This window comes from Eriocheir sinensis, unplaced genomic scaffold, assembly GCF_024679095.1.
Source record: "Eriocheir sinensis breed Jianghai 21 unplaced genomic scaffold, ASM2467909v1 Scaffold891, whole genome shotgun sequence".
Lineage (NCBI taxonomy): Eukaryota > Metazoa > Arthropoda > Malacostraca > Decapoda > Varunidae > Eriocheir > Eriocheir sinensis.
The window spans coordinates 1-120,000 of record NW_026112265.1 but is presented as its reverse complement, the minus strand read 5'-3'; the positions used below and the strand labels follow the sequence as shown (position 1 = coordinate 120,000).

General features: G+C 43.1%; 1 protein-coding gene across 1 annotated transcript; it reads left to right on the top strand.

Annotated features, from left to right (window-relative positions):
- Positions 1-7,686: 7,686 nt before the first annotated feature.
- LOC126994842 (chondroitinase-AC-like) lies at positions 7,687-100,784 on the top strand. Its single transcript, XM_050854112.1, has 15 exons — positions 7,687-7,766; positions 17,110-17,250; positions 27,009-27,171; positions 30,492-30,600; positions 40,102-40,166; positions 52,873-53,020; positions 55,685-55,796; positions 56,998-57,154; positions 62,949-63,129; positions 64,092-64,206; positions 75,701-75,835; positions 76,542-76,775; positions 82,610-82,806; positions 85,362-85,524; positions 100,229-100,784. The coding sequence occupies exons 1-15, from the start codon at positions 7,734-7,736 to the stop codon at positions 100,493-100,495; spliced, it is 2,220 nt and encodes a 739-aa protein (XP_050710069.1). The 5' UTR covers positions 7,687-7,733; the 3' UTR covers positions 100,496-100,784.
- Positions 100,785-120,000: the final 19,216 nt, after the last annotated feature.

The following is a 120,000-nucleotide window of genomic DNA, read 5'->3' as shown; positions in this document are numbered from 1 at the left end:
GCCTCTCTCTCTCTTTCTCTGTGTGTCTCTGTGTCTCTGTGTCTCTGTGTCTCTGTGTCTGTTCCTGTGTCTGTTTAGTCTGTTTGTCTGTCTCTCTCTCTCTCTCTCTCTCTCTCTCTCTCTCTCTCAATACGTCACAGAATCCAATCTCTCAATCTTTTCTCTCTACGCCTGTCTTCTTAGATTAGGACGTGAAATAATGGGAAAAAAAATTAATGGAAAAGATTAGAAGAATAATACGTCCCCGGTGAATGGAGGCAGCGGCAGGTGAGAAGACAGGTGAGGAAGAGTCCGTGATTAAACAGGTGTGGGGGAGGAGGAGGAGGAGGAGGAGGAGGAGGAGGAGGAGGAGGAGAAGAAGAAGGAGGAGGAGGAAGAGTACGAAAAAGAAGTACATCATTATTTTTTTCTAATATACAAAACACAATATAAAAAAAAAGATGTTCAAATGTATATGAATCAGTTTTTTTTTTCCATCTTGTTTATTTTTTGCCCTTGAACTTCCTCCTCTCCCGTAAATAAAACCCCACAAATATAATGGCTGTTTGGTATAAAATTCATAATTCAATCGTGAAGGACATTGCTAAGTTGCTAAGTTAGAAGGTATTTGAAGTTGGGCGACAAAGATGATCTCCTCCTTGCGCACCAACGACGAAAGGCTTTCATCCCCTGACCTGTTCTCCCTCCCGAAATTGATCTCTCTTTTTGGCCACTCCTCTACTCTATTCAGGAGCAGTAAGTAGCGGGCTTTTTTTTTCATTATTGTTTTCTTATTTTTACGCCCATGAACTGTCTTCTCTGCTGTAAAAAATAAATAAATAGATGAATAAATAAATAAGGAACGTCACCTCCGAGGAAAACTGATCGAATGTTTCAAAATGTGGACTAAATTGTTTATAATCGACAAGTTCCGAGCGAGAAATAATGGCGCAAATAATTAAGCGTAAACAAATAATTTAAACTGCACCAAACTCTTCCTCAAAAACTTAGTAGCGCGGAAATGGAATAAACTCCCGCCCTCAGTGGTCCAGTGCAACACGATTGACTCCTTTAAAAACAAGCTCGAACGCCATTTCCTTAAGTTCATGTTCACTAAAGTAGAAATGCAAAGTCTTGGTGGAAGGTGATTTAATATGAATTCACTTTGAACAGACCACCCAGTATAAACCATAGGGTCTGTGTGGTCTGAATGTCTATGTAAATCTCTCTCTCTCTCTCCCTCTTCCTCTCCCTTTCTCCTTTTCCCTCTCCCTCTCCCTCTATCTCTCACCCTCTTTCCCTCTCCATCTCCCTCTGCCTCTCTCTCTCTCTCTCTCTCTCTCTCTCTCTCTCTCTCTCTCTCTCTCTCTCTCTCTCTCTCTCTCTCTCTCTCTCTCTCTCTCTCTCTCTCTCTCTCTCTCTCTCTCTCTCTCTCTCTCTCTCTCTCTCTCTCTCTCTCACCTATACCTTCTTCATCGAGGTTAATAAAGACATACAATTAACAACATCGACTCCCTTTAATAACATTCTTCAAGGGGGAGTTAAGAAAAAACGTCTCCACATTTTCTATACGTGAGTTTTTATGGGTAACTTAAAGAGACCAGGTGGAAAGGGGGAAGGGGGGGGTAGAGGGTAAGGGAGGGCTTGTACACCGGCTATGATTGAAGGTAAGTCGCAGGTAGCAATTAAGGGGCGACTGTTATATATATGATTTTAGGTCCCCATCTGATTATAGTGCTGGGGATATATAGGGAGGGACACGGAAGGGATTATCTGTGTCTGTCTGTGTCTCTGTGGGTGCGGGGAGGGGGGAGGGGATGGGGGGAGTGGGGGAGGGGTTGTGTGTGTGTGTGGGAGAGGAAGAGGTGGGAGAAGTGTGTGTATTCGTGTGTATTGGTCTGTGTGTGTGTGTGTGTGTGTGTGTGTGTGTGTGTGTGTGTGTGTGTGTGTGTGTGTGTGTGTGTGTGTGTGTGTGTGTGTGTTTCCATATTTCTTTTCTCTCTGTCTTTTTCTTTATTTTTTATTGCTTCCTCTTTCTTTATTTTCTCTCTCTCTCTCTCTCTCTCTCTCTCTCTCTCTCTCTCTCTCTCTCTCTCTCTCTCTCTCTCTCTCTCTCTCTCTCTCTCTCTCTCTCTCTCTCTCTCTCTCTCTCTCTCTCTCTCTCTCTCTCTCTCTCTCTCTCTCTCTCTCTCTCTCTCTCTCTCTCTCTCTCTCTCTCTCTCTCTCTCTCTCTCTCTCTCTCTCTCTCTCTCTCACAAACTCTCTCTCTCTAACTCTCTTTCTCTCTCTCTCTCTCTCTCTCTCTCTCTCTCTCTCTCTCTCTCTCTCTCTCTCTCTCTCTCTCTCTCTCTCTCTCTCTCTCTCCCAATCCTTTTCCTCCCAATATAACTCATTTTTAACTTTTTCTCCTTTTATCTCAATTAACTCTCTCTCTCTCTCTCTCTCTCTCTCTCTCTCTCTCTCTCTCTCTCTCTCTCTCTCTCTCTCTCTCTCTCTCTCTCTCTCTCAATCCTTTTCCTCCCAATATAACTCATTTTAACTTTTCTCCTTTTATCTCAATTGCTCTCTCTCTCTCTCTCTCTCTCTCTCTCTCTCTCTCTCTCTCTCTCTCTCTCTCTCTCTCTCTCTCTCTCTAATCCTTTTCTCCCAATATAACTCATTTTAATTTTTTCTCCTTTCTCTCTCTCTCTATCTCTCTATATCTCTCTCTCTCTCTCTCTCTCTCTCTCTCTCTCTCTCTCTCTCTCTCTCTCTCTCTCTCTCTCTCTCTCTCTCTCTCTCTCTCTCAATCCTTTTTCCTCCCAATATAACTCATTTTAACTTTTTCTCCTTTATCTCAATTTCCTCCTCTCTCTCTCTCTCTCTCTCTCTCTCTCTCTCTCTCTCTCTTCTCTCTCTCTCTCTCTCTCTCTCTTAATCCTTTTCCTTCCAATATAACTCATTTTTAACTTTCTCTCTCTCTCTCTCTCTCTCTCTCTCTCTCTCTCTCTCTCTCTCTCTCTCTCTCTCTCTCTCTCTCTCTCTCTCTCTCTCTCTCTCTCTCTCTCTCTCTCTCCTCTCCATGTGGTCAGTGTCTCTGGGTTTATAGCTTTCAGAGGGCAGAAAAAGGGAAAAAAGGGAAAAAGGGGGAAAAAGAAGAGATTTAGAGGAGACGAAGTGAAGTGAAAAAGAGCGATGGAAAATGAGAAAGTTGTGGGAGATGATATTTTGCAAGACTTATGTAATTGTTTTCTTTTTTGTTTTAGTATTTTTTGTTGTTTTTCCTTTTCTTTTTTATATTTTCTTCTAATTCTTAACCTCGTCTTCTTGTATCATTATTTTTCCCATTAGTTTTATTATTTTCTAGTTATTTTTCTTTTATTTTTTATATTTTCTTCCTCTCCTTCACTTCCTTTTCTTTTTCTTCCATCTCTTTATTTCTTAACTCTCTCTCTCTCTCTCTCTCTCTCTCTCTCTCTCTCTCTCTCTCTCTCTCTCTCTCTCTCTCTCTCTCTCTCTCTCTCTCTCTCTCTCTCTCTCTCTCTCTCTCTCTCTCGATCTATCTTTCTATCTATCAATCTATTTATCAATCTAATCTAATCTCTTATATTGCTTTCCTTTCCATCCCTCGCCTGTCTGTCCCTTCCTTCGCTCCTTGCCTCTCTCCTGCCTTTCTTCCTTCTCTCCGTGTCTCCTTTCTTCTTCCCCTCCCTCCTTCCTCCTTCTCTCCACCTGTCACTCCCTCATTACCCTACCTGCGTTGTCCTGGGGGAGTCACCTGGTCGTAAGGTAACACACACACACACACACACACACACACACACACACACACACACACACACACACACACAACGCACAGTATTTTCCTTCTCCTCCTCTCTCCTTCTCTCTCCATTTCCTTTCTTTTCCTCCTTTCCTACCGTTTCCCCCTCTCCCTTTCTCTCTCCGTTTCCTTTCTTTTCCTCCTTTTCTACCGTTTCTTACCCTCTCCTTTTCTCTCTCTCCATTTCCTTTCTTTTCCTCCTCTCCTACCGTTTCTTACCCTCTCCCTTTTTCTCTCCGCATTTCCTTTCTTTTCCTCCTTTCCTACCGTTTATTACCCTTCTCCTTCTGTCTCCTATTTTTTCTCCGTTTCTCTCTCTCCTCGATCCATATTTCTCCTTCGTTTTCTTTATCTCTATTCCTTCCCACTTCTACTCTCTCTTGCTCTTAGAAAAATGTGTAATATATGTCTCAAAGATTTTTAAAAGTTCTGCAAGAGAAGAAAAATTTTAAGAACAATATTAATGTCATGATTTCATTATTCAAGGAATAGCCAGTGGAAAAAATACCACAGGTGACCGCCATTTAACTGAGAGAGCAGGAACTCAGTCCCTCACCAAGGCAGGAAACCAGGCAGGCGGGAAACAGCACCTATTTCAAATTGTACTCGTTTTTTACTGCCAAAGCTGAATTATGAGTGTGATGGATGACCCTTTATTACCTAGTACTTGTGTTAGGTTATTAATATATAATAATCCATAGCCGTAGGGCGTTTAGCGTAAGTGTTACACAGAAAACGAGATGTCAGTGTGGCGAGAGCTGGTATCTTGCCCGCAGCTGAGGCTTGTGGGTCTTGGCGCTCCCCGCGCCATCGTCCACCCAGACCTCAACGCGACTAGACGTCCCGCACCATCCTTCCTTGCCACGTGTCCATCGTGGTGGTTTATCTGCCTTTGTAGTATCCACAAGTCCAGGGTGACTGTGTGCTGCAGGCAAGGAGAGCCTTTGTAAGGTCGAGAGGCGGCATGTTTCAGAGAGGAACGAGAAAGGATTTAAGAAGGAACCCAGGGCTCCAGACCACGAGGTAGATCAGGTGTTGTTCCCGCTTTGCCCATTTCCAGTTAAGTAATCTATTTGCATAGGATGTTTTAAGATAGATAGCTAGGTTGCTGTGTGCCTTGAATTAATTAATTATTTCTTAATTTCCAGCGAGTTTCTTTGTTGCTTTAAATACACTTAAGAGCAGGTTCATTTGGTCTTTGCTTAACCTATGGTAGTGTGACTGGTCTTATATATATATATATATATATATATATATATATATATATATATATATATATATATATATATATATATATATATATATATATATATATATATATATATAATAAGTGACTAAAAGGGGCTGTGCGTCTGTGAACTCAATTTTCAGATATTTTATTTTATATTTTTTTATTGCTGAGAATTTACCGGATTTTCGGAAGTCCAGACCTTTCAAGAACCCCACATAAAATGGTGCCCGAACAGCGGCTGACCTCACACTCCATAGGAAAGTATTGGCTGTTAGGCTCGAAGTATTTATCTCGCAAGATGTCTATATCACAGTGGAAACAGGAAGCGGAAGTGTTAGGGTACAATGCTAAAGAAGCCAGAGAGTACATAATGAAGGAGCTAGAGAAAGCGAGAGAAAGAGAAAAGGATCAATACCAGCTAGAATTACGGAAACTTGAAGCTGAGAGAAAGCGAGAAAAGGAGGCCCATGTAGTAAAAATGGCCGAGCTAGCGGCGAATAATGGGAATGGTAAGAACTCTCAAAATAATAAAGTAGTTTCTCCAAAGCTAAAGCGCTAATCATTTTAAAGAAGGTGACAAGATTGAGATATTCATAGCGCGGTTTGAGGAAGCCGCTAACTTAATGCAGTATGATGAGGTTATCAAGCGTGTGTAATTCATGAGTCTTTTTGAAGGTAAAGCTTTGGAAGTAATTCATAGATTGGATGATAACTCTCGTGGGTATAAAGATATGAAGGAGGCATTATTGGCAGCTTATGGACTGTCTATTGATGATTTTTAGAATCAGTTCTCCTCTGCCTCCATAAATGACGATGAGACAGCAATTCAATTTGCTTCTCGCCTCAAGGGGTACTTAGATCAATGGCTTAAGAAAGACTGTGCTGAGGAGACAGTTAAAGGTGTGAAGGACCCAATATTGCGTGCGCAGTACGTAAAATCCTGCCCAGATGAATTAGCCACGAGGCTCAAAATAGACAAGGTGAGGAAATTGGAAGTTATGAAGGAAATGGCTAATTCCTATTTTGAGGCCTGCGGTAGGACGAAAAAGCCTGTAATTAAAAGCAATAACATGCAGAGTGAAGTCCCTAGAGAGATTGGTTCAGGCGTCGCCACCCACCATGGTGCGATCAGCCAAGCGTGGCCTTCAGCCAAAAGTAACCAACGTTATGCACCGCGTCCGAAGACTGGAAGTTATGGGTTGCGACCGTATCAGGGAAATATGTGGCACAAAAATGCTGCAGTAAGACAAGAAAGTGCAACGCAGCATGGTAATTATGGTAGAAAGCAGGGTTCGCCACCACATGTGCCTTCCGTGAACGGCCAGTCTCGCGATGAGGCGCAGAATCAATAACTAGTGGCCGGCGCAGCCACTAATCAGTACGATGAGCGGTTGAATCTGAGTAAAGATTGGGTAGGAGACCGAGAGGCTACGGTGATGAGGGATAGTGGTTCTACCATTTGTACACTGAGGCACAGCTGAGCTAGGAGCCATGAATTCACAGGCAAACGTAGAAAAATATGGCTGTTGAATAGCATGCCCCTGAAGTCCTGAAGTCAAGATAAAAGTCAAGTCACCCTATTACACAGGCTGGATCATGGCGGCGACACTCGAAACACCGATCTATGATTTAGTGATTGGCAACATTCCCGGAGCGTTGGGCAGAAGCAGTGCCGCTGAAGAATATTGAAACGCAAACTGTGGCTGAAGCTCTCATGACTATATTTTGCCGAGTAGGTATACCCAGACAAATACTGAGTAATCGAGGTACTCAGTTCACCTCTGGGATACTGGAGGAAGTACTCCGTCAGCTAGCATGCAAAGGGTTGCATACCACACCCTACCATCCCATGGGGAATGGACTGTGTGAACGTTTTAACGACACACTTAAGAAAATGCTTAAACGCATGGCTGCCGAACAACCCAAGGAATGGCCTAGGTACCTGGCTCCTTTGTTGTTCGCGTACAGAGAAGCGCCACAGAGCTCCACAAAGATCTCCCCGTTTGAGCTAATATATGGAAGGTCTGTTAGGGGCCCGCTACAGTTACTGAGAGAGCTGTGGGATGACAATGTTCTGGACCCTGACGTCAAGACCACATACCAGTACGTGTTAGATCTAGGTGACAGGCTGAGAGAGACCTATAACATTGCTAAGGAGGATATATATATATATATATATATATATATATATATATATATATATATATATATATATATATATATATATATATATATATATATATATATATATATATATATATATATATATATATATATATATATATATATATATATATATATATATATATATATATATATATATATATATATATATATATATATATATATATATATATATATATATATATATATATATATATATATATATATATATATATATATATATATAATTTTCTTTGACGACATGACGACATGTAAGTGGGGGCAGGATAATTTACTCTCTGAATGGTCATACGATAGATAGATAAAAATTAGCAGTTTGAGGTCATAACTACAGTGTATATGAAAACTGGTTCGGTCACCTGTGGGGAACGTAATTTTCTTTCAGGTCTTTCAACGGAAATTTTATGAGGGTCATTTACTGGACACCTGACGAATGCCTCCATCCTGACTCATGCTTTTTCAATGAGTACCTCTCCCTATAAATTTGATGCTCTTTTCGGGCAGACTCACTTACTGAACGCTTTGCTGAAGGTTATCATGGCCTGTTTTACGGGACTCCTAATAATCTGGGTAATATGGTTTGCTTTTGTTCGTGTGTTTGTTTTTATGTTTGTATTTGCGAATATGTATTAGTAATCAATATCAATTGTTTTGTAAATATTTGTTATTGTTATTGTGTATGGTACTCATTATATTAATATTTTAATAGGTTCTTTATTCTCACGTTTTGCCTAAGTAACCGGTATGTTTTTCTGGTGAAACCTGGTTGACGGCCCCAATTCGTTATGGTGCAGGCAAACCTTAACAGAAGCGCCATCTTGCTAACACATACGAATAGTTGGTATTGTTTGCTCATTTATCAGTCACCTATATGGGCATACACCGGGAAAAGTAGGCTCGACCTCTCTATAATGTCAAACTCCGGAGATGTGTCCATTATCCCCCTTCCCATCCCAATTACCTCATTTCATTATCTTTCGACTTCTTCAGGCCACAAATTAAGTGGAAAATCTCGTAGCATCCTCCACTCTGGGTTGTCTTACCGAAAAAAAAAGCGGTGACGAGGCTTTGACTTCTGGGTAGCGTGATACATGCCAGTATATCCGCCTTTGGTGTTCACGGTCTATTCAGTCTCGCGGAGTAATCGCCAGTTCGACACATTGGCACTCCTGTGAAATCCCAGTATTCTGTAATATCCTGAGTTGCACACTTCTTACCAGGGGAATTGATCCTACTCTTACAGTCGCTATTCAGTGTCCATGTCTCACACTCATAGTGTAAGATAGAGTTCAAGCGATATGAAACATTGTCCTGCTCATCTATCGGCAACGTCGTATATTTGTGCTGAACGAGTTCATAACGAATTAAGTAAACCCAGTCTCAAGCAGAACTTCTTGTTGAGACCCACCGCTGTTCTGCACTAGGTTACTAAGGTATGGGATTATTTTCACGATATAAATGCTGTCTGTACACGCATGAAAATACTGTACTTAAGTTTTCATTTAGTAATTTAGTGATTTCCAAAACGAACTGTCCTATCCCTTCCTACGCCGATGATTCCACTCTGCATTACTCAACTTCTTTTAATAAAAGACCCACCCTACAGGAACTTAGCGACTCAAGGCTGGAGGCTGCAGAACGCATAGCCTAAGACCTTAATATTATTTCCGATTGGGATAAGAGGAACCTGGTGTCCTTCAACGCCTCAAAAACACAGTTTCTCCACCTATCCACTCGACACAATCTTCCAAACAACTATCCCCTATTCTTTGACGACACCCAGCTATCACCTTCCTCAACACTAAACATGCTCGGTCTTTCCTTAACTCAAAATCTTAACTAGAAACTTCATATCTCATATCTTACTAAATCAGCTTCCTCGAGGCTGGGCGTTCTGTACCGTCTCCGCCAGTTCTTCTCCACCACACAGTTGCTGTCCATTTACAGGGGCCTTGTCCGCCCTCGTATGGAGTATGCATCTCATGTGTGGGGGAGGTCCACTCACACAGCCCTCCTTGACAGAGTGGAATCAAAGGCTCTTCGTCTCATCAGCTCTCCTCCTCATACTGATAGTCTTCTACCTCTCAAATTCCGCCGCCATGTTGCCTCTCTTTCTATCATCTATCGATATTTTCATGCTGACTGCTCTTCTGAACTTGCTAACTGCATGCCTCCCCTCCTTCCGCGACCCCACTGCACACGACTTTCTACTCATGCTCATCCCTTTATTGTCCAAACCACTTATGCAAGTGTTAACCAGCATCTTCACTCTTTCATTCCTCACGCTGGTAAACTCTGGAACAATCTTCCTTCATCTGTATTTCCTCCTGCCAATGACTTGAACTCTTTCAAGAGGAGGGTATCAGGACACCTCTCCTCCCGAAATTGACCTCTGATTTTGATCACTCCTTTAAACTCTGTTCTGGAGCAGTAAGTAGAGGGCCTTTTTTTATTTTTTCATGACGCCCTTGAATTGTCTCCGTAGCTGTAAATAAAAACAAAAAAAAGCATCCAAACACCTGTACCATGGCCTTGGCCCAGGAGACCTGGAGTCACGTGGGTTTTGCTTCCTCGTTTAGTGTCTCGAGATCCATCATCATATCTTTTATTCATTCCGTAAGAACTCCTACATCATCGATAACTGCAAGGTCAGTGTATCCTTGTATTCTCTACTCCAATTGTGTCACACCTCTGCATAATACCAATTTATTAACGAATGGTGAGCATACTCATACATCCGGGGGTGCATCGCTTCAATCACTCGCTGCAAATATTCCCGGCGGTACTCCCGAGCAAGCTCCCAAGCAACTACCGAATCCATATGAAGTCCACCCAGGCAGAATCGGCTGACTTGCCGCAGCCATGAGTTACGTGATCGTATACTACAGAGTATACTACAAATAGATGGGAAAACTATTCTTGACAAGGTCAGGTGAGCATAATGAGGTTAAATGAAATCTGCATTTCTTAACCATCCCTTCTTCTTTTAATCCCACAATTTGATTTGTTGGTGTTAATGTAGCTAAGTCGTTTCCTGAGATCAAGCGGAAGACATGGAATTCTAGAACTATTAAAATTATGTTGATATGAATTGTGACTAGGTACATTTGAAGTACTATTATATATATATATATATATATATATATATATATATATATATATATATATATATATATATATATATATATATATATATATATATATATATATCAGTGTAGTAGAATGTTCAATTTGATCACCTATTGACAAAAATAAAACTATTCATCTAAGCGACCAAAAAACAAGCCTGATAAATCTCAATACAGACACTCCCAAGGAGGCTTCAATTATATATCCATGACCCCTCCTGTACTTCAGCCGCCTTCTTGCCACGAACCTAATGGCCGACAAGGGTGAATTCAAGCTCAGCGGACCAGGGCCTCTCCTCCCCCTTAAAACTCATTGACCATCACCACCACTACCTCCACCGCGACACACATTCCCTTGATAATAGTCTCAGTCCCAGAAAGCCACGGAATAACAGGAGATCCTAGAGTGATTTGCGATGCACTTAATCAAATGCCTCGTGAGATCGACATGGGCTGTAACCATCCCTTGTCGAAACTCGCATCAGCACCACCAGTACGCAAAGCACGAGGATACGGTCAGTTATCGACTTGCCAGGCGTGAACCTGGTTTGCTCAGGTCTCTGGAGCTGCAACAGTTTGTTGCGAATCCGCATGTGCAATAGATGGCAAGACATTTTGCATGGTACTGTGAGCAATGTGGTGCCATGGAAAATATTGCAGTCCTGACGGCCCCTTTTCCTTTTCTAGTTAAAGACGACCAGTCACTTTTTATCAGCCAGGAAGAATGGTACCAGTTGTCAAACGGCAGTCAAGTTTGCATGCCGACCGCAGGCCATGGCCACACCACTTTGGAGTAGCTCCGCACTGATGTTATAAATTCCAGCTGCCTGTTCACCCCCTCATCCTCTCCACAGTTTCTTGGACCTCATCAAAGGAGGGTCGACTTTCCGCAAGGGGTGGATCAGCATCCGCCATTTGTAGCCCAGCAGGTGTAAGCTGCCTGCCTGTAGTGTCCACTATATACAAAAGCTCAAAATTCTCAATCCAACGAGCTCTCTGCCCATCCGTGTCTGACATAAGGCAGCCATCTGATGCTCGGATATCAATTACTGAGAGAGATGCCCAGAGTGATGCCTCTTCATGGCTCGGTAAGCGGCTCGGAGATTATTTTCCTCGATATATCCCTTAATCATCTATTGCACATGCGGATTCGCAACAAGCTGTTACAGCTCCAGAGACCTGAGCAAACCAGGTTCACGCCTGGCAAGTCGATAACTGACTGTATCCTAGTGCTTTGCGTGCTGGTGGTGCTGATGCGAGTTTCGACAAGGAGGAGATTTCAATGTTCACCACCAGCTTTGGCTTTCATCCTCTTTCACTGACCAACCTGGTGAACAAGCCTACAACCTTGCTCTCCTCAACGACCTAGAGCAGTTGGTTCAGCACCCTATTCGTATTCCCGACCGTCTTGGAGACAGGCTCAACATTCTAGACCTCTTCCTTACCTCTAATCCTTCTGCTTACTCTGTCAAACTCTTCTCTCCGTTGGGCTTCTCCGATCATAACCTTATTTCTGTTTCCTGTCATATCGCTCCTGTATATCCTCTGGACCCACCGAAGAGGCGATGCTTCTGGCATTTTGCTTCAGCTCGGTGGGACGACCTGAGGATGTACTTCTCCGATTTCCCGTGGAATGATAACTTCTTCCAGGAGAGAGACCCCTCTGTGTGTGCTCAGCGCATCACAGAGGTAATTGTCTCTGGAATGGATGCATACATTCCACGTTCTTTCTCTACTCCTCATGCTAAAAAGCCTTTGTTTAATCATGCTTGTTCTCGTGCTATTAAAGATAGAGAGGCAGCTCACAAAAGGTTCCAGAGCCTTCGAGCACCCGCTAACTTTGACCATTACATTTCAGCCTGGAATTGTGCCAAATCTATTCTCCGACCTACCAAAACATCTTTTATCAATAGAAAATGTCACCATCTTGCTTCTTATAATTATTCCCGTGACTTCTGGCACCTAGCCAAAAAAATCTCCTCCAATTTCACTTCTTCCTCTTTCCCTCCTCTCCTTAACCCTGACGGCAGCACTGCCGTCTCATCTGTCTCTAAGGCTAAACTCTTCGCTCAAGCTTTCTGTACGAACTCCACCCTGGACAATTCTGGGCATATTCCTCCTACTCATCCCCCCTCTGACTCCTTTATGCCTGCTATTAGGATTCTTCAAATGATGTTTTCTATGCCCTCTCTGGCCTTAACTCTCAGAAAGCTTATGGACCTGATGGAGTGCCTCCTGTTGTCCTTAAAAACTGTGCTTCCGTGCTGACACCCTGCCTGGTCAAACTCTTTCGTCTCTGCCTATCAACATCTACCCTTCCTTCCTGCTGGAAGTATGCCTTTGTACAGCCTGTGCCTAAGAAGGGTGACCGTTACAATCCCTCAAACTACCGCCCTATAGCTTTACTTCCCTGTCTATCTAAAGCTTTTGAATCAATCCTTAACCGGAAGATTCAAAAGCACCTTTACACTTCTAACCCTCTATCTGATCGCCAGTATGGGCTCCGCAAGGGGCGTTCTACTGGCGATCTCCTTGCCTTCCTAACTGACTCTTGGTCATCCTTTCTTAGCCATTTCGGTGAAACCTTTGCTATTGCACTGGACATATCGAAAGCTTTTGATAGGGTCTGGCACAAATCTTTGCTTTCCAAACTACCCTCCTACGGTTTCTATCCTTCTCTCTGTACCTTTATCTCCAGTTTCCTTTCTGACCGTTCTGTTTCTGCTGTGATGGACGGTCACTGCTCTTCCTCTAAAATTGTCTATTTTCAATGCACCTTTGCAGGAAGAACAACGGTTTTCCGCATCAACTTGACCTTCCTACTGCAGGGTTCTAAACCTATTAACAATGGTGTCCCACAGGGTTCTGTCCTGTATCCCACTCTCTTTCTGTTGTTCATTGATGATTTTCTTTCTAAAACGAACTGTCCTGTCCATTCTTACGCCGATGACTCCACTCTGCATTCTCAACTTCTTTTAATAGAAGACCCACTCCACAGGAATTTAACGATTCAAGGCTGGAGGCAACAGAACGCTTAGCCTCAGACCTTACTATTATTTCCGATTGGGGCAAGATAAATCTGGTGTCCTTCAACGCCTCAAAAACACAGTTTCTCCACCTATCCACGCGACACAATCTTCCAAACAGCTATCCCCTATTCTTCGACAACACTCAGCTATCACCTTCTTCAACACTAAACATTCTCGGTCTATCCCTAACTCAAAATCTCAACTGGAAACTTCATATCTCATCTCTTACTAAATCAGCTTCCTCTAGGCTGGGCGTTCTGTACCGTCTCCGCCAGTTCTTCTCCCCCGCACAGTTGCTATCCATTTACAGGAGCCTTGTCCGCCCTCGTATGGAGTATGCATCTCATGTGTGGGAGGGCTCCACTCACACAGCTCTCCTTGACACACAAAGGAACACAAAGGAAGAACAAACAACAGCAGACCTGCTGGTCCTTACGAGGTTGTTTGTGACAAGCTAAACTAACTATCTAATCAAAGGTGGAAGATGAAGGACAGCAAAGGCGAAGGCTCCTCCCCACCCCCCTATCCCTCCAGCCAAAGCTGGCAGGAAAGGAAAAAGAACCATGCAGCATGGAAAAACTGCATGGAATTTATGTAGGAAAGAGGAAAGAACTACCATTACTGCTACCACTAACCGGGCAATAAAAGCGGACAAGGACACCAGTATTCGAAAGAACTTAACGTTATTACGACAATGAGTAATATCTTAGTTGCTGGTTGGATTCAAAACACTTGTCTAATCTATTCTTGAAGGCCGTAAATGTTGTACTATCAACGACATCACAAGGTAGAGAGTTCCAAACATTAACAACTCGATTGAAGAAGAAGTGTTTAGCTTCGTGCGACGATAATCTTTTACCACTTATCTTCAAATTGTGATTCCTTCTTGTTCTATTTGATCGATCAATTGTAAAGTAATCTTCCGCATTAATATCACTGAATTCTTTGAACATTTTAAACACTTATATTAGATCGCCACGCATTCTTCGTTTTGATAGGCTGAATAAATTTACTTCTTTAAGCCTTTGTTCATATGACAAATTTCTCAACCTAGGAATCATCTTTATACTCTTCGTGGGACCCGTTCCAACTTTTCTGTCTTTTCTGTAGTAGGGAGACCAAAACTGTACACAGTACTCTAGACGGGGTCGAACTAACGAATTATACAGTTTTAATATTACTTTTTCCGATTTATTATTAAAGACTCGTCCGATGAAGCCAACCAATTTGTTTGCAGCTTTAACTACCTCTGAACAATGCTGACCGGGCTTTAAATCGCTTGATATAGTGATTCCAAGATCCTTTTCTTTACTTACTGCAGAAAGTTGTTGGCCATTCATAACGGTTGTGGTGATTTCAGATTCGCCAAGGTATGAACGCCACGTCGTTTGAATCGCTGCTGGCATTCAAAACACTTCACTCCGCTTCCAAAACTTGTTCCCTAATTATAATTGAATATCACCAAATCAATAACAATAATATACAATTTATACAAAGTGGAATATTTTCCAGATGCCCCATCGGGGATGGGCTGCGAGGTTAGCAAGATCACCAGCCGACGTAGGAGTTTATTGTACACTGTAGTATCTACAATATAGTTGTTAGTGCCATGTCCGACAGCGGAGTTGTAATACTTCCTCTGGAGTATAGGTAGTTTGGCTTCTAGTAGTCTCCTTATATCATTGTGTATCCTTTTGAGTCACAGCTCTGCTGTTGACCTGGGAGCGTCGGTGAGACTGTCGAATTTGCTGAATTGGTGACTCACCCGCTGCTGCTGCACCTGACTTATGAATCCCGACACATCTTGCCAGTATTGGAGGGTGTGTAGTCGTCATCACTGCCCGCCTCCACTTTTCCTGAAGAGTCTCATTCTGGGTGAGACCCTGAACCTTACTGAGTAGGACAAGGTGTTTGTTGGCCGCGACGCCACACACTCTAGGGACGAACAAACGTACGCCTTGTACAGCTCCATACATTCGAGAAACCACGAGACCATCATTAGAGATGCCTACGTCCCCGAGGCCTCATTTGGGAGCTGCTGGTGTAAGGATTTGGCGTAATACTAGCTGGGTCGAATGGAACAGGAATTATCCTTGTTTGAAAACTGGGAAAAAAATACATTTTTATATGAATTAATAAACTAAAAATGACTGCCTAAATCGCATAATTAATGTGTATATGTGCGGTGGAACGAGGGGAAAGGACTGGAGGAGAGAGTAAAAGGCGCTCGGAAGGCCGCCGAGGTGGCATCGAATCAAGCGGAGCGGTCCATTGCCGCCCGCGAGCGGCCCAATCACTGGGTAGACAAAGCTATATCGCGGGAGAGCGATCAGCATCTAAGACATGATGAAAGAAAAGAAGGGAGTGTGTAAATGCTCTAGAAATCACAACTACCGTAAGTTAAATATTTACTGTTAGTCATTCACTAAAATGATAGATCATTCACTAGGAGGTATTCATGGGAAAACGATACTACATGATTATGTGAGGGCACATCGTGCCAAAGACATCGACACGCCTTTCGAAGACACTGCTCAGTGTCCATGGCCCACAATAATACAAGAAAAGAGGGCACAAACGATGCCTGCATAAATATCTACTACACCAAAGACTTGTAGTTTTGGAAGGTTACAAGAAATGTGCTTTGCCACGTATCAATGAACACTTAGTGTAATTATGTTGTTAAGTATATTGCAAGTTTTCAATATAGGGCAGATATAACTTTCATTCATCCAGGGACAATAGAGAGTAATGGCCGATGGTTGTGATGCCATAAAGTATATCACTTATTAGTTAAACCTTGCATTCTCTGATGATGCAGTAATCCTGGCGAGTTCACTGGAACTTCTGGTGATGGCTATCGAGATATTGCAGTTGTATGAGGCGAAGTCCTTAGGACCCTTTTTCCAACCCTGGTGTCGCGACCCCAAGTGGGGTCGCCAAGCGTTTTTCCTGGGGCCACCAAGACCTCAAAATATAAAAATAAATGATGTTATTATATGATGATAACACTTATACAACTAAACTAGTGGGGTCGCGGTCATATCTAGAGGTGCAGGATTGGTGTCGCTTAAAAAAGGGTTGGGAGTCACTGACTTAGGACTTAAAAGCTCCGAAGCAACGACCGAGGCACAGGTGTTTGGAGGGTTGCTAATTGAAACAATAAAGTCTGTTCATTGAAGATTTAAAATATCTTCGTAGAGTAGTGCAAAACAAAGGAAGAACCACGTTAATTAAAAAGTTCTACGGCGTGATGGCTTTGCCCATGGTGTCATAGACTCGGTCAGCATTAGAGTTGGCACTGTCGATACATGTGATGATAGCCAAAGATGCGAATCTTCTAGTCGCAAAATAATAATTTGAAGAGGCCTTTGCCTTTAAGTGCTTAGGCAGATACTGTTGGAAAGACACTGTCAACTCGACGATTTCTCCATGAAACTGGATAGAGGGGCATTAACTGCATGGTCCGTGAACACCAACACAAGTTATATGGGCTACACTGCCTGAGTCGAGGTTGCTCACCGAGATGTTTCCGTAAGAGACAATCTCGACTAAAGGAAGCCAGGGGGACGCCAGTAAAGTTTTTGGAATGGCCATGTCGATAGATCATGCCATGAGTTTTAAAAGTCCCTATTCCTGAATCTGTAGATCTTTCTTTCGATATTTTATGACCAACCATCCCCATCTCTTTTATCGAATTTTGCGTTGGAGCGGCAAACAATTCCATTTCCTTTTCTATTATTTTCTTCTGTTCAGGCTACGTGTGTGGCAGCTCAAACCGATTGGGATATCGTCGAGAACAACGTCTTCATCTCGGCAAAAGAAACAGCGAGGAAAACTGATCCTGACGATATTACAGCTTTGATGAATGAGGATGGCTCATTCTCTGACTTTGTAGTAAGTAACAAGCATTGCAGTCTCAATCTCTGATCAATAGTTGTTTGTGAAATATAACTAGTATAAATATTTACTTGGAGATGCTATAAGCTGCTTCAGTATTTTACGGCATTAGAAATAGGAAAACTAGGATATAAAAGTGTATAAAAGAAAAAGTCAGCTACTTTCCATCCTATAAAAATCAATGTTTAACCCGTAAACTTCGGGACCGTTTTCAAGAAAAACTCACGCAGTGCGGCAAATACTAGCCTCAGAACGACCATTTCAAAACGGTACTCCACCCATATCAACAGATTGGTTTCATAAGTGTGCAGACGACAATTATTTTATTTCCAAAAAAAACGTGACGGTAATCGGTTATTTTAGTCATAAGATAAAGACGATAGCTAAACAGGACAAGTATCTCTCATCGGCCCTGGCTGAAAACACGGAGCTCTTTTTGGCCTATATGGCGAGCGGCACCAGGTGAAGGCAATTAAGAGATTAGCAAGGCAGTTAGATCTTCTTGGATGTCCTGCCGTCCGGCCAGGTGTTCTGGGATTCTTTGAAGGCGTGTAGTTGTATGTTTATTTGTCTGTTTTTTTATTTTTTTTATTTTTTTTATTTGTGTGTGTGTGTGTGTGTGTGGGGGGGGGGGTTTGTGTGTGTGTATCCTTCATTGATCTTCCTTCAGTCCCTCACTGGCCTTCCTCAGTCCCTCACTGATCTTCTTCAGTCCCTCGCTGACCTTCCTCAGTCCCTCACTGACCTTCCTCAGTCCCTCACTGACCTTCCTCAGTCCCTCACTGACCTTCCTCAGTCCCTCACTGACCTTCTTCAGTCCCTCGCTGACCTTCCTCAGTCCCTCACTGACCTTCCTCAGTCCCTCACTGACCTTCCTCAGTCCCTCACTGACCTTTTTCAGTCCCTCGCTGACCGTCCTCAGTCCCTCAATGACCTTCCTCAGTCCCTCACTGACCTTCTTCAGTCCCTAGCTGACCTTCCTCAGTCCCTCGCTGACCTTCCTCAGTCCGTCGCTGACCTTCCTCAGTCCCTCACTGACCTTCCTCAGTCCCTCACTGACCTTCTTCAGTCCCTCGCTGACCTTCCTCAGTCCCTCGCTGACCTTCCTCAGTCCCTCGCTAACCTTCCTCAGTCCCTCGCTGACCTTCTTCAGTCCCTCACTGACCTTCCTCAGTCCCTCGCTGATCTTCTTCAGTCCCTCGCTGACCTTCCTCAGTCCCTCGCTGACCTTCTTCAGTCCCTCACTAACCTTCTTCAGTCCCTCGTTGACCTTCTTCAGTCCCTCACTGACCTTCCTCAGTCCCTCGCTGACCTTCATCAGTCCCTCGTTGACCTTCCTCAGTCCCTCGCTGACCTTCCTCAGTCCCTCACTGACCTTCCTCAGTCCCTCGCTGACCTTCTTCTGTCCCTTGCTGACCTTCCTCAGTCCCTCGCTGACCTCCCTCAGTCCCTCGCTTACCTTTCTCAGTCCCTCGCTGACCTTCTTCAGTCCCTTACTGACCTCCCTCAGTCCCTCACTGACCTTCCTGAGTCCCTCACTGACCTTCCTCAGTCCCTCGCTGACCTTCTTCAGTCCCTCACTGACCTTCCTCAGTCCCTCGCTGACCTTCTTCAGTCCCTCGCTGACCTTCCTCAGTCCCTCGCAGACCTTCCTCAGTCATTCGCTGACCACAAGACCTAAGCTAAAGGGGGGGCTTCGCTCCGCCTCGACCCCCCTAACTTCTTAACCGGGGAGGGGGAGGGCTTTGCCTTCCCTCGACCCCCCACAACCACCCTTCCAGCTCCCCCGCAACAAGAGGAAGAGGAAGAAGGAGATCGCGCGAGACAGCGCAACATGCCGCCCAGACCACGGCACTAAACTAACGCCCCGTACCCCTCCCATCTTAGAACTTATCTAACCTCTTCTTGAATGTATCTATCGTGTTGGCGCTCACCACATGACTTCTACGTCTGTTCCACTCATCCACCACTGTTGGTAAACCAATTCTTGCCTATATCTTTGTTGAACCTGAACTTATCCAACTTAAACCCATTGCTACGAGTTCTACCCGGTGTGGTGTCATCGGCCACCCACGTATCCTAAGACATCCCATCCAATATGTGGATGCGCGGGATTTGTTTTTGAACAAAGGGTGGATGAATTGCGACACGGTACCATGTCTTTGTCGACTGCCTATCGCGATATGTCTCACCTGATTTTTTTTTTTTTTTTAAACTTTTTAAAAGTAAATATTGACGTATTTCTTTAATTTGAAAATTGCTTGAAATATGAGAGTTTCTTCCTGCACCGTTTGTATATCAGTAAATGAGGTAAATGAGGTATGTCGGTAAACATGATAAATGAGATAACCTGCTCCCCTTGTATGCCGGTATGTGTGATAAATGAGATAACCTGCTCCCCTTGTATGCCAGTATATGTGATAAATGAGATGACCTACACCCCTTGTATGTCGGTAAATGTGATAAATGAGATGACCTACACCCCTTGTATGCCGGTATATGTGATAAATGAGATAACCTACACCCCTTGTATGCCGGTATATGTGATAAATGAGATGACCTACACCCCTTGTATGCCGGTAACTGTGATAAATGAGATAAGCGACACCCCTTGTATGTCGGTATATGTGATAAATGAGATAACCTACACCCCTTGTATGCCGGTAATGTGATAAATGAGATGACCTACACCCCTTGTATGCCGGTAAATGTGATAAATGAGATAAGCGACACCCCTTGTATGTCGGTATATGTGATAAATGAGATAACCTACACCCCTTGTATATCGGTAAATGTGATAAATGAGATAACATGCACCCCTTTTGTGTCGGTATATGTGACAAATGAGATAACCTACACCCCTTGTATGTCGGTATATGTGAAAAGGAGATAACCTGAGCCCCTTGTATGTCGGTAAATGTGAGAAATTAGATAACCTACACCCCTTGCATGTCGGTAAATGTGAGAAATGGGATAACCTACACCCATTGTACTCGGTAAATGTGATAAATGAGATAACCTGAACCCCTTGTATGTCGGTAAATGTGATCAATGAGGTAACCTACACCCCTTGTATGTCGGTAAATGTGATAAATGAGATGACCTACACCTCTTATAGGTCGGTAAATGTGATAAATGAGATAACCTGCTCCCCTTGTATCTCGGAAAATGTGATTAATGAGATACCCTACACACATTGAATGTCGGTAAATGTGAAAAATAAGGTATATCCTACACCCCTTGTATATCGGTAAATGTGATAAATGAGGTAACCCTACACCCCTTGTATGTCAGTAAATGTGAAAATGAAGTAACTTTTTTTTTGTCATTCTATAGCGCCGGTAGGCTTTCTTCAGGGGCCTGGTGGTCGGCCCAAGCCCGTCATGGCACAGGCTATTTTTATACTGGTGCTAGTTATGCCTGGCTCATGCTGCGAACTGGAACTCATTTTTGATTCGCTTGTGTGGTTTCTTCTAGAATCCGGGATCATAGGTAGTCTTCTGGACAGCCTGTGGGTAAACTTAAACCACTCGGCTGTGATTAAAAAGTCCCAGGTGGTAGCGTAGGGATTTGAATCGACATTGTCCATGGTGTGATGAATGCTGGCCCCGCACGCTAATCACTCAGCCACCGCCTACCCTTGTATGTCAGTAAATGTGAAAAATGAGATAACCTAAACATTTTATATGTTCATTTTGGTCTTCCTTCACTTTTTCCCATTTCCATAACATGATATTTCTTCACACTGAATTTCATCTCCCATTCCATACTCCACTTCCAAATCTTGTTTAGGTCTTCTTGCAGAATTTTGCAGTCTTTACTGTTTCTTATATGTCTTAGCAGTTTTGCATCATTGCAAACAGGCTCATATAACTATTTATTCCCTCTGGCATGTCATTAATATATACTAAGAAAAGTATTGGTGCAAATACCGATCCCTGAGGCACTCCACTCTCTACAGTTCTCCATTCCTATTTTATGTCCTTAACCACTGTTCTCATCTCTCTTCCCCTTAGGTAGCTTTCCATCCAGTTCTTCATTTTCCCTTTCAATCCTCCTTTATTTTCTAGTTTCCATAGCAGTCTTGTATGTGGAACTTTGTCGAACGCCTTCTTTAGGTCTAGGTAGACACAATCAACCCATCCGTCCCTTTCCTGTATTTTATCTGTCACCCTTGAGTAAAAGCTCAGTAAGTTTGTCAGACATGAGCGCCCTTTTCTAAATCCTTACTATTTACTTGTGGTTAAATTATGTTCCTCTAGAAATTGCGTCCATTGTTTCTTTCTCACTTTCACTTTTATGGGGACCACTTCGGCCCTCCGCCACTCCTTAGGCACTGTATCAGTTGTTATTGACCTTTTAATGATGTCATATATCGGTCTAACCAACTCATTTTTGCATTCTTTCAATATATACCTTGAGACTCCATCCGGTCCTACAGCTTTCCTCTCTTCCAGCTCCCCCAACAATTCATATATCTCCTCTTTATTTACCGTGACTTCTTCCATATGAACATTTATCTTGTTTTCTTGTGGCTCATTAAATATTGATTCATTAGTAAAAACTTGCTGGAACTTTTTGTTTAGTAACTCCGCCATGTCTTTAGGATCATCGATTGTCACATTCCCATCCCTCAGTCTTTCAATTGTTTCTCTTGGTTTAATCTTACCATTTATGAATCTATAAAATAGTTTAGGTTGTTCCTTGCAATTTTCCACAATATCCTTTCCATATCCCTTTTCTTCTTACTTTCTTATTTTCACGTATTCATTTCTCGCTACCTTAAAATCTTCTTTATTCCTTTGGTTTTTTATTTCTTTTTAATCTTTTCCAAGCTTTGTCTCTTTTTGTTATTTTGCCTTAGGACACCTTGCATTAAACCAGTCCTTTTTTTCCCTTTTCTTTAGGTCTTTATTCTGGTACAAACTTCTTAACCCTGTTTTATACGCCTCCATTAAAATATCATACTTTTTTTGCACCTCACTTGTTCCCATTAGCTCATCCCAGTCCAGCTCTCCATAATATTTCCTAAGATTTTCTACGTCTGCCTTCCTATAGTTTAACCTGTTTCTTTTATATGATTCATCCTCTTCACTTCCTTCCCCCTCCGTTTCTATCTCTATGATCACGTGGTCATTCTTTCCCAGAGGGCATCTGTACTTTAATTCATCCTTTAAGTGTATTCCTCTTGTTAACACCACGTCCGGTCTCGCCGGTTCGTCGTCACTTCTATATCCTGTGTTTTCCTTCACCCTTTGCATCACCAAGTTTTCCATCATCAATCTTAACAATCTTTCCCCCCCATGCTATATCTCCACCACCGCTTTTAAACATCTCCCAATCTACCTCTTTACAATTAAAATCACCAACTAATAGTACTCTTTTGTTTGCCTTGAGTATTCTACTTAAACTCTGAATGGTATCTTCAATCATGATTTCATGTTCTTCTTTACTCCATGAGTTTGTTCTAGGTGGTACATACGTTGTTGTGATCGTCATCCTTTCTCTTTTTTTGTTCTCCAAATTTACACTCACTATTTCTACTTTTCCTTCTCCATACATTACTGATTTTACTAATAACTCCTTCTTTGTCATTATCATCACTCCTCCACCACCTTTGCCCACTCTATCTTTCCTCCATACATTGTATTCTTTTATCAGACATTATTCGAATGTCTTTATTTAGTTTAGTTTCTGTTAAGCATACTATCATGGGCTCCTTCTCTTGTAGGTACTCTTGCAATTCCAACTTACTAGATATTATTCCGTCTACATTTGTGTACATCACACTCATTCCCTTAATTGTGTCGATCTTGTCTAACTTTCGCTCTCTTTCACCTTCTCCCTTATGTACCACTTTCTGACACGATCTCCCAGAATTCTCCCAAAATACCTCTTTTTCCTCCACAGATCTTACATTATTCCTTTCTTTTGTTTCTGCTAGAAGTTCGTTCCATTTCTTCCTTGCTTCTTCATTTATATACTATATATATATATATATATATATATATATATATATATATATATATATATATATATATATATATATATATATATATATATATATATATATATATATATATATATATATATATATATATATATCCTTACATTCTTCTACTTCTCTTAGTTTAGTTGTTCTGTATAGTATTTCTTCTCTTACTTTTTGTGACTTGTTTTGATTGGCCTCTATGTAAGGGCCCATTCAATAGATTTCTTCTACCTCCTCCTCTAGGTCTCGAATTTCATCGTCATTTAAGTTTTTCAGCAGATCCTTCACTGACTTCAGCTCTTCCTTTTCCCTTTTAGGTGTATAAGTAATGTTTTTCTCTTTCATTCCGAATATTATTACACATTTTTTTCTTATCTGCTACATCTCTTACTAAATCTTCATTCTTTTTAATGACCTTGACCATCTCTTTTTTTTTTTTCTACGTTTTCCTTTTCCTCTTTTAGTTGCTTCTCAATTACTTGCTTAAAATCTATATCAGCTTTTTCGTGCTCTACCTTCCAGGTTTTCATTTCACCCAGCACTTCCTCCTTAACTCGTTTTTCCTCCTTATCTATTATCACTTTCAGGTATTCATTTTCTTTACGTACAACTCCTAATCCTGCGTTCACCATACTTTCGTATTTCCCTAGCTTCTCTTTCAACTGCTCATTTTCCTGAGCCAGGAGTTTCTCTCTTTCTTCTGGATTCCTTACTCTAGAGTCTAGATCTTACTTCACTATGCACTCTTACTTTGGACATCCTCTTCTTTCATGACCTTGACTCTGTCTATCCACATATTTAACTTCTTTTCCACCAGCAGTACTCTGTTGTATATACGTATACGGATGTTTCCATCCACCGCCACCGAACCCCGAGAACGCAGGCTCTATGTTTTCGTAAAACTTGTCACTCCCCAAGACCCCCACGGCTCCTTCTAGAACATTCCGCCTTGTTACCCTTCTTTCTCCTCCCCTCGATGTCCGCGACCCTTCGTCCTCCTCACTCAACTCACTCAAGGTTTTTTTAAAGTTTTTAAGCACATCACCCCGGCCCTATATCACAACAACCTGGCTGGCGAAACAGCTGATCCTGGAAGTGGGACTCAGGATCTCGTGTGTGTGTGTGTGTGTGTGTGTGTGTGTGTGTGTGTGTGTGTGTGTGTGTGTGTGTGTGTGTGTGTGTGTGTGTGTGTACTATAAAATGAACCACGTGTTCGATTTCTCGAAATGATAACGTTTGTTCACGTGCCTGATGTTATTAACAGGGACAAGGCCCGTGTACTCTCACCCTCTTACTACATAATCAGTTAGGCCTCAATCCATCTCACTTCGTACCTGTACGTGAACGCTTTAGAAAAAAAAGGGAGTTTCAGCCCTAAAAAAAAAAATATCTAATTTGACATCTAATAAATGTTTTATCTTTTTTTGAGGAAAGTGCATAGTATTTATTTTTCCCTTTTCATTTTCTTTTACCGTATACTTACTCCTTAGCTTTATAAAGAAATGTTTAGGATGCCCAAAAAAGGTCAAGCTGCTTGTTTGTAACAGCATGACCGCCACTCTTCTTTATAAGTCGTTGAAATAAGTTAGGAGAGGCGGTGGCTAAGACGTCAGCGTCCTGGCACGGCGTTCAAGAAGACGCAGGTTCCCGTCCCGCCCGCCACGACAAACAAGCTGGCATTTTTTCAGTCATCTCCGAGTGGTCTAAGACTACCCACATGTCTTCCTGAAGACCATCCATCGACCAGGACTCCAGATTATCTCGAAATAAGGTTAGAACATGAGCTTCGGGGGGGGTAGCATGAGCCAATCAAGAAGGCACCACAATAAATACTTGCCTGCGCCACACCGCTCTGACATAGGCAGACTGAGAGGGAGAGACCATACAGATATATCCAAATATATCACCAAACGAACTTTAAAGAACCATTAGAACATTTAAAAACAACACTCCAGGAATAACTAACATAAACAAGATAATACTAAACAATCTTAAAGAAGGGGCACTATCAAAAATACAATGGATCTTCAACCATACACTATCAATGGGATACTTTCCAGATAAATTCAAAACCGCAATAATCAAATTTATCCCAAAAGAAAATACAGACAGCACAAACCTAATAAACTATAGACCAATCTCGTTGCTTGAAGTAACTGGCAAGGTACTGGAAAAAATACTCAACCCCAGGCTGAGAGCATTACTAGAAACAAAAAACATCCTTAAAGACACACCACGGCTTCAGGATCAACAGAGGCACCAACACAGCACTCACAGCCATACACGAGACCACAGCTTACCACACGGCCAGAAACAACCAATGTTACCTTATGCTAAGGGATGTCAGCATGGCCTTCGATAAATTTTGGATACAAGGATTACAATACAAGATAGCCCACCTAGATATGCCGGACATAACCAAAATAATTATCAACAACTTCCTCATCAATAGAAAAGCAAAGATCAAAATAACTAACCACACAGGCCCTCCGTTTCCACTGTCGGCAGGGGTGCCACAGGGGAGCGCACTGTCACCTACATTGTATATCATATATACAAATGACCTCCCTGAACCAGCCATAGACTGCAATATCATACAATACGCTGATGACAAAACTCAAATAATAGGATATACGGGGAAATCCAGAGCTCTCATGGCAAACACGACAAAGAATGAAATAGAAAAAATCAACAACGTATACGAAAAGAAATGGAAAATAAAAACAAACAACAACAAATTTAAGATTATACCACTAGCAGTAAAGAAGAAAACAACATAATAGTTGAAAGAACTCAAAAAGAATACTCTGAAAAAGGCAAAGTCCTCGGACTAACAATCAACATAACTGGAATAGAACAACACATCAAGGAAATAAGAAACAAAGCAACAGGAGCTCTAACGGAACTTTACCGGTTCAGGAACACACCAACTAAAATAAAACTTCACCTCATCAAAACATACATACTACCTATATTGCTATACCCGCCAATACCTCTAGCATCAACAAGCGCGTCAAGCAAAAATAAACTACAGCAGGTCCAAAACCAAGCATTGAGATTTGCCAATAACGAGACATTCCCTTACACCAAAGACACCAAAATAATGCACGATGAAACCAAGATAGAACCAATAAACTACCATCTTTACACACAAGCACATAAAATATTTGAGAAAATGACAAATTTACAAAGCCTGCACTTCTTGAACATCATAGACAATTATGAAATACACAAAAATCACCCATGGTTTCAAAGGACAACAATCATTCTAGACAGAGGCCCACCAATAAAGAAATATACATCATAAAAGCACAACGAACACAATCAAGCTAACAAGAACACACAAAACAACACCACTTGACTGAGAACGACACAAAACGCATCACAGCATAAAGTACATCAGTAAATAAGCAAGGCGGACAGCCCGCCATCTTTCAATCTCTCACTTTTCTTCCTATAACTTCCTCAACTTACCTTACTCTTAACACCACTTATTTCCCCCCCCCCTACTCTATCATACACATTTATGGTTATGGTTAGGGGCTGGGCCATATTGCTGGCCACAAGGTCTCAGCAAGAAAGCCTATCGGCGCTATACACCAAGACGTAGAAAAATGATGCAAAATAAATAACATAGACCACAGAGAAAGAGACGGGCTACATTCACTCTGAGATATTGATCGATATGTAGGCTTCTTGACCACTGACCAGTTGCTTTAAAGAATTATCTTATTTTTTCTTTGCTAACTTTTTTTTTCTACAGGCAAGATACGGAACAGTTGAAGACCAGTCCTTCGCCTTCAGGGAGCACGCAAAGAGGCTGGGGGCTCTCGCCTACCACCATGTTACCAATAACGACCGGGATATGTCGGGACATATCACAAAATCCTTCAACTTCCTCGCTTATAAGGCGCCTGTTAACCAAGGTATAAAATGTATCTTATCATTCAAATATATATATATATATATATATATATATATATATATATATATATATATATATATATATATATATATATATATATATATATATATGTATATATATATATATATACTACTCACTGCTCCTAACAAGAGACCAGAGGAATGGCCGAAAAAAGGTCAATTTCGGAAGGAGAGGTGTCCTGATACCCTTCTCTTGAAAGAGTTCAAGTCGTAGGCAGGAGGAAATACAGATGAAGGAAGATTGTTTCAGAATTTACCAGCGTGAGGGATAAAAGAGTGAAAATCCTGGTTAACTTGTGCGAAAGGGATTTGAACAGTTAAGGGATGAGCTTGAGTAGAAAAGCGTGTGCAGTGAGGCCGCGGGAGTGGGGGAGGCATGCAGTTAGCAAGTTCAGAAAAGCAGTCAGCGTGAGAATATCGATAGAAGAAAGAAAGAGAGGGAACATGGGGGCGGAATTTAAGAGGTAGATGACTATCAGTAAGAGGAGGAGAGCTGATGAGACGATCAGCAACCGCCATCTGCAGACCAGCCAGAGGGAGCTGTGCGCTTGTAGACTCTGCTGTATATAACTGTCTAAAGCACTCGGCTCGAGAGTCCGCTACCGATCCTCATCTGATACTATCGGCCCATCACCTGTTCTGATAGTGCTCGTCTGAGATGTGGGTGTGTAGCAAAACTTTTTCAGATCTAGGAAGGCAGGTCTAAGGTCGTTTGCATTTAGACAATCCTTAACATCCTCAGCGAAACCTCTGGCATTCCTCTCTTTATATCTTCTCTGAAGGGTTCTAGTGACAAAATCCTGTATCGCTTCGAGCCCCCAGCCAGCTTGGCAGCACGACGCTCCTCTTTGTTCTCCAATGTGTTCTTCAAAGCACCTCCCGTTCTAGACCTTGGACGCTTTCCAGTGCACTCCTGGGCAGATTTAAAAGTCTCTCGTGTAAAGATACCCCTCAGCTCTCCCAGATCCTCCAGTGCACCAAGCACTGATATGAAACTGCTACTGTATAATCCTGTGCACGTGCCTCGTCCGTGTTTCCAAAATATGAACCAAGGAGGATTGCTTCTTGATATTTTCTTGGACCTGATGCGTATGCTCAGTTTTGCAACGTCATTCCTGGTCAGTTGAAAAAAGAAACAGTTAAAAAAATACTGCTCTGGAAGATCATTCAACGAGTGCTAACAAGGATGTGATCGATCTTCTCTGCCACACTACCCTACCAGCATTGCTATACCGAGTTTAAAGGCGAAGTTCGCGTCTATGGGACCAAGAACCAGTAAGCCTCAGTCAGCGGCTGTTTACCTTTCTTGTGCAAGAGTCATGGGGACCAACACATATTTCGTAACCAGCTCTCTTTGTCCCGACAGATGCATTGAAATCGCGAAGACAGTGAGTGTGTGAGGCGGGGGGCACCGGTCCATTTCATTGTCGAGCTTGACATTGAGACGCTATTTGAATGGTCAGCGTCGGGCGCAGCGTCCAGGGATACGCGGGTTCAGGGGGACAGCATGGGCCAAGCTACATGGCTGCACTATAAACACTTGCCTGCGCCATAGCGGGCTGGGGTCGACCATTAGCCCCCATCAAGTAAGCCCACCGACGCCACAGGCGGAGCGTAAACAATAACAAAAAGATATCAAGTTAATACATTCGGAAAGGCGCTAATGCTCATCGGTGGCATAGTTGGTATGCTGCCCTAACTTCTACTCAGAATGCTCGGGTTCGATCCCCGGCACTCAGTGGTGTTCAGTACGGGTGAATAATATATATTTGTAAGCATATTTTTTTGCATAATTATCATGCATTCTAGGTAGTTATATGGTACTTGGCCCCTCCTACCAAGTGGGCATTTGCACAAGGTATCAGAATTCGAAACCTTCCTCGTTGTTGATAGGTTTTATCAGAACTCCCCAGCCGTTCAATCTCCTTAAAGGCACTTTTTTTTGTTGCTCTTTGGCAGCTTTTCGAGAGATCATTGAGCACATTTTATCATGTTCCTTGAGGCGTTATCTCCAAGCCTTAATCGTAAAGCTTTCCCGTCTCATACAAGTAGTGTTCCAGGTGACCATTTTATACTTAAATTTCACTGTGAAATAAAAATAAATGTCACTTCAGCCAGATCTTGTAGTGCTAGGTAATGTGTTCGTCCTTTTAGACATCTGCCAAGAAATTCCAGCGCCGTTAGATTTCTTTGAGCTTTCTCTTGGACGACCCCAGACCGTTAGTGGCGCAGACGAATTATATTTATAGTGACTGCCGTGATACATGATTCTTGTTTGTCCCATGGGGCCTCCAGTGCTCCTATTGACTGAAGTCGCTGAAGTTAGAGTCGATTAAAATTCTAGGCAGCATGTGGATAATCTTTCACCACTCAGCGATGGGTGAAAACTGTCAGCTTGCATCGGTGGAACTCAAACCTAGATCACCTGATTCATCACACAAGCACGCTGACCAGTCGGGCAGCACCTGTCGAATGTACATGAACTCCTCCAATGTTTTTTGGGGGGGCAACGTAAAGTTCGATTGTTTCATGAGAGTATGGTATTTTCTCTGCTGCTTTAGCTGTCATAGTAACACCAAGAACTTTCACCTTTATATGAATAATTGTGTTCAGGATGCTGTCACAAAACTGAGCTACTACCCCTCGTATATCAATGGCCGCCCGCCTCTAACCACTGCCAAAAAGTATCGTTTAGTCGGCTCAACATCTGTGGTCATATGCCGGAGAGAGACAGAAGGGGAAGGAATTATTGGAGAAGGGGACAGATCCCAGGAGACTGGACACAACCCCCGATTAATACCTGGTATCCATTCACTGCTGGGTGGACAGGGGCGTAGGGTATCGGAAAAGCCGACCAAATTTTCCCACTCCGCCCGGGAATCGAACCCGGGCTCTCTCGGTTGTGAGCCGAGTGTGCTAACCACTGCACTACGAAGCCCCCAACCACTGCCAGATGTACCATTTTATCCCCAAAATAGCTTATATTCCCAACTTCATGAGATAGACTACGCAACCATGGAGAATGTTTTTAGTTTCAAAATGCGAATGTTTTAACTGATTATTTATGTCCTTTCCTCATGCAACCAAAATAATGCCCCTCATCATCGTCATCCAGCATGCCTGGAACTTCAATTGTAGAACATACTACAATTGAAGTTCCAGTCTGTAATAGTTGAACAACTAAACGCAACATGCTACTCAAACTTTCTTAAGAGTTTCCATATTAACACACACACACACACACACACACACACACACACACACACACGAAAGACTAATACCTGTCTTTTCCTTACCAAAGACAAGAATCAGTGGGCCCAGTACATGGGCATCCCGCTCGATATGTGGTCGCCTTTAGTACTTTCCAAGGGCATCATCAGTAAGGTCCTGCAAGAGGCAATACTTGACAGGTTAGTAGTCCTGCATGTTTACGATATTTGGTGTTTCAATGAGTTTATGTGCGCGCGCGCGCGCGTGTGTGTGTGTGTGTGTGTGTGTGTGTGTGTGTGTGTGTGTGTGTGTGTGTCTTGGTATTCATTTAGCATATATTGTCGCAATCATAAATTAAGTAAATGGGGCCTACTTTGTATGCAACTTGCATTATCGTATCGGTAAAGCCTTAGAACATATAAGTGAATGAATTAAAGTTTAATAATTTTTTTTTTTCACAACAAGGGAGGCAGCTCAAGGGCAAGAAACAAAAACAGGAAGATATAAACCCGCTAGACGCTGCTCCATCAAAAGAAGCCAAAACGATAAACAAGGAAAGGGGTCAATTTCGGGTGAAGAGGTGTCCTGATACTCTTTTCTTGAAAGAGTTCAAGTCGTAAGAGGGAGGAAACACAAACGAAGGAAGGCTGTTCCAGAGTTTACGAGCAGGAGGGTTACTAGTTATCTATTCCATAAGGTATTGGACACAAGGAGCCTTCAAACCCGCTAACCATGATCTTTACATTTCCGTCCGAGATCGTGCCAAATCTATTTTTCGACTAACCAAAACCTCTTTCATCCATAGCAAATCTCAAAACCTTGCTTTTTCTAATTCTTCTCGGGACTTCTGGCACCTAGCCAAAAATATGTCTTCTTCATCTTTCTCTCCTCTTCTTAACTCTGACGACAGCACCGCCGTCTCATCTATCTCTAAGGCTGAACTCTTCGCTAAAACTTTCTGTAACAACTCCACTTTGGACGATTCTGGGCATATTCCTCCTACTCATCCCCCCTCTGACTCCTTTATGCCTGTTACTAAGATTATTCGGAATGATGTTTTCTACGTCCTCTCCGGACTCAACTCTCAGAAGGCTTATGGACCTGATGGAGTGCCTCCTATTGTCCTTAAAAAACTGTGCCTCCATGCTGACACCCTGCCTGGTCAAACTCTTTCGCCTCTGACTGTCAACATCTACCTTTCCTTCCTGCTGGAAGTATGCATTCATACAGCCTGTGCCTAAGAAGGGTGACCGTTCCAATCCCTCAAACTACCACCCTATAGCTTTACTTTCCTGCCTATCTAAAGCTTTTGAATCAATCCTTAACCGGAAAATTCAAAAGCACCTTCCCACTTATGATTTTTTATCTGGTCCCCAGTATGGGTTCCGCAAGGGGCGTTCACCTGGCGATCTTCTTGCTCTATTAACTGATTCTTGGTTATCCTTTCTTAACCGTTTCGGTGAAACTTTCTCAGTTGCGCTAGACATAACGAAAACTTTCGATAGAGTCTGGCAAGAGTCTTTGCTTTATAAACTGCCCTCTTTCGGATTCTATCCCTCTCTCTGTTCCTTTATCTCCAGTTTCCTTTCCGTCCGTTTTATCTCTGGAGTGGTAGACGGTCACTGTTCTTCCCCTAAACCCATCAACAGTGGTATCCCACAGGGCTCTGTCCTATCACCCGCTCTCTTCCTGTTATTCATCAATGATCTTTTTTCCATAACAAACTGTCCTATCCACTCATACGCTGATGACTCCACTCTGCATTATTCAACTTATTTCAACAGAATACCCTCTCAACAGGAATTACAAGACTCCAGAGAGGAGGCTGCTGAACGCTTAACTTTATTTCTGATTGGGGCAAAAGGAACCTTGTAGCCTTCAATGCCTTAAAAAAAAAAAATCTCCACCCATCGACTCTACATAATCTTCCGAACACTTATCCTATATTTTTCGATAACACTCAGCTGTCACCTTCTTCAACACTAAATATCCTCGGTCTATCCTTATCTCAAAATATCAACTGGAAACTTCCCTTCTCCTCTGTTACTAAATCAGCTTCCTCGAGGTTGGGAGTTCTGTATCGTCTCCGCTAGTTCTTCTTCCCCGCACAGGTGCTCTCCATATATAGGGGCGTTGTCCGCCCTCGTATGAAGTATGCATCTCACGTGTGTGTATGTGTGTGTGTGTGGGGGGGGGGGGGGGGCTCCACTCACACAGCTCTCCTGGACAGAATGGAGTCTAATCTCATCAGCTCTTCTCCTTTTACTGATAGTCTTTTACCTCTTAAATTCCGCCGCCGTGTTGCATCTCTTTCTATCTTCTATCGATAGTTTCATGCAGACTGCTCTTCTGGACTTGCTAACTGCATGCCTTCCCCCCTCCCGCGGCCCCGCTGTACACGACTTTCTACTCATGCTCATCCCTATTCAGTTCAAACCCCTTATACAAGAGTTAACCAGCATCTCCATTCAAGACACCTACCGAACGGGCGTAAGCTACTCCCGGTGAGGTTATATGGGAAGCGAGGAGGGTGCTGAAGCCCTTCAAAGACCCTTCCCATGTCCTCACTAACCGTTTCCCTTTTGTCTCATCAACACCAGAGAGTAGTTCAGCATGTTCTTTAAAGATAGATCCTCTCTCTTTCTACACCACACTACATTCACATACACACCTTTTCCCCAAATTTAAAATTCAAAATGGCACATAAACGAACTGCCTCGGAGTCCTCGTCTGGGGGGGGGAGGGGACCATAAATTCCCCCAGGGAGGACTCCCCTTCTGGCTGCCGACTTGAGAGGTGTCCTGATAACTCCTCAAACCTCCTCCTTATCAATTTCTGCATCATTCGCGGTATTAGTTATAATTTCCATTCTGTGGAACACCATCTCTCTTCCTCTAAACCTCACCTTCTCTTCCTCACCGTGACACAGATTTCTGAGGCTACTGAAAGCAATCTCTACTCTGTTCCCTCCTACTATCTCTTTCCTAAATTTCAATCCAAAGCTGGATGTTCCGCCTACGTGCGGAACGACATCACTTGCTCTCGTGCCCACGACCTTGACTCTTCTGAATTTTCCACCATCTGGCTAAGACTTCATTGTTATTCTATTACTAAATACATCTGTGCTGTCTATCTCTCACCTAACTCTAATAACTTTGTAAAATTCCTTGATGGGCATCTTGACCCACTCTCCCTTCGCTGAAATCTCCGTCTTGGGAGATTTCAATGTTCACCACCAGCTTTGGCTTTCATCCTCTTTCATCCTCTTTCACTGTGAACAAGCCTGCAACTTTGCTCTCTTCAACTACCTAGAGCAGTTGGTTCAGCACCGTACACGTATTCCCGACCGCCTTGGAGACCGGCCCAACATACTAGACCTCTTCCTTATCTCTAACCCTTCTGCTTACTCTGTTAAACTGTTCTCTCCGTTGGGCTCCTCCGATCACAACCTTATTTCTGTATCCTGTCCTATTGCTCCTGTACATCCTCTGAACCCACCGAAGAGGCGATGTTTCTGGCATTTTGCTTCAGGTCGGTGGGACGACCTGAGGATGTACTTTTCCAATTTCCCGTGGAATGATTACTGCTTCCAGGAGAGAGACCCCTCTGTGTGTGTGTGCCCAGCACATCACAGAGGTGATTGTCTCTGGAATGGAGGCATACATTCCACGTTCTTTCTCTACTCCTCATGCTTAAAAGCCTTGGTTTAATCATGCTTGTTCTCGTGCTATTAAAAATAGAGAGGCAGCTCACAAAAGGTACCAGAACCTTCGCACTCCTGCTAACCTTGATCTTTATATTTCAGCCCGGAACTGTGCCAAATCTATTCTTCAACTTACTAAAAGCTCTTTCATAAATAGAACATGTCACCATCCTGCTTTCTCTGTTTCTTCCAGAGACTTTTGGCACCTAGCCAAAAGTATCTCCTCTAATTTAACTTCTTCCTTTTTCCCATCTCTCCTTAACCCTGACGGCAGCACCGCCGTCTCATCTATCTCTAAGGCTGAACTCTTCGCTCAAACTTTATGTAAGAACTCCACCCAGGACGTTTCTGGGCATATTCCTCTTACCCATCCCCCCTCTAACTCCTTTATGCGTGTTATTAAGATTTTTGAGAGTGATGATTTATGTGCCCTCTCTGGCCTCAACTCTCAGAAGGCTTATGGACCTGATGGAGTGCCTCCTATTGTCCTTATAAACTGTGTTTCCGTGCTGACACCCTGCCTGGTCAAACTCTTTCGTCTCTGCCTATCAACATCTACCTTTCCTTCCTGCTGGAAGTACCCCTTCGTATAGCCTGTGCCTAAGAAGGATGACCGTTCAAATCCCTCAAACTACCGCCCTATAGCTTAACTTCCCTATCCACTTCTAACCTTCTATCTGTTCGCCAGTATGGGTTCCGCAAGGGGCGTTCTACTGGTGACCTTCTTGCTCTCTTAACAGTCTGACTCATCGTCATCCTCTCTTAGCCGTTTCGGTGAAATTTCCTCTGTTGCCCTAGGTATATCGAAAGCCTTCGATAGAGTCTGGCACAAGTCTTTGCTTTCTAAACTGCCCTCTCTCGGATTCTATCCCTCTCTCTGTTCCTTCATATCCAGTTTCCTTTCCAGCCGTTCTATCTCTGGGGTGATAGACGGTCATTGTTCTTCCCCTAAACCTATTAACAGTGGTGTTTTACAGGGCTCTGTCCTATCATCCACCCTCTTCCTGTTATTCATTGATGATCTTCTTTCCATAACAAACTGTCCTGCCCACTCATACACCCACGACTCCACTCTGCATTATTCAACTTCTTTCAATAGAAGACCATCCCAACAGGAAGTACATGACTCCAGACTGGTGGCTGCAGAACGCTTAACCTCAGACCGTGCTATCATTTCCGATTGGGGAAGAAGGAACCTTGTGTCCCTCAATTTCTCCACCTATTAATTCGACACAATCTTCCAAACACCTATTCCCTATTCTTCGACAACACTCAGCTCTCACCTTCTTCAACCCTAAATATCTTCGGTCTATCCTTAACTCAAAATCTTAACTGGAAACTTCATATTTCTTCTCTCACTAAATCAGCTTCCTTGAGGTTGGGCGTTCTGTATTGTCTCCGCCAGTTCTTCTCCCCCGCACAGTTGCTATCCATATACAGGGGCCTTGTCCGCCCTCGTATAGAGTATGCATCTCACGTGTGGGGGGGCTCCACTCACAGCTCTATTGGACAGAGTGGAGTCTAAGGCTCTTCGTCTCATCAGCTCTCCTCCTCTAACTGATAGTCTTCTACCTCTTAAATTCCGTCGCGATGTTGCCTCTCTTTCTATCTTCTATCGATATTTTCACGCTGACTGCTCTTCTGAACTTGCTAACTACATGTCTCCCCCCCCCCCCTCCCGCAGCCTCACCTCACACGACTTTCTAATCAAGCTTATCCCAATACTGTCCAAACCCCTTATGCAAAAGTTAACCAGCATCTTCACTCTTTCATCCCTCACGCTGGTAAACTCTGGAACAATCTTCCTTCATCTGTATCTCCTACCTACGACTTGAACTCTTTTAAGTAGAGGGTATCTGGACACCTCTCCCCCCCGAAATTGACCTATCTTTTTGGCCACTCCTCTGTACTCTATTCAGGAGCAGTAAGTAGCGGACTTTTTTTTCATTATTGTTTTCTTTTTTCACGCCCTTGAACTGTCTCCTATTCTGTAAAAAAAAACAAAAAAAATCTGGAACAGCCTTCCTTCATCTGTATTTCCTCCTTGACCTTGACTCTTGACCTCTTTCAAGAAGAATGTATCAAGACACCTCTCCACCCGAATTTGATCTCTCTTTTGGCTACTCTTTACTTTTATCTATTATGGGAGCGGCGAGAAGCGGGCTTTTTTTTTTGTACTCTTTTTGTTGCCCTTGAGCTGTGTCCTTTGATGTAAAAAAAATGATGTCGGTTAAGGTTCGTTTTTTTTAATGTGCCAGTCTTTCATTACCTATCTTATGACACATCACTAGCTCTTCATATATCTTTTCTACAAAAGTTCTTCAATCATGTAAACGCTTATTAAATCAAATTCAAGGACTATTTTTTTTTTTATTGTTGAAAATAGGGAATAATATTCACTAAAGCGCAGCCTTCTCTGGCAGCGGTCGCGGCGGTGGTCCAGCCGGTGTTGCGAGAAATACCTCCTCGCAGAAATAAGTCGTATATACATGATGGGGTCGAGGGGGGGGAGCCCCTCCGTTAGAGATTAGGTATGTAAAGTTCGGTTGGAGTAGTTTAAATATGCTCCCCCACCCGACGGGTCCACGAAAGGCATTGAAAAATCAATCATTATGTGATTTCCGGAGAAAAATACTATTTCCATGTTAAAACCACCAAAAAACACCCAGAATTAAAATATTATTGTTCAAGTCTGAGCAACGTTAATGAAACGAGTCTCTACCTTGATGTCTATGAAAGGGCGTCAAGGAAAAATGTAAAACTAGTATAGATTCATACAGTCCCCTCGATGAGCAGACATCGATATGAAAAATATACGTGACCGTAAAATATGGAGAATAAAAAAGGAAAAGGTGGGACACGAATAATACCTTATGAGGAAACAGATTGCTGATGACGTTTGTTTTGAACTTTCCAATGCCAACAAAATAAACTATCTCATCCTGAAGCACATTACACATTTTAATGAAATTGGGGATAGAAGAAGTGAAAAAAATATTAATTGCTCAAAAACGTTTTTGAAAATATTAATTGCTCAAAAACGTTTTTGAAAAGCACGCTCATGGAATTGTAAATAATGGCGTGTTCATCGAATAGGCTGAAATTGAGTTGGTAACGCATCATGTGAGGGGTGCCCATTAGAATTCACTTCCGCCTTCAAGAATGGCAAAGTGGCATGTTGAGATTGGGTTGTTGAAATTTATTAAGTTAAAAGAGCGATCTAAAATTTAAGATGATGTGGAGCGGCAATTCCTTAACAGAGCGCCCTTCAGGGATATTCGTGGAACAGTTTTACTAATGTGATACTCAAAAGTCAATTTGGAGTCCAATAATACCAAAATTAATTTTAACTTTCAAAAATTGATTATTTGGTTGTCCTTGAGCGACTAAAATGATACTGCTAATCTTGGCAGGGTGTAATTTTATGCAACAACGCTGACACCAAGAAAAAAATCATGTCAAGATTTGCATTCAAATGAGTTGCCACAAGAGGCCTACTTTGAGGATCAAAAACAGGAGAGATTGCAGAAGAATAATCGATTTAGGCCATTCAATGAAAGGAAATGCCACGCCAGATATTACAAGTACAGAAAATGAAAATGAAAGAGGAACAAGACCTCTACCCTGAGGAACACCGATTTTGACGAGTAAAACTGCTAATATATTCTTCATTGGCAACGCGTTGGTGCCTGTCAAGTAAAATCAAATAAAACATAAACTGAGTCATTAATCTCTCTCTCTCTCTCTCTCTCTCTCTCTCTCTCTCTCTGCTTATACGAAACTTTATACATTCTGTGTATATTTACTTTCAATATAAGGGTTGAATAGATAGATTCCATATAATTAATATAATTTAAAAAATGAGGAATGAGTGGATCAGCTGTCAGCTGTGTGTAGCACACGAGAGCGCGGGATGAGGGGGAGCGGACAGCCAGGCAAGGTGGGCTATGAGCCAGGGCAATTTCCATCCTGGCCGTGAAGGAAGTGACCTGGGGTCAGACCTTCAGCACACTCCCGGGAGGCTAAACTCATCGGTCAAGCATATACGCCTTTTCACTCAGTGGTGGATCAGGTAGAAGTGGAGGTGATAGTACGTCACGGGGAGGTTGCGCGAATAGGCAAGAATTTTGGGCCGGTCGTGAGTTGACCTTCCTTTCTTTAGATCGTGCACTGGCTCACACCACCCTTTATCCCTCCCCTTCTTTATTTCATCCACCCTCCTGGGGACTGCACCAGCCAGACACCCTAAGCAGTGTAATACCACGGTGGTTGTTGCAGTATTGACGATCCCCTTTCCAGATGGGCTTTTTCCCATCAGGAGGAATGATATCAGGGTGCCATATGGCAGTCAATGCCGCATGTAACCCTCGGATCATGGCATCACCTCCAGCACTGATGTGGAAATGCACCTTGTTTCAAGTGCCTCTCCACCACATAACTTTGCTTACAGTCTCTCTGACCTCGCAAAGAAAGGATGAACAATCGTCGATTGGCCACCTGCAACACAGAAACTGGGAGCTGGCCACTTAGAGGGCCTGCGTGTACGACTGCTCAAAATATTCTGCCCTTCAATGTTCGTCATAATGATGGTTGAAACATGGCTTTCATTTCAAGAAACACAGTCTTAATAAGTATCTCTCTCTCTCTTAATTTATCTTAGCCTAATTTGTTTTACCTCTAAATGAAAATGATTGCATAATTGTTTCGTTATTTATGTCATTTGATCGAAAGCTTCTATTTTGATGAAACATTTTTTTTGTGTGTGTAATAACATTACACATTCAACGTATTTTATAAGTAATGTGTAATTATCATAAAGTAATTATGATAATTATCATAAAGTAATATGTAATTATCAAAATATAAGAAGGTACCTGATTTTATTTACCTCTAAATAAAAATACTTGTATGATAATTTCGTCATTAATGTTACTTAATAGAATTATTCTATGTTGCTGAAATAATTATATATCTTTGTTGTGAATCGAAGAATAAATTGTTAGTAGTTGGTGCGATTTTAATGAACTGGGTTCTTACGTTAATTTTGCGGGTTTCCCCTTTATTTTTAACAGCACGAGAGCAGCGGTGCGCCTCCGGCCCAGAGATAATCACCTGCGTGATTATCAAAATATAAGGAGTTGCCATACACTTACACTACGTTAAAACATTTAAAATTACACATTCATTGTATTTTATTAAGAAACTTACTTTCTTATCATCTTTTTTTTAATTACACGAGTATTTCGGTATAAAGGCATTTTAGAGATATGTCGACACACGGGTACAAGATATGATTTTCTTCATTCAAAATTATATGTTTTCTTGCACCAAGCCTCTATTTTCATAAGCATGACTATAGTGTATATGAACATCTCAGCTAGATGGATATTCATTCTCTTAGCATGAGTCCTTGCTCATCGTTTAGTCTTCCCTACATGTATAATTATATTACCAGCATATTTCCTCACATGTTTATGTCACACAATTTTTGATGGGGTCATTATATGCTCTCTGTTGTACGTGATTTTATTCATATTACGGCTTTCACTTCTTTTCAACTTGAGTTTACATTATTATTATATCCTTAGTAGTTTTTGCGTGTGTTTTATCCCTGTGTATATTTTCAGCTCTCTAGCTACTTTGGTCATTAAACCATTGATCATTATTATTATTATTATTATTATTATTATTATTATTATTATTATTATTATTATTATTATTATTATTATTATTATTATCATTATTAATAATATTTATTATTATTATTATTATTATTATTATTATTATTATTATTATTATTATTATTGTTATTGTTATTATTATTATTATTATTATTATTATTATTATTATTATTATTATTATTATTATTATTATTATTATTATTATTATTATTATTATTATTATTATTATTATTATTATTATTATTTTCACCATTATTATTGTTACTATTGTTATCATTACTGTCTACAAACTGAATAATAACTCCAGTCTTCTACAGGTACTGGATGAACACTCCTGCGGGACCGGTGTGGAACCTGACTCAGTTTACGGGAGCCATGTCAGGTTAGACTACATGAATCTAGAGTTCAGACTCACTAAGAGAGTTCGCAAGAATTATTTACTCAGGGCAAACTCTCCCTATGTCGTCAGTTCTATCGGCACCTCACACTGCAAGTGACGCCATCGTTCCCAGAGACAATCACTGTTCGTTACAAGTGTTGCTCCAAGGATCCAGAAACAGTCACTACGCACTACACATGTTGCTACAAGGACCCTGAGACAGTCACTACGCGCTACACATGTTGCTACAAGGACCCTGAGACAGTCACTATGCGCTACACATGTTGCTACAAGGACACTGAGACAGTCACGACGCGCTTCACATGTTGCTCACGACACTGAGACAGTCACGACGCGCTTCACATGTTGCTCACGACACTGAGACAGTCACGACGCGCTACAAATGTTGCCAAGTCACGACGCGACACATGTTGCTCACGACACTGAGACAGTCCTGAGACAGTCACGACGCGCTTCACATGTTGCTCACGACACTGAGACAGTCACGACGCGCTTCACATGTTGCTCACGACACTGAGACAGTCACGACGCGCTTCACATGTTGCTCCAACGACACTGAGACAGTCACGACGCGCTACACATGTTGCTCCAACGACACTGAGACAGTCACGACGCGCTTCACATGTTGCTCACGACACTGAGACAGTCACGACGCGCTTCACATGTTGCTCACGACACTGAGACAGTCACGACGCGCTACATATGAGTCGAAGAACCTCGAGTTGAGTTTAGTCAAACCATGCGCACAAAATATAGGACACAAAGAACCTTATAAATGATCTAGACCCTATAGAAGTTGGTTCAGCACTTTACACGGTACCTGAGCACCTTGGAAAGACATACACTACTATAATCCACTTCCTAACTTTATGTAATTCAGCATACTCTGTCAGTACTCATCGTTGGGCTTCTCTTATCCTAATCTTACCTCAATATTTTCACTTATTGTTCAAGTACACCCTCTAGACCTATCCTATAGAAGCGGTGCTTACGGCACTACGCCACAACTCGGTGAAAGACATTAATTATTTTCTTCTGACTTTCCGTGGAATTAGCATTACCTCCAAGTCAGAGACCCCTCTGTCTGTGACCAGTGCATTACAAAGGTCACCTACCTTGACAGCGCAAAGAGATGCTTCCGTAACGACTTTGATCAACATCTTTGCCTAATACCTAGTCCATACAAACGATGAAAAGTGACGGAGCAAGGACACACCCCACCCTTACTCGTCAATTTTAGAAGGAAAAAGCTAAAGTCGCCTCCCTCACACTTCACAGCACACAGTCCCAGACTAAAGACCAGTCATCAGGTCAGTAATCCTTGTAGAAATCCTACGGATCCGTAGAATGTCCTCACGATGCACTGAATCAAAAGCTCTCTTGAGATCCACATAGGCTGCCAGTCCTGTCGAAACTCGCACCGGTGTTCCACGAGGATATGGAGTGTTGGGATTCTGTCAATTGTTGACCTGCCTGGCGTGAACCCTGATAGCTCAGGTCTCTGAACTTTAGAAGGTGACATCGATTTCGCATCAGTAGCAGATGGACAAAAATTTAGCCCAGCAAAATGAGCAGTATAAAATCAATATAAACCACGGTAATTGTTTCAGTCCTATCGGAACGATTTTCGTTCCATATAGGTACAACCAACCTCTTTTTACGCAGTCAAGAGGAATGGCACCGGACTGCCACACGGCAGACAGCACTGTATTCCACCCATGGATTTACCCTCGGATTTCAGCATATCGGCACTGATATTACATTGCCCAGCTACCTTTACATCTTACAATTTCCTCACCTCCGCATGAGCGAGTGAAATTTCGTCTGTCGGTGAACCAGCAGCCGCCATTTGCATCTCTGCCAGAGGGAGCTGTCCTCTTGAGGGCTTTGCATTGTACTGATCCCCAAAGTACTCGGGCCATCAAACCCGATACGCATACGAATGTGGTCTTATCTGCCCATCAGCCGTTCGGATAGTGCTCGCCTGAGATTTGCATTTGGAGCGGAGCTTTTTCCAGATCGGAAAGCAGGTCGTTTGTATTTTGACAACTCTCGACATCCTCAGTGATACCTTTGACAAACCTCTCATTATCTTTATGGAGGTTCTAGTCCTTCGTGACAGAGTTCTGTATCGATCAAAGTTCCCAGCCAGCCTGGCAGTACAACTCTCCTCTTTGTTATTAAGTGTATCCCTCTAAGGAACTCCATTTCTAAACCTTGCCCGCTCTCCAATGAACTATTCGGCAGCTTTAAAAGTTTCACGTCCAGAGTTCCTTCACAATATCAAGCACTTCTACCCTATTTGATATATCCACTGCACACTCCTGACCACACGCCCGGTCAATCAGTTTCTCAGGATGGAATCACGGAGAGTTGCATCTGGAGATTGTCTTGGATCTAATGCGTATCTTCAGTTTTGCAACTTTAAGTCTGAGGTCGATCGTAAAGATTTTCAGAAAACTCTAAACTTTTAACTGATCCTCCAGTGAGTACTAACACAGATGTGGTCAAGCTCCTTTGACACACCGCCATCACTGTTATATCAAGTCAAGCGGTCAGGCTAGGGTGTCTGGAACAGTGATCAACACTCCTCAGCATCCTTGACTTTGCAAAGTTCAGAAGGAGAAAACTGTTTATGTTTCTGCTGCGAGAGAATAAACTCTGCGCCAGTAGATGTAATGAAGTCGCCCAAGATAATGGGTGTCACACGGGGTCGACTGTAGGGTCGAGTTTGGCATGTAACATCTCCCCTTAAAATTCATACATCTCGGCAAGGGCGTATGCTATAAAAAGATATACGAAGCCCAAGGTGTGCTTCAACCTCTCCAGCAGCATATGTTCATCAACCAGAGTAACCCAAACCCCCAATGACTGCAATCGGCGAGAAACGGCAGCTATTCCTTTGAAACGGGCTCCATCGCATTAGCCCAACCAGATAGTAGGTACAAAAACACCACTGATCGATCCATTGCCAGGTCTCCTCGTCTCAGAGAACCCCACTGTGCCTCCTGAGTTGAACTGACAGATGTGAATGTAGCTGGTCCTCTGAGAGGCTCAGAATGTTCTAGGCACTCACACGGAGAGCCCGCCGGAGGTGCACCCAGGAATATGATGAGATTGGTGGGGGAGGAGTGCTCTCCTCTTCCCCGACCCCAGACATATCACAGTATTGGATGCCGCATAATGGGTGCCTTATGAATTAAATTCTACATACACTTTTCCACACCGCCAGCATCCACGGAGCCCTACAAGGGGATGCTGGTCCTTTGGCCCAACAGCCCCAGGAGTAGCAGGAGAGTATACGTAGCCACCACATGACAGTGGTGGTCGTTTGGCACAGGTGGACTAACCGGTTGACCTCTCCGAGCCGGAAGGCCAAGCGACTTGGCCGGAATAACACAAGGATACATAAGGACATAAGGACACTGCAAAATTAGGGTAGGAGGTGGCTGAGTGGTTAGCGTGCGGGCCCTGCATTCACCGCGCCATGGACAACGTAGGTTTGAATCCCCACACTACCACCTGGGATTTTTCAGTCACCGCAGAATGGCCTAAGACTACCCACATGCTGAATAAGAAAACGTCCAAGTGAAACAAGAATGAGTTCCGGGGGGGAGGATGAGCCAAGCATAACTGGCGCCACTGTAAAGAAAATGGCCTGTGCCATGACGAGCCTGGGCCGACCACAAGGCCCCTGAAGAAAACCTACCGACGCTACAGGCGGAGATGAAAAAAAAAAGACCAGACGGCCTACACAAGGTAGCTCCTGAAGATAGTTTGCTCAGCAATTTCCCTTCCTATGCGTAAATGCATATAATCTCTGATGAAAGATTTCGATTGTGTTTACCGTAACTACATACCTGCTCAGTTTGTTTCACTCGTCCACTTTTCTGTTCGTGAACCAGTTTTTACCCATTTCTTTTCGAAACTTGACTTTATCTAACTTTTGCCGATCACTGCGTGTTCTCACATTTATCCATATAACACCTTAAACCATTCCCCACGCAGTCTACGCCTTTCCAAGACCACCTTAGGTCGCTTAATCTATCCCTGTACATAAGTTTCTAAGTCTCTACCAGAGCCATGTGAAGTCCTGTTGCTTACACTTATTGAAATAACAACCCAAGGCTCTATTTGCGCGGTTTCTAGCGATAATATATTCAGCTGTGGATATCGCACTCACTCCCAAAAGTCTCTCGCAGCTCGAGTGATTAAGGGGTGTGATATTTAATGTGGAATTGTTTGTGAGGTTATTTATTCACTTTTTCTTCTTTGGGGAGGTGATGACTGAGAGATTAGCGTGCTGGCGCGGCGTTCAAGAATGCGTAGGTTCGCGTCCCGTCCGCAGCGACAGAGAAGCAGGCAATTTTTCAGCCATCGCCGTGTGGTCGAAGACTACCCACATGCTATCCTGAAGACCATCTTTCAATCCGAACTGTAGATTCCCTTGAAAAGAGGATCAAGGATGAGCTCCAGGGGTCAGCATGAGCCAAGCAAGACGAGATCACTGTAAGCACGACCCTGCGCCACAACGGGATAAGGCCGACCACCAGGCTCCACGAAGAAAGCCTACCGGCGCCACAGGCTGAAACGTTAAAAAAAAAAAAAAACTAAGGACGTTACATTTATCGATATTAAATTTCACCATTCATTTGTCGGCCCACTCGTACAGGACGTTTCAATCCTCCTGGAGAATATCGGTATCATTGTCCGTGTTGATCACTGACTTCGGCAAACTTTCCTATGTTACTGGTTATATCGTAGTCGAGATCATTAATGTGTATGACAAACAACAATGAACCCAACACTGATCTCTGTTTAACTCCATTAGTAACTCGGTCTCAATCCGATATGTCATCACTAACCTGAACCTTCTGCATTCTCTCTCTAAGCATTCCCTCGATCTCTATACCATTGGTCTTTATTATAGTGAGTAGTCTTTATTGAGGCACTTTGTCGAATGTCTTACTAAAATCGAGATGAACAATATAATTATTTTCGTCCTTAAACATTATCATAAATATATTCTCTTTTTCTGCCTCGTACACATTTTGATAAAACGTGAAAAGATTAGTTAAGCAAAATTTAACCTCAATCTATCCATGCTGGGGGTACTGATGAGGTCGTGTTTTCTAGAAGGTTGCGGATATATTTTGCTTTAAAAGTCTCGAACAATTTTCCTACGAGTAACGCTAAACTGCTAGGGCGGTAATTTGACATAACTGATTTATTACCCTCCTTATAAATCGGCACATTAGCTTCTTCCCATACTGATGGTACTACGTCTGCCTCAAGAGAATATCTAAAGATGATGGCCAGTTGTCTAGACATATGATTCAAGATTCCTTGAGAAGCGGCTGGAAAATTTCATTTGGGCCGGGAGACTTACTTTTCTTTAGTTTATCTATCTGTTTAGCGACATCCTCCCTGGCTGTTCTCTTATCACATAACATTTCATCTTCCCTTTCCATGAGCATCTGGGTTGCTTCAGGGTAAGACGATGTTTGTTGCAAATACCATCAAGAGGTAGGCCCTACTCCTTTAATGTTGTCTTTGTGTCCTTATTGTCGAGGGGCTTACCATCCTGAGGTATAAATGGCCCTGTATCATTCCTTGCTTTTGTACTGTACATTTCGTTAAATGACATTGCATCCTCCTTCGCGTGCCTCGCTATTCTGATTTCATACGTATGTCTTTTTTTTTTCTTTTTTTTTTTTTTGCTTTCCTTGTATCGTTTTTCACTTCCCTTACTACTAAATATATCGCTTTCTGATGTCAGGTTTTCTCTTTCTTAATCATTTTATATTCCACGCCAGTTTTTTGCTTTGTAGAGTTAGTCATCCATCCCAAGTCCGTATTGGGAGCATGCACGAACACCCGAAAAACTGCCAGACTCACTGGCTGACTGAATTCCACAGAATTAGTTATACTCGGTCAGCGGGAAAATGAAATACGTCAAATGTATGTTGTTAAACTATTATATTATTATGAACGTTTTTATTGACCCTCGTTAAGCGTAGATCAAGAAATATCGTAAAATAAGCCACGTATATGATCTTAGCCACGGGATGTATAACCACTTTCTGAAGGATGCTATTGTTCTTATCTTTATGAGCTAATTCATTCACTTAAATTATACAATTAAGCAGAAAAGTTAGAAATTCTGGCGTATATAGAATAAACAGAGATGTTTTGATGCAAAATTTTAATAGGATATTGGTGAAGATTTGACCTTCAAGCCGTAAACAAAATGTCGCCATCGGTGGGTAAATAGAGGTTTGCCAAATCGACTGCTGACAAGGAAAAGAGTTAAGAGAGAATATAGTTGAGATGATAAATAGTATGCACCTACCGGTGAGAGGTGTCTTGATAACTCCTCAGACATTTTTCTTATCAACTTCTGCAACATTCGCGGTCTTCGTTCCAATTTCCATTCTGTGGAGCACCCTCTCTTCTCCTCTAAACCTAACCTTCTCTTCCTCACCGAAACACAGGTTTTTGAGCCTATTAATAACAATCTCTACTCTGCTCTCTCCTACTATCTTTATAATAAATTTCAATCACAAGATGGATGTTGCGCCAACGTGCACAATGACATCACTTGCTCTCGTGCCCACGACCTTGACTAAGACTGCACTGTCATTCTATTACTAAATACATTTGTGTTGTTTATCTCTCACCTAGCGCTGCTATCTATGTAAGATTCTTTGACTACTTGAACTCTAAAGAGGAGCACATCTTGACTCACTCTCCCTTCGCTGAAATCTCCAGCCTAGAAGATTTCAATGTTCACCACCAGCTTTGGCTTTCATCCTCTTTCACTGACCAGCCTGGTGAACAAGCCTACAACTCTGCTCTCCTCAATGATCTAGAACGGTTGGTTCAGCACCCAACACGTATGCCCGACCGTCTTGCAGACACGCCCAACATACTAGACCTCTTCCTTACCATTAACCCTTCTGCTTACTCTGTCAAATTGTTCTCTCCGTTGGGCTCCTCGGATCACAACCTTATTTATTTATTTATTTTTTTTTTTTTACATGTGGCCTATAGCAGCAGTAGGCTATTACGTTGCAGCCTGATGGCTGGTCCGAGCCCGTCGTGGCCCAGGCAATTGTTTATAGTGGCGCCATTAGTATTGGCTCATGCTTCCCCCCGGAGCTCATTTTCTATTTCACTTGCTCTGCACAGCTTCTTCTAGAGTCCGGGTTGATAGGTGGTCTTCAGGACAGCATGTGGGTAGTCTTAGGCCACTCGGCGGTGACTGAAAAATCCCAGGTGGTTAGCGGTAGATTCGAACTCGCATCATGGACAGCGCACGGAATGCGGGGCCGGCACGCTAACCACTCAGCCACCGCCTCCCCAATTATGTCCTATCGCTCCTGTACATCCTCTGGACCCACCGAAGATGCGATTCTTTTGGCATTTTGCTTCCGCTGGGTGGGACGACCTGAGGATGTACTTTTCTGATTTCCCGTGGAATGATTACTGTTTCCAGGAGAGAGACCCCTCTGTGTGTGCCCAGCGCATCACGGAGGTGATTGTCTCTGGAATGGAGGCATACATTCCACGTACTTTCTCTATTCCTCATGCTAAAAAGCCTTGGTTTAATCACGCTTGTTCTCGTCCTGTCAGAGATAAGAGAGGCAGCTCACAAAAGGTACCAGAGCCTTCGAACTCCCGCTAACCACGATCTTCATATTTCCGCCCGGAATCGTGCTAAATATATTCTTCGACTTACCAAAAGCTTTTTCATCCATAGTAAATGTCAAAACCTTGCTTTTTCTGATTTTTCCAGAGCTAAAAATATATCCTCCAACCTCACTTCTTTCCCTCCTCTCCTTAACTCTGACGGCAGCACCGCCGTCTCATCTATCTCTTAGGCTGAACTCTTCACTCAAACTTTCTGTAACAACTCCACTCTGGATGATTCCGGGCATGTAACTCCTTCTCATCCCCCCTCTGACTCCTTTATGCCCGTTATTAAGATTCTTAAGAATGATGTTTTCTATGCCTTCTCTGGCCTCAACTCTCAAAAGGTTTATGGACCTGATGGAGTGCCTACTTTCGTCCTTAAAAAAACTGTGCCTCCATGCTGACACCCTACCTGGTCAAACTCTTTCGCCTCTGCGTGTCAACATCTACTTCTCCCTGTGCCTAAGAAGGGTGACCGTTCCATTCCCTCAAACTACCGCCCTATAGCTTTACTTTCCTGTCCATCTAAAGCTTTTGAATCAATCCTTAACCGGAAGATGCAAAAGCACCTTTCCACTTCTGACCTTCCATCTGATCGCCAGTATGGGCTCCGCAAGGGGCGTTCTACTGGCGATCTTCTTGCTCTCTTAACTGATTCTTGGTCATCCTCTCTTAGCCGTTTCGGTAAAACTTTTTCAGTTGCGCTAGACATATCGAAAGCTGCGATAGGGTCTGGCACAGCTCTTTGCTTTCTAAACTGCCCTCTTTCGGATTCTATCCCTCTCTCTGTTCCTTTATCTGCAGTTTACTTTCCGGCCGTTCTATCTCTGCTGTGGCAGACGGTCACTGTCTTTCCCCTAAACCTATCAGCAGTGGTGTTCCACAGGGCTCTGTCCTATCACCCACTCTCCTATTACTACTCTCCTATTATTATTACTCACCTATTATTCATCAATGATCTTCTTTCCATAACAAACTGTCTTATCCACTCATACGCTGACGACTCCGCTGACGACTCCATTCTTCATTATTCAACTTCTTTCAACAGAATACCCTCTCAAAAGGAATTAAAAGACTCCAGACTGAAAGCTGCAGAACGCTTAAACCTCAGACCTTGCAATCGTTTCCGATTGGGGTAAAATGAACCTGGTGTCCTTCAATGCCTCAAAAACTCAATTTCTCCACCTATCAACTCGACACAATCTTCCAAACACCTATCGCCTATTCTTCAACAACACTCAACTGTCACCTTCTTCAACACTAAACATCCTCGGTCTATCCTAAACTCAAAATCTTAACTGGAAACTTCACATCTCTCTCACTCAGTCAGCTTCGACGAGGTTGGGCGTTCTGTATCGTCCCCGCCAGTTCTTTTCCCCCGCACAGTTGTTATCCATATACAGGGGCCTTGTCCGCCCTCGTATGGAGTATGCATCTCATGTGTGGGGGAGGTCCACTCACACAGCTCTGTTGGACAGAGTGGAGTGTAAGTCTCTTCGTCTCATCAGCTCCCCTCCTATTACTGATAGTCTTCTACCTCTTAAATTCCGCCCCCATGTTGCCTCTCTATCTTATATCGATATTTTCTCGCTGACTGCTCTTCTGAACATGCTAACTGTATGGCTCCCCCTCTAACGCGGCATCGCCACACACGAGTTACTACTCAATCTCATCCCTTTACTGTCCAAATCCCTCACGCACGAGTTAACTAGAATTTTCACTCTTTCATCTCTCTCGCTAGTAAACTCTGGAACAATCTTCACTCATCTGTATTTCCTCCTGCCTACGACTTGAACTCTTTCAAGAGGAAGGTATCAGGACACATCTCCTCCCGAAATTAACCTATCTTTCGGCGACTTATCTTGACTCTTTTGTTGGAGCAGTGAGTAGCGGGCTTTGTTTTTCATTATAGTTTCCTCTGTTTTTTTTTTTTTTTTTGTGCTCCTGAACTGTTTCTTCTGCTGTTAAAAAAAAATCCTCATGCCTCTCAAAGAATGTTTATCTTATCACTCTACAAATGAATTGGCTTCGCTTACTCGCAAAATTATACTTCTAGTTGAAAAACACGATTTATTAGCATTTATATGTTTATATGATAATATTGTTAGCGTTTAATACACCTCCGGAGGTGTGTTAGTAGTTATTTAACAACAAATTTAGTGTCACAAGGCGCAACGAAAAACTTTGTGAACGCGTGCACTAACTCGTGCCGTCATCATATAGTTGGTGGTTATTATCGCGGAGCATTGGTAATCGCACTGATCAGCCTTGTCGCTTGATCTCGATGGAATTAATATATGTTAAGTAACCGTAGTATAATCATTAGTTGCGGCGATAATTCCTCGTTACAAGGGTGTTTTTTCGTCTGTAGATTTACGTCTTTCTGGTGCTAATATAACACAACTGAGTGAATAAAATGATTTTGTAACCCATTCCGCTGCAGGACTATCAGTCAGTTTAAATGCTGTGGCTGACGTCACAGTCCTATTCAAATGAGGGAATAATAATTCCAGGTGGTAGTTTGAGTATAATTGGCAGTAAAAATATGTAAAATTAAAATAGCTGCCAAAATTAATACGTAAACCACATACTGCGACAGCTTGGCTAAGTAGAAAATATATGAGGATGGGAGGTATTTATTTAAAAAATGAGTGTATGCACCAGTCTGCTTCGAGGCTTCGAGGCGTGTCACTAATGGAGCCTGTTTGCACATAATCCATTGGCAAATAGTGATACTGTAGAAATGGACAGTCCAATCCGCCGTGCTGTTTGGCGATAAATGAGGCCTTCAGTGTAAAGGATAACAATGACTTTGCGCCGGTTTTGCGGGGTCTCCACTGAGACTAACGTGAGCATGACTTACTGCGACCATCAAATCAACACAGGATCGAAACGTATTATATACAGTAATGGATTCAGATGCGTCTTCATAATCAGGGGTACCAACTATTCCGAGGCAACTAGCCGTGATCGATTCATTTTCACATCTATTGTGCCCAGGTGTTCCAGAACTTTTTGTCGAGTGTACAAAGTTGGCCTAAGAAAGACGAATGAGAGTAAGTGGGCTTGTAGCACATATGAGTGGGCAGGTCTAGAGACAAAGTAAGGTATCCTGTGTGTGAGAAGGGGGATTGATGAGACGATAACATATTCTACTTAAGTGTTCCATCTATAAGAAAAGGTTACTTTCTCCGGGAACCTATTTACCATCCCGAAAGGATGAACACCTAGGTGGGCTGCACACTGACTGCCCAGGCCGGGATTCTAGCCCAGGCCAATATACGACACTTCAGTTAATCTTGTCCCTTGAGTTCACATAACTACCCCATATTGATGCAACACTTTTTTTTTTTTTTTACAACAAAGGAGGCAGCTCAAGGGCACACACACAAAAAAAACAATAATAAAAAAAAGCCCGCTACTCGCTGCTCCTAAAAAAGAAACAAAAGAGGTGGCCGAAAGCAAGATCAAATACGGGAGGAGAGATGTCCTGATACCCTCCTCTTGAAAGAGTTCAAGTCGTAGGCAGGAGGAAATACAGATGAAGGAAGATTGTTCCTGAGTTTACCAGCGTGAGGGATGAAAGAGTGAAGATGCTGGTTAACTCTTGCATAAGGGGTTTGGACAGTATAGGGATGAACATGAGTAGAAAGTCGAGTGCAGCGGGGCCGCGGGAGGGGGAGAGGCATGCAGTTAGCAAGTTCAGAAGAGCAGTCAGCGTGGAAATATCGATAGAAGATAGAAAGAGAGGCAACACTGCGGCGGAATTTAAGAGGTAGAAGACTATCAGTATGAGGAGGAGAGCTGATGAGACGAAGAGCCTTAGCCTCCACTCTGTCCAGAAGAGCTGTGTGAGTGGAGCCCCCCCACACATGAGATGCATACTCCATACGAGGGTGGACAAGGCCCCTGTATATGGGGAGAAGAACTGGCGGAGACGGTACAGAACGCCCAGCCTCGAGGAAGCTGATTTAGTAAGAGATGAGATATGAAGTTTCCAGTTGAGATTTTGAGTTAAGGATAGACCAAGGATGTTTAGTGTTGAGGAAGGTGATAGCTGGGTGTTGTCAAAGAATAGGGGATAGTTGTTAGGAAGATTGTGTCGAGTGGATAGGTCGAGAAACTGTGTTTTTGAGGCGTTGAAGGACACCAGGTTCTTCTTGCCCCAATCTTAATTAACTTAATTGAAATATTGATATACAAGTTGACAGTGTATTTTACATATAGAGCTACCCAACCCCAACGCCTCCCAAGCCTGTTTACATAGAATTAATTGTACCCTTTTAATTCATATTCGCTTGAGAAAAGCTTTCCCCAATCCATCCACGTCTCGGTGATTGCTACATTTAATTGTTCTACGCAAGCTGCGCCCCGCAGAATATTCGCTTCGTATATAAGACTAATACAGATTGTGTAATAAACCTTTAACCCCTCAGGCAAAGAAACACACTTAGCTTGCAACTTTTTCTGGGAAACATTACCTACCTTTCTTCTACCACTGTCGGGCTCAGGAATGTTTGATTTAGTGGTATTACTCTTGCGCTTCTCCTTGCTCCACAAATAATCACTCACTCACACGAAAAAAAAACTACAGGGTACCAACCTCGCGCTTAATGCTGGCTCTGAAAGTCGAAATAAGGAAACCGAAATAAGGAAACAAAGAAGTGTCTTGCTAGCCACAGCACACGACTGTGACATCAAACAACCTCTAGGACTCGAGTCTCCAAACTTCACAGGGACGCTGTACATGGCAAACATGTGGGAGGACTAAGGTTCAGGGCGTGCCAACACGTCCTCAGCGTTTGACACGTCCAAAAGAGTGAAGAATTATATTTAATATTTACCACTAACATTAATATTATGAATATATCTATCACCCTATTTATATGAATAATATGCATAAATTTACTATATTTGGAATAATGTCCATAATTACTATCATTATTATCATCATAACTGTAGTCACCATTACTATTACCACGATCTCCTGCAGGCGCAAATCTGGGATCCCGGGCCTTAACAACCGAGGTACGCGCTACATTGAGTGAGGGAGAAAAGCGCAACGATATCCATTCATCCGTTATGGAGAGACTGCACCAAGACCTCGCCGATATGAACCCTTATGGCGATAATGGCTTGAGGTGAGGTGCATGAGTTCCCTTTGCCAAGAGCTATAGTCTGTTTCACCGAAATATAACAGGCGGCCACGCCTCCTGTCTTTCTCTCATGATTTTGATTAGCTGTGCCAATCACCGCGCAGTACCCATCAGTTTGCTTCCACCTTGGCCGTTGGCGTCACGACTCTGTGGTATGTTTTTATTTTTTTAATACCATCTGGAATACCACAGGGCCTACCTGTGTTTTCTTAGTAGCATTGTCATTCTTGAGTCATTATTTAAAACATTAATTTATTAACACTAGACAACTAATTACTTTTTATCGTAGATGCCCACAAAGATGTGATGAATGAACTTTTTTTATACGATAAAAACAAATATATATTTATATCTATATTCATGTTAACAGTGTTTTATTTCTCATCATAATTTTTGACAGTTTGGGAACTGTACATGTCCAATGTTGCAATTAATTAATATTTCATGGTGATTTTGAGGTGTTAACATTTTTTTTTTATGCAGAGCGAGCTCCTAGGCCCAAGCGGACTAAACTTTTCCAGCGCAGTGATTGGCTACCACTTAGCCAGTCAAAATTGAAGGGTGTCGTCACCTGTATTATATTGCTAAAACAGACTATACCCGGTGCACAAACATGCTTTTGCTTTATTTCTGAAACCCCTTATTTGATCTCCTGATTTTTTTAATCATCTATATCTATCCATCTGTCCATCTATGTATCTATCTATATCTATCTATCTATTTATTTATATCTATCTATATCTATCTATCTATCTATCTATCTCTATCTATCTATCTATCTATCTCTATATCTATATCTATCTATCTATCTATCTATCTATCTATATATATATATATATATATATATATATATATATAGATATATATATATATATATATATATATATATATATATATATATATATATATATATATATATATATATATATATATATATATATATATATATATATATATATATATATATATATATATATATATATATATATATATATATATATATATATATATATATATATATATATATATATATATATATATATAAATCAGCTTCCTCGAGGCTGGGCGTTCTGTACCGTCCCAGCCCGTTCACCCCCGCAGAGTAGCTATCCATTTACAGGGGCCATGACCACCCTCGTATGGAGTATGCATCTCAGGTGTGGGGGGGGGGTTCACACACACAGCTCTCCTTGACAGGGTGGAGTCAAAAGCTCTTCGTCTCATCAGCTCTCCTCCTCATACTGATAGTCTTCTACCTCTTAAATTCCGCCGCCATGTTGCCTCTCATTCTATCTTTTATCGATATTTTCATGCTGACTGCTCTTCTGAACTTGCTAACTGGATGCCTCCCCTCCTCCCGCGGCCCCGCTGCACACGTCTTTCTACTCATGCTCATCCCTATACTGTCCAAACCCCTTATGCAAGAGTCTACCAGCATCTTCACTCTTTCATCCCTCACGCTGGTAAACTCTAGAACAATCTTCCTTCATCTGTATTTCCTCCTGCCTACGACTTGAACTCTTTCAAGAGGAGGGTATCAGGACACCTCTCCTCCCGAAACTGATCTTTCTTTCGGCCACCGCTGTTAATTCTTTTTTAGGAGCAGCGAGTTGCGGCCTTTTTTTATTATTATTGTTTTTTTTGTGCCCTTGAGCTGCATCCTTTGCTGTAAAACAAATATAAATAAATAAATATATATATAAATAAATATATATATATATATATATATATATATATATATATATATATATATATATATATATATATATATATTTATTAAAATATATTGATATATATATATATATATATATATATATATATATATATATATATATATATATATATATATATATATATATATATATATATATATATATATATATATATATATATATATATATATATATGTGTGTGTGTGTGTGTGTGTGTGTGACATTTGTTTAACCAGTCATAGGATTATATTTGATGATGGGAAATTTGAGTGGAATTTCAAACATCTTTGGTAGTTATCCACGGAAGTCATTACAAAATATGACCATATGGTTACAGTACAGTGTGTTAGCGATTTTTGTGTCAAAATCACATCAAGCCGGAAATTTTCCCATTATTGCATATTAGGCATTATTAATATAAATGTCTCATTCAGTATGCAACCATGCAGCCATTATTCAGTGGCTTAATCAGACCCCACTAAGAGTATGAAGTACTAATTTGGGATTCCCACCATGGTATGGAGATTGCTGAGTTGTTTTCAACGCAGGGCAACACGTCTTTCCGCAATTATTAAGACGAAATAATGATAATGACTTTCACCTCTTAACTTATTGTCATAATCGTTGCTTACAATGAAAACTTATTAACATTTTCAAAATACGTATTGGCTTTACAGATGTGGACAATACTAAATTGATAATCGATGACACGTCTCTAACTTGACAACTCTCAAGAAATTCATTCAGAGTGAACCAGATATTTCTTCACCAACGTTGTAGTTCGCAAATGCAGAAAGGCAAAATATTGGTGGCCATGTCATTTGAAGTACCTTTACATCTTGGTAAATAATATGGAAACTCTCTCTCTCTCTCTCTCTCTCTCTCTCTCTCTCTCTCTCTCTCTCTCTCTCTCTCTCTCTCTCTCTCTCTCTCTCAGGCCTGATGGTTGCATCCACCAGCACAACAAAGAGGTACAGGATGGCAATGAACACTTCGCACAAATACTTCACATGATCTACAACGGCAGCTATGGAAGAGAGATGCTGATGGTAGGGTTTGTTTTTGTCTTTGTTCCTCTCTGTCTGAATCTGCTTCACAGTTAACTTATTTTATGGTTTGCCATAAATGCAAAGGGCATGATGGATCAATTGCTGCTGATATAAATAATTCCGTTATATGTAACTGTCGGAGGGGGCAAGCTAGTGGACAGTATTTTTTCAATTTTATAATAACTATTTACTATGGCAAGGCGGTGGCTGAGTGGTTAGCACAAGCTGGGATTATGCATTTACTGCCCACATGCGGTCCTGTATACCACCCATCAACCGGGACTCTAGATTATGTCGATAAAGAGAGGGTCAGAGATGAGCTGTAAGTAACACCCTGAACCAAGCAAGATAGCACCTATATAAACAGTTGCCGCACCATAACTGGCTAGGGATGACCATCATGCCCCCCAAGATAGCCTACCACCGCCATCGGCAGAAACTTATAAAAAAAAAATTAAACAAACCTTAATAAAAGGGAGATAGAAAAGCTGGAAGAGCAGTATGACGACTGGCGGGGTAGGATTCGATCCCGAGTCCGTGGCTTCGTAAATCGACACGCTAACCACTACACTTTGGGAGTCTGAGGGGACACCAATAAAACCTGTAGCTTGATGAAGCTGATGCACTTTCTCAAGCCATAAAGTACTTATGATGGAAAAGGTCTGCAACAGTACTTATTGGGATGAATCCAAGATGGCATTAAGAGGGGCTATTACACTGGGCAAATTTTCCGTGGATCTTCAGTCAATCCACGATTTCGGCTAGCGTGGCTCTCATTTGTTTCTTGTTATTGCTGCTGCTGATGGTGATGAGTAATACCGCCTTCCTTTGGTGAAATCTAGTGTAGCTTTGGAAGATCGTGGACACGTTAGAAAACCACGGAAATATGAGAACCACGCCAGCGGAAATCGTGGTTTGACTGAAGAGCCACTGAAAATTTGCCCCGTGTAATAGCCCCTTGAGGAGGACGAGGGAACTCGCTCATGGGTGTATATACATATGAAAAAAATGATTGAAATTTCTCGGCTTGGATGAATTGCCCCCGGTGTTTCCTTTGGCAAAAAGTTAATTATATTATACTGAGTATAATAGACAGTAAAATATAGCGCAACGGTGATATTCGCTCATTCAACGGCGGCTGGAAAATCGCCGGCATTTATTTGCAGAATCTTTTATTTATATGTATTTGTCCCCGTTACAGACTATTGGCACAGTGTTCACATGGTTTGATGGCACATCTTTAAACTTCGATAACAAGACTATTGAAAACCTTATATATGCCTTCACCGAGTGTCAGCAGTGGCTGTTCCGCGGGAAAACCTTCGAGCCAACAACCACCGGACGCTTCATCACGCGAGGTACGCTTTGCGCTTATTCATTTCTTTACTGATACTCTTTTTGATTTAGCTAATATGTTATACGTGGATTTAGCAACTATTGGAAATACAATGTACCACGTAAGATAACACCCACTTCGGAATCCCCATGTGGAGAGTAAACCAAAAACATCCCAACTCTGACCTGCCTACTTTGCTCAACTGTTTCTTCACTAGCTTTGCAACATTCAGTTCTCTGGAATTTTTGCAATTCAATTCCCTCCTACGTTTTCTATCCCAAATTTCAGTCCAAAGCTTCATCCTGCTTTTACTTGGATGTACGCAACGACATCACTTGTTCTCATGCCGACAACTTTGATTCTTCAAAACGTTCCACCATTTGGCTGCGACTCATTTTTCGTTCAATCAGTAAATAATTATGTTTGTTGTGTGCCTCTCACCTACTTCTACTATTCTCAGACTATTCGAATTCTAAAGTGCAGCATATTTATATAAACTCTCACTTCGCTGAAATATCCATTTCAGGATATTTCAACTTGCACCACCTGCAGTGACTTTTATCATATTTCACTGACCACCCTAGTACACAACCCTACATCTTTACTATTCTTCAGTATCTAGAACCACCTAACGGATACGCCCATCACTCTAAATAATACTCTTTCTTGGGCTCCTCCGATCATAACATTATTCTCGTATTCTGTCTTATCTCTCCTTTACGGCCTATAGACCCACTGAGGAGGCAGTGATTTGGCATTTTGCTTCGCTTGGTGAAATGACCTTTTGTTTTTACAGCAAATGAAACGGGTCAAGGGAAAAAAAAAATAATGAAAAAAATCCCGCTCCTCACTACTCCTATAGAAAAGCGTTCAGAGGACAGGCCGAAAGAGAGATCAATTTCGGGAGGAGAGGAGATGTCCTAATACTCTCCTCTTGAAAAAGTTAGAGTCGTAGGCAGGAGGAAATACAGATGGAGGAAGATTATTCCAGAGTTTACCAGCGTGAGAGATGAAAGAGTGCAGATGCTATTTAACTCGTGCGAAAGGGATTTGAACAGTACAGGGATGAGCTTGAGTAGAAAGTCGTGTGCAGCGGGGCCGCGGGAGGGAGGGGGCATACAGTTATAAAGTTCAAAAGAGCAGTCAGCGTGAAAATATCGATAGAAGATAGAGCGGCAATATGGCAATGAAATTTAAGAGGTTGAAGACTATCAGTAAGAGGAGGGAAGTTGATGAGACGAAGAACCTTAAACTCTACTCTGTCCAGGAGAGCTGTATATAGATAGCAACTGTGCGGGGGAGAACTGGCGGAGACAATACAGAACGCCCAACCTCAAGGAAGCTGATTAAGTGAGAGAGAGAGAGAGAGAGAGAGAGAGAGAGAGAGAGAGAGAGAGAGAGAGAGAGAGAGAGAGAGAGAGAGAGAGAGAGAGAGAGAGAGAGAGAGAGAGAGAGAGAGAGAGAGAGAGAGAGAGAGAGAGAGAGAGAGAGAGAGAGAGAGAGAGAGAGAGAGAGAGAGAGAGAGAGAGAGAGAGAGACCCGCTAGACTTTTCTGATTACTAGTGGAAACAGTACTGTCTTGAGATGAGATTCACACTGGGTATGCCCAGTGCGTTACAAAGGTGATTGTCTCTGAGATAAGGACAAAACTATTATGTACCTTCCCTACCCCTTATGCAAAAAAGCCCTTGTTCTGTTTCTTTCCAAGATTGAGATGTAGGTCACAAAAAGTAACTGAGCCTTCGAACTGCCGCTAATCGGATCCTTGCATTTTTGCATGGAATCGAGATCAAATATGTCTTTGACTTTGAAAATCTTTGATTAATTAAAATGTGAAAATCTTGCAAGAATTTTAGAGAACACTATTGTAATATAGAAGCAGGACCTAGTTGTTAAAACAAAAAAAAAGTAGTAAATATGGAGTAAAAATCATAAAAAAATTTAAAATCTTAAAAATTATTGAACGTAAAAAAATAAAATTAAAAAAAACGTTCGTGTACCTGTGTAAACACCAACAGCCTGGACACAGGAAGCCTCGAATCAAGGTAAATATAAAAATTAGGGAGGGGGTGGCTGAATAGTTAGCGTGCAGGCGTCTTGGAGGACGCGGGTTCGAGCCGTGGCCGCCTCACAACTGGGATTTAGTGGCCTAAGACTACCCAATGCTGCCCTGAAAAAACATTAGCAACCCAGACTCTAGATTACTTCTCTGATGAGAGGCTCAAGTATGAGCTCCGGGTGGGTAGCATGGACCAAGCAGGATGGGGCCACCATAAACACTTACCTGCGTCAGAACGGGCTGGGCCGACCATCAGGTCCCACCAGGAAAGTCTACAGGCGAAATAGGCCAAAACGTTAAAAAAAGAATGTAGAAAATGTCAAATTTTGCTAACTCTAATTTTTCCATTTAGCCAATATTCTCTACAACAATTTTGCTTCTTCATCTTTCATAATCTTATGTTATTTGCTGAACTTTCTGATTAGTCTTTAGCTGAAGATTCCACTCTTTGCGACTCAAGGCACATTGCTCCTACTGATCATCCTCCGACTTTGTTCTACCTGACATTTAAAACCACTATTTACTATTTTTTGTTTTATATAAGCTCTCTCTGATTTGAACCCTCAAAATACTTAATCGATTAAATACAATTCGTCCTCTTGTCCTTATCCCGTTAGCTGCGGCAGGCTCGTGAACAGTATGTCACCCAGTGCGGAACTATTATCAAGAGACCTGCCATTGCAAAACAGTACCTTATCCATATCAACGGATTTGTTTCATGTATGTGCAGAGGACAATAATACTGAAAAAAAAAAAGTAAATGTAACCGGTAATTTCAGTGATAAGACAAAGATGCTCGCAAGACATGACAAGTGGCACTGCTCGGCGTTCCTCGTCTCGGAGAAAACACATGCGCGTTTAGAGGACCACAAAATAAAGATGAAATCCGATACAGTCGTAAAGCTCATCAATGAGTCAGTTTGCCGGTAAAAATTCATATGATATGTATGTTGAAAAATATTGTTGCTTAGCTTTTATGTGTTGAATGTGATTAGCTTGCTGACTGACAAACATCCCTTCGTGCTCCTCGACGAATCATATATATATATATATATATATATATATATATATATATATATATATATATATATATATATATATATATATATATATATATATATATATATATATATATATATATATATATATATATATATATATATATATATATATATATATATATATATATATATATATGAGAGAAGGTCGTCTCTCTCTCTCTCTCTCTCTTCAGAGTGGGCGCCTGTCACTAGTGGCGTCCCTCAGGGCTCGGTCCTTGGCCCAGTGCTCTTCATTATATACATCAACGACGTGGATGTTGGACTCAATAACCGCATTAGTAAATTTGCAGACGACAGAAAGATTGGTAACTCGGTTCTGACTGACGAAGACAGGCAAAGCCTCCAAGAGGATTTGCACAAAATTTCAGCTTGGTCGGATAGATGGGAGATGCCCTTTAACGTAGACAAGTGCCAGGTCCTTCAAATTGGAACGAGGAATAAGAAGTTCGAATACTAAATGCGCGGCGTTAAACTCAAAAGCGTTCAATGCGTCAAGGACTTGGGGGTCAAAATCGCGTCAAACCTCAAATTCTCACAGCAATGTATCGATGCAGCAAATAAAGCGAACAGAATGTTGGGCTTCATTAAAAGAAACTTTGTATTCAAGAATAAAGATGTAATACTCCCGCTCTACAACAGTTTAGTCAGACCCCACTTGGAATATGCGGTACAGTTTTGGTCTCCCCACCATGCAAAGGATATTGCTAAATTAAAAGGTGTTCAGCGTCGGGCAACGAAAATGATCCCTTCCTTGCGCAACAAATCCTACGAAGAAAGGCTTTCTACCCTTAACATGTTCTCTCTTGAGAAACGTCGCCTCCGAGGAAAACTGATCGAATGTTTTAAAATACTTAATGGTTTCACGAATGTAGACAGATCAACATTGTTTATGATCGATGACACTTTGCGCACGAGGAACAATGGCGTAAAACTCAGATGTAGACAAGTAAATTCAGACTGCACCAAATTTTTCTTCACCAACGTTATAGTGCGAGAATGGAATAAGCTTCCACCATCAGTGGTCCAGTGTAACACGATTGACTCCTTCAAAAATAAGCTCGACCGTCACTTCCTTCAACTTAATATCAACTAGAGTAGAAATGCAACGTTTTGGAGTCTTCTGATTAATGTAAAATCACTTAGGTTTAAGGACAGACCACCAAGTCTGGACCATGGGGTCTGTGTGGTCTGATTTTCTATGTAAATCTATGTAAATCTCTCTCTCTCTCTCTCTCTCTCTCTCTCTCTCTCTCTCTCTCTCTCTCTCTCTCTCTCTCTCTCTCTCTCTCTCTCTCTCTCTCTGCAGTTCTGAAGGACTCTGCTGCGAGTTCTTACGAGGATATGGTAAGTCACATTAATCCCCCCCACCCCACCCCCACCCACCCACCCTCGGCACTGCTATACCATATCGAACTGTACAACTCTGGTTTCTGATATAAAGAACCCGCAATTCTCAACATCCTGAATCTTGCAACATTCAGGTGCAAAATGATGATGATGTTCCTGGCACCAGAACCACGGGGACCGACACATAGCTCGGGGAGGGAGTATAGCTGAGTCGTTAGCATGTCGGCGCCGCGTCCAAAAGGACGCGGTTTCGAGTCCTACCCACTGCCACAGTTGTGATTTTTGAGTCACCGCCGAGTGGCTTAAGACTGCTCATATGCTGCCCTGAAGACCGCCTAAAAACCCGGAATATTATTATTATTATTATTATTATTATTATTATTAGTATTAGTAGTAGTAGTATTAGTAGTAGTATTAGTAGTAGTAGTATTACTATTATTATAATCATTATTATTATTACTATAACCGAGACGAAACAGAGGGAGAGGAAGGAGTGCAGACATTACACGCTGCCTGTTTAGCAACCCATACACCCATGAGACCTCGAGAAAGAAAAAATGTAGGAAGAGGCGATGATAAAGACGGAATGAAATGGCGAAAGTATTGTGGTGAAACAAAAAGATCAAGAGATAGATCAAAAGACCCATCAAGGAAGGGAAAGTGAGGACGCACAGGGCTACAGAGTGCCCGGTTATGGTCATGAGTATGAATCCACATTCTAGAACCAGATCGCCTTTGGCTAGCAATCTCATTTGCCTTTTGACAGGTCCGTAATAGGGTCATATACCTGTCTGCCACTCTAAGACGCCAAACCTTGGACTCACCGGGCAAGTCAAATGGAGGCTTTAATCTGATTAGTATATAATGCAAGAAGGGTAACCAAGGAAGTTATTCACGTCCCCGTTCGTACATATTCAAAGATTATCCAAAACTGCAACGCTTTCCGAAATAAAAAGTTATATGCAGATGACCACAGGCTTTTTATTGCTACACTTAGGTTCGTGATGATATATACATTATTTACACAGAGCATTTAAAAAAAATTGGCCTCTGCTTGTGAGTATACCTGCCAATGCAAAACAATATAAATATGATCGGCACTCTCGAGGATCCTCTGTAGATTGAGGGCCAAACGCTCAAGATCAATCATATGTTTTGGCTTGGGTTAGGCGTTAGTGAATAGTGGAGGTGTGGTCTTGCCGGAAAAACATTGACTATAGAGCTTTTTCACGTATCATAAGAGGTCTACCAACACTAGACAAGAACGAGAATCGTAGTGTAAGTACTGCCTTGGCCCAATCGTCGTATGGTCTCATTGATTGCTCGGTTGTACTGAAAATTCTTTTCAGGAAACGTTGTCACAAAGTGGGCTACAAGAGGAGGAATAGAAACCGTGGCTAAGATCCTCCAAAAACTGCAGTTGGGTAAAACAAACTATAACAAGGAAATACTGAAGAACGCTCTCCACCGCTACGCTAAGGTGACGCCTGACCCAGCGTATGCCCTAGTCGGCAACAAATACTTTTTCAAGTAAGTGCAGAGCTTGGGATGGACAGGGCAGAGGCATACAAGCTTGCGCGGGGTGACCGATAGGGGTATAGAAGGCGAGTACGTGAAGCGATGCGACCCCTGGCGTATGCTCCCCATTAGTTAATTTTAGTTAATTAGTTGGTAGAGTCTTTCCGCTTCTCCTACTCCTCCTCTTCACTAATACTGATGGCTTCGTTTTAAAGCACCATGTTGCCTGCCCTTCCATGTTTCCTTGATATCTCTTGAAATGTTAAGGAGCTTGGAGCCATCCAAAGGAGGGTAATTGAGTCTCTCTCTCTCTCTCTCTCTCTCTCTCTCTCTCTCTCTCTCTCTCTCTCTCTCTCTCTCTCTTATTGACTTGTCTAGGAAACTATAATGTAGTTTATATGTTTCATCACGTGATTCGCTTTTTTTAAAGAAAATTCGTATGTTTTGTTATCATAGTGCCTTATACATATTAGCAGTTTTACCATAAACCAATTGAATTTTTTTCTTTTTATTCATACATCTACATTTTCTAGAGCTTCAGGTTGAATTATGTTAAGTCATGTGCCCTGTGGTGTTTCAGCACAACGCAATGTTGCTTCATTTAATATCTATGGTAGCTACTATCTTGGACACTGATATTTTACCTCGATAACTCAATATTCTTATTGCTGCATGAAGCTGTCTACGGTACCTCGCTTCTATTTCCCAAACGGCATAACGCCTTACCAGTATATTCACATTTTGAACTCTTTCACCAGTAGGATATATAATATTTCGTCTGTACTTCGCTTTTCCTCTGGTATAAATACTCTTGCAAATGGGGCATATCAAAATATTTGTTACAAAAATTTATATAATTCCATAAGCGTCTTCAGTTTCATTTTTGTTGGGAGAGGTTGCCAAATGAATAATTTTAATTGTCCCTTGGCCTGCCTATTATGAAGTAAATATAAATTTATCTTTCTCCCATATAGCTCTGATCTGACGGTGCACCAACGACGGGAGTTCATGGCAAGTGTGAGAGTGCTTTCCCTGAGGACCAGCCGTCAGGAATCGTGGGAGAACCTGAATTCTCAGGGTTACTTTCAGGTGGGTGATGGCCACTCATGGCCACGTTCACACATGGACACTAAGCACCGCTGCTCAGCAGCGCCACCGCTGGTAATTAATGGCGTTGAATGGAGACTTTTACACGCAGACACAAACACAAAAAATAGCGCTACAGACGGATTTGAGTGGTTAGTTTCGCAGCCGGTGGCGGACACAAAAAGTAGCGCTGCTCGTCACGATATAGGGTATTCAATGGGAGCTTTCACACGTAGCTGCAGCCGCTCCACTTTTTTTTAGCAGCGCGTGCGTAGCTCGACTGCAGCCCTGCTCAATTTTAGCAGCGCTACTGAGAAGCACTGTTAATTCGACACTCACCACCCCAACACTTTCTAGAAATATGAGCAGCGCTTCTCAGCAGCGATGCTAAAATTGAGTCGCACAGGAGTAGCGTTGCTGAGAGGCTCTGCAGCTCTGCAGCTCCCATATGTGAAAAGGGCCTTATGCCTCGGTCACACATTCACGTATCAAGCCAAGTATGCCCACGCACGAACGGAAATTGGTAGTCGTCAACTGCTTACGTAAGTACTACTAGTGCAGGGCCTGAGGGGGTCCCCGTGTTCATGGCAGGCCCAGAAAATTTCTTTTCATATTGTTGAAGTACACCATCTGGCACACCAAAAAAGTTTGGGTAGACTTCTGGTAACCCGGCAATAATCGAGAAAATGACGTCACAGACCACACCCATCGACGCCCTTTTTTTAAGCAAAATTTGGGGGTAGAGGAAATATGATTAGGCATATCTCAGGAAGTATAAGTCACAGAACAACGAAATACATCTTAAAATGTTTGTATTGAAGTCTTCTATCCATTCCAATAATCATTATGCAAATGAATATGTTAATGAGTTAGCCAGAGGTCAAAAGGTCACGAAAAGCAGGTGGAGGTCAAAATTTTACCATAACTCCAAATACAGTTTGACAAATTATATCGGTATCTATTTTGGCATTGGTAGGGCATGGAGATGTTAGTAGAGATGCTAATTAGTCTTTTGATATGTATTTCAGGCCCTTAAATGGTTGATAACATGGTGTCATATCAAATGAAACTAGCATTAATCGAGTGGTTCGGTATCGCACACTAAAACATGACCTTAGTCTGGTGCCAGTCACTTTTCTATATACCGGTACTAAAATTCTTTGAGTACAAATACCCAGAATGCACTGCTCTGCACATGTCCCTAGTCTAGGCTATGAACATTCTTACATTGCACTACTTGTTCATCTCCCTGTGGACTTTGGCACTTGCAGAAACCGATGCATGGAAGTCCAGCTTTGCGGCAGGCACATCTCTCAGTGCTGCATTTCTTACAGCTGCAGATGATTGTGTATTCCTCAGGAATTGGTCTATGTCCCTCAACTGGCAGCAGAAGTTCATCTGTTTTCCTGAAGCCGAATGCACTAGGATTCAGTTCTGCAGGCTTATTCGGGTTTAACAATGTTACCATCTGATAGGTTGCATAGTAGGCTCGGCGGATGTGCTGTTGTACTGCATGGCTAGTTGGGGGAAGCTGCTCTAAGGAGATCCCTTTGCTCTGATGGTACATGTAACTCCTCAATTGATCCATGGTAGAACACAAGGAGTTCTTTTTCAAAACTTGTACTAAGTATGCCTCACATGTTTCTGTGAATACGTCAGAACAGCCTTGAGCGGAATCAAAGTCTTTGAGTTTGTCGACCGGATCGGCATTGATGGCTGCATGCTTGCTTCCCACTTTACTTGTGTAGTCGCATCCAGTCAAGGTGTGCACAAGTGGTAGCAAACAGCACAGACCTGTACCAACCCTTGGTGCAAGTGTGTGCACTGGAATGTATCTGGTTGAATCTGCAACCCCTGCTCTAATCCAAAGTTCCTTTAGACCTTCAGAGTGGAGACTACTCCAGTAGAACATAAGTAGAACGAAAACGTCTGTGTCACCGGACAAGACGAGGATACGTTCAATTCCACTTCTGACGGCATGCATTGCATGAGGGACAATACGAGCATCAGCCTCTTCTACATCTGGACAATACAGGTCTGCTATCTCAGCAGCAGAATCGCCATTCAAGACTTCCTTACAGGAACACTGCCAGATTCTCCAGAGAAACAACTTGCTACAACATGGACCGAGGAAGGTGCTTCAACTGCACGCTTTATGGCCTGTTCATGAAGAAGCATCTGAAGTTTGACTTTATTGTTGCTAGATGACCAGAATCGATCCATCTCCACCGGCAAAGGTCAAAATCCATTTTCAAGAGATATTGCCTAATTGTCTCTGCACACTCTCGGATTGGGTCTGTGCTGCGAATGGTTTCTGCAAGCTTCTCTGCTGTTGTAACCCTAGTACTGAAAAACATCTGAGATTTGTTGGCCTGTTTTGGCTGAGAAAATGACAACTCTGAACCAAACTTTTCTGTCAGAAGGACCTTAACCTCTCTGCTCTGCACTTTAATGTCTGAGTTCAGTTCACTATTAATGCAATCTCTGACATAACTTAGTTCATAACCATTACCACTGCGAAGCCCAGTCTCTATTTCTGGCATCACGGTCAACCATGCTCTCTTCTTAGCATTCATTGGGGGATTCTCCCCAGACTTTCTCTTTGCCCGGTCATACTTCGATAGGTAATTTCTGACACAGGTACTGTGACAATATAGGTCCGCTCCAAAAACGGATTGTTCATCTTGTAAATCACAAGTACGGTTGTAGACAGCATCCTGAAAATACACAGTTGCTTCTAGAAATTTAGTAGCCCTGTCCATTTCAGAAATCCTCCATTTCTCGTACACATTTAGATGATTGATATGTCCACATATGACACACTTATGACTGTAAATGTCAATGCTACGACTGGGAAGATTACGAACGGTACCCAGAGAGCGTGCTCTGCGCTGTTTGGGCTCACTTGTGCCTTCGACTGATGATGACTGATCACTTCGACTCTTTCTTTTCACCGTTTGCAATGTCTTTTCCAATGTGTAAGCCTTGTAGCAGTCATTTGTCACGTGGTACACGAAACTGTCCCCATGGTCACCTAGCAATTTCAGTCTCTTTGAGACGGCATCATCTCGGATCTCTGCAGCTTCACGGATACGCTTCCTACCATTTTCATTAGTGATGGCAGGGTTAGCCGTCGTATATTGGCAAATGATGCACTTCTCGATTGAAGGTGACTCTTCTTGGGCAGGAACCAATTTCACTTTGCTTGATCCAGCTTCCATCACCAGGGCTTTTGAGCTGACATCACCTGAAACTGACAGAAAAATATATTCAGAGGGAAATTTTTACAAATGCTACATGTACATTTATATGACCGGCTACTCTCATTTGTTCAGCATTCAGGCATACATGAATATCGGGACCGTTATATACCTTGATCTCAAAACACACGGTTCACTCACGAGCAGAGTGGGCCGACATCGGGGCCTACATGCATGCAGTAGCATTCTTTTACCTTAATTGGTTGCTAATTACTGGTCATTTGATGAAAGAGGCACCTACCTATCCAACATGTAGTCAATCTTTAAGATATCGGCCAAGTTCATGCGGATGGGGATCGATTGTAATTCAGATTATTTTTTGCATTTCTTTTTGAGATGCAAAGCATGTTCCCTAAAACAAATGGAGAAGTGGTGCCATCTGTCAGAATGAATGCTTACTAGGCTCACCAATTCCATCTATCGGGTAAGGCTTGAACTAAAAGATAAATGCAAAGAAGAATTATGCCTCAAATAATCTACTTCATTTTTCAGTTACATTAATGTTATGATAATTTGCATTTAAGGGCCTGAGATGCATATCAAAAGACTTATTAGCATCTTTCCTAACATTCCCATGCCCTACCAATGCCAAAATAGATACCGATATAATTTGTCAAACTGTATTTGGAGTAATGGTAAAATTTTGACCTCCACCTGCTTTTCGTGACCTTTTGACCTCTGGCTAACTCATTAACATATTCATTTGCATAATGATTATTGGAATGGATAGAGGACTTCAATACAAACATTTTAAGATGTATTTCGTTGTTCTGTGACTTATACTTCCTGAGATATGCCTAATCATATTTCCCCTACCCCCAAATTTTGCTTAAAAAAAGGGCGTCGATGGGTGTGGTCTGTGACGTCATTTTCTCGCTTATTGCCGGGTTACCAGAAGTCTACCCAAACTTTTTTGGTGTGCCAGATGGTGTACTTCAACAATATGAAAATAAATTTTCTGGGCCTCTTATGCACACGGGGACCCCCTCAGGCCCAGGACTATACGTAAATGTCCCATAATGCGTATTTACGTACGTGGGCATACTGGGCGGAGACGGGGGGGTCGCTACGCACCACCCGAGCGTGCGTGGGGACCCACGCATTTTCGACATATTCAAAAGATACGTGGGTGTTCACGTCAACCGCAATTTTACATGGCTCCACGCGTACAACGTGGCGCATACGTGGCGCTGACGGTGTGCTTGCGGGGCCCTTACACGTGGTCCCACGCTGCTCCCCTGTTCCCGCAGCGCACCACGTGGGTCCTCACGCGGTGCAGGAGCGTACGTGGCACCAGCGCTACTCCTCGGGTACCCACGACGATGTTGCAACGCTGTGCATGGTGTATATATGCCGTGCGGTGGGCTTGCGGGCTGCGGCTTCGGTTTCTCTCTCGGACAAGCAACAGCATATACCTCGAATCCACCACCACCGCCTCTCACCCCCGCCAGCGCCCTCGTCAGTAAACCTTGTCGCCACTGCCTTCAACTATGCCTAAGGACACCACCAAGAGATCACGGACGGGGGCTTCTTTAGCTTCAGGGTCACTCAAACCTCCAACAACTCTGGAACAACCTGCTTCCAAGCCTCTGGTGTTTGTGGCACCTGCAGTTCCTCATCTCCGTAGACAGCAACAATGACTCTGCAGGTCTCGGGTACAATGTGACTAATGGTGTTGTGGGCTACTCGGAATGAGTATTGCAGACTCTTGTGTGAGTCACCCGTGGCGAGGAAACGAAGAGCGATAGCCACACTCTGGCTTGGCTCAAGGGATTCTCTCCAGAATGTGCGTTGCTTCTGAATGTGGGGTGTGACACGTTCAACTATTTCACTGAAGAGGTCCTTGTCAATCCGGGTAAAATTCCCGTACAGTTCTGGACTTTCAGTTGCCAACTCCTCCATCAGGTTGTCAAAGTGGCCTAGCTCCACTCTTCTTTGCAGGTACGGCCAAGCCCAAACCCTCCTCGGCCTCCTTTTTTTTTCTTTTTCACTTGCGAGGTGGACCATCACAACTTCCACCAGTACCGTGGCATGCACATACTCCAGGATGGCCTCCATTAATTATGTGTTATAGCTGTTTGCTGGTGTTATAAGGGCAAGGACGTCTTCAATGTTCTCCATGTTGATTCAGCAGGAGGGGAGTACGTCTTGCTGCAGGTAGATGTTGACGGGAACTGCAATCATAGGTGTGCAGCACGGCCCTTATGTACCTCTCACGTTTACCCACCGACGTACTAAGTGGGGATAACGTGAGGATGACGCGAGGTCGTAACGCACCACGTTACACATACGGTATACGTACGTGGGTGTTATGTGCTCTGCCACGCACTACTTGTGGGGGGGGGGGGGGTCTCTTGTCGTGGCAATTCGGGTAATCGTCACGTCATGCTTGCGCAGTGCGTAGGCTTAATATGCATTACCTCGTACTTACGTTATGACCGTGCAAGCTTTACGTACATCGGCCCCTGACACGTATCCGGTTGATCGCGGCAACAAATCCCGCGTATGGCCACGTATGGGCCAAAAATCACATACGTGGGCATACGTGGGCTTGATACGTGAATGTGTGACCGAGGCTTTGCACACACACACACACACAACACCGCTCCGGTAGTTACAACGCCCCTGTAGCTCAATCGGCTAGAGCGCCGCGCTGCAAGCCTTCAAGGCCAAACAGGCGGCGGTTCGAGCCCCGCTCAGGCCGGATTCTTTACGTTAACTAGGAGTGGTTATTTTCCCCCTTTGAGAAAGGGGGATGGGGTGTGTGGTGTGTGAGTTCCAGGCAGTACCCAGAGATCGACGATGATGAGCATGCACTTGATCGTGTCGGGAGGGTACCTGCTGGCGAAAGCGAGTCAAACTCGTGATCAGGCCGTGTTGAACTACACACACACACACACACACACACACACACACACACGGCCCGGTAGCTCAGTGGTTAGAGCGTCTGACTCACAACCAAAAGGACCGGGGTTCGATTCCCCGAGCGGGTGAAGATAAGTTGGGTTTATCTTCTTTCACGTGTAGCCCCTGTTCACCTAGCAGTGAGCAATGGTGAGAGACATATTAGGATAAATCGCTAAGCACTTGTTTTTCCCACAATGCACCGCGCTCGTAACGTCACACGTAAACCGAGACGTCACTGGAGACCCACACGTGTGGCCGCGGCGCCACTGGATTGAAGTTTCTTGTTGTGAACAATGACAAGGTGTGCTGTTTACAATAACAGGTGTAAGAAGCTAGGAAAGCTTAATTTTTATCGTTTTCCGAAGACAAAGTCCTTAGTTAGGCAGTGGATCCATGCATGTAGTCGTAAAGATAAGTTAAATCCAGATTCTGCCAGTGTTTGTTCAAGTCATTTCAAGGCGACAGACTACACACAGCACTACATTATCAAGAGGAAGCTGATCAGCAAGTCTCCACAGGCAACAAGAAGGCTTGAAGATCACTAAAGGCCGATGCTGTACCTTTCCTTTTTCTCCCAAAACGGGAAAATGATCCAGGTAAGCAATATGATCCACATCGCTCCAGTGCAGTTTTTTTTCTTCTTATTTTACATTATTTAGGAGGGTATTTAACTATATAGAAGGCATATAAAAGATTAAGGAAGGTTTGCATTGTCCTAAATAGGTGAAAACAAGAGTAAATAACGAGGGATCAACAAATAATAAACCATTTTGAGAGGAGTGATGTCTTATTGTCACGGTTTTCTCTGTGCTTAATTTGTTACTGTAATCATCAATGATAATTAACACCACGTCCTAATGATGGTTATTTGGAACTAAAACCTGAACCAAAATAGATACAGGAAAAGTGTAATGACGTGAAAAGAAAAGTTAGGTAGACATATGGAGGAATGTTAGTTGTGAGGCAAAGGATGGGTGAGACATGAAATGCATAGGCTATAATGCGTCCTAGGGATGAATGTATAAGAGTGATATGTTAATGGATAAGTACAGAAACCTTATTAACCCCTCTTAATGGAGAAATAAGGGGACCAGGTAGGAAAAATTGAGCTAGTAAGTACATCATGTTTTACATATTTTTGTTACAACTATTTACATGGGTAATTCTAGGTTATAATGTATAAATAAGGCATGTACGTTAACATATGTGTACATCAAATCCTTAATAATCTCTCATAATGGAGAAATAAGAGGAAAAATGGAGCTAGGCTGTGGAACTTGGCTGGAGTCACAATCAGTGTGCTCCTTTTTTTTGTAAGTGTCGTGCTGGGTTGTTACAATGTATCCCAGGCTTTATGAAGGAAAATACCTGAAAAGATCCAAGCAGCAAAAACAATGCCTCCACCGAGTTTGTATCCCTCGTTTTGTAGTGCTGACTTGCCTGATAGGCGAGCCTCCCATAGCCCTTAACCTCTTTGGCCGACTGGTAAAGGAGTGGCTCCTGTTACGCTGGTCGCGGTTCGATCCCCGGCGCCGGCAAACCTTTCTTGTCCGAATTAATTTCTCGTGTGTTTCGTTACACGCAGAAGGCGTGTGTGAGTGTAGTAAAGAGTAAAAATTCTGGCATTTCACTTGTGGCAAGGCGGTGGCATCCTCTCCTGTGGTTCTGTTGTGTCACCCCGAGAGGGTAACAGGTAGAGTGATGGCCCATGCTCTTCGAAGTTCATAGGAAATGGTAACTCAACACACAGAAGTTAATCTAAATGGGAATGGGGAGACGTGTAGTGCTGACTTGCCTGATGGGCGAGCCTCCCATAACCCACTTAATCAGGGGGGTACCTCTTTGGCCGACTGGTAAAGGGGTGGCTCTCCCGTTACGCTGGTCGCGGGTTCGATCCCCGGCGCCGGCAAAACCTTTCCTTGTCTGGATAAATTTCTCGTGTGTTTCGTTACACGCAGTGGCCGTGTGGGAATGTTGTATAGAGAAAAATTCTGGCATTTCATTTTGGTAGTGTCAGGTGCGCCAAATCGCATCATCAGCAGATGATAACTGGCGCCGCCACTATAAAAAATTGCCTGCGCCACGACGGGCCTGGGCCGACCATCTGGCCTATGAAGAAAGCCTACCGGCGCAATGGGCATGGATGTAAAAAAAAAAAAAAAAAAGATGAGCGCGCACTTCGTCCGGCAAACAGATCAGTGTAATACGACGGTAACTGTTGCAGTCCTGTCGGCCCCCTTTTCCTTTCCAGGATGTGACATGGAACCCACTATTCTAGTCAAGAGGAATGGCTCGGGGCTGCCACACAGCAGACAGCACCGCATGCAATCCATGGATCAGGTTTCAACCTCGGATTTCAGATCCGCAATGATATTACAAACTCCAGTTGCCTTCCCCTTCAACTTCCTCACATCTTCTCTCAACTCCGCAGGCGAAGACGGAATTTTGTCTATTGGTGGATCAGCAGCCATCATCTGCAACACACCCAGAGCTGTCCGCTCTGAGACTTTGTAATGCGGATGATGTCGCAAGAGAGATCGATCACATCGTTGTTAGTACTGAAGGTTTTCTTTTTCGGAATAATAAGATCATTAAGGCTGACAACAGAGTTAATGTTGTTAAACTGAGGCTACGCAACCAATTGCTGAAGCTGCAGAAACCTGAGTAGTACGGGTCCACGCTTTCTAAGTCGACAACTGACCGTGTCTTAGCGTTTTGTGTATTGTTGTAACGCCGACGAAAGGGGATGGTTTCATTATCTGTCGATTTCATTGTGGAACTGGGATTTCCAGCGATTGCGTGCTTGTCCCGCACCCTTCGTAAACGTACACCACTGGTTTAGCTAGCCAATGTGTACTGCGGGAATCGCATACATATATATGAAGTATACGGATGTAGAGCTGCAAACGTGCGTTCGTGCAAACAAAGATTATCATTGTGAGTATTGCCATGTTATGCATGGTCTTTCGACTCGTGCACACACTACTGGCGGTCGCTGGACTCATCTCATGCTTCATCTCTCGACTGATTAAGCAGAGTTATGGAACTATAACGAGGGGACGATTTTGCTCACTGAGCATACTTCCGTGAACATTTTGTGACGGAGGTCTCTTCTTCGTGAACATGAGACGCACTGGTCTGAAGCTATTTCTACTCAGTGAATAGATAAGTTTTCTATGACATATGTTCAAAAGAACATATATGTATGAATGACTAAAGTATTTATTGTAAACATATTTTGTTTATATATGTGAATTTTTTTAAATAAGACATATGATGGCTGACGGAATATAACTAGCATATATTTATATCTCGAATTAGGTATACGGTCCCTGAAAAGATTTGTTTATACAATTGTATTTGTAGATTTGTCAATTTGTAAATTGTATTTGTATACTTGCCATTCAGCCCACTTTCTCAGCCGCCTCATCAGTCTCGAGGCGTATATCATTTCTTCATCATTGTGGCAGCTGTATTATGTACTTGGGAGGTGGAGAGCAAGTTGATAGGGAGGTCCTGCCCTATTAAGTGTAAGTAACTGGTTGTACACTTTTGTGTTGTACCTTGTATTTCTTCATTTTGTCGCATTGCTCATATTATGGTTATTATTCATCTGCACAACAAGTGGGGACTCAAAACACTTAAATGAAGAAAAAATATCAAATGGAAAAACACCCCATCAATAATAGGAATGGCAATAAATGAATTATATACCAGGTCAGAGTAGGTTAGGTTAAATTTCTTGATAAAATTCTGGAATTATACCCGTCTCACACTTTCATACTGGGAGATTTCGGTATGCTTTGAGAGAATCAGCTAACCTTTCGCGAAACTTTTTTTTTTGCATATCCCCTCCGTGTTCCCACCCACAGCGACTAATAGTGCAGTCTAATGGAGTGGAGTCTAATGCTCTTCGTCTCATCAGGTCTCCCCCTCTTACTGATAATCTTCTACCTCTCAAATTCCGCCGCCATGTTGCCTCCCTTTTTATCTTCTATCGATATTTTCACGCTGACTTCCCTTCTGAACTTGCTAACTGCATGCCTCCCCCCCTCATGCGGCCCCGCTGCACACGACTTTCTACTCAAGCTCATCCCTTGACTGTCAAGATCCCTTGCGCACGAGTTGACCAGCATCTTCACTCTTTCATCCCTCACGCTGGTTATACTCTGGAACGATCTTCTTTCATATGTATTTCCTCCTGCCTACGATTTGAACTTATTCAAGAGGAAGGTATCAGGACACCTTACGTAATTGACTGCTCTTTCGGCCACCTCTTCGGATTCTTTACAGGAGCAGCGAGTAGTGGGCTTTTTTTATTGTTTCCGTTTTGTGTGCCCTAGCGCTGTGTCCTTTGCTGTAAGAAAAAAAATGTGTGAAAAACAAGTAACAAATTAATACATAATCCTGAAATCCACCAGATTAAAAACACACACGAAAGAGTGATTTGTGACAACAGAGCAATGCGGTAGTGTATGTGCTCAATGTACTTCAACAAGATGTCCGCTGTAGGGCGGATGTACAGACTTCTGAAATATTACGGATTCTATTTGGTTGAACTAATTGTTTTATATCTTTTTTATATATACGTGTTCATTCCAATTCACAAATCAAACATTTCCTGCTGAAGAGATTATATTGCAAGTGGATGATACAGCATGCACGTGAAATGCTTGTGTTATTGCTTTAAAAAATGCTAGCGTTTCAGGCGAAAACAGATGGAGCCGATCAAAAACCCGAAGTAAGCACGTTTACCCATCAAAGATAAAATCAAGACTAAGTTTGCTCATCTAAAGCAGCATCACTATGTGATCAGCTGCCTCAGCAGCTCAGAGAAAGTTGCTCACGGAAAGTCTACTAACATGGCAAATTCGTACCCGTGTAATAGCACCTGTATCTCAGAATCAGTCCGGCCAATGCTCACGGAGAAGGGCTCCCCATCAGCAAAATACTCACGGAGGAATATTCAGTGAGAAAAATCATCCTTTTTAATTCACTTCTACAGGAATATTACCTTTGACTAAACCTGCATGTGAACATACCTCCAAGTTGAGTGCTTTAACATTAAATAATGTCTGAATGGTAATATAGAATAGTGCAAACTATATAGGGCCTAAGTGCTGCCTGAACATTAACTGTGATAGCAGAAATTCCTACAGCAGGCATTACACGGGAACGACTTTGGTTGAGCAGGCCCCGTCCCTAAGCAAATGCTGACAGATGGGACTCTGCTCATGGACCATAGGGGGTACTAGAGCGAACCAGTCTCTCTCTCTCTCTCTCTCTCTCTCTCTCTCTCTCTCTCTCTCAATGATTCACTCGTTTTACAGGGTGACGGATTCCTGACGGTATTGGTTGATTCACTGGAGTACGGCAAACCCGAAGCTGAGGTGTTCCAAGTATATGACTGGGCCCGAGTCCCTGGTGTTACCAACCTTTATGCTAAAAACGTAATGGAACTTGAGGTGAGTACTGTCTTATTAAATTATCTTAGCAGCTTTTGTAGAATTAGCACACATGCATACTGCAAACATTGGTTTACAGTTTACATCTTATATCGTACATCATACTCGTGGAAGTGCACTGAAGCGATGTGAAGGGTAGTGATAACCTCGGATTCTCTTGGAAGGTGCACCGCGTCTGACTAGGTTGTTTTACTCAAATTTAATATATTTTATAGACAATGAATTTTAACTGCCAAAAGACACGTCTGCCAACCCCATATAATCATATATTAAACTAACTATCAGATCTACTACGCAACACGTCACTTTTATTATAACTTTGTACCCCAGACTTACTTACAGTCTCTATTTTGGGATAATAACCCTTCACACGCACACGCAATATGTTTACTAGCAGTGTATAACTGCACGTTTCATGTAAAACTAGTGTCTTTATAACTCCACACTTTTCGTCATCGTTGTGGTATAGGGTTGAAATGAAACGGCATTATGAACACATCCTCAAGGTACTGATAATAACTGCTGAGCATCTGCCAACACAAATAAACGCATGTAAAACGAAAGATGATATTTGTAATCTCGCGAGAGAACGGAATACGGAGCAGCCAAATGTGAGACTTCCGTTGGGTATTATTCCTTGATATGTATTATTTTAATATTCTTTTTTTTTTTAAATGTCGATTTTTTTCTTCTTTTTAACTTCAAGAATCAAAGTGGACTGTCAACATGGAGGTACTTTTACAACAATGCAAGCTTTGTGGGCGGAGTGACTGACGGGATGATAGGGTTGACCAGCATGGTGTACAATCGCCCATCTGTTCAACTTAAGGCTCAGAAATCCTGGTTCTTTTTCGATGACGTCATCCTCGTCGTGGGCTCAGAGATCACACTTCCTGACGACGGAAAAACTGGCGAAAGCGTCATAACCACCCTGGCTCAGGTATGTTGAAGTAGATACATTTAAACAAGCTAAAAATTGGAAGCCTCACATCTCTTCTCTCACTGAATCAGCTTCTTCGAGGTTGGGGGTTCTGGATCGTCTCTGCCAGTTCTTTCCCTCGCAGAGTTGCTATCCATATACAGGAGTCTTGTCCGCCCTCGTATGGAGTATGCATCTCACGTGTGGGGGGCTCCAGACACACAGCTCTCTTGGACAGAGTGGAGTCTAAGTCTCTTCGTCTCATCAATTCCCCTCCTCTTATTGACAGTCTCCTACCTCTTAAATTCCGCCGCCATGTTGCCTCTCATCTATCGATTTTCACGGTGACTGGTCTTCTAAACTTGGTAACTGCATGCCTCTCAAGCTCATCCCTATACCGTCCAGTTCCTTATACAAGAGTTAACCAGCATCTTCACTCGTTCATCCCTCTTGCTGGTAAACCCTGGAAGAAATTTCCTTCATCTGTATTTCATCCTGCCTACGACTTGAACTCTCATGAGGAGAGTATCAGACAATCTCTCCTCCAGAAATTGATATTTCTTCTGGCCACTCCTCTTAACTTTTTTTATTTTGTAGGAGCTGTGACTTGCGCATCCTTTTTTCATTAATGTTTATTTTTTTTTTGTCCTTTAGCTGTTATCTTTACTGAAAAAGAAGCATTTGGGGTAATCACTACCACCATACTTTTATCAAACATATTTATACTGATTCTGGCTATATATTAATGTATGGTCTTCAGTTTCTAAAAGCGTTTGAAAAATTGGCCAAGGAATCGGCCAGACCTGCTCACGACTACCGGACGAAAACAGTGTTTGGGCACAATCAGGCAGCCTTGCGTTGAATTGCTATGAATGCAAGATAACTCTTAAGGAATTTCAGTCCCAATTACGAATACTAAGCTGGAAACGTTGAAAAGTTCTTCAATATCAAATAAACAATATTATAAATCATAACATAGCCCAACAAAAGACAATAACTTTAAAATACTTCAAAGTTAGGAATCAAACTCAGCCTGCAATGGTGATGAAGTGAAAAGTTTTATAAGATGTTGAATTTGCAGAAACGAAAAAAAATAAAAATCAGTTTTCAGTGGTCATGTGATACTTCAACGACAAACTATGAAATAAAGTAAATAACTGGAACCATACCCCAAGGGGCGCGTCGCTTCACTCATACGCCGCCTCGACCCAAGGAGACACTAGAGAATATAAGGGAGAGTCGTGCTGAGGGGCTGGCTGAGGATTCGGAGCGATACAGGACTATGTCGCGAAGGACTTGGACCATTGTGATAAGGGATAAGGAGAGGTGTGTCAGAGGTCTCGCTAAGGTTATTGAGGGCTATCTAAATGCAAAACACCTCGAACCTACTTTCCGAGATCTGAATCTATATTTCAAAAGAGTGCTATCCGAGCGGCTGATGAACAGATAGTATTAAATGCTGATGGTTACTGGGCTTGCTGGGCCAAGTACATTTGGTAGTTGTACAAGGCGGAGCCCCCAAGTGGACAGCTCACACTGGCTGGGTGGGAGATGGTGGCTGCTGATCCACCAACAGACGAATCTCCCTCCTCTGTTGTGGCGGTGATAGAGGCTGGGGCGAAGTCGAAGGCTGGAAAAAACAGCTTAGGTGGATGCGGAGATGATGAAAGCCGGGAGGGAAGTCATGACCCATGGGTTGCATAAGGTGTTGCCTGCTGTGTGGCAGTTCGCTGACAGAAAAAAAAGTTTCAGTCTGGAAAGTAAAAGAAGCCGACTGAACCGAAACAGTTACCTCGATATCACACTACTTAGTATGAAGGCCAAAGTACTCACTCATTTCCTACCAATATGAAATCGATTCCATTTGCTATTGTTTCAGAAACCTGAGTAATCTGGGTTCACCCCCAGTAAACCAACAACTGACCCGACCCTAGCATTTCGCGTCCTTATGGAACGCCGCCTTGAGTTTCGTCAGAGGCTACTCGCAGTGTACCACGTCGATATCAAGAAGGCATTTGAATCAGTGCAGCGTGAACATTCTGCGGTCTGTAGGATTTCTGCAATATTCTCTGACCTGACCTCAAGTCTGGTGCAGAGAGTGCTGTGAAGTCTGGGGTAGATGTTTCCAGTTTCTTCCAGGTTACGTTAGGAGTGAGGTAGTTGTGCGTCCTTGCTCCATTTTTTTTCAACACTTACACGGGCTTGATACTCAGCAAAGTTCTTGATCAAAGTCGTTGCGGAACATACGTTGGCGATACCAAGGTCACTGACCTTGTTTTTACTGATGATGCGGTTCTCACGGAATCGTTGGATGTCCTTTTGATGGCTGAGAAGTGCTACGTGAAAAGACGAACCCTCTTGGATTGAAAGTCTGCTGGGCCACAACCAAGACCATGTCGCTTGGAGACTTGGTGGATGACACAGATCACTCTGCCAATGCAGGTGGTGAGGATGTCGAGGTCACCAAAACATTCAATTTTTTTATTATTTTTTTTTACATTGCGGCCTTTTGCGCCGGTAGGCTTCTTCCCGGTGGATCCTGATGGTCGGTCCAAGGCTTCTTTCCGGTGGGTCCTGATGGTCGGCCCAGCACGTTCTGGCGCAGGCGAGTGTTTATAGTGGCGCCATCCTGCACTGGCTCATGCTGCCCTCCCAGAGCTCATCTTTGACCCTAGAATCTAGAGTCCGGGTTGATAGGTGGTCTTCTGGACAGCATGTGGGTAGTTTTAAGCCACTCGGCGGCGGCTGAAAAATCCCAGCTTGGTGGCACCGGGCGGGGATTGAACTCGCGTCCTCCTGAACACGGGGCCGTTACTTTGACGACTCAGCCACCGCCTCCCCAAATGCATTGGAGATTTAGTGCATAACAATGGTGGGTCTCATCAGGAAGTCAATCAACGTTATTGGTCTGGCCCACAGTGTTGTAGACTCGCTCAACATGAATATTTGTCGTTGTCGATATATTTGCAGGCGGTAGTTGAGTGGTTAGCGTCCCGGCGCCGCTTCCAGGAGGATGCAGGTTCGCCTTCCCCCAGTCCCAACAAGCTGGGATTTTTCAGTCACCGCCTAGTGGGCTAAGAATCTAAGACTACCCACATGCTATCCTGAAGACAACCTATCAACACGGACACTAGATTTTCACTCTATAAGGAGGGTCAAAGATGAGGTCCGGGGAGCATCATGAGCCCAACATAATGGCGACATTATAAAACACTTGCCTGCGCCATAATGGGCTAAAGTCGCTTCTGCTCCCAGTCTTACTGTTTGGCTGTGAAACATGGACAATGAATTGTGACTTGGAAAGGCATAACGATATCTCTGGTACAAATTGCCTTCTCGGGATTACGGGTTATTACTGAAATGTTTTCGTGTCAAAACAGCGGGTACTTGGTGAAAGGGAACCGAGGTTTGCTACTAGCTTAGTTCGTGTTGTCAGCTTTGTTAGTGAACGCCTGAGTGTATGAGACCAAGGGGATCCCCACGTGTCTCATGAGTGATCGATCCTGCCAGGAGGGACTTTGGATGGATAGGGCAGCTACGTGGGACCGTCGGGAGTGGAACCAGCGAGTGAGTTAATCGTCGCGCTCCCGGGATTATGCTCCTCATTAGTTAGAAGTTAGAGACAGTCAAACAGGTAATTTATATTTATGTTTACGGAAGTATTTGAGTGAAGTGAAGTGCGTTGAAAGGCAAGGGTGATGAAGGGAGTAGAAACTGGTTTCTGAGGAAGCCGAAGCACTGGCCTTGGGCGTAACGCAAGTTGCCACACCCCGCCCTGATTTATTTATTTTATTTATGATTACGTTATTTTGCATCATTATTTTTTGCCAAAAGCTTTTTATTTTTATTGTTTTAACCATTGCCGGTGTGCATTATACTTGATTTGTCCTGAGGAGGTGCAGGGTAGTGTGTCCGTTACTGAGTGTGCAACAACTGCCTTCAGTCACTTATCTAGGCAAGGGGGAGGGTGACTTAATTGGAACGGCAGTTGCGAAGTTGCTTCAAAAATCTTTGAGGATGCGGAAGTAGCGTGGTTTAGAAGACCTTCATAAGTTAAGTATTCGTTGGCTTACGAACGCATTTTTTTTTTTTTTTTTTTTAACCGGGCTCTGATGACGGGCTTTTAATCTAGGACTGAGATTGCTGTGAAAGGTAAGGGACGCGTTTCCGGCTTCTTCCCTGTTTCATGAGAGGCAGTAGTGCATTCTTGCTAAATCACTTTTCAACACTTGCATAGACGTGGTATTGCGACATTGTTGATGAAAGCCGTTGCGGAGCCTCTTTTGGTAACATCAAGGTCACTGACTTTGTTTTGGCTATTGATGTTGATGGCTCTCAAAATGATGCAAGATGGGGCGACGCCAATAGGACTGAACGTCTCATGTGCCTAAACAAAGTAGTGTTGGATGACACATTTCAATCTCTTCCTACATGTAGTGAGGACATTGAGTTCATGTGGTGAGGGTACTCAATCTTGGCAGCATAGAGCTGAATAATGGTAGGTCTTGCCAGGAGGTCACTCAACGGATTCACCTAACCCACCGTAATATGAACTCACTCAACACACAAGTATATTTCATTGTTGATATGTATGCAGACGTTCAAATATTCGAATCTATATGTCGCTTCTGCTCTTTGCCTTACTGTATGGCTACGGGACTTGGACACTAAATAGCGACGTGGAGAGCTGTGTCGGTGTATTTGGTACCGATTGCCTTTGCATGATCATGGGGTATCGATGTAATAATTTCGAGCCAATCCAGTGACAACATATATAGTGCAAGTGGATCGAGACCAGTTAATAGTTGATTTCATGAACTCCGGCCACAGGAGCACGCGGCGTTCTTCCAGGTGTGGTGTCATGAGACATCCCATCCTGAATACATACATGAAATTCGACACGGTACCGTGTCTTTAGTCAACTGCTTGTCGCGATTTGTCCCACCCAAGTTTATTTATATTATTATGAGAGCAAATGATAACGTATGTATGTATATAACTTGGATATCAACAATCACTCTTCTTCTTCTTCTTGTGATCTGTTCCGCTTTGCATCGCTTTTTAGGCCCTCCTTGGTATTTTTGTACACTTAAATGCTTCATTTAATTACTTGGTGATAGTAAAGATTAGGTTCCGCGATTCGAAATTAAGGATGGGATGTCATACGACATATGACAGATGACACCACACCGGACGTCGATCCTACATATAGGGTTATTTTTGTACAAGACAACTGTGAGTGGAGGAGACCATGGAGACGCTCACGTACCTCATGGATTGGTTAAGTTATCGATCCCGCAAAGAGGATCTTAGAATGGGAAGATTAGCTGCGTTGGAGCTTGCTCAGTGGGATCGTCGGATGGGTGAAGAGTCGCGCTGCCTAACGCATGCTCGCCGATAGTTAATTAGTCTCTCTAATTAGATTGATATCATATAACAAATTATTTTTCTTCCCATTGCTTGAACATCTGATCAATTTCAGGTAATGATATTCTATCGTGTTATTAAAAAGAACAAGAAATACTCGTTTAACTCTCCCTGTCCCTGTTGACACACACACACACACACACACACACACACACACACACACACACACACACACACACACACACACACACACACACACACACACACACACACACACACACACACACACACACACACACACACACACACACACACACACACAACAAACACACAAACAAACAAACAAACAAACAAACAAACACACACAAAAAAAACTTTCGTATAATGTATCTTTTCAAGTTCACTAAGATAAAAGAATGAAGACACCTTTGCCTCCTTGGCTATTGTTGTTATTTAATTGTTATTTTCATAGAATATTTTTTTTGCAGGTATGCTACGAGGGTTCTAACGTGATTCAGCCTGAAAATGGTCAAGAGATCACCCAGAACCAAGATAGTGAAGACTTGACACTCGACCATCCAAGGTGGCTGCACCACCGCCGGATTGGATATGTTTTCCTGAACGGCGACGAACGGCTCACTGTTAAGTCACACACAGATAGCTCCAAGGACATCAATGTGTTCACGTATGTGTTGATCAATTTTATTACCTTTTAATATTAGAAACAGACATCTTAACACACACACACACACACACACACACACACACACACACACACACACACACACTCTCTCTCTCTCTCTCTCTCTCTCTCTCTCTCTCTCTCTCTCTCTCTCTCTCTCTCTCTCTCTCTCTCTCTCTCTCTCTCTCTCTCTCTCTCTCTCTCTCTCTCTCACACACACACACACACACACACACACACACACACACACACACACACACACACACACACACACACACACACACACACACACACACACACACACACAACAATTCTGTCTTTTGTAGATTGCAAAGCTGAGGAATATCTTGTTTTTTACAACATACAACGCGTAGCCAACTCTCTCTGCGCCAGTAATTACATTGAAGTCGCCAAAGACAATGACTGTGTCACGTGGGGGACACTGGTCGACTATTGAGTCAAGTTTGGCATAGATCATATCTTTTTCCTCACACACACACAAGTTGCATTCCTCGGTAACAGTGTATACTGCTATAATAGGTATCAAACCCCAGGTCATCTTAACCTCGCCAACATCATATGCTAATTAACCGGAGTAACCCCAACAACAGAGGACGAGGACTACAGCTACCTGGCTCTTGCTGCCCATCTGAGGCGATCACCGTTCTTCTGGCCTGTCTATTAGTATATATTACCCCTACTACTGATCTCACCTTTGCCAGGTCTCCTCGTCTCAGAGAGTCCCCTATGTCCGCTCCCAACCTCTTACCTGGCTCGACGAGCTTCCGTCTCGTCTACACCACCCTGGCTGTCCCCAGGAAATGAGGGTGGGTGTGACTGGTAACTGCTGGGTGGCAAGGGTGCCCCCCCCCCCTCCCTTGGACATGTGAAAGTACTGAATGCTATATACAATATATTTTTTTTTTTTTAAAGAATTCGCACTCCCACACCCCCACCCATCCCGGAGCCCTTCGAGGGAAGGCTTGTCGTTGGATCAATTACAGTTATTAGACGAACTAAGGCCAGCAATCACAAGGGTAGCAGGAGGGTACAAACGCAGTTGTGACCGCTTGGATAAAGATAGCGCAGACTAGCCGATTGACTTCTCCAAGGCAGTAGAGACCGTCTGTCTTGTCTGGGATAATGGATCTAATTGGTGTGCTGCTAGCAACAGGAAAGTACTACATAGCATCGCTTAACTTCCAGGCTCCCGCTTCCCAATCCCAGTCTTGCAGGGACGCCACACACGGCAAGCATGTTGGAGCCTCGGGGTTTGATTGATCGCGTGTGGAATTATGCAAAATACATACTATTGAGGATTATTTATACACATGCTGTAACTACTTATGGAAGAGGAGCTGGCGTCTATACACGTGTGAATGTAGAGGGAAGAGTCACCCCAGGCGAATGAGAAGGACGCTTTAAAAATATGTGTGTATTCGTGTCTATTATTTAGGTTATTCATGCATAATGATGTATAGTGTGAGTATGTCCGCCTGTATTTACATATTTTACATAGAAGTTCAAACCACACAGCACTTATGGTCCAGACTAGGTGATCATCCAGCGGCTGATTAGATACTGCATATCTGCCACAAGGGTAACAAGGTAGAGTTTATTTTTCATATGTATCAATCGTGTTGCACCGAATCGAAGTGGAAACTTATTCCATTACTGTAAAACAACGTTGGTGAAAATTAATTCAGTGCATTTTTATCCCTTTGTGTGAGGACTTGCGTGATACAAATAGATACACATAGAAAGGAAAAGAGGAACTATGTCACGGGTGACAGAGTAAGTTTTGTAGTTGGGTGTTTATATTCGTTACAAGGTAGAGGTGATCACTACCTGTGGCAAAATTATAGTACCTTTTGATTTTGGCTGACATTTATTGCGCCAATGCCACTTGATAATGAACATTGTTATTATGAACTGGTAGTTTCGTACATATGTAGCTGCATATAAATCTCAGGCCAGCTGGCGTTAACATCCACTTCAGGGACAGCTATTATTACCATGACTCTGCCAACCTCTTTTGGAGCCATGGGTCCGAGTCTCAGCCGGAAAGTCGGCGAGCCCCCCGCCGTACTGTTCATCCTTCCTTTTGGGCTAGTCAATAAATTGGTGCCTAGGTAAAACTGGGGAAGGTTACTGTGATAAACTGATACCCTATGTCCCAGGGTGCTTTAATTTCCCGCCACAGTCTCGAGAAAAATGAAACGGACGTGAGCACCAGGCCAAGTACAGCTATGCCTTAGCCTTAACCTTTAGCTTTGAGGGAGGATATTCTCTCGATAACAACATGATCCAAGCGTCATGGATTTAGGCCCTGAAATACCTAGTGAAGCCACTTAAAGTGGAGCGGATGAGGGGCTATACCTCATATGTTACTCCCAGCATCAGCCATAATTTCCATGCGGAGCGTAGAGTGAAAACCTATGATGAGAATGCATATACGTAGACAGACAGACGGCCACTCCCTAAATATATTGAATTTGAACGGGGAATTGTGCGCCTTTGATTCTTCTATTACTCACAATTTGGCTTATCTCATACAGTGCCTACCTTGACCATGGTCCATTGCCCAAGGATGTCAGTCTGACGTACGCCGTGCTGCCCGCCGCTGACCTGGACAAGACTCGTCGCTTTAGTGAGAATCCAGACGTTGAAGTTCTCTCCCAGACAGCAAGCTTGCACGCTGCCTGCCACCATCCTTCCAAGGTATAGTGAAACTCACATGCGTTCAGCCTTTACTTAAATGGGAATCGCTAAGAGAGCTTGCTAAGGTGAATATGGTGGTCCCCATTTTTCTAGAACAAAAATCACCAACAGCACTCTCCTGTTATATGGAAATTTCTAAAAGTTTACCAGTTGTAGATTTTTGGTTATAGAGACCAGAACTACACCGCTGGGTATAACAGAGTTGGTGAGTTAGCTACAAGGGACAATATTCAAAGTCTAGCTGAGGAGTTTCATCTAATCATACACACTCACTGGAGTATCCCACAAAAGTCCAAGATTTTCTGAAGTACAGAGTGTGCAGCAGTTAACTTGCTTTTTGCTGCCAAACTCAAACTTCATGTCATGGCAATAATAATGTCGATATTTAACCATAATCATCTCCAGAAACAGAAGGACCTGGTATGTGCACATGGGCATGCAGTGGCAGTCTCATATTGGTTCACTTAGCTCAGCAAACTTGAATACTGTTGATAATTATGGGACACCTCAAACATGATACTCTCGAAGCTGCTCAAGAGTACACCGGAGAACGTCCAATGTCTAGGAGTGGATTTGCTTCAGGTGTGACGCTGGAGAAGATCGAGAAGATGGGCGTTAACAGACTTGCGGTGAGGTCTATATGTCGCGTAGCTCTTCTAAGAGGAAACAAGGAGAGGTATGTCAAGAGTCTTGCTGAGAATGTCAAAGTCCTTATCGATGCGAATGATCCCTGACCCGTCTGCTGTGATCTGACGCCTCCGTGTCAGGTTAATGATATCCGAAGAACAGATGGTTGCCTTATGGCATGACTGGACAGAAGATGTAAGTCAAAGAGAGGTTGCGATTCATATAAATACTGTGTAACATGTCGCAATGCAATTACTTGGTATTTCAAAGCATGATTATATAGGAACTGGGTGACTGAATGCTGATTCTGCCTCTCTAAAGAGGCATTACAAAGTCATCACCTCCCCCGTGACCCAAGAGAGCACAACAACTCAGAGCGTGCGTATAGTCAGACTCAGCAATGAAGTTCGTTTGAGCGCGGCCACTGGTCACAGTTCTGCCAGACTTATCCCTAATTATCGGAGTAGGGATAGCTGTAGCCTCCGCCTCCGTCACATTGTAAATAAGTTATTCCCCTCGTCTATGGGGCACATGAGGACGAGTCAGAGTAGCTGCCATCGGGGGTGAAGATCAGGAAGGAAGTGACATGGTGCCTTTGATCTCTGACAAAATCGGAGAGCAACGTTGTCATTTGTTATGGACTTTATACAATCATTCCTATTATTAAAAAAAGCGACACATTCATAGCACTATAAATATAACCTCAAGTGTAGTTATATTATTTAATACACAAATTAGAATAGTAAATAATTGACATTTGAGAGAGGAAGTGATGAATTTGGGGGGAAGCCGCAGAGCTGTCGAGAGGCTCGGGCCCCACCCAAACGGACTTCACATTCGTATCAGAGTGCATGGAACAGGCTGGCTAAATTCCTCCTCATATCTCGCAGTAAGCCTACTTATACAGTGTAACAGCTGTGTAAATACAATACAGCCAGACCCAAACAATTTTTATGTAACCTTGAATAGAGAGAGATATATACAAGTGCCGCTAGAACACACGATAATTTTTCAGGGTCTCAAACACCATGTTAAGGTTTGCACTAATTAACTCACCGGCAAAAACCTAACATTTAACTGAACTTATGTGTGACCACCTGCCGCGTGGAATGTCTTAACCTAAAGTTGTGGCTGAATGGTAACACAAACAAGTACAGAAACGGTTAACTACATGTTAGCCAGAAACTATAACATAAAATAATGTGTCTGCAGAAAAGTGCTAACAAGGGCTCACTGGGCTGAGTTCTTTGAGCAGTTATACATGGTGAACCCTCATATCGGTAAACTCTCTGTCGCTGGGATGCAAATAAACCATGATGATCCATGCAGTGCCACTCTCTTAATTAAGTCAGAGAGACTGTGGCAAGATTCAAAAGGCAACTGATGTTTGTATATTCAACAGGCTTGTGGTATGGCATTCTGTATTACGCTGGTCAGTGTGCCAGGCAAGTCCTTGCCAATATGTTTTCCATGCTGATTCGCAGACTACTGCTGAAGTTGCATAAACTAGAGTAGTAAGCGTCCACGCCTTGCAAGTCAAAACTGACCATATTCTAGTGATTAGCGTACTGGTGGAGCACCGACGTGCGTTCCGACAGAAGATGGTTACAGCCTTTGCCAATCTCAAGAAGGCGCCTGATTCAGTGCGTCCTGAGACACTTTAGAATCTTCTGGAATTCACTGGGATTCCTGCAAATAGTGCAGCCCAATTGAATGGTCCGGGTTCTGGAACTGAGAGCGCTAAAAAAACTACAGTAGAACTAAACATCAATAAACGATGACATAAATGAACAGAGGACTAGTTGGACTGAGTTCTTTGATATTTTTGTATAAAGGAGACCCTTCGATACTCGAAGGGAAATAGATTCCAAATACTGGATTCCACATGATCAGTGATGATTCATCCGTCGGGAAAACCCAACCTCTCTTAATGAGGTCAGATAGGCTATGCCAAGGTGGGGAGGTGGTGATATCAGCCCTCGATAACTTTAATATCAGTGCGTAGCTGCTCAAAGCGGTCTCGACTGCCGTATGGCAATCTAGTATTTGCATGCATGTTCGACCGGAAAAGGGGCCTCACCGTCTCTGTATAGAGAGGGAAAGGGGACCACCATGACTGCAGCAGCTACTGTGGTATCACACAGTTTAGTGTGCTAGGCAAGATGCTTGTCCATCCATTGGTAATGCGGATTCTTAAGGTAGAGACACCTGAACAGTTCGGGGTCATGCATGGTAACTCAACCACTAACCGTATCCTAGTGTTTGGCGTATTGGTGGAGCGCCGACGTAAGTTTCGACATACGAATTTTGAAACTCATGTCCATATCAAGAAGGTGTTTGATTCAATGGATCACGAAAGAGTGTTAGATTAATTGCGCTCCTGTAGGATTTCTGCAAGGACTGTTTATCTGTACTTTGTAGTCTGGGGCTGAAAGTGTTGTGAAGTGTTGGGAGAGCCTGTCCTCATTCAGTTAATGCGAGAATGAAGCAAGGCTCTGTCCGTGCCCCATCACTTTTCGACACTTTTTTTTACCGCAAGGATAAAAAAAAAAGGGCTCAAGGGCACAATACAAAAAAGCAAAAAATAAATAAAACCGCTAGGCGCTGCTTCAATAAACGCAAACAGAATAAGATGCCAAAAGAGAGGTAGATTTCAGGAGAAGAGGTGTCTTGACACTCATCTCTTGAAAGAGGTCAAGTAATAGGTAGGAGGAAATACAGACAAAAGAAGGCTGTTCCAGAGTTTACCAATAAAAGGGATAAAATAATGAAGGTGCTGGTTAACTTTGCATAAGATTTGGACAGTATAGAGATAAGCAAGAGTAGAAAGTCGAGTGCAGCGGGTCCGCGGGAGGGGGAGGCATGGCATGCAGTTAGCAAGTTCAAAAGAGCAGTCAGCATGAAATTATCGGTAGGAGATAGCTGCGTCGGAATTTAGGAGGTAAGAAACTGTAAGTAAAACGAGGGGAGCTGATGAGACGAAGAGCCTTACTGTCTACTCTGTCCAAGAGAGCTGTTTGTGTGGAGCCCCCTCACACGTGAGATGCATATTCCATACGAGGGAGGACAAGACCCTTGAATATGGACATTATCTGTGCGGGGGAGAAGGGCTGGCGGTGGCTATACAGAATGCATAACCTCAAGGTAGATGATTTAGTAAATGAGGAGATGCGAAGTTTCCGATTAAGAGTTTCAATTAAATATCGACCGAGGATGTTTTGTGTCGAAAAAGGTGACAGGTGAGTATTGTCGAAGAATAAGGGATAGGTGTTTGGAAGATTATGTCAAGTTGATAGGTGGAGAAACTCAGTATTTGAGGCGTTGAAGGAGACAAGATTCTTTCTACTCCAGTCAAAACTGATAGCAAGGTCTGGGGTTAATCGTTCTGCAGCCTTCAGTCTTGAGTCTTGTAATTCCTGTTAGGAGGGTCTTCTGTTGAAAGAAATTGAATACTGCACAGTAGAATCATCAGCGCATGAGTGGATAGGACAGTTTGTTTTGGAAAGAAGATCATTAATGAATAATAGAAGGAGAGTGGGAGATAGAACATAGCCCTGTATGACACCACTGTTGATAGATATAGATGAAGAACAGTGACCTTCTACTACAGCAGAGATAAAACTGCCGGAAAGGAAACTGGAGATAAAGGTACAGAGAGAAGGATAGTATCCATAGTCGGAGGGTAGTTTAGAAAGCAAAGACTTGTGCCAGACGTTGTAAAATGCTTACAAAATGTGAAGGTCAACAGTGATAGCTTCACCGAAACGGCTAAGAGAGGATGACCAGGAGTCAGTAAAAAAAAAGCAAGATCAACAGTAGAACGCCCGTTGCGGAACCCATAATGGCGATCAGATAGAAGGATAGATGCTTATGAATCTTTTGGTTAAGGACTGATTCAGAAGCTTTAGAATGACAGTAAAGTAAAACCTAAAGGACGGTAGTTTTAGGAATTGAAACGGTCACTCTTCTTAGGCACAGGCTGTAATATGTAGGCGTACTTCCAGCAGGGATGAATGGTAGATGTTAACAGATAGAGACGAGAGAGTTTGACCAGGCAGGGTGTCACCACGGATGTACAGTTTTTAGGACAATAGGAGGCACTCCATCAGGCCCATAAGCCTTCTGAGGATTGAGGCCAGAGAGGGTATATAAACATCATTCTATAGAATCTTCATAATAACGGAGTCAGAGGTGAAATGACTAAGAGGAATATGCCCAGAATCGTCCAGAGTGCAATTCTTACAGAACGTCTAAACACAGAGTTCAGCCTTAGAGACCGATGAGACGGTGGTGCTGCCCTCAGGAATTTGGAAAGGAGTGAGAGATGAAAAAGTGAAATTGGATGATATAATTTTGGCTAGTTGTCAGAAATCTCTGGAAGAATTAGAAAAAGCAAGATTGCGACACTTTCTATTAATGAAGGAATTTTTGGTTAGTCGGAGAATAGATCATGCTTAGCAAGTGTGCGAAGACTTTTGTACCTTTTGCGAGCTGCCTCTCTCATTTTTAGATAAAGATAGCGTGATTAAACCAAGGCTTTTTAGCGTGATGTGTAGATAAAGAAAGTAAGTGATATATGTGCCTCCAATCCAGAGACCATCACCTCAGTGATGCACTGGGAACACACAGAGGGGTCTCTCCTGGAAGCAGTTATCATTTCACGGAAAATCGGAAAAGTATCACCAGATCGTCCCACCGAGGTGAAGCGAAATGCCAAAAGCACCACTTCTTCGGTGGGTCCCGAGGCTGTTCAGGAGCAATGGGACAAAATAATGAAATGAGGTTGTGATCGGAGGAACCCAACGGAGAGAACAGTTTGACAGAGTAAGCCGAAGGGTTGAAGATTAGAAAGAGTTTTAGAATGTTGGGCGTGTCTCCAAGGCGGTCGAAGATACGTGTAATGCGTGAACCAACTGTTCAAGGTCATTAAGGAGAGCAAAGTTGTAGGTTTATTAACCAGGGTGGTCAGTGAAAGAGGATGGCCCAAAACTGGCAGTGAACATTGAAATCTATTATAGTCAAACCATTTCAAATACTCCATTTAGGCGATCGAATTAGCCGGTCCTTTCCTCCCCTCTGCTCTGCCACACAGTCTCAACACCCACCCTTTTATCTCATATGTTCCCTATAGGTAACATATGAGAGGGAAAAATAGGTGCTGGGACTGTGTGGCAGAGCAGAGGAGAGAAAATACCCACGGAATCGAACCCCCAAACGGACTATTTGAATTGGTTTGACTTTAGAATGGAGGTTTCAGCGAAGGGACAGTGAGTCAAGTTGTCCTCCTCTTTAGAGTTTAAATAGTTAAATGATTTTACATAATGGATAGAGTTAGATGAGCGATAAGCAGCACAGATATACGTAGTAGTAGAATGACAATGAAGTCTTAGCCAGATGGTGGAAAATTCAGTACTGTGGCATTTGGACTCGGTATTAGACAGAGTTGTCGATCAGTGTCATTGTTGAGCATTTGTTGGCAATAAAAGTGTCACTGACCTATTTTCTTTCCGATGAGGCAAAAGTTTATGCGGAGTCGTTGGGAGTTGTGGTAAGGCCCCCGAGGCACTACACGAGGAGGCAAAGTTCTTGGGACTCCAGGTCTCCTAGTATAAAAGCAAGGTACAGGTGTCCTAGACGAAACAGTAGAGGTTTTCCAGTCATGTGGTGAGAACATTAATATCTTGCATAATTTCACAAATCTTGTAACCATATTACAGACGAACGGCAGGTCTCGCCAAAAAGATTAGCCTCTCATACGATGCCATGTACTCATGTGCAGATGTTTATGGTGTTGTCGATCACTGAGAGGGACAAAAATTCGGCTTTTCGTATCACTTGTGCTTCCTGTCTTACTGTATGATTGTGGGACTTGACTGTGGGATTGTTGGACAATGAATTAATTTGAAGAGCGGATTGATTTTTTTTTTTTTTTTTTACATGTGGCCTATAGCGTCGGTAGGCTAATCCATATGGGCCTGATGGTTGGCGCAGGCAATTATTTATAGTGGCACCATTATTAATGGCTCATGCTGCCCGCCGGAGCTCATTCTTGATATCACTTCCGCTGTACAGCTTCTTCTAGACTCCTGAGTCCGGGTTGATAGGTGATCTTCAGGACAGGATGTGGGTAGTCTTAGGCTTCTCGGCGGTGACTGAAAAATCCCAGGTGGTTAGCGGCGGATTCGAAACCACATCATGAGCAACGCGCCGAATGCGGGGCCGGCACGCTAACCACTCAGCCACCGCCTCCCCTGCCTTTGGTAATGAGTGTCTAAGCAGAATCATGGGATATCGCTGAAATGCCTTTGTATCAAAATGTAGGTTACTCCGTTAGATTGATTCGAGACCTCAGTCAGCGCGCAACCTTCCCTGGGTTCACACGTGGCTTTGCCCCGCTGCTGTGTGGAACCAACTCGCTCTTTCCTCTGCTTTCCTCTGCTTTTGCGGTGTGAGGCGTTCTGTGCTTCTGTGAACTGCTGCTGTACTGGAGGACTACAAAACCAGGAGGATTACCCTGCCTTCTACTACAGACCGCTAAGTGTTCTGATTTAGTATTTACCTAGTTAGATAGTGATCCACAGTTACTCGTAGGACAAGTGTATTAAGCTTCCCACATCTACACTAAATTCAACACTCTTTCACGCCAACCCAGTGCCACACGGTTTTATATTGCTTTTGTGTTTTTTATATTGCTTCTGTGTTTTCTTCTCCTTCTATTATCAGGATACTTCACTGTGCTGTGATAATAGGACCACGTGAATCAGGCGCGCCAAGCTACGTTAATTTCTAAGTCAACACAAAACACTAGATATTCCACCTTCCGCGCAAACCTAGTGAACACAGTTATTATCTTCTTTACGTAAGTGATTTCTCAGTATATTAGTATTGGCTTGTGCTTTGTCTTGGTGGATAGAAATAACCGCACCTTTTTACCCGAGACACCCTTTTCCCCGGGGAATTGACCTGACTGCGACCTCACAACAGCTGTTGGTTTGTTTTCCTAGATACACATTTTTGCCCAGAGATTTGACCTGACGACCTCACCGCAGCTGCGTACTTTGTTATTGTCTTAACGCGCCAAATTATTTCCGTCTTTCCTCTCCCATATCTTCACCATGACGTCCCTCAAGCGTTGTTCTGGGTGTGGCCTTCGCATGGCCAAGCAGTACTTTCTTTCCAAGGACGTTTGTAGGTTCTGCGTTAAGACTCAGAAGGATGATCAGAGGATCATAGAGTTAGAGATTAGGGTTACGACTCTCGCCGCCCAGGTAGACTTATTAGTTAGTGCAGCAGTAACAAGCCCGCCTCCTCCTCTTCCTCTTCCTCTTCCTCTTCCTCTTCTTCCTCGTCCTCCTCTCTCCAGTATTGTCTTCTCCCACACAGCAGCCCCTCCCATCCTCCTCCTCCTCCTCCTCCTCGACCATCTCCGCTCTCCCCGCTTCCCACTCCTCCTTCTCCTCTTCTTCCTCCTCCTCCTCCTCCTCCTCGCCTTCCTCTTCCGTCCCCCCTCACCCCTCTTCCCGCCCACCCTCCCTCTCCTCCTCTCCCTCTTTTCTCCTCCTTGTCCTCCGCCTCTTCGCTCGTCCCTGCTTCCCACACCTGTCCTTCACCTTCCCTTTCCCCCTCTTCCTCCTCCCTCCCCCACCTCACCCTCCCTTTCACCTCTTCCTCCTTCCTCCTCCTCTGCCTCCAACTTCTCGCCTTCCTCTTCCGCCCCCCCTCTCCCCTCTTCCCGCCCACTCTGCTCCTCCTCCTCTCCCTCTTTCTCCTCCTTGTCCTCCGCCTCCTCGCTCGTTCCTCCCTCCCACATCTGCCCCTTACCTTCCCTTTCCCCCTCTTCCTCCTCCCTCTCCTCGTCCGTTCCTCCCTCCACCACCTCACCCTCCCTTTCTCCTACTCCTCCTTCCTCTTCCTTCTCCTCCTCCTCCTCCTCCTCCTCCTCCTCCTCCTTTCCACCTTCCACCTCTTCCACAATTTCTCCTCGTTCTTCACAGCAGGTCCCTCCCCTCCCTTCCCGCTCTCCCCTCCCCCCTTCACCCACCCCTCCTTCTGGCCCCCCTCCTGACCGTCGGGTTCTTGTTGTTGGTGATAGTCAGGTTCGTTATGTTGACAGGTATTTTCGCTCCAAGGATAAGAACAGGACGAGGGTGTGTTTCCCAGGGGCAGGGGTGGGCCATATATCAGGCAGGATTGAGGCGTGTATGGCAAGCGAGGGATCGAACCCCATTGTCTTTCTCAGCTGTGGCGGAAACGACGTTTCCCGTGTGCCAAGCGAGGACCTTCTCAGGCGTTTTAGAGAATTGTTAGGCAGGATACGTGACGCTGGTGGGTCGCCAGTAGTGTGTGGCGTCCTGCCGATGGATGGCTGTCCAGGGCGATAGCAGTGAACAGCAGACTTGCTGAGCACTGCGAGCGCAAATGGTAGCTGTTCGTCGACAATTGGGACCTCTTCTTTGGCAACGACGCCCTCTACGCCCGTGACGGGATACATTTGACGTTCAAGGGTGTTGAGGCTCTCTCAGACTCCCTTGAGCGAGCACTTGGTACCCTGAGGGACTTTTTAGTATAGGCGAGGGGGGGAGGAGTAATGGGAGAGGACATCTAGCTCATAATATAACCAGGCAGCTTAGAAGTAATTATAGGGGAATAAACGAGGACGGGCTAAGAATCTTCTATACTAACAGCAGGAGCCTCAGAAACAAAATAGACTTACTAAGGGGTGAAGCTTATTCAGAAAATTTTGACATAATAGCGATCACTGAGACATGGATAGACACTGCCAATATAAATTTTAGATCGGAATTTGAAATAACGGGTTATCAGATGTTTCACAAAGACAGAAGGGGCAGAAAAGGAGGTGGAGTTGCGCTATATGTTAAAGACTCACTTAAATGTTAACAATTCAGTCAAAACTAACATGGATTCATAATCAGTTTGGGTGGACGTTTACAAAGGGAAAGAAAAATTAACTCTAGGAGTTCTGTACAGGCCACCCAACCTTAACAAGCAGGACACGAGTATATTAATACAGGAGATTGACAGGGCGAGTAGGAGTAAAAATGTATGTCTAATGGGGGACTTTAATTATAGGAATATAGACTGGGAAGACCTAGAGGGTGATCTGGAAGCCGAGGACTTTCTTGAAGTTATTCAAGATAATTTCCTAAAGCAGGTAGTTACTGAGCCTACCAGAGGAGATAACATATTATACTTAGTCCTCACCAATAATGGGAACTTGCTACGTGAGTTGGAGGTGGGCGGAGAGTTAGGAACTAGTGACCACAGAACGATTCGTTTTAGCTTAGACTGGGCGGTAACCCGCGAACCAAACCCAGTGTAAGTGCCAGATTTCAGAAGAGCAAATTACGAGGGGCTTCGAAGACATCTTGAAGGGGTAAACTGGGATAATTTAGGGATTCATGAGGGCCAGAACTGCGGATTGGAGAGCCAGGAGAACCAGGTAGAAATGTCTTACAATAATTTAGTTAGAGTAATAGTAGAGGGGCAAGGACAGCATATACCACAGCGAACACTTAGAAAAGAAAACAATGATCCTAAGTGGATGACTCGTGGACTAAAACACGAGATAGGGTTAAAGAAGGGAGTTTATCAGAAAATAAAGAATGGTGAAACACATCTCAGGGGACGGTACGTCGAACTATCTAGATTAGTTAAGAAAAACACCAGGATAGCTAAGAGGAACTATGAGATCAAAGTAGCAAATGAGGCGAAAAGTAATCCTAGGGGCTTCTTTCAGATGTATAGAACAAAAACACGGGAGAAAATTGGACCGCTGAAAACAAACACAGGGGTGCTAGTAGAAAATTACGAAAATATGAGCACATTGTTGAACGACTTTTTCCTTTCAGTATTCACACAGGAGGATCGGACGACTATACCGGAAAGGGTTCAGGTGTACGAGGGCGGGGATGGCGATAAATTGAGGGATAAAATCATGACCAGACAAGTAGTTTAGGATGAGATAAATAAGGTTAAGAACAAGTCGCCAGGTCCTGACGGGATATTTCCGAGAGTATTAAAGGAATTAGATGATGTACTCAGTGACCCACTAACCGACATCTTTAAGATGTCGGTAAATACTGGCTATGTGCCGAGCCTATGGAAAGTAGCTAATGTGACGCCGATTTTCAAAAAGGGGGACAGGTCAGTTGCTTCAAACTATCGCCCAATTAGCTTAACATCGGTTATAGGCAAGATGCTGGAGTCCATAACAGCCAGGAACATTCGGGAGCATTTAGAGAAACATAGTTTAATTCACGACTCGCACCATGGGTTCACAAAAGGTAGGTCATGCCTCACCAATCTCTTGTCCTTCTACAATAAAGTATTTGAGGCGGTAGACAGAGATGAAAATTATGATGTAATCTATCTTGATTTTAGTAAAGCGTTTGACAAAGTTCCTCACCAACGACTGTTGCTTAAATTACAGGCTCACGGAGTAGAGGGTAAAGTTTTGAACTGGGTCAAGGCGTGGCTTAGCAATAGGAAGCAAAGAGTGCAAATCAATGGTAAAAGACCTGACTGGGGATGTGTTACGAGTGGGGTCCCACAAGGTTCGGTATTAGGTCCACTTTTGTTTGTTATTTATATCAATGATTTAGATACAGGAATTAGTAGTGATGTTAGTAAGTTTGCAGATGATACCAAGATTGGTAGAGTAATTGAGTCGGATCAGGACGCTAGTATTCTCCAGGGTGAACTCAGCAGATTGTATGACTGGGCGGATAAATGGCAGATGGAGTTCAGTGTAGGGAAGTGCAGTATTCTGAGTGTAGATAGGAACAACCCCTCACATAATTATTGCTTAAATGACACTCTCATAAGCAGGTCTGGGTGCGAGAGGGATTTAGGGGTCTTAGTGAGCTCTGACATCCGTCCAAGGGCACAATGCATTCGAGTTAGAAATCGAGCAAATAGGGTACTGGGATTTATTTCAAGGAGCGTAAGCAACAGAAGCGCCGAAGTCTTCCTCAAACTACATTTAGCATTAGTTAGACCTCATCTTGACTATGCGGCTCAGTTCTGGTCACCTTACTATAGAATGGATATCAAAACGTTAGAATCGGTGCAGAGGAGGATGACTAAGATGATTCAGGGGTTGATAAACTTGCCATACGAGGAAAGACTCAAACAGTTAAACTTGCATTCTCTAGAAAGGCGATGGGTGCGTGGAGACATGATCCAAGTTTATAAATGGATGAAGGGCTTTAATAAGGGAGATATTCATAAGGTTTTGTTGGTAAGAGAACCGTGTAGGACACGAAGTAATGGGTTTAAACTGGATAAATTCAGATTCAACAGGGACATAGGCAAAAACTGGTATACAAACAGGGTGGTGGATGAGTGGAATAGACTTAGGAGTCATGTGGTGAGTGTCAATACAATTATTACATTCAAAAATAGATTAGATAAATTCATAGACAGCGATATTAGGTGGGATTAGATACACGGGAGCTACACGGGAGCTTAGGTTCAGAGGAGCTGCCTCGTACAGGTCTACCGGCCTCTTGCAGACTCCTATGTTCTTATGTTCTTATTTCAGACATTTCAGACTACATATTATCTAAAAGTTCACTCACCTATGTATACACAAACATTCAAATATATCACTAAACATATAAAGCTGATCATCTCGCAATCACGAGCTAACAATGCGCAGGTGCCACATCAACGTTCATGAGTGGACAGATGGAATGAAACGGACTATAGACTTCTTGTGACTGTTGTTGTTCTGAGCCGAGGTGGGCAGCGTCTGCCGCCAGCCAAAGTAAATCCACATATATTCTTTTCGAGGTATAATATGTTGAGAGAATCTCATTCCTGCAACTAGTACATTAATAAAGTTTCTACTTTTAACTTTAAAGTGATAACAACATACCACCATAACCATATTATCGTCATATGAGTGTTTTTAACCAAACGTTAGCGCTATTACGTAGTAGCGAAAGATTCACCGCGAGGCGCCTTCTTATAAGTAGCTCATAAATCACTTAGCTCATAGTTAGGAGTCGCCTTGTGAGTTTCTCTGCATGCCTCACAAGTCTAACTGCTAACTATGAGGAGAATTTTTGAATTTATGAGTGGCTTTAAGAAGAGCTTTTATGAAATTTTCTGTATACCGGACCAGGTTCCTTCTGTGAGCTGCCTCTATATTTGATAGAACTAGAATAAGTGTGACTGAACCGTGGCAAATTATTAGGAGAAGTAAGGAGAGTATGTGGAATGGTATGCCTCTATCAAATCACTTTCATAATGCGCTAGGCACACATCGTTGGGTTTCTGACCTGTAAGCAGTAATCAGTCCTCGGAAAATCAGAAAGGTGACACTTCAGGTTATCCCACTAAGCACAAAGATAAAGTCAAAGCCATAATTTCTTCATTGGGCTCATCGCCCTTAAAGGAGAGTAGGACAAAATACGGACATAAGGTTGTGATCGAAGGAGTCCAGCAGAGACACAAAATAGAGGTTAGGAATAGGTGTAGGACGTTGGGTGTTACTGTTTATTCTAGGAACATAGGGTGTGGCACTGTTGGTTTGACTTGCAGTAAGTTATCTCGCTGTTCTGGAAATCTTAAAGTTGCTGCTTTTTGCTTGGTGATACTTTCATAATTAGCAAATGTTCATGTAAGATAGTCAAGAAATAAATGTATTACCGGTGATACAGCAATTCCAAAGGAGTGATTGAGAGCTCGAGCAAAATTTGGCATGCCCCTCTCTACCTATGCTTATTTGGAACGTTATTAAAGTTATAGTTATAATATACACTAACACTATACACAGTTCACAACGACTCAGTAAAAAATTACCCAGGAGTCGCCACGGCCCCTGAGTACCTTGGCCAACACCCGTCTGGATCTCTCGCTTTGAGTCATCTGCCCGTGGGAAATTGTGCCGTTGTTATTGTTATTGAATATTTGTCCATATTTTCATGGGCACGGGTTATTAGGGGGACCGTCAGAGAGACTGCTCTCTCCGAAAATGGAGGAGCCAATTTAAGGCGTCTCGTATCAGCGTGCCGACAGACCGACTCTATATGCTCATCACAGCTCATGCAGTGTATTGTATTCCACCGTTTTTTTTTTCTATGTAAACTGTAAGCAGTGAATAAACCTTTTTTTTTTTTTTTTTACGTGCTGGCCTATTGCGCCGGTAGGCTTGAGGGGCCTGGTAGTCGGCCCCAACCCGTTGTGGCGCAGGTAGGTGTTTATAAAAGCGCCATGTTTACCTGGCTCATGCTGACCCCCAGATCTCGTTCTTGATTCACTTGGACGGTTTCCTTTAGGGTCCGTGTTGATGGGTGGTCTTCAGGACAGCATGTGGGTAGTCTTTGGCCACTCGGCGGAGACTGAATAATCGTAGGTGGTAGCGGCGGATTCGACCCCGCGTCGTTCAGAACGCGGCAAATGCGGGGCCCGCACGCCAACCACTCAGCTATCGCCTATTATTGTAATTTTTTTTTTTTTTAAGTGTCAGCCTTTTGGCGCCGGTAGGCTTTCTTAAGGGGCCTGGATGGTAGTCGGCCCCAGCCCGTCATGGCGCAGGCAAGTGTTTTATAGTGGCGCCATCTTTTCTTGGCTCATGCTGCCCCCCGGAACTCCTTCTTGATTCACTTGGACTGTTTCCTCTAGAGTCCGGGTTGATGGGTGGTCTTCAGGACAGCATGTGGGTAATCTTAGGCCACTCGGCGGTGACTGAAAAATCCCAGGTGGTAGCGTGAGGATTCGAACCCGTGTCATCCATCACGTGGTGAATGTGGAGCCCGCACGCTACGACTCAGCCACCGCCTACCCATATGTTATTATTAAATCATTACACACACACACACACACACACACACACACACACACACACACACACACACACAGTTTGTCTCGCTCTCTCTCTCTCTCTCTCTCTCTCTCTCTCTCTCTCTCTCTCTCTCTCTCTCTCTCTCACACACACACACACACACACACACATGAACGAATCATCGCGGTGGCACACGTGCATTATTTTATACTGGACAATGGGTCACTTCCGTTTACTTTGATCTCAGTTTCCCATGTCTATCAACAGACCCTGGGTGCCGCGCTGTTTGAGGCAGGGGATGTGACCGCTGCGTGTGGCGGTGCGGAACTCGTGACTCTCTCCGTGGATCTGCCCTGCCTCGCCCTCCTTACCATCGGCAGCTCTGAGATCAGTGTCACAGTGGCAGATCCCCAGCAGAAGTACAAAACTCTCACTGTGACGGTGACGCGCGGAGAGAGTCAGATTCAGCAGTTGGTGGAGCTCCCTATGTTCCCCAGGCGTGGCTCCAGCATGACCTTTGTTGTGATGGTGTAATATAATGAAAGCAGCATAAAAGTACCACAGTACCACAATCATTGTTCCGGATCTACCACTTTGCCCTCAGCTAGCCATGGTACCGTGTACTGCCACCACCACAACAAAGATCATGTACACAACAATCTCGCCTTTTTTAAACACCGTCGCATTGCACGCAACGTGGTGTAGAATCGCAAAAAGCGGGAAACTTATGAGAATGCAACAACAGTAGTGAAAAAAATTCCACTATTGTTTTATTTAATGTTATATCTTTGCTTAAATATGTCAGAAGCAACGAGGGACAAAATATAATAGTATCTCATGATAGTCTGTTTTATATTTCCTTTTGATACGCTTAAGTAAAAGTAATATAAATACTATTTTCAGTAAATTTAGTTTATATTCAGATATATATTTGTATTATTGATTTACCTACATGAAGCTAGGACAATTGTTAATATTATAGGCAACTTACATGCAATGTAATAAGCCTTATAATTCATATTAAAGAGAATACTGAGATCAATAAGTATTAAGAAGAAAAAATATATTTCTCAATTTCGGCATACTTTCAAACTAAGACCATCCTAGCATACTGCCTAAGTAATATCTCGCTGACAAATTGAATTATCGTGAATTGGTAGAAATTTAAATGGACAGCTCGGTATATGGATTTTAAAACCAAAATGGAATGTGGCACAACATCGGCCTCCATACATTAAATACGGGGTTTTTATTTTTGTTTTTGTCTCAATTAGGCTTGAAGAAGCTTTATGACAGGGGAAGCCAGCCAAGTGAGTCTCCAGTGGTCACCTGATCGTCATTACGATGAATCTGAGCTCCTTTGCTCCTTCCGTTCGCCTAACGCTCGGCTGACGCTGCTGTGATGTTATATTCACATCACCAGTCATCCAGTTATGCCCAAAACGAACACCAAGCTTCAGCGTTTTTGCCATATAAGGGAAATAAAGATGGAAAAGAATGAGGAGAGAAAAATACATGGAATATCCAACTACCAGCCTCACTCACGTCTTTCCCACATCGCCCCAACGACCAGCACACCTACACACCACTCTTCACCAGCACACCTCACCAGCTCACTTCTTCACCATAAAGAATGCATCCGCCAACAGACTTTCCTTGCTGGTGGGGCTGAACTACCTTAGCTCGGAAATTTGGTAATAAATAGTCATATAGTAAAGAGAAGGCACCCACTGCTGGTAAAAATAAATCCCTTTTCAATGAAGCGACACTCTGATGACCCTCAGATGTAAGGTAAAAACAATATCCCAGTAAAGGCGCAAAAACAGAAAATTCAAGGTGTCCGACAACATCACCCCAATGAATACCTCACATTAAATAGAATATAATTATTGCAATACTTAAATGTCTCGAATGGTGAAATATCACTACATGATCGTCAAAAACATATATAATAAAAATTTAAATTGAGAAAGAAATGATTACCGAGAACGGGCTTTACAAATTTTAAAGGCTATTTCTCAAATACCAAAGAGCTGTGTGAGTGGAGCCCCCCCCCCCACACACACACACTTGTGATGCATACTCCATACGAGGGCGGACAAGGCCCCTATATATGGACAGCATCTGTGAAGGGGAAAAGAACTGGCGGAAACGATACAAAACGCCCGACCTCGAGGAAGCTGATTTAGTGCGAGAAGAGATATGGAGCTTCCAGTTGAGATTTTGACTTAAGTATAGACCGAGGATGTTTAGTGTAGAAGGTGACACCTGAGTGTTGTCGAAAAATAGGAGATAGGTGTTTGGAAAATTATGTCGAATTGATAGGTGAAGAAATTGAGTTTTTGACGTTGAAGAACACCAGGTTTTTCTTGCCCCAATCGGAAATGATAGTAAGGTCTGATGTTAAGCGTTCTGCGGCCCCAGCCTGGAATCATATAGTTCCTGTTGGGTTCGTCTTCTATCAAAAGAAATTGAGTAATGCAGAGAAGAGTCATCGGCATATATATATATATATATATATATATGTATATATATATATATATATATATATATATATATATATATATATATAAATATATATATATATATATAATATATATATATATATATATATATATATATATATATATATATATATTTTTTTTTACGTCTTGTCCTAATGCCCCGGTAGGCTTCTTCCCGGTGGATCCTGATGGTCGGTCCAAGGCTTCTTCCCGGTGGGGCCTGATGGTCGGCCCAGCCCGTTCTGGCGCAGGCGAGTGTTTTATAGTGGCGCCATCTTGCAATGGCTCATGCTGCCCTCTCGGAGCTCATCTTTAATCCTAGAATCTAGAGTTTGGGTTGATAGGTGGTCTTCTGGACAGCATGTGGGTAATTTTAAGCCACTCGACGGCGGCTGAAAAATCCCAGCTTGGTGGCACCGGTCGGGGATTGAACTCGTGTCCTCCTGAACGCGGAGCCGTCTATCTGTGTGTGTGTGTGTGTGTGTGTGTGTGTGTGTATCTGTCTGACTGTATGTCTGTCTGTCTGGTTGTCTGTCTGTCTGTCTGTCTGTCTGCGCGCGTGTGTGTGTGTGTGTGTGTGTGTGTGTGTGTGTGTGTGTAAACATTCTCTCTCTCTCTCTCTCTCTCTCTCTCTCTCTCTCTCTCTCTCTCTCTCTCTCTCTCTCTCTCTATCTATCTATCTCTCTCCCTCTCCTTAGGGCGTCTCCGTGTCCGAGTGGTTTAGGCGTACCATACCCGTCGAGGATCGAACTCGAGTTCGATCCTCGACGGGGGCAGAAACTTTTCTTTTACATTCGCTGCCCACTCCTTTCAGCGATAGGTCATGCGCTTCGCGTCCCATGACCTCACTTGCTTCCGCTATCGTTTCGTCGTGGACTTAATTTCGCTCTTTAAGGCGTCTTCAGTACTCGCCGCCTGTTATAAACTGTTGTTTGCCAGCCGATTTGACGATCCTGCTGTGTGCTGAGTGCCGACTGCTGTACTGTGTGCTGTGAGCTGAATGTAGTCCCGGTGCTGCACGTGGAGTCTGTGTACTATCTGTGCGGCGTGTGCTGTGTGCTGAGTCTGTGTGCTGATTGTTGTGTCGAGTACTGTGCGCCGAGTCTGTGAGCTCTCTGCAGTACCGTGTGCTGTGTGCTGAGTGCCATAAGCTGATTGCCGATGGCTGTGCAATCGAAGTGTGCTTCTCTGAAAAGATAAGTTTTTGCCCTTAATTTTACTACCTCTCCCCTGCATCTACCTTATCGACGTAGCGCTCTGTAAAACATATGTATACACATATAGGCTACACAAAACATCAGTGTTACACTCTATCCGTCCTATTCATTAGATATTTCCAAATTCCAGGGAACCACTCCCTCACAGGTGTGGAGAGCGACCTGAACTGACTATTCCCCTGAAACCTATTTAATTTCATAATTACCCCCTCACCTGCCTCTCTCTCTCTCTAGCGTTCCTCTCTTTCGCTCCTCCCTCTCACTCGCGCCCCCTCTCCCTTGCGCCCACCTCTTCCATGTTCCCCCCCTCTCTCTCGCTCCCTCTCTCTCGGTCCCCCTCTCTCGTCTCCACTTTCGCTCTCTCCTTCCTTCTCCCTCTCCCTCTTCCTCCTTAATCTCCCTTAATCTCTCTCGCTCTCTCCCTTCCTCTCTTCCTCCCTTCCTCCCCTCCTCTGAGAGAAAATTGTTTTACAGGTTAAAGAAAGAACAAAGCACCCCCGAAAACATTAGACTTTATAATGATGCCAGGCGACGAGTAAAAAGACTAGTAGGTCAGGCAAAGCGTAGATATGAAGAGAATATTGCAGCCAACTGTAAAAATAATCCGAAATCTTTCTTCAGTTACATAAACAACAGAAAGGCGATCAAAAGTGGTATTGGACCTTTAACAAACAGTGACGGTGCACTAGTGACTGACAGCCAACACATTGCGAACCTCTTAAACAATTACTTTTCCTCGGTGTTTAATACTAACAGTCTTCCTCTCGCTACCACCAACACTAGTACTATTGTAAATCTCGAGCATGCATTGCCTAATTTTGAAATAACAACCGATGAAGTCCTTAAAGCTTTCCATTCACTTAAAACAAATAAAAGTCACGGACCCGACAAAGTATATCCTATACTGCTTAAAGAAACAAAGCGCGAAATACTCTCCTCCCTCACTACCGTATTCAATATGTCCTTGCGACAAGGCATCGTCCCTTCGGATTGGAAAAAAGGCTAACGTGACACCGAATTTTAAGAAAAGAGACAAAAAAATACCAGGTACTACCGACCCATTAGTCTAACTTCAATTGTAGGTAAGCTACTCGAGTGCATAATTAGAGACAAAATTGTGAGTTACCTCGAAAGCCACTCATTAATTGGGGATTCACAACATGGCTTCCGTAACAAAAAATCCTGCCTGTCAAACCTACTGACTTTTTATAACGATCTCTTCTCAATTTATGACGTAACCAAATTAGTGGACGTAGTCTATCTTGATTTCCAGAAAGCGTTTGATAAAGTCCCACATCATAAATAACTTTATAAATTAAAGCAAATAGGCATTGACGGTCAAGTAAACCAATGGATCGCGAATTGGTTGAGCAACAGACAACAAAGAGTTGTGATTGACGGATTTAACTCAAAGTGGGCGCCGGTCACTAGTGGCATCCCTCAGGGCTTGGTTCTTGGCCCAGTGCTCTTCATTATTTACATCAACGATGTGGATGTTGGACTCAATAATCGCATTAGTAAAGGACTTAATTTCGCTCTTTAAGGCGTCTTCAGTACTCGCCGACTGTTATAAACTGTTGTTTGCCAGCCGATTTGACGATCCTGCTGTGTGCTGAGTGCCGACGCTGTACTGTGTGCTGTGAGCTGAATGTAGTCCCAGTGCTGCACGTGGAGTCTGTGTACTATCTGTGCGGCGTGTGCTGTGTGCTGAGTCTGTGTGCTGATTGTTGTGTCGAGTACTGTGCGCCGAGTCTGTGAGCTCTCTGCAGTACCGTGTGCTGAGTGCCATAAGCTGATTGCCGATGGCTGTGCAATCGAAGTGTGCTTCTCTGAAAAGAAAAGTTTTTGCCCTTAATTTTAGTACCTCTCCCCTGCATCTACCTTCTCGACGTAGCGCTCTGTAAAACATATGTATACACATATAGGCTACACAAAACATCAGTGTTACACTCTATCCGTCCTATTTATTAGATATTTCCAAATTCCAGGTAACCACTCCCTCACAGGTGTGGAGAGCGACCTGAACTGACTATTCCCCTGAAACCTATTTAATCTCATAATTACCCCCTCACCTGCCTCTCTCTCTCTCTAGCGTTCCTCTCTTTCGCTCCTCCCTCTCACTCGCGCCCCCTCTCCCTTGCGCCCACCTCTTCCATGTTCCCCCCCTCTCTCTCGCTCCCTCTCTCTCGGTCCCCCTCTCTCGCTTCCACTTTCGCTCTCTCCTGCCTTCTCCCTCTCCCTCTTCCTCCTTCCTCTCCCTTAATCTTTCTCGCTCTCTCCCTTCCTCTCTTCCTCCCTTCCTCCCCTCCTCTGAGAGAAATTTGTTTTACAGGTTAAAGAAATAACAAAGCACGCCCGAAAACATTAGACTTTATAATGATGCCAGGCGACGAGTAAAAAGACTAGTAGGCCAGGCAAAGCGTAGATATTAAGAAAATATTGCAGCCAACTGTAAAAATAATCCGAAATCTTTCTTCAGTTACATAAACAACAGAAAGGCGATCAAAAGTGGGACCCTTAACAAACAGCGACGGTGCACTAGTGACTGACAGCCAACACATTGCGAACCTCTTAAACAATTACTTTTCCTCGGTGTTTAATACTCACAGTCTTCCTCTCGCTACCACCAACACCAGTACTATTGTAAATCTCGAGCATGCATTGCCTAATTTTGAAATAACAACCGATGAAGTCCTTAAAGCTCTCCATTCACTTAAAACAAATAAAAGTCCCGGACCCGACAAAGTATATCCTATACTGCTTAAAGAAACAATGAGCGAAATACTCTCCTCCCTCACTACCGTATTCAATATGTCCTTGCGACAAGGCATCGTCCCTTCGGATTGAAAAAAAGGCTAACGTGACACCGATTTTTAAGAAAGGAGACAAAAAAATACCAGGTAACTACCGACCCATTAGTCTAACATCAATTGTAGGTAAGCTACTCGAGAGCATAATTAGAGACAAAATTGTGAGTTACCTCGAAAGCCACTCATTAATTGGGGATTCACAACATGTCTTCCGTAACAAAAGATCCTGCCTGTCAAACCTACTGACTTTTTATAACGATCTCTTCTCAATTTATGACGTAACCAAATTAGTGGACGTAGTCTCTCTTGATTTCCAGAAAGCGTTTGATAAAGTCCCACATCATAAATAACTTTATAAATTAAAGCAAATAGGCATTGACGGTCCAGTAAACCAATGGATCGCGAATTGGTTGAGCAACAGACAACAAAGAGTTGTGATTGACGGATTTAACTCAGAGTGGGCGCCAGTCACTAGTGGCGTCCCTCAGGGCTCAGTTCTTGGCCCAGTGCTCTTCATTATTTACATCAACGATGTGGATGTTGGACTCAATAATCGCATTAGTAAATTTGCAGACGACACAAAGATTGGTAACTCGGTTCTCACTGACGAAGATAGGCAAAGCCTCCAAGAGGATTTGCACAAAATTTCAGCTTGGTCGGATAAATGGGAGATGCCCTTTAACGTAGACAGGTGCCAGGTCCTTCAAGTTGGAACAAAAAATAAGAAGTTCGATTACGAAATACGCGGCGTTAAACTCACAAGCGTTCAATACGTTAAGGACCTGGGGATTAAAATCGCGTCAAACTTCAAATTATCACATCAATGCATCGATGCAGCAAATAAAGCGAACAGAATGTTGGGCTTCATTAAAAGGAACTTTTTATTCAAGAATAAAGATGTAATACTTCCGCTCTACAATATTTTAGTCAGACCCCACTTGGAATATGAGGTACAGTTTTGGTCTACCCACCATGCAAAAGACATTGCTAAATTAGGTGTTCAGCGTCGGGCAACAAAAATGATCCCTTCCTTGCGCAACAAATCTTACGAAGAAAGGCTTTCCACCCTTAACATGTTCTCTCATGAGAAACGTCGCCTTCGAGGAAAACTGATCGAATGTTTTAAAATACTTAATGGTTTCACGAACGTAGACAGATCTACATTGTTTATGATCGATGACACTTTGCGTATGAGGAACAATGGCGTAAAACTCAAATGTAGACAAGTAAATTCAGACTGCACCAAATTTTTCTTCACCAACATTGTAGTGCGAGAATGAAATAAGCTCCCACCGTCAGTGGTCCAGTGTAACACGATTGACTCCTTCAAAAACAACCTCAACCGTCATTTCCATCAACTTAATATCAACTAGAGTTGAAATGCATCGTTTTGGAGCCTTCTGATTAATGTAGAATCACTTAGGTTTAAGGACAGACCACCTAGTCTGGACCATGGGGTCTGTGTGGTCTGATTTTCTATGTAAATCTCTCTCTCTCTCTCTCTCTCTCTCTCTCTCTCTCTCTCTCGTGCGCGACCCCTTTGCCTAACCCAATGTTAAATACTAACCTCTCACTTGCTCCCTTTTGCTTACCCAGATGGAGCTAAAGAAATGTTCATCATGCACTGGGAACTTCTCATGCCCGTCCGTTTGCAAGATCTGCCTGTTGAGACAGCAGATGGAAACCAGACTCCTTGAACAAGATGAGAGGCTGACAGCTGGCCAGGAGAAGATCACTGAATTAACACGTACTGTCGAAACTTTGCAGGATTTTATCCACGCCGACATCGTCGCACCTGCTGCCAATGACGCCCCATCACCCGCCGCGCTTGCTCTCCAAGCCCCGCCGTCAACCGAAGATGTCTCGCCACAGGAGAATCGAAGAGCTTCACCTTACACTGCAGGCTTCAGTCCCCTGAGAGGAGGAGCCAGACCCGCCCCCAGAGCCATTTACCCTACTTATTGTTTCAACAGATTTGCCCTACTGGAAGAGGAGGACGAGGAGCAGAGCAATTTCTTGGTTGGGGACTCTATGATTCGCCATCAGGTGGTTGAATTATGTGGAAGAGTCCCCCGTCGTAGGCGTAACTATTATTATCCCGGAGCAGGAGTTGACGACATCACATCTACCCTGGACGAGTTCTCCGCTGAGGCTTCTATTCACTCTCTTTTTTCTCCACACAGGTACGAACGACGTCATCACGACCCGATCTGATGAACTGCTGGACAAGTACAATAGGCTTATCCAGCAGTACAAGTCTTATTCCTCTAACATTATGATTTCAGGAATTCTGCGGCGAGCGACTTCTTCAGCAAGGCGATCAGCCTCAACAGCCGCTTACAGACTTTGCGGGGAGCTTCACCTCGAGTTCTTTAACTCCTGGGACAATTTCTACGGGCAGGGTGAGCTCTTCCAGAGGGAGAGAATACACCTGTCACCCATCGGGGCAGCCAGATCCGGAAGGCTCTTTAACGACGCTGTACGTGACACCCGAACAAAAAACTGTTCTCGGCCACGTCCCTCCACCTCGCCCATGCAAATAGACGGCATGCATTACAACAAACGCGAAACTGAACCCGCAAGTAACACCACCTCTATTACTGAACCTCAAGATAATATAAAAGTCCTAAGTTTCAATGCGCGAAGCATAAGAAACAAGTTTGATTAATTTAGATGTTTTGTTTCATCAGAAAATTTTGACATAATTGCTATAACCGAAACATTCATCGATACCACAAATATTGATTTAAGTTCAGAATACAACATAGATGGCAACAGACTCTTTAACAAAGATCGCGTTAACCGCAGAGGTGGTGGCGTCGCCCTTTACGTCAAAAGCTATTTCCAACCCACTGACAGAACACCAAGAGACAGTAACGTTGAACATTTGTTCATGCGAGTAAACATTGTAAAAAATCAATTTAAATATATCTGTCACCTACAGGCCTCCGGATCAATCACTCGAACATGTTGAAATGTACAACGTTTTAAGGCAGTCACTTATCGACTCGCTGATATTAGACTTTAATCTCCCCCATATCGACTGGGCGACACAGTCGGGTACAGAAGGCGAGTCACATAGAATTATCGATTTTTTTGAAGAAAATTACCCAAGCCAAATGGTTACTGAACCAACTCGACAAAATAACATGCTAGACCTTGTTATAGCCACCCAAGAGATCCTAGTCAGTAATGTCATGGTAGGAAAACACCTCGGTTCTTGCGATCATAAATTAGTGCGCGTCGACATTAGAGCTCAAACAACAGTGACTGAAAATAAAGTAAAGGTGCCCAATTTCAAAATAGCTAATTTCGAAGAAAACCGACAAAAACTAACAGATGATGGCAACGTAGAGGAAGCCTGGCTAAACTTTAAAAATCATTTACTCACTCAGCATAACACATTTGTCCCATAGTGCGAAAAGCGAAGTAACTCTAATAAAAGCCTACCTTGGTTTAATACCAAAATTAAACACTCGTTAGGGAGAGAAAATTGTTTTACAGGCAAAAGAAAGAACAAAGCACGCCCGAAAATATTAGACTTTATCATGAAGTCAGGCGGCGAGTAAAAAGATTAGCATGTCAGGTTAAGTGTAGATACGAAGAAAACATTGCAACCAAATGTAAAATTAGTTCGAAATCCTTCTTCAGCTATATAAACAACATGAAGGCGATCAGAAGTGTAATTCGACCTTTTACCCGTGGAATGCTGCTCCGCCCTATTTGGCGGATGGAGAGCAGGTGCGAGGCACCCCGAATAGGCGCACCTGACATTCCGTAGCCGATCCAGGATTCAGTACGTTTCCTAACTAGTAGAAGGTAGTGTTATAATTGTATTTCGTAAAGTATCCTTATAACCAAAAACTAACTAAAATTATGGGTATTCTTTTTCTTGAACAGAACATTGAACAAACAAGAGAACAATAATATGAAAATACGTATAGGCCTGTAGCCCGCAGGCCCGAACCAGCCTGTACGCCATTTTGTGGGTGTCAGATACCACAAATAGCATACTTTTACTGTGCAAAGCAGGTGATGTCACTTATTGTGACTTCGTGAGGTTTCATATTTATCTATTTGTGTATATCTCATGGTGGCAAAACTTTCATTACTAGTTCCATTTTTACTAGTGACACGAATATGTGACTGTTTTTCACAATAGAGTTTCACTCAAACAAGTGAATCAGACCCCACAGAAATATTATCAGTGTGTGTATGAATGAATACAAAGATAAGCACATACTTTGATTTAACTCTAGGATGTCTCGTGGATCATTAATAAATAAAAACAAAATATCTGGATAGGCTACGCCTTACCCCGTAAAGGCGTGGAGACTATATTGTTGCGTGAAACCCTGTGGAGTCACCTTGAAGGTCCCGTCACCGAACCAGTGCTGCGACTGTGCCAGGAACCGAGGCAAAGATCAGCATTCCGTCCTCTTCACATCGCAGGAAGGTGTCTCCAGAAACTGTCATTTTAAAGGGCCCTAGTTCCCTTACACCTGCCAGCTGTCGTTGTCGTCGAAGTGTCCTTTTTAATGAGTCTACACTTGGTATGAGACAAGCCCATTCAACTTGAATTTGGGCAAAACAGCTGTCCACAATGTGACTAATAGGCTCTGCCGTGGTAGCTGCACGCTCCTTCATGGTTGACAGTATAACCTCCACTACCGTTTGCCCAGGATTAGGGTGGTGGTTCTGGGCTGGGTTGGGCATCTCGCGTAGTTGTCCGCCAATGGTGCTAGCTCTTGATTTGCAGGTCCCAGTGCAGCACTTCCAGTAGATCCGCTGCTCATGCTTTCAACTCTGAATGAAAATATGTTGTCCGACGATCAACTTGAAGCCGCCCTTGTATGCTCGTATGGCTTTGCTAAATCAGTCCCCAACCACCCTGAAGTGCCAGTTCTTGCAGAAAAATACCAAAAGGAACAACACAAGCTAACCATCAAGACGGAACACAACACTGTCGACAGGAGTGTCCCCAATACAAAGAAAAAATATCAGACCGTAAACAAAAGACTTCTGTCACAGATGGACAAATTCAAAGGGGGCAAGTTGGTAGGGTTGCCTTATTTGGAAGAAATTTCAAAAATAATGGGGTTTAATACAGACACATGAAGAAATCCTATTGTCAAGAACAGTATCATCACATTGTATTGTAATTTTGTGTACAGATCACAATATATATTGTTTGTTTTTCACATTCCATTTCATATATCCCATGTGTATCTCTCTCTCTCTCTCTCTCTCTCTATATATATATATATATATATATATATATATAAATAACTGCCTCGGAGTCCCCGCCTGGGAGGGGGCCCATAAATTTCCCCAGGGAGGATTCCTTTTCTGGCTGCAACATTCGCGGTCTCCGTTCTAATTTTCATTCAGTGGAACACCATCTCTCCTCCTCTAAACCTCATCTTCTCTTCCTCACCGAAACACAGGTTTCTGAGGCTACTGACAGCAACCTCTACTCTGTTCCCTCCTACTATCTCTATCCTAAATTTCAGTCCAAAGCTGGATGTTGCGCCAACGTGCGCAACGACATCACTTGCTCTCGTGCCCACGACCTTAACTCTTCTGAATTTTCCACCATCTGGCTAAGACTTCATTGTCATTCTATTACTAAATACATTTGTGCTGTTTATCTCTCACCTAACTCTACTAACTATGTAAAACTCTTTGACTATTTGAACTCTAAAGTGGAGCGCATCTTGACCCACTCTCCCTTCGCTGAAATCTCCATCTTGAGAGATTTCAATGTTCACCACCAGCTTTGGCTTTCATCCTTTTTCACTGACCAGCCTGGTGAACAAGCCTACAACTTTGCTCTCCTGAACGACCTAGAGCAGTTGGTTCAGCACCCTACTCGTATTCCCGACTGTCTTGGAGACAGGCCCAGCATTCTAGACCTCTTCCTTACCTCTAATCCTTCTGCTTACTCTGTCAAACTGTTCTCTCCGTTGGGCTCTTCCGATCATAACCTTATTTCTGTATCCTCTCCTATCGCTCCTGTACATCCTCTGGACCCACCGAGGAGGCGATGCTTCTGGCATTTTGCTTCAGCTCGGTGGGACGACCTGAGGATGTACTTTTCCGATTTTCCGTGGAATGATTACTGCTTCCAGGAGAGAGACCCCGCTGTGTGTGCTCTGCGCATGGAATGGAGGCATACATTCCACGTACTTTCTCTACTCCTCATGCTAAAAAGCCTTGGTTTAATCATGCTTGTTCTCGTGCTATTAAAGATAGAGAGGCAGCTCACAAAAGGCTCCAGAGCCTTCGAACTCCCACTAACTTTGATCTATACATTTCAGCCCGGAATCGTACCAAATATATTCTCCGACTTACCAAAACTTTTTTTTAAATAGAAAATGTCAACACCTTTCTTCTTCTAATTCTTCCCGTGACTTCTGGCATCTAGCCAAAAATATCTCCTCCAATTTCACTTCTTCCTCTTTCCTTCCTCTCCTTAACCCTGACGGCAGCACTGCCGTCTCATCTGTCTCTAAGGCTGAACTCTTCGCTCAAACTTTCTGTAAGAACTCCACCTTGGACGATTTTGGGCTTATTCCTCCTACTCATCCCCCTCTGACTCCTTTATGCCTGTTATTCAGATTCTTCCTAATGATGTTTTCTATGCCCTCTCTGGCCTCAACTCTCAGAAGGCTTATGGACCTGATGGAGTGCCTCCTATTGTCCTTAAAAACTGTGCTTCTGTGCTGACACCCTGCCTGGTCAAACTCTTTCGTCTCTGCCTATCAACCTCTATCTTTCCTTCCTGCTGGAAGTATGCCTTTGTACAGCCTGTGTCTAAGAAGGGTGACCGCTCCAATCCCTCAAACTACCGCCCTATAGCTTTACTTTCTTGTCTATCTAAAGCTTTTGAATCAATCCTTAACCAGAAGATTCAATAGCAACTTTCCACTTCTAACCTTCTATCTGATCGCCAGTATGGGTTCCGCAAGGGGCGTTCTACTGATGATCTCCTTGCCTTCCTAACTGACTCTTGGTCATCTTCTCTTAGCCGTTTCGGTGAAACCTTTGCTATTGCGCTGGACAGATCAAAAGCTGTTGATAGGGTCTGGCACAAATCTTTGATTTCCAAACTACCCTCCTACGGTTTCTATCCTTCTCTCTTTATCTTTATCTCCAGTTTCCTTTCTGGCCGTTCTATTACTGCTATGGTGGACGGTCACTGTTCTTCCCCTAAACCTATTAACAGTGGTGTCCCACAGGGTTCTGTCCTATCTCCCACTCTCTTTCTGTTGTTCATTGATGATCTTCTTTCCAAAACGAACTGTCCTATCCATTCCTACGCATTACTCAACTTCTTTCAATAGAAGACCCACTCCACAGGAACTTAACGATTCAAGGCTGGAGGCAACAGAACGCTTAGCCACAGACCTTACTATTATTTCTGATTGGGGCAAGAGGAACCTGGTGTCCTTCAACGCCTCAAAAACAGTCTATCCACCTATCCACTCGACACAATCTTCCAGACAACTATCCACTATTCTTCGACAACACTCAGCTATCATCTTCTTCAACACTAAACATTCTCGGTCTATCCCTAACTCAAAATCTCAACTGGAAACTTCATATCTCATCTCTTACTAAATCAGCTTCCTCTAGGCTGGGCGTTCTGTACCGTCTCCGCCAGTTCTTCTCCCCCGCACAGTTGCTATCCATTTACAGGAGCCTTGTCCGCCCTCGTATGGAGTATGCATCTCATGTGTGTTGGGGGGGTCCACTCACAAAGTTCTCCTTGACAGAGTGGAGTCAAAGGCTCTTCGTCTCATCAACTCTCCTCCTCATACTGATGGTCTTCTACTTCTCAAATTCCGCAGCCATGTTGTCTCTCTTTCTATCTTCTATCGATATTTCCACGCTGACTGCTCTTCTGAACTTGCTAACTGCGTGCCTCCCCCCCCTCCCGCGGCCCCGCTGCACACGACTTTATACTCATGCTCATCCCTATACTGTCCAAACTCCTTATGCAAGAATCAACCAGCATCTTCACTCTTTCATCCCTCACGCTCGTAAACTCTGGAACAATCTTCCTTCATCTGTATTTCCGCCTGCCTACGACTTGAACTCTTTCAAGAGGAGGGTATCAGGACACCTCTCCTCCCGAAATTGACCTCTCTTTTGGACACTCCTTTGATCTCTATTCAGGAGCAGTGAGTAGCGGGCATTTTTTATATTTCTCTTTACGTCCTTAAACTGTCTCCTTAGTTGTAAAAAAAAAATCCTTGGTCTATCCTTAGCTCAAAATCTCAACTGGAAACTACACATCTCCTCTCTTGCTAAATCAGCTTCCTCGAGTTTGGGCGTTCTGTATCGCCTCCGCCAGTTCTTCTCTCCTCCGCACAGTTGCTACCCTTATACAGGGGCCTTGTCCGCCCTCGTATGGAGTATGCATCTCACGTGTAGGGGGGCTCCACTCACACAGCTCTTTTGGACAAGGTGGAGTCAAAGGCTCTTCGTCTCATCAGCTCTCCTCCTCTTACTGACAGCCTTCTACCTCTTAAATTCTGCCGCCATGTTGCTTCTCTTTCTATCTTCTATCGATATTTTCATGCTGACTGCTCTTCTGAACTTGCTAACTGCATGCACCCCCCTCTCCCGCTGCCCCGTTGCATACAACTTTCTACTCATGCTCATCCCTATACTGTTCAAACTCCTTATGTAAGAGTTAACCAGCATCTCCATTCTTTCATCTCCTTCACTGGTAAACTCTGGAACAGTCTTCCTTCGTCTGTATTTCCTCCTGCCTATGACTTGACCTCTTTCAAAAGGAGTGTATCAAGACACCTCTCCACCCGAAATTGACCTCTCTTTTGGCTACTCTTTACTTTTTACTTTTGTGGGAGTAGCGAGTAGCGGGCTTCTTTTTGTACTCTTTTTGTTGCCCTTGAGCCGCATCCTTTGATATAAAAAAAAAAATTATGAGGCCATGATGTATTTGTTTATAATATATTTCTGCTGATGACTTCCTACTTTTACCGAACACAAGTTAAGTTCGCATTTTTAAGTTTAGTTACGTTAGGAAGGCTTGACTTTCGGCTCTGACTGGTAATTAGAACGCAAGGTCGATCGAGGTTGAACAGAAAGAAAACCGGTAATAAGAACATGTTAGGCAGGCAAGTTTTCAACCCTTCCAGGTAGCTGAGGCACCAGACCAGGTAAATTATACATGTGAAAACAGGTAAGGTAATTAGAAAAGAGCAGGTAATAAGATTGGTGAAGGAGACAGGAAGGGCAGCTATGTAGGGTAAGTAATCGGGCAGGTGGGACAAGAGACGGGAGACAGGCAGATAAGGTAGTTAGAAAAGGACAGGTAATGAGGCAGGTTAATGAGACAGGTAAGCATAGGGAAGAGAGGCACGTTGGAAAAAGGTAAATAAGGCGGGTGAATGAGTCAAGACACGTTGGGCAGGTAAGAAAAGGCAGGTAAATGAAAGGTAATATGACGGGTGAATGACAGGTAGGACAGTTCGAAATAGAAGATAAATAAGAAAGGTAAATGAGACACGTTGGGCAGGGAAGGAATGCCAGGTAATTGAGTCAGGTGAATCAAAACCGGCAGGTAACGCCTCGGCCCGCGGCGCCGTGGCTCCTAAACCTCAACACTAATCGGCTGCCTAACGTCCCCGCGACAGGCGCCGCCCAGTGACTCCTTGCCGAGCTGTCCCGCCAGTCTGGACGAGGCTGGGCGGCGAGGAGTTTTGAAATTATTTGCTGACATTAAGGAGACATCTTTGTCTTTTATTAATCTGTGTTTTTATGTATTTTCAGTGTTTTCAGTGTATCAACTCTGCAAACATCTTTTCTCTTCAATCTTATATCGTTGCTTCTGTTTCCTATACATCTGTTTATTTATTTTTTGTCTATTTTTTCTGTATTTCTGCATCTTATTTGGTGACCAAAAAGACAGAGAGCTCAACTCTGGCGGTGACCTCTTTTCCTTTCCTACTTTTCATGCTCTCTGAACTTTGCTCATTTTTCGTCCTGGGCGGGTGAGTCCACTCGTGTGGATGATTTCAGGACAAGCGAAGCAACAGAGTGGCGACCGTGATATTTCTACGTCAAGACTTTTATTTTTGTTTAATTTTCTTTACCTTGAGGTGTCTCCTTTACTGTAAGAAGAAAGCACTAAGTCGCGTTCTGTTGCGGCATCGACTATTATGCTTCCATCTTACTAACTTTCATCAATTACTTACTTTACCGTCTTTTAGTTACATTCCCCGCCCCTAATATTATCTTTCTATCCTATTCAGCGTTATCAGCTACTCCCTTTCCTCTGAGTCACACCCTGCAGTATATGTTATGTTGACGCGTCTACAGTTATGTATCCATCTTATCAGCCATTACCATCTGCTCCTCTTTCTCCGAGTCACTTCCTGCGGTTATTATCATGTTGCCGCATCTACTACCATCTTCCCATCTTATTAAACTTTATCATCTACACCCGCCTTCATTAAACTACGTCCAGCACCAGTACATGTTTTGTCGCTGCACCCGCCATTACCTTCCGTCTTGCTTATCATTCATCATATTACCTTTCCATCTTTTTATCATCTTCTCCGCCTTCATTTAGTTGGGTCTCGCAGTACATGTTCCGTCGCTAAGCCCACCATTACCTTCCCACCCTCGCATGGAGTATGCATCTCACGTGTGGGGGGCTCCACTCATACAGCTCTTCTGGACACAGTGGAGTCTAAGGCTCTGCGTCTCATCATCTCTCCTCCTCCTACTGATAGTCTTCTACCTCTCAAAATCCGCCGCCATGTTGCCTCCCTTTCTATCTTCTATCGATATTTTCACGCTGACTGCTCTTCTGAACTTGCTAACTGCATGCCTTCCCCCTTTATGCGGCCCCGCCGTATACGACTTTCTACTCATCCTCATCCCTATACTGTCCAAAGCCCTTATGCAAGAGTTAACGAGCATCTTCACTCTTTTATCCCTCACGCTGGTAATTTCTGGAACGATCTTCCTTCATCTGTATTTCCTCCTGCCTACGGCTTGAACTCATTCAAAAGGAAGGTATCAGGACACCTCTTCTCACGTAACTATCTGCTCTTTCGCAAACCTCTTCTGATTCTTAACAGGAGCAGCGAGTAGCGAGCTTTTTTTTTGGTTTCCTTTATGGTACTTTAGGAGAGGATGTTTGAGACGCAGATATAACTGGCAAAAACAGGCTTAGGTGCCAAATATGGATGATTACGGCACTCGTAGGAGCAACTTTGGGGTAGACTTCGCTAAAACATAAACAGGCACTGGTAGCGAGGCTGTAATAGGCGTCGTCATGTTGCACCGCCTCTCGCTCATCAGGGGTGTTGAGCGGGATTTTTTGTCTCATTATTACTTTTTTTGCCCTTGAGCTGCTTCCTTTGCTGTAAAAAAGAAAATGACATCGATGTAACGTTTAACTATGACTTAGCAGTAACCATCAGTTCAACCGGCAGTCTCTCTCTCTCTCTCTCTCTCTCTCTCTCTCTCTCTCTCTCTCTCTCTCTCTCTCTCTCTCTCTCTCTCTCTCTCTCTCTCTCTCTCTCTCTCGTTCTCTTTCTCGTTCTTTTTTCGTTCTTTTTCTCGTTCTCTTTTTCTCGTTCTCTTTTTCGTTCTTTTCTCGTTCCTTTCAGTTTTCTTTTTTTCAGTTTTCTTCTCCAAGTTTTCTTTTTCAATTTTCCTTTTTTGTTTTCTTTTTTTCGTTCTCTCTTGTTCTCTTTCATTCTCTTGTGTTCTCTTTTTCCTCTTTCATTCTCTCTCCCTCTTCCCCCTCCCTCCCTCACTCTCTCCCCTCCCTCACCCTCTCTCCCTCCTCCTCCCCCTCCCTCCCCCTCCCTCTCCCTCACTCCTGGCACGGTGAAAAAGCCAGGCCAGGAGGGGTCGCGCCACGTCACCTCAAGTTTAAATGAGTTTCTTGGCTCCGGACGAAAGTAATTGCAATAACAGGTGGCGAGTGACAAGCTGTGATTATGTGGCGCTGGGAAATTCCTCTAACCCATCCCTTTTTACTCCTTTGCCTCCTCCTCCTCCTTCTCCTCTTCCTCTTCCTTCCTCGCTGAAGAAAGGTGGAGAAGATTGGGTGGAAAGGTAGGTGCGTAGATGAGGAAGCGAGGAAGAGGGTCAAGAGAGAGGCAGATAAGAGATTTGGAATGTAGAATGAAGTCTGATTATGTTGGGGGTGAGAAATTCCTCCTACTAACCCTTCCCTTCCTACTCCTTGCCTTCTCCTCCTCCTCTTCCTCTTCCTCCCTTGTTTGAGAAAGGTGGAGAGCCAGATGGTAAGATGCGTGGATGAGGAGGAAGGTGAATAGATACGTAGATAAGAGATAGATAAGAGATTTGGATAGGAAAATGAGGTAAGATTATTTTGGGCCCGGGAAATTTCTACTGCCTGAACCTTCCTACCCTTTGCCTTCTCCTCCTCCTCCTCTTCTTCCTCCTCCCTCGTTCAAGAAAGATGGAGAGAATTGAGTGGAAGGAAAGGTAGGTACGTAGGTAGGTAAAGAAGAAGGTAAATAATTGGTAGATTAGAGATTTGGATAGTAAAATGACAAGTGATTCGCGTCCTCCTCCTCCCTTGTTTAAGAAAGGTGAAGATTGGGTGGAAAGGTAGGTATGTAGGTAGATGAAGAACCAGGTATTGGAAAGGTAAATAGTAGAGAGAAAGTTAGTAGAGAAAGAGATAGGTAAGATAGTTGATGAAAAGTAGAAAGAAGGAAAAAAGTAAAGAAGAAGATAGATAAGAGATTTGGATTTTAGAATGAGTAAGAGAAAAAGGAAGAAAATGAAGAGAATGATAGAAAAAGAGATTTGGGCAGCACAAAGATAAACAAGGAGGATGAAGAGAAAATAAATAACGAGATTTGGATAGTGGAATATGAAGTAGAAAGAGTGAAAAAGGAGAGGAAAAAGATACATAGAGGGATTTGGATAGTAAAAATGAGTAGTAAAATGAGAATGAATTAGAATGATGATAAAAGAGTAGAATGAGCAGATAGATAAGTGACTGAAGAAGTGTATAGGTAGATAGATAGTTGGATAGATGAATATAAAAGCTGATAAGGGTTACACAGATAGATAGATAACTAGATGAATGTAAACAGATAAGAGAACACGTAGATTACAGGTGTGAACTGAATCAAAAATGAAAAATGAATGAAAAAAAAAGAAAAAGAAAGAAAAGAAAAAAGAAAAACGATGTGAACTGTATGAAAAAAAAAAAAAAATGTAGTGAATGAATAATGGACTAGATGAAAAATAAAAAAAAATGAAAAACAAACTGAATGAAAAATGAAAAAAATGAATGAAAAATATAAAAAATAAATGAAAATAAAGTGAGTGAAAAATGAATGAAAAATGAAAAAAATGAATGAAATGAAAAAAAATGTGAAATGATGTGCATTAAAAATAAAAACAATTAATGAAAATGAGAAAATGAATGAAAAAAATGAATAAAAATGAAAAGAATGAATGGAAAAAGAAAAAAA

Coding starts and splice junctions, on each gene's coding strand:
- LOC126994842 (XM_050854112.1), top strand. CDS start 7,734: ATGGCCTGTTTTACGGGACTCCTAATAATCTGG. Junction 40,167..52,872: donor GTTTACGGGAGCCATGTCAG/GTTAGACTACAT, acceptor GATCTCCTGCAG/GCGCAAATCTGGGATCCCGG. Junction 82,807..85,361: donor AAGGACATCAATGTGTTCAC/GTATGTGTTGAT, acceptor TATCTCATACAG/TGCCTACCTTGACCATGGTC.